We start from the raw sequence: 144,179 nt of genomic DNA, 5'->3' as shown, positions 1-144,179 counted from the left end.
GAAATTAAGAAAAGAGGCATACAAGAATTCATCTTTTCCATGGAGCTTGACACAAACAGCATGGCCTTTGTGCTGTGTGTCAAAAGTAATTTTCAATCTGTTCATAGTTAAATTGCACAGTTTTGTTTCCATGAATCTTATTATATTAAATGAAAACTGTTGTGCAGTTTGGCTGTTTGCAAAAGAATGTCAGAGTGAGATTTGGAAGATGACTGTGATATGGTTTACTCTCTGCTAGGGCCAGGATCAAGGCACTCCTGTCAGAGCACCAACGTGCCCCAATTCAGGCAGGGAGGGGCAGAGCAGTAGCACTGGCACAGTTAGTGGAGCTCTGCAGATTCAGCCCAGCTGAGAGCTGCCCCACGCGACTCCCGCTCCTCTGCCCGCTGCTATTTGGCCTCTGCAGGCCTCCCGCTAGAACGTTCAGACTGCCTCACCCACCACGTTTGCTGCATGAACACTGGCTCCAAGCAAGGCCCTCTTCTACCACACTAAATCACAGGAGAAGGTCATTAACTAAAATTTCTGAATCACCTTCTGCCCTGCTTAGCATCCATCGGTCATAGGTCAGTGCCTGAGTATGCTGCAGGATTAAAACAAAATGGGTTGCAAACGCTGTATGATTTGGGTGCTAACCTCTGCCATTTCTTCCAAAATATGTGAAAAAGCACTTACACTGTGACAGCTTTTTCACTCTCCAGGCTACAAGCAGGTCTTCTTGTTCTGTTATTTCCCTGCCATGATCTTCCCAGAAGTGGGGGAGCTTATTAACAAAGAATAACCCTCAAACTTCTCCACAGCCCTTTGCCATTTCTGAGTAATAATCGTGCCCCCTCAGTGTTTACAGCTGTGATTGAGATCCTTACCAGGAACATTATTAAGAATAAATTATAATATGTGGAAATATTACTGTGAAATGTACTGATACCATTATATCAGGATAAGAAAATAAACCACCAGTTCAGAGATGGCAAGAGCAGAAGCACAGGGATCATGTTAAGCAGATATTGGGTCTAGCAAACATACACGGGTACTGAAGCCTTAGCAGGGTGCAGAGCTGCAACAGGAAAGTGTGTTGTTCTAGGGTTTTTTGCTTAAAAGATGAGAGAGAGGGCCTAGGGGAGGGGAATGCATGAAAAAGAAAAGGATGAACTTTTTTTTTTTTTTTTTGGCTACTCCACATGGGGTTTTCCTCTGTTTAAATGCTGAAGGACAGAAAGATTTTAAATTAAAATCTTAATAAATATAGCCCTGAGGCTAGTAACATTATTACATCCAAGATGATTACAGCAACCAAGCCACAAAATACATATATATATTTATTTGAAGCATAATAAGCCTCAGTATTTAGTTAGAAGAAGGCTAGGCAGCTAACTGACTTCCAAATTAGTGAATTTTCCATTCCACTCTACCTAAAGTATAAACCAACATGGCACCTGGTTTGCAGAGTTTGTTTCATTTCTATACAAGATAACATTTTTACTACTTACATTTTAGATATATATTTTTCAGATCATATGCATGAGAGTTGGGAGGAAGAAACCCAAGTTTGTAATAGGAAATATGGATAATTATTCAGCTTTGTTGTGAAAGAGGGACCTAGGTCTCCCAGATTTCCTGGGTGAGGCGTGTTTTCCTTGAGACATTTGCCTTTTTCAGTCAATCCTAGTCTCAGTATTAAGATTCTGCACTCTACATGTTTGTGTAAAGCATTGGGGTTTTTTAATTATGGAAATTTTTTAATAAAGGATACAGGGAAAATATGGGATACAAAGGAAAGGATACAAGCTGATAAAGATGATTAAATCATAGAGCGACTGCGGAGTGGGTCATGAAGTGTTATAATCCCCAACTCCCCTCTGCTTTCTGCCTCAATGTGTTAATGCATCACACTTTAGTACAGTGACACTTTCAGCCCTAGGTGGAAATTCACACATGATGAAGAGGTGGAGGAGGATTTCCAGATGGTCAGACCTCAGGGAGTGCGAAAAGGTGGGGGGAGGAAGGGAGAAACTGCTGAAAGGAATCGGACTTTGGTCACATCAGTAATTTCCAGCTGAAAATGGAATATTAAAAAAACCACCCAAACCCCCAAAAACAATCACTAAGGATCCCATACCGGGGCCAGGTGCATTCAGGTTTGGACATTATGTGTGATAAATCCTCACCAATACTGGTTGTGAAAGATCCCTAGGAAATATTGGTTTATTTGTGTGCAACAGAAAGGTGTGAGCTTCATTTCTTTGGCCAAATTTTATCCTTGGTACTAAAGCACCGTGACACAGACCCAATTAGTTGTTTTATTCTCCACATTTCCTCTTTACTAGAGGTTATTGTAAACTGGTACTTGCTCTGAATTGTGCACAAATTTTCACTCTATCAGATGCTGCACTTTGGCTGCTGCACCCTTTGGGACCCTCTTCTGCAGGGCCACCTCTACAAGAACTGTGAAGGCCACTCAGAGACAATGCAAGGCCTGCATCCAGTTGGTCCCAACACACCCCAAAACAGGCCCCACTTTCCCTTTAGGGGAGCATAAGGCAGCAGCTGCTATCACACAGCTGGACTTCTCTAAGATGACCTCATTTACTGTGGTCTTTCAGGGAGAATGGGAAGGTAGTCATGGGCCAGAGTTCAAGGGGTCTGGTCCTTCAGGGTGAAAGGTGCTGGAGCTGCATAAAGAATTAGCAATAGATGGTATTTTGTACAGCCACAGCTTTTTCCAGATGTCAGGGTTAGAGAAAATTTTAAGAGTACCAGTTATTTAGGCATCACAGCACCCCTGTATTTTGTGTGCATGCATGTTAGAGATATTCATAACGACATAAAAGCTGAGCATTAGGTAAGATGGCTTGGACTGCATTTCTAAGGGCTCTTGTTTCCTTCAGCTTCAGGTGTTCCTCAGGTCATAGGCATTTCCCCACCACAAAATGTGCACTCAAGCTGCCAATGGTGTGCAGTCACACTGGAAAGGTGCTTTTGTTTAATATCATCAGTATGATTGCATGCTGTTTACCTGTATTTCCTGGACAGCAGCTAAGTAAATTTACCACAGCCTGGTGAACTACTGGAACAAATATCATGAGAAATGAGGCTGTTGCACAGATTTCACTTTGGGGAAATGTTTGGTGGATGTCCACTCCCTGTCACTCCCAGTACAAATCATGTTGTGCATTCAGGTCAGGACAAAGTTCAAGGAGACAGAAGACACTTATTCAACTTCTGCTAAAGCAACTTGAAATTTGTGAAACGTGTGGTTTTAGCCGCTGCTGAATTTCTATCCCCATTAATTGACTTTCTATGTTAAAATCACTTGTGTCATAGCAAAATGCGAAGAAACCTTGAGCATCTGATGTGGCAGTGACTTCCATGATGATATATTTACGATGCCCAGGTGCCTGTTGCTGGCTTTAGTGGCAAACCAGAGGCCTCCAAGCCTTGTAAAGCCTGCAGCATCCATCTCGGACTAAGTCCCTTGCAATGACTAGATGAACATCTCTGACTTTCTTCCCTAAGGACTCAGTGCAGCAGGTGTTTTCAGTCTGCCCACCTTCCAGATCAGGTGTCCAAAAATGCAGCAATAAATACAATTTTTTTTTCTTCTCTGTTTCTAAAAGAGCCCAAGGTGGGTGGAGGATATGGGCGTAGGCTATTTTTATTCATACCTTAATTTAGTCAGTAGTCCAACAGTTCATGAAGAAGAGCTGGGCTCAGTCTTCTTTTCTGCCTGACAGGAATCCCAGGGAGCATGAGAGGCAGCTCAGGTGTTCTCGGAAGGAGCAGGACGTGGGGTGGTGCTGGGACAGGAGCACTCCCCAAGCCTCCAGCTGAGTCAGTGCGTGACCAAAGGGAGCAGGAACCCACAACTCTGTAAACAGACAGTTCAGAGAGCCACAAGCCCAGGTCTCCCTTCTTCTCACTCTGCTAGCCAAAACATTTGGAACTAGCTAATTCACATGAGACCAGCTTTAAGAGGATGGAGGCAGTGCCCTCCCTGGCAGCAGGCATACCCCGGTAAGCGCACTCTGCTGGGAGAGGAGACATACACATTCCCCAGGGCAGCAGGGAATTGAGCCATGTGAAATTCCCCATGTTCAGCACTAGCCTTTTGAGTGCCGAGCACAGTGTATACAAAACACTGCTGTGCTGCCAACCACCCTGCCTTTCCCTTGCATGAACGGACCCACGCTGTGTTCCTGGAAAAAAGCCAGGAGAAAGCCTAAATTGTGAAGCCCAAGGGATCCTCAGCCCCCAAGCAAGGTAAATTTAAGAGGCTGTGTTGCCCATGGCATGCTCAGGCAGAGGAGCAGCCTCTTGGTTTTGGTGGCTGCCATTTTGAGGTAGAGCGTGGCTCAGGAAACATCACTTCAAAAGGCAAAGATTTGTGGCGGCTGCCAAGAACTGGCATTGCAACACTCCCCAGTGATGCCCAAGACCTTTTCTAAGCCTGCTTCCACCAAACTAAAACATCACTGTTGTTGCCATGCTAGCACTCCACAAAGCAAAAGCAGAGGCAGCTCCCCCAGAGTCCAAACCCCTGCACAATAAATTCTGTACAGACCCAGATCTGCCCACAAAAGAAGGACTACAGGAGAGCAGAGAGATTGTGAGGCACATGTGCCAAGTGACTCTCTTCCCTCTCAAAGTGACAAGGAACAAACTTGCAGGATTAAGCCTGTAGCAAAATTAGTCCTGCTGGAACTTATTTTCTGTCTAGGTAGCAAGGCTGAGCTTGTTTAACAGTAATGGTTAAAGGACAATAAAAGAATACAGGGGTAAGTCATTTAGACAAGGCAAACCATTAACTGCCTGTATTAAGACTTGAAAGTAACCAAGTGGTTGGTAGCTGTCAAGACAGTACTTAGAGCAGAAGTGGAAGAGCTGAATGAATAGAACAATAAATTGGTAGAGTATTTGCCCATAACATGGGACTGCTGCTGTGAACAATTACAGGCATGCACCAAGGCAGGAGTAAACAGCTCCCCAGCCCCACAACTGGGATGCTTTGTTATTTAGCAGAGACCACCGGGTGCACATCAGAGAAAACTTCATCTTCTTACTATGTACTTCCAGCTTTTAGAGGTTATACTCTGTTTTTGGGCTTTTGACACAAATACATGCAAAAGGCCTTCCCAGCAGGAAGTACCCAAATCCTTTAACTGGGAAGCCAAAATTAACAGTCTTGCTAAGACACCTTTCCTACCCTCACCCCTCGGTTACTTCCCAAAACAAGAGGAACCGCAAAGGAGCCTGTGATGACTGAAAGGAAGACTCTGCCAGCAGCAGAGTTTCCTCTGTGCATGCGTCACTTGCTGCAGCCTGTCTGGGGTGATGGTGCTGTCAGCAGGAAGGGGTTACCAGGAGAGGTGGGGCTGCAGAGCTCTTCACCTTTCACTTCCCTAGCTTGTCTGCAGCTAGGAACAGGCTACAAGTCCATTCCAATTTCTGCATTTAGGATATGCGTTCCTCAACTTTTTAAATTTGAAGTCCTGGGAAAGGCTTCTTAGCAAAAGAGAAAGAAAACAAAGTGAAGCACACATCCCTTTGTCATACACTTGCATTTCAAAAACTCCAAATCTATTTAATACTTCTGACTTTACCCAGTTTGTGTCTCATAGGGAAGACTGTTTCCCTGGAATCTATATCCCCATTTCTTTCCAAAAAAGAAGAACAAAAGATAAGTTTTAACTTGGTGTTGATGCAATATTCACCCCACCCAGAATCAACTTTGAAAGCTCATGTAAAAAACATGAAGAGTAATTTTTACTTAGCTCTTGTTATGAACAATTCAGAGATAAGAAACAAGGCAAGACACGTCTCAGCTGCAAGTGCGAACATGATCTCAACACTGCAACATTTTCCTTGCCTGGCTAGAGATGGCTTGGCAGCATGAGGTATATGAAGGTAGGTTACAGGTGACAAGAATGTAAAAGCCTGTTATTAAACTAGGTGTAAGCAGTCTTGGAACTTTATTAGGGCCAGGGAATTCAGCCCTGGACATTGCACCTGCTTGATTATTCACTATTAAACAAATGGCTGTAAACTTAGTTTCAAGTTGGAGAGGATTCAGACACAGCTCTTTCTGCCCTCTGACTGGGCAGTGGATGGAAAGCAGTTTGTGTCATGGATAAAATCCATGTGCTCACCTCTTTCAGGAGAAGAGCTAAGTCTTCATCACAAGTTTTCACCAGGTGCAGCATACAAGTCATTTGCTGTCCCCCAACTGCAACTATAGAAGGGGAGTGAACTGCAGTGTGTTAAAGGTACATTTGGGCACTGACCTATTTTTGTTCATCTGCCATGGGAGAGACATGTGGAAACATTGTGGTTTGATGGATTTGATTAAAAATATGCTAATGAATAAAGAAAATTAAGTGCATCCCTTGGGCTCCTGGCAAGCTGCCAAGACAGACACTGGGACCACCAACAGGGGATCCTTATGTTCCGGCTTTTGCAATCCTTCAGATTCCTACTGGAAAGGATGGTGACCCAGCAGAAATGGGGCTCAAAGTTGAGTGGTTTGCGTGTCCTGCCTCCAGTTCTCTCCAAATGCCACAATATTTTAAAATTTATGCCCCAGGTGCTGGAATCAGCAAGCATAAGAACATCTTTGTTTTCATTGAAAAAAGTACTTCTGCCATCATTGTTGAAGAAAGCAAGCTTGCAAACATGAAGCAAGGGTACTCAAAATGCTTGGAAACAAAAAGACTGTGAAAGAGAACTCCAAGTTCATTTTCTAAAGCATCTCATTATTTCTAAACCAAATGCAGTTTTGGAGGCCTGACTTATGGTTTTTCAAGCTCCTGAGGCAAAGCTGCAAATGTGGCCTTTATTCCCACGCAGGAGCAGCTCTGCCTGCCCTCCTCCCTCCGTACTGTTCAGGGAGGAAAAGGGGGAAAAAAGAAATCAAAACCATTCAAGCAGGCACAGTGTTACCCTCTGCTCCACGAGTGTTTCGTGCACCACTGTCATCATTCAAGCAGATTTACTCAAGGTACCACATTAGAAAGTTCTAACCTGACTGCAGACGTAGGTGAATCACATATTCTGCTGCTGTTCTTCAGGTAGGAAGCAGCTTTCATTAGCAGTCTGAAGCACCCAGCTCTCCTAGTGCTCATAATCCTTCTGTGAGTAGCTGTTCTTCCCATAGTGTGATTCATTCTGTTGTCCTGCAGTCTTCAGAGCCGGAATGAGGCAGCCAACCATAGCTGGGGATGCAAGTACCTGTCACAGAGGGGCACTGCTCAGCACCTAATTGGGGTGCAGTCACCAGAAGTGAAAGGAAAAGAAGGGTTCATATTTTATCAAGCTGCCTGAACCTAAGCAGACTGAGGAAACCCTCTGAACCCCCTCAAGCAGGCTACAGAGAAATGAAAGCAGAGACCCCTTCAGTGAAAGAGGCTCTTCCACACCAATGACCAGGGCACAAACTAGAAAATTAAAACCAAACACCTAGTCCATCCTGCAGGCATTTTTTCAGCAACTTAAAAGGTTTGGGGTTTCATAGCACCAACTTCCAAGCAAGAAACAGTTTAAATTTCTGATTCCTGAAGCCTGTCATTCTGGGAAAAGACACTTCTGTCAGGGAGGTCTGTGTCTGACCAGGACCATGTCTCTCTAGCTCTCAACAGCCTTTTTAAAACTGATGAGCCAAATTTCTAGGAGTAAAACTGCAGGGTATCTTGGGCAATGTTACCATGATGGTTTTCATTTAGAAGCAAGGAAGAATTTGGCTATTTTTTCAGATAATTATTCCTTCCCACAGTCCACAGTTGTTTTCCTTGTTTACAAGTATAGAATTGTAATGCCATCATTTTGTGGGGAGAGTAATCATGTTACAGAGCACTCTTACAGACCACAGGTTGAAACACTCATCCAAACAGCAGGTTCAGTTTGTTGTATGTGTTTTCCTTTCTAGAATAAAAACACAGCACTATTAAACAGTAGGGAGTAACTTTCCTTGTCTCTCAATGCTACATGTGTGCACAAGTTTGTCCTTGAATTCTGGTATTTGGCCTATGAAGCTAACATGCATAAAGCCTCCGATACCCAAATGCTAGGCTTTAAAAACAAACTCCATAAACTCTGATTATATCAAAAACATGATTCTGCCTCAAAGCCAAGTAACAAAGCTCATTGAAGGGAACTTACTGTAAACTCTGGTGATTAATCAACTCTATCAGGAAGGCAAGTACAGAGCATGTGATCCCAGTCTCACCTCAACTTTTTAGTTCCAACTCCCTTTGGAGTTACAATGCTTAAGGAGCCATTTGCTGCTATATCCCTCGTAGATCCTATTCCCATAACAGACACTGAGTAGTTTGGGGGAGGAAAGACCATGGGCCAGGAAAAAAAAAAATAGGATATTCTCTGCCCCGCCTCCAAATTAAGGCTTTATATTTCAAAGAAAGCCCAGCATCTTTAGTCACCCATAGAAACAAAACATTTAGTGAAGTCCTGCACAGTCTCAGGGAACAGTAAGTATTCTTTCAGGCATGCAAATCAGTGCTCAGCAAGCAGAACAAACTTACACTTGCAAGGCAAACTGGTTTAATGCCAGAAAAAACGTAAATCCACCATCCTCATGAGAAATTGGGTGTTCGGCTGCACGGAAGAATGTTTAGGCAAGATTTAACATTAGCATTTGCATGCAAAAGGAAAATTTAATTTTAGAACAAAGTCTCATACCGCATGAGAGAATAATACAGCCAAGCAACGAAACCAGAAGAATCTAGCTAGTGTGGATTTCTACATGTAATTCAGGTGGCAGATAAATAGCAGCAACTTGTCTGCTCGTCTGAGCATGCTGAACAGCCCCTCTCCACAGCAGAGCTTCTAACTCCTAAATCCACAAGATGGAGCCAGCAGTTCTCAGGAAGAGGTGCCTGTGCCATCCCAGGAATTGTCAGCACTTAGCTCACAGAACCACACTAAAATGCTCTGGTTGGGGCACAATACAGGCAAACACAAAGGCAGGAGCCAAGCTATGCACGAGTCATCATCCTCCTGTTTTATCCTGCTGCAACCAAAGGCAAGCCTGCCCCTCACAAGCATCTGCAGACTACCTGAAGGTGCCAATCTGGGCTTTGGGTATAGCAGTGTAACAAAGTGTGCTCAGAACCCTCTCCTGCCTCCTACACGACACTTTCCATGCTACCCTTTCTCTGCCACAGAGGATTTTAAAAGTTACTTCACTGGGAAGGAGAGCAACATAAACCACCGTGGCAATCAGAAACACAGGGCAAACACCAGGCAAGCACCATGTAAACAAGATTATGTAAATTGCTGTAGTCTTTGGCCAGAAGTCATCAGCTAGAGAATGTTCCACTTCCAACTTATACAGCAGTGGTGACAGAAACTGCCTGAAAGTTTACTTTGAATCCCATTGTTCTGCCACTCCAAATTAAGTGGCATTAGAGAGCAGTGAGTCTGTCCTGAGCCATCCTGCCTCAGAAGCATCTCAGCTTCTCTCCTGCAGTTCATTCACCCCAAACCTACACACAGAATGAGTCTGGCACACTCAAAGGACTAAGGACTACTTTTTCCACACAGTGCTGCTTACTCTGTTATTTAAAGGCTCAAGACTGCCTGAAGAAAAGACAAAGCAACTCTGTCGTTCATATAGCTGATCCAAGCTGTCTGATCCAATTAAGTTCTGGAAAATCAACTGTGAATGAACCAAACTACTATGTCAATTCAGTCCTGAAAAACATGCATACCATTTCCAGAAAGCCAATGATGAGTGTCTCAGTCACCTCTTCCTTCCCTCCCATAGCCTGCAATATAATCTTGTTACATATTTGATAGAAAGCTTAGTTACCAACACTGAAAACCAGTGGCTGGCTCATCCAAGAATTTGGGGATTAGGTATGCTTTTAGAATGCTGTAAAAATCAATAACAAACAAATATGAAGCTCATTTTTTCTTTTTATTATCAATAGTAATACAAATCAGTTGTATTAGCATGATAATGAAAAGTGACCAGTTTTACAGACATTAAAAATGTTTGTGCAAGTTAGAGACAAAGCTCTGAAGCTATGTAAGGAAAAAAATAAGAATTTACATTGTATAGTATAGCATACATAGTTTAGAGGCAGTTTCATTAAGTCTTGCAATCACAATCACTTCCTCTACACTAAACTTCTCACTTGGTGTTAGAGATAACACCTTCCCCTCCCAAGAGGAACACCTGCCATTTCCATGAAGTGTGGAGATTACAGTGAAAATCATAGCTTTTTTATTTGTTCCTCTTCCCTCCTTCTCCCAACTATAAAGTCAACAGGAGGTGAACACTGCAACATATGCTTATAGCAATTAAGGAAAGCTTCTGTCTACATAAGCTCTGAGCTGAACTGATAACAGTATCCTCTTTTTGAGCAAGAATTGATAGACCTGTCAGGCCTAAGAACTGGGTTAATGCTTTGAAAAGCTTTTAAAAAAGCTCTGGGTGAGCATTTAGTTAGATGCATATTCCCCCTACACACCTCTTACTGCATTCCAGATTGTAGTTTTGTACCTTTGACCTGAAGTATTCTGGAGCATTATACTTAAACCAGATAGGACTCAACTGGAACTTCAGATGGTGATCAACATCTTACTGAAGTTTAATGCCCAGTAAATATATGCATACATCTTTCTCCTCATCAAGCCAAGTGTTCCCCTGGAAATTGCAGTAGAGGTGTATCAGTCTGTGTAAGAACACATAGGGCACAAGTCATTGAAAACACACTTCATGCTGCATCTGTACTCCCACCTGGAGAGATGCTCCTCTTCAAGAGTCAAGTCTGCCTTTGCAGTCCAGGAGTCCTGTATTTTCTTCATAGAATGACTTAGCCCTTGTTGTAACAGGGGCCTGTTTGCTCTGCTCAAAGCAGAAGGAAAACTGGAGCACTTGAAGCTAAGGAAGATTGCACGTAGCAGTAAACAGTTCCCTGACTTCGTGTTAAGCCATTGCGCAAGAATAATACTTGAATGCTTAAGTGCAAGTGCATAGTCAAGTCTTGCATGGCCTCCAGCTGCAAATATCCAGTTACCTGCCTACAGCCATGCTCCAGAATGATTTAAGAGCAAATTTTACCAACAAAGAGAAGCCGTGGTTTTTAATTACCCAACGTGCAAAGGCTGATAGAGTACATCAGCTTCAATCCAGCCTTCAGTCTCCTCAGCTACACAGCAGGGCCAGCAGGCAGCCACGAACCCCCTGCTGCCCAAGTCATCCCTTATTTGATGTACCTGGCCCCCAGTTACTCAAAGCTCCACTCACACGCTCACAGGATGCTGTGCCATGTTATATTCACTCCACTCAACCCACCTGATGGTGATATCCATTGATGTCCTGTGAAGCACACCTGGAAGCCATTCAAGAACCCCCAAATTATACTGCCCCTATTCAGAAAGGGCATATTCAGGCACTTCCACCATGAGCTGGAGACAGAAGGATTTCAGTCCGGGGGACCAGCTTTACTGCCTTCCTGTACAAGTCAGAAAGCTTGCTGCCCACTGTTCCAAGGTAGCTGCTTTGTTTATTGTCTTTTCAGCTATAACTGGCAAGTTAAACTGAGTTTGTCGCAAGTACAGAAGAGGAAAACTGAAAAGCTGCTTTTTTAGTCTCCAGGCCTAGTCTTTCTGGAGCAGGTGACAAGAGCAGAACACTGAAGAGATGCAGCATGAAGCCATGAAACAGCAAGCACCTTCTTCCAAGGAAGTCCACCTCTGTGGCATAGCTTTATCAGTTGGAGAAAAAAAAATAACCTGAGTGAAAACAGCACATGGTCTGTAAGAACACCAGTGAGAGACTTGCAGTTCTGAGAAGAAATTCATCTGTCCTATCAATACTGTCAGGTACTTTAAGACTATAGAGATCAAAGGTCAAGGCATTCAAGTCTCTTGAGCCAACATAGCTGAGCTGCTCATTGTAAGCTTTGCTGAATTCATTATTCATACAGTAAGGTCAGTTTATTCAATTTTGTTATACACATTTTACAACCTGCCTCAGAGGGGCTTGACCTAGATAAGCTTGTAATGTGAACTCAACTGTTGTTCATCCTTTAGGTTAATTAAGGACTTAAAGGTTAAGTCTCAACTAAAACCAAACCTAACTGAGTTGCTTTCCTCCAGAAGAGGACATTCATTTGCTGCAAGGACAATAAACAGTCAGAAATGGACTTTTATCCATGGAAGTTCAATAGGAAACTTTGTTAGATGTGTTACAGCTCCCAGTGTCCTATTCAATGCTTAGGCTTTAGACACAGGTGACACAGCTCAAGTGACAAGTTCTGTAAGCCAGCAGGCTTCCAGCTTCTGCTTCAAAACACTACTGGGCATTACAAAACCAACTTCACAATTAATTATACTGTTCACAGAGAAGCATTTCCAGAGCTGGTTAACCTTTCTGTCTGCCCATACAAGATAAGAATAACGAAGAAGGAATTTAATTTGACAAGAATGAATATTACAGCACCTTTTATTTAGTACAGTTTCCCCAGTCCAATGAGTTGCCTGACAAGATGAACTAGTGATGGAAGACAATGAGTTTGTGATAAGTCCCTGTGAAACCTCAGGTCAACAGAGGTTCTGATATAGATCACATCTTACTTTTTTTCAATGTTCAGAGACAGAATGCACAAAAGCAATCTAGTACACGCGAAAAAATATTTTTCAACCTCAAATTACAACACTAAGTACTGAACAGTATTCCCTACTCCATCTCAGGAAGAAACACCATTAGTTAATTTAGTGCTGCAATGAGCTTCATTGAACAACCTTTCACCAAGCAACTGTGTTTTAAGCATCCAGTTACCAGCAAGATACTGGTTACTCTTCAAGTTTCTCTATTCCATGGAGGCAGAAGATAGCCACAATTCATTGAGAAACTCCACAACCAGAAGAGACTCCTTTTCCACAGTGACAGAAGAGATTTTTGGCAACTGCACTTCATTTAAACTGCATCAGAAAGTTCATTTCATTCAGCTGTCAACAGAACCTGCTAAGTACTGACTTTTCCACTTCTAGACTGTTTTTGTTCAACAGACATGACCACTACTGCATAACTGACAGCAAAACTCATCATGTGCTAGGTTGCTGTGCATCAGAAACAGTACATATAAAATTAACAGTGAATAACAGATGTGGCAACTGCTTAACTTCATTTGCTTTTTGACACCATACAGCTCACTAGCCAGCTAATCATTGAGAGGTAACATATATGCCTCACCTATTCCAGGCCATGACTGTGTGATGGGACCCACTCTTATTCAGCATTTTCATCTACAGCAAGACAGGAGACAGATGCAGATGTTTTCACTTTCCAACATTATCATCACAAGTGTTCCAATATAAACATAACTGATTATTAAATCAACACCTATTTCCACTATTCCAGTACAAGGTAAGGGAAGGATGACAGATGTGGAGTGTAATTGAGTCAAGACAATACATGGAAGAAACCCAGGACAGCATTTCAGGGAGATGGTGATAATACTATTCCTTTTGAAGAAAGGCTTACAGTCATTTTCTCACCCCATACCACTAATTTAAGGATGAGAAGACAGACCCCAGCAGGGAATGCATCTAGCCTGTATTTAAATATCAATTTTTGCATTTCCTAAATAAGTCTGAATTGAGTCTGTAGGCTTGATTCATGAATGCTGTATTGACTAAACAGAACACAGAATAAAGTTTGTTTTGAGTTGACTCTCAACTGTCAGTTGCTATTTCTTACATGGAGCGTGGGGAGGAAGTCAGCAGATGTCAGTGTAAGAAATATCAGTGACAACTAAGAGAAGATGGAGACTCAAACCCTTTACTAGGTGTCATCTAGCCTTTCTGCAGTTTGCACCATCAAGGAGGGCAGCAACAGCGGGAAAAAGTGTTTGAACCTGAACAGCTGTGCTGGTTAAGGCCAATAGAGGTTCAAGAGAAACACACAGAAACATTAGAAGGAAGTTAATACAAAAGTACATTGTGTAACCAAGCAGAAGGATTGTAGTTCTGAAACTATTTCTATTGAAAGTTGGAAGATGGAGCCCATTTCAGTTTAAGGAGGCAAAGGTTTTGTTGGATACTGGAAATGGTTGCAAAGTTGTTTTCACATTTTGAAGGTGTGATATGCAAAGCAAAAGATAAGGGAGTCAATACAGACTTCCTTTCATGAATCCAGCCCTATATCCTTAGTGGTATTTTATCCGTGCCACCTGTAGATAGATATTTACAGTTCCAAAGCATCACAGTAAGCAACATCTTTCTTTAAAGCTTTTCTTGTTCTTGCCACTTTTCTTGCCATTCTTGTCTTTGTTTTCTGACATTTTCTTTGCTCTTATTTCTCTCATTAAATCAAAGAATACCTAGGAGGGAAAAACAAAGAAAGATTAAACAACATCAGCCACCAGAAAGCAGATAAAAACTACTGTATTCAGCAGCAAATAAAGATGTAGAACCACACTGTACTCAACACAGCAGAAGTAAGTCTAGACTAAGATTCCTGTGACAAACTCAATATCAGAATCATGTAGTGTGTCAAGCAGTGACAAAAAACTGCACAATCTTACCTGGCTAGCAAAACATTCAACAGTCCTGTTTTAAGGGATTTTTATTAAATACGATTCTAGCACAAAAGCAGCATTCAGAGCTCATGAGAACATTTGTCTGTGCCCTAGCAAACTATTCCATTGCTGTTAACATTGGAAAGCAGTGAGTCCAGTCTTTCCCATGCAGTTACTATTCTGCTTGGTCTATAATTACAAAGGTGCAGCATTCAGGTGATAGGGCACAAAAAATTCTCAAAACTATGGTCTAGGAAAAATTCAGAGAAAGTCATGCTTCCTTTCATGTCTCTCTAATTTTTTTGTCCAAAACTTAGGCAATTTCACCCCTGTATTCCTGATGTCTGGGTACATAACACTTAAGATGCATGAGCTGTTTTGCTGTACAGTCATTGAGTATTTATTTTTAGGATTATTTAAAAATAATTATTTTTAAAATTATTTTTATGATTACAGAATAAGAGTTTAGCATCACTGTGTAGAACTAAAGTGTGTTTTTTTCCAAACAGGGAACTCTCAAGCCTTTGATACTTGGAAGCAAGACCATGCTACTGATCAAAAGTAGATTAGTTTGTAATTCAAAACCCTCTTAAGTTTTTTTTTTATTCTGCCACAGTACTAACACACAATCACAACAAAGAGAAATACCTTGTTGTACAATGCACCTAACAGTGCTTACACAGAGGACAACCAGTATGCCACATGAGCTAGCCAGTGAACACCTGTAACAGCAAATCTGGATCACCATGCTAGTACACTCCAGACACACAGCTCCACTGCTGTTAATGCCAGCTGATCAGAAAACTAGTCTAAATATAAAATAAGCTAGCCATTCATTAGTAATATGAGATGCTTATAGGAAAAAGCAAGTCTAAATATTCATGTTTCACTACATCACCCAGTTTATGCAAGTGACTGTGACTTCACCAAACTGAAATTATGCCCCATTCTTTAAATCAAGAGGTCTCAATTCAGGAGTTTCATATACTGCAGTTTTAATGAGGGGAGGAGTTCCCGCCAGTAACTTGTGCACCAACAACATTTCCACTAGTGAACTAATATAGAAGAGCAGGAAGCTGTCTAGAAGAATATAGCTAGCTGCAAGTGTTCTTTAACCAAAGAGAAAACTGCTTAAAATTCGTAATTTTTAAACGGTTGCATATTAGTAAGACACATTTGGAGCCCTTAGGGTGCAAACAGTAATTTCATAAAATGTTCTGTGAATTGGTGAAGTAAAAAGGCATCCTTTTCTTCAAGAACTCCTCACTACAAACAAAATAAAGGGGATGACTGAAATTGATTTGTCCTCTATACAGGACAAACACTCCACAGTCATAATTCCTTTCTTTTCTAGAATATCCCACCACCAATGTTTATGCAAGAAAACATCAGCAGAATAACATGAGAATAACTGTCCTATACCACCAAGGACAAGTCAAAACAGGACAGGGACACAGCAAAAAGTTCTTCTCACACTTCAAACTAGTCTTGGTAGAAAACAAGAATAAAATTTTTAAGATTAACCACATTACATGTAGCTTTATAGGGAAGGGGGAACAATTTCTACTTGTCCATAGCTTGTTATTTATTGGTGTTATAAGAATGACACACCCTACAAACAAAATAACATACTTAGAGAATCCTTAGAACCATTTACCCAAAGGACTACTGAAAAACTATTGGTTCAGGTACAAACAGTTAAGACAAGACAATAGCATTAACTTGTTCCAGATCTCAGGTTCCCTTAAGCTAGGTATGTGCCTAAGTGCACACATTCCAGTAAGTTCATTGGTTTTTGGTATTTTTTTAATAAACTAGGCTTTCAGAAACCAAACAGTGGACTTGCTTTTGTCCAGCAAGAGTCAGGTACCAAACAAGTAGCAATGATCTAATTGAGCAGATGTCACTTCTCTTACCTTATCTACATTGGCCCGAGTTTTGGCAGAGGTTTCTACGTACTGCACCCCCCACTCTTCTGCCTTACTTCGAGCCTCTTCTACAGGCACTTGTCTGCGCTCCTCCAGGTCAGATTTGTTCCCCACTACCAGCAAAGGGATTTTATCCTCTTCAGCCTTCACACGCAGGATCTGTTCCCTAAGGCATGAGGTATTCAAAATAAAAATATCTGTGTTAGCAGTAGCAACAAAACTCTCACACTTTTATGTGGAGTGGATCGAGTGGTCTGCAAAGTATTAGTGCTTGCAACTGGGTATTTCCCAACAGTTGGACACACACTTGAAAATTATTCCAGGATTAGCATAGTAATGCTATGGGCTTTACACTACTGAAAGCCTCACACTTCCAGGAAGGCAGTTTTATTATTTAGTTAGTGAGTAATCAGGCTTTAGGAAAGAAGAAGACTATGGCAGAAGAGCAACTGGCAGCAGGAGTTCACATTTGAATGAGGAAAAGAGTACAAGTGCCATGTTTGCCAAGTTCCACCTTGGCACTCAGTCACCATCTTTAATTCAGTCTGCATCATATCTCTATCTAGGTCTGGGCAACATCAAGTCTTTGCCAAGGCAGTAGGTTGCAAACAGCCCAGTAGCTGGCAGAGATCATTCCTAATGGCTCCCTAAACTTTACCCAAAGGAGAGAGTTACTACACAATTCTGAACTAAAATGCTAGCAACCTTCCTCCTTCACAGACTCCAGGAAGATATTTCACTGCCAGCATTAACCTGTCATGCTACCAGGATGTACCAGCATCCAGGAAAGGAGATGGAGTGAGGTTACATACCAGGCTCAGTCTGTTCTTTACTGGGGTAAAACACAAGCTGAAACCAGACTGACACAAGCTGCTGTCCATCTAGGATGCTGGAAGAACTTTACCACTCTAAACTATTTTTAAATAGTTATGAAGAAGAGCTAAACAAGGCATGAGCACAGTGCTACACCCTCTCATCTCACCGAGTCACCACACTACTTCAGATGCCTGCATTTTCCATCTACAAAATAACAATGTATGGAGAGTACATGAGACTCTAAAATAGCATTAACACTGAAGCAGACAATCTGCTGTTGCATTTAACTGCATCTTCACACATTTTCAGATTAAAGAGGCACTGAAAGCAAACACTGAATGCATAGCATCAGCAGGGGAGCTAGGGTTTAAAGACAACCCTATCGTTTATCCAGTATTCAACTTTTTCACAGCGTTAGGATTCTGGAGCCTTTTGATCTGCAGTAAATAATACCACTCTGCAGTCTGGCCTGGGATGCTGGTGACTCATACTACCCATTCCCCACTCCTTCCTGGACCAAGGAGCTGGTTCTTGCATGTGAGCCTAAATATTCCATTTAACTAATTTCACTATTTGTTTTACTTCTGAACCATTGAAAAGTAGGAGATTCTGCATCACAAAGCTCTTAGGCCCTTCTTGCCCATCTTCAGGGCTAGCATTGCTTTTTCATTGTTTTGCTGTGCTGGAATCTTGAACCAACACACTGTTAACCTAGTTAAAGAAGTCTGACAAAAAAACCAAACTGCCAAGATAAGTACTCCTACTCTCATTCAAAGCGTTAAACTTTGGGTTTAACATTCTATTTCACTTAGGCACATAAGCCAAACCCAATTGTTTCCACTTGTCTCATTTTCTTTGTGTTCTTTGAGTGTTACCTGATCTTTTCCTCCATCTTACATTAGGAAGAGTCCTAGTACTCAGTTTTGCAGTCCTGTAACAGTGGAACTGCTGGCTCCTGTCAGAGCTCCAGTTAGAGCAAACTGAGCTCTGCTTGTGTGTCCCATGACTGTCAGCCTTCTGAAGCAGAACAAAGTCACAGAACTACTATGTGAGGAAGATTTTGTGGTCACCCAGTACTGTTGAAAGGGTATGAGATGTTAAGTTCTGGGGTGCAAGGGGAGTTTGCCTTAGCTTTAAGAAAAACCTAGAAATAAGTGTCCTCAGCTACAGCACTTCCATTACCAGTTAGTATCTGTTAACCTTGTTAGGGAACATAAGGCAGACTGATAAAGAGCTTTTATTCTGACAAGCATAAAGAACTCCTAAACTTTCCCTAGGCTTTGGGAAGTTTCCCTTCAAGTTATATAACTATTCCAGGCAATCTATATAGCTATTCCATCGCATTCTGGTGAGGCAACAGGTATCATCAAAAAGAGTTAGAACATTTGCCCTGAAGAATGTGGCTACATGGATTCTAAAACCAGAGAAGTGGTTTAAATCCTTTTCTATTTACCCCCCACACTACACAAGCAGTTTCTGTGGTCAATCTGGTGCCAATTTTTACATCAGAAGTGCTAATCCCAATAAGAAAAATGGAAGTGCTTACTACTACCCTGTGTCTTTCTAGGAATACGTCTGCCTACAATAGCAATGCTTGGCTGCCAACCCTTGCTTGGCACCAATCCATACCTGAGAGTGGAGGCTAATCCTTCCCTTCCTTAGAGCACCTGCTTCTAGCAGTAAGCAATACTGTGTCTGAAACCTGGCCAAAAGACAGACTTAATTCCAGAAGTACTGCTCTAAGATAATTAAACTTCACATCCATGAAGACTGAAAATTGGCTGGAATATGCCTGTTTTAGGAGTCCAAGAATCTGTTACTTGCCTGAAGTTGCTGCTGGCATAGTGTACTTGTAAGTTGCAGGCACGAAGATGACTAAAGCCAGAGGCTGAATACTGTGGTTTAGGTTATCAGTTATTGAGAGCAAAATGGTCAGGTGTCACTTTTATTGATCAAATGGTAACAGACAAAGAATAAAGAGCTCTAGCTTTTAGGCAGGGTTGTCAGAGCAACAGAGGAACTGGGTAACTTCCCCTGCCTAAGAGAGAAGCTACTCACCGAAACTCTGCTGTTGCTGTGAAGGATTCGTGCTCTGTTATTGAGAAGACAAGAAGAAACCCTTCCCCACTGCGGAAATAGTTATCTCTGATAGCTGCATAATCCTCCTGTCCTGCTGTGTCCAGAATGTCTATCTGAACTTCTTCACCATCCAGAACTACTTTCTTTCTGTAGCTGTCAGCCTTGGTAGGTTCATAGTCTTCTACAAACTGACAAGAAAGGGATCAGTGTTTAGAATTACTGTCATACAGTCTCAGTATTTGTCTATCTTCCTTCTTTCACTTCTGTGACATTTAAATTCCCCAAAACCTTCTCATAATTCAGTCAGCCACTAAGTTCCACCACTTTTTTTTCAGTATTACTATTAAAAGCAAATTATTTAAGCCCTTAATACATCAAAGAGCCAATTTGCCTAGTCAAGTTTTGCTACACAGAACACCGTCAGCAATTTCAGTACAATTTAAGAACAGAGTTGCAGTATAAGTTAAGCAATGTGCTGGCATTATCTAGATCTCCCACTTTAAGAAAATGCATTTGAATATACTTCAGGAACAGGTATTTTAACAGGTGTAGATGAGAGCATCCAGCTGCTGAACATGAAAGCCTGTTCCATAATTACACGGACACATGCTTCAGTCCGTTCAGAATTGATCAGATCCACAAAGCCACTGCCAGTTCAACTTAGTTCAACGGCACACATCCAGCAGAGAAGCAGAGAGGTAAAGAGCCTCTCAGCCTCAGAACACAACAATTAAGCTGGCTGGCTTTCATTAATGACTACATCATGTTCAGATATTTACACTACTATAGCATGTGTGGACAACCTATAGATAAATACTAACTTTTGACCTACAGGATCATGTATTCCTTCACATACTAGTGCAGGCTGCCTAATCTAGCTTCCTGTAAACCAGTATGGAAGAATTCATGCTATGAACATGCCTACTTCATCACCTGGCTCAGAATGAGCTAGAACGTTTACTTCTGACTTCAGCCTTAACTGACCTAAATTACAAAATTAAAGTTCAAGTAGTAATAGCTTCTGTACACAAGCACCCATAGATTTTGCATAACTTCTGAAGACAGTTCTTTCACAAATAAGCATTAATTTTGTCACCTTTAGCCAGAGATGTTCCCAGAGAACACACCTCCCAGCTTTCTACATCCTGCACCTGCCAGTTGGGTCATCAGGTCTTTTGCTCATCCCATTTAGTTCCCCTGTCCCACAGAAAAAAGCTTAGCAAGCCCAATGAATCTGTGCTTTAGAGAAGCTGAACCAAAGTTACTTACCTCATCATACATAAACTGAAGTGTGAGGGCAGATTTACCCACACCTCCACTGCCAACCATAATTACTTTATGGAGGGCCAAGGAACTCTGGTTCTTGCTCTTGCTGGCAGCCATTGTCCTGCTTGCCACAGACGAAGTGCCAGGCAACCAATCAGATCTGCAGAGAGAAGCAGCACAGTCACCCTTCCATGACATTGGTGACATCAGGGTAGCATGCAGGTGAAGTGTCTCACAAGTGCTGAAAGACCAGATTAAAACCCTGCCCTGCAAGCCTAAGGAATGGGCCACTCCAATGCACTGGCATGCAAACCATGCCTAAAGTATGAGTAGGACAAGGTATTAAAACAAACGCCTTCTGTTTGTGACAACAGTATGATGAATAAAAGTGTCAAAGGTTTTTAACAAGCTACTCTTAACTTGTAAACCCAGCCTACAAGACTAGTGTCTAGAGCAGATTCTAAAGAAAAACCCAGTCTTTCTCAAAAGATATGAAATTAAGTGGTTTTTATTGTTCTTGTTATAAGGCAATACACCTTTCTAAAATATTTCTTTAATGTTGATACAGCTACCTTAGATCTGCTCATAGAAATCTGGCTTTTGATCTTCTCCCTACGTAGGCTAAGAAAACAGCAGAGATACACAGTAAATGAGCAGGAACAAGTTGCAGGAGCTTCTAGCAGAAAGTCTCATGACATGCCATTACCATTTATTTCACACTTTTCCTGTCTTTTGATGCTGCAAATCTAATTTGCTTAGGAAAAAAAAAAATCCTGCTTTACTGCAAAAAAATCTCAGTTCCAATTCTCCTCCTGATGTTGCTAAGCCATAAAGGAGTAAGCTTCAATAAACAAGCCCTAGCTAACAAGCCTCTGTTTGTGTGTTATGTGAGCCTAGTAATTAAATAACTGGAGGCTCCTTAAAAATAATACTGCCTCTTTTTTTTGGTTGGTTGGGTTTTTTAAGAGTAGTTGGACACAGAAGTTGTACCAGAAGCACAAGCAGCAGCTGCCACACTGATTAGCACAGAGCAGCATCTCTAAGGACAGCACAGTGAACACAAAAGCAAAAATAAGTGAAACAAAGATATGTCACCAGTCAGGATTTCCACACAGAATATTAATCCCAAATAGTAGTATTTTAGACACATGATGTGTATATGGTAGATGGCAGCATAGAGATTCTTGTGTCCTTGGAGCACCACAAAGGACCCCAGCTGTTCATATCCCAGCAGGAGCTGTAAGGAAACCAGCAGACCATGCAGAAAACATGGAAAACACTTCCTGTTACAGGAAGTGGCTGTACCAGCCCTGACACTTTATTCCAGAAGCAATGGACCTTCCAGGAGTCTCAAATTTACCTGGACACAATTACTCTAGAAAAACACTGCAACTGCCACATCAGCAAGTGCTACTGTATGGAAACACAAGGCCAACAGCAGAAGTTACTCAGTAGTATTTGGAAAAAGCTTCAGGACAATCAGCTGGCCTACAGAAAATTAACAAGAGACTAAGGGATCATCAGCCTACAAATGTGCTATAGGATTATTTAGCTTGGAAAGGGAACCTTTGGATACTGTCCAGTCCAAACCTCTCCCTGAAAGCAGTTTGCTCCAAGCAATCCAGTTTATGTGCCCTGTGTTCTGAGACTGACAATTCCATGACCAGTCTGCACAATTGCCCTTAGAGTACACTGACAGTGACTATTTTTTCCTCTTGTCATGACTTGATGTTCTGAAAAGCAACAAATCAAACTAAGTTCTCATTGACTCATGCATACAAGAACAAACATGCCAACAATCAAGAAGTGCCCTCAAGACAGCATTTTCAAACATCTGAGCAGCAGTACTTTTCCATGCAGAGTTTTTCACTCACACCTGTTTGCTACATACATTTAGTACAGCAATGCAAATTAATCATCTTTAAGTGCTCATTCTGGGATAAACACTGGTAAGTGAAGACAGATATTTTCCTCTGGTAATCTTCTCTATTATGTTACACATCAGCTCCCTCATCCAGGACACTCCTTAGTACAGAAATGGGGCATGGCAATTCCTATTTTTGCACAGGTTCTCCCTGTACAGCACAAGCATATATTTGTTGGGGACAGTGAATTCAGCCATTGCCACAGAGACTGATTTTTAACTCTTAGTCACCAGACAGGCAGGAGAGGAAGAGAACATTTCCCTGCCAAGGGAATGTGTAAAACCACAACAGGTAGCACCCAAACTCCAGAAGTAGTTGCTTTGCCTATTGTCCACATGGTCTACAGATAGTGAATCAGAATTCAGCTTGCTTGGACATAAACACCCAAGAAACAAGAGCTACAGATTGGCCACACAATGAGATAGTTCAGGGACTTTTAAGTGTTCTAGAAACAACACAGCCTGCTCTTAAATTGTAGAGAATGCTGTTTTGTCCTAGCTCAAGAGTAGTCTGGCTTTCACAGTAGTAGATAAGCTGCTTTCTGGAGTGTGACCCTTAGCTAATTTTCATATAGTTGTGACTGGTTTTAACCTGTGAGTATTCTTCTATCAGACATCCTAACATTGTTGTAACTGTTGTATTATCTAATAAAAAGTTTTCAAATTAGACATTTTTCTGGTATCACAAACAGGAATATGTAATAGGCAGCAGCACTAAGTTCACTGTGCTATGCAACAGCAATAAAGGCATAATTTACTAATAGCCAAGAGAAGACTTTTCTTTCTGTCAATACAAATACCAAATCTTTAGATGGTCATGGTAAATTAATAGTTGTATTTTAGGAAAAATAACAACAAGCTTGTGTTCATCATAAAGGTAAGTGGAGAGAATATTTCAATCCTTCCTTCTCTGCTCCACCCCAACAATGGCTTGTAGAAACTGCAAGGTCAGCCTCACACTATTAATATTATACTTTGATTATGAATCAGGTAAACAAAATCCACCCAATAGCATAAAAATTTAGTTTGACTGCATCTAAAGCTCTTCACGGCCAAGGCACTTGATCTTCCCTGCAGAGCTGTTCCAAGTGCCAGTCAAATATTTCAGAGGATCAGGACTACAGTGACCGTGTGAGTGCAGCAGTGTGCTCACAACACAGACCCTGTGCAGGGTGCACTCAGTGAGTCCCAGAAGCTGCACACAAAGCAGCTCCTCTCTGGTGGCATCAGAGGGAGCCATGCTCCAGAACAGGCAGTGAGGAGACAAGAACAGAGGACAAGGCAAGGCTCAAGCAGTGTGACACAGGATTAACACAGTCAGTATCAGTGCAGAAGCAGCAGTGCTCACACAACAGGCTGACAGCACATCACTGCTTCAGAAAGGGGCATGGTGAGACTATAATGGGAATATTCTAATGAAACAACAAGAGAAGGCATTGTAGCCAACTGTTTGTTTATTTTTATCTCCACTTCTCCAGCCCAAGAAACAGTTTACACAACATGGTTCAAAGCTCACATCTAACAGTTCCTTGAGGTTAAAAAAAGTAAAAAAACCTCAAAATCTATTAACACAAGTGGAAGCTCTCTCCTCTGTTATCTTAGAGCATGCAAGGATGAATTTTCTTCCTATTCTGTACATGAGGCATCCTTGAGGCAGTCAAGACACTGACATTAACTCATCTGTTCACAGAAAAACAAGACTTGGGAAATACGACCACTACTCAAAAAAAGGAGCAGTGTCTAGAAGAACCTGTGACAACTGCAGTTGCTTTAAAACATTACTCAAATCCCTTCAGTCTAAGGAGCACAGATTTAAGGCAAAGGGTCTTACTGCATATGCTGAAGGGCACACTCTGAGTAGGTGTCCAGACAAGGCACCTAATGCTGTGCTACGATGCCTCCTCTCCCCTACTGCTCTTTACGTGTTGTTTGGGCACAGTTTACTTTCCAGCAAGATTCACCCTTCTCTGAGAGGACAAGAAACAATCCATTGGGCAGTCAGTCAATCTATTAAACTTCCATCTGTCACTTTACCCTCGGGTTTAATGACACCATGTTGAACTTCATATGCTAAGTGTCATAAGCTGTTAAAAAAAACCCAAACAACAAAACAAAAAACAACCAACCAACCAAACAGAATACCTACCACACCCCAAACCTTCTGAAAGTTTATTTGGGGGAGTGAGGTAGGGGAGGTGGTTCCTTCTGGTTACCATTCACCCTGCTTTGAAATAAACTGCTAGACAGATGCCATGTTCAGCAAGGCATAAACTTTACAACCAAAGAATAAACTTCTTCTAGCAGCCTTTCTTCTTCGAGAAAATAGAAGTAATTACCTGTTTCATTTATTTTCAAAGATAAGGACTAACCCACTGACTTGATGATGCTGCATTTATTCTATAATAGGTAACACACAGCCCTATGCACAATAGGAGCTTTGTGAGGCTGGTGAAAGGTGCTCTTCAGATCAAGGAAGGAAGGTTACACCAGCCACAGGCTGCCCACATGAAGCACAGAATCTACAATTCAAACCATAGGAGCTACTAATCAGCTGTTTTGATTTAGACTTCTGAAGATCTCTACTTGGCCACAGGACTAATCAAACCATGCCACCTTCAATGGAAGATATCTAACTCTAAACTCACCAGCTACTTCAGCCTTCCCTTATCTGTTTAATTACAATTCCTGCAGGTTAACTAAAGCCTCCTGAACAATGTTGTGTCATTCTTGAAACTGAGCACTTCAAGGCAATTGTTTATAAACATCTGAGTAAACTGCTTTTTCTCCACCCTCTCAACCTAAACAGTAAAACTGCTCAGAACACAGTTTACAAACAGGACTGCTTTACCTAAAACCAAGATTCAAAGACTATGACTGAATAACTACATGTATTTCAAATCAGACCACACTTTCACATCCCTGTTTATTTCATGAGCATTAAGATGACCACAGCTGCAGAACACTTAAAGAAAAACACTCTTGTCACTTCACAAGAAACTTTGCTAGCGTTCATCCAAGTACATGAAAAAAAAAGAGAAGCTTCACTAAGTCTACCTGTTTTCCAATAAATATTCTGCTGCTGTAATAAAAGAATCTGAGACCCTCCAAAGGCTTTAATTGGAATTGCTGCTAGTTCTTCCATTCAGTTTGAGATTTAAAACTGAAATAAAGCTCTAAGCTCAAAATTGCTGAGATCAGCCCTTGTTCTCTTGCTGTGCAGCTGATATCTTTGGACATTTCTTTTCATTGCTATCCTGCCACTGAAAGCAGCCATTCTTTGGATTTTTAAACAGGATTCTAGAAACCCTTAGCCCAATAGCTTGACAGAGGAGCTTTGTTAAACCCTTCAGATACCTACTTTTAAAGGAAAATCTGGGTATTCAACCTATTATAAAGACTTAAATGTGATGTCATCAAAAGGCAGCACAGAAAGAGCAAGGTTTTGCAATGGTATTTTAGTGATCCTCATTTATCAGAATATGAATTAGAGGCTTTGAAGTGTTTGCTTCTGTGATATGCCCGTAAGAATGCAGTCACAGAAATTCCCTGGATCACAAAACTAATTAACAATCTCACTGAGCTATGAACTGTAAGAGCTCCTCAGCCATTCTGAGGTTACCCAGAAAATATTTAAGTACTGAAATTCCATTAGATTTCAATGGACTGTAAATGCTCCAACCGGTAATTCAACCAAAAAAACCCATTTGAGATTCAGTGACATATTTAATGCCACTGAAAATTTTAGGATATGCAGGTTGAAAAATTATAAATGCTACTCTGTCCTCTCTTGCTGTGCTAATTAATATCTTACCTTTTGGCATATATTCAGTTAATGGTTTCCAAGCTAAACTGAGATCATGATGTGTTTGGTAGAAATTTCTGCTTGGGATATCCTCATAACCTTCCCCATGTAATGCTGGATGTTTCTACCTTCTCAGTTGCGCTTATAGATTTTTCTGAGCCATGTTTAATTGGATCAAAGAATTCATTCAGCTTGAGATGACTCCCCGAGCACACTGGGGTAGTTGTGCAGTCCCCATTTGTATCACCCAGTGCTGCCATCACCATCCCCTGTCCCTCAGTCCCCTCTTTCTTGCCCTGGGCTGTTCCAGCCCATCTCCTGCTGCAGCAGAGCCATTCAGCACAGCCCACCGGGCCTGCCACTCACACCTGCCAGGCCACAATGCCTCAGTGCTGATGTGAAGGGAGTTTGCACAGCTAAGGCCAAAGAAGGTTTAGCAGCCAAGCTGCTTACATTGCTGCAGAAACAGGGCAGTGCCCTGGCCCTGATCACAACTCGCTCCCCAGACCAGGGGCAGCCACCACCCTGCTGCAGGGGCCAGGCTGAGCACTGGAGTGAAACCCAAACCTCAGATTTGCTTTTGCCAATCAGGCATTTTCTCTCCCCAAGATCTACCAGTAGACTTGCAGTTGCCACAATAAGGAAAGGAAAGGAAACTCAAAACAGATTTTGAAAACTTAATACTTTATAATATCAGGATGAAAAGAATTTAAAGCAAGGAGCTACTTTGCTCTGTACACATGAAGGGACCTAACCTCTTTATATAGGCTAGATTCTTGTTCAAAGTGGCAACAACTATATCCCTAAATCTTACAGAAAAACACTCAGAATAAATACATTTACTTGATACACTGAAAGCTACATTACACCAGTTTCAGACAATTATTGTTAGTTACTAATCCTGCCTAAATCCCCCAGAATTGTGTGTACACTTACAGATACTGGCTGTCACAAATATGCTCTGGCAGGAGCTACATATACACTGCTAACAGGCACATGAAGCAAGACCAGGACTAGCAAGTTCAGTTTGTTACAGCAGTTAAAGGTTAAACCAGACCCTGAAGCCAGGTCATTTTTGTTCTCTATTTCCTACAAGGCTGGGGAAATGACAGGCACAGATTGAAGAACCATTTCAATTCAGAATTGTTTTTCATCAAAAGAATCAGACTGGAGTGTTAGCATCCATAATAAGAAAGACTGCAGACTGTGAGATGAACTTGTACTGCAGGAGAGTCCCTAAGACTTGCTCATCTGGAAAATATCACAGGGAGAATAAAACCAGTATTTTTAATATAGTTGTGATCAGGAGCCCTCTCTGCATGCATGAAGAGGACACAGATCACACTAAAATATTCCAACAGTATCAATAGCATCAGGCACCCAGCCACTGGATACCAGCCAATTAGGATTAAGAATCCCTACTAGTGACCCTGGTCTCCATACTTTTCACTGTTCCACACATTTGCATGCAAAGCCATCTACAGCTCTTCACTTAGACTAAAAAAGTTTAATAAGATCAAGTGACTTTGAGAAGAGTGGACTTAGAATACAAAATATTTTTTGGCACCTACAGTTAATATGTACAACAGGAAGAACAAGAGATACCCAGGTGCACTGCTTCTTTAACTGATCATTGTCCTTGCAACCTACAAAGTCTATCATGCTGCTCTTTCCAGCAGGTTATAGCTAGACTTGGATAATTGCATCTTTCAAGGCTCTGTTTGGATCTGGACCACCACAACAGTGATCCATTTTAAGTACACAATACCTGTATATACTCACATTGCCCACAATCCCCTCCATCCTTGCTAAGCACAGCTTAACTCTTACAAGTTTTCAGAGATGCTGTTACTGCAACTGCACCTTGGAAAGCAAATCTAACAGCATTTAACTTACATTTACTTATTAGATGAAATTCTTAAATATATGCCCTCTCACATAATTCACTACAGGACTATTCTAGATTACTCATTACAAATAGAAAGATATTACCTTACACATCAGCAGTAATCTCAAGCCAATAATCTTGCTAAGAATAATCTTGATGTCTAAGAAAAACTGGAACTAAATCCTGTCCAAGTCTGTAGCAAGGGTGCAAATTTCAAAGATTTAGTCACGGGAAAGAATCAGTCTGATCCATTGCTCAGAAAAGCAGCACTTTAAAGCAACCCTTTAAAACTCAGATCTTATGCTGCAGTTAAATATAAGCAAACACATATCCCTGTTCCTAAGGAACTTAAATATCTGAATTTGTTTGTTCAGGGTTTTTTTGAGGGGATTTTTGTTGTTGTTGTTTGCTTGGTTTTGACTGTTTATTTTCAGAATTCCATCAGAGTGAAAGAAAAACAGCCAAGTAACTTGTTTGTGAGCAGTAGCTCAGAGAAGAGAAAGAACTTCCCTCCAAGAGTGCTTTTAAGGCACTGGAGCACACACTCCCCCACTCCCCTGAAAAAATCACATACATTTATATATAAGTAAATAAGGTTGCAGTGTCATGCTGTACAGCTAATGCTCTTAAGAGCCAGGTATCAACAGCATCAAGAGATTGTCATTGCATGCAGGCAGCACAGTTACAACAACTGCCTCACTGTTGCACAGATAGCATGCAAGCATCACAGTTACACAGAGCTTTATGGGGAAATAAGTAAGAAACCACTCTCCACATGATTTTCCATATTACTCAGTACAGAGCAGCTAGTAGGGCATGTGTAGCACCAGACAGAATATACTCTTTATTTCAGCAAGACAGTGTTACCTGGAGAGAAAGTCATAAGACAGTAGTGCCTTTACAGCTAAAACCACTTCTTCTGTAGCGAGATATCTAGCCAGACCTCCCCAAGTTCTTTCAGCAAGCCTCCAAGTCTAATATTAAACATCCAGAAGACACATTGCAGACAGACTACAGCAGAGAGGGATCTACCATGTTGCTCTTACCCTGCAAGATCTTGCTAGAAAACCTGTCAGAATTCTTCTACAAACAAAAAGACTGAGTTAATACCATTAATCAGTATTACTATGCTAAGAGTTTGTCACTGTGGTGATAACAGTCTAGTTGCCTAATTACTCAGGGTGAATTATGACAGCACTGTTCACACTAGTTAATTTGGCTCATACCAGAAAAGTGACACTCCAGACTTGCTCAAGAGTCTCACTCCCACTGACTTGCAAAGTGTATTTCAACTACACTTCCTTTGAAAGCTCACCCATGCAGAAACATGTCCATCTTTGATACACAGCATACACAAAGTCCACCAGACCACTAAGAGACAGTGGTGACATGCTTCAAATAAGTAATCTCATACCAATTTTTAAATGGATCCCCAAGAGCCTAACAAATACAACAGCAAAGTCAAACACGTCAGATCACACAATCAGGGTCTTAAGTGGCACTCTAGAGCTCAAAATAACCAAAATCTTACCTCAGTATGAGGTTACAACATGTTTCAGTTGCTTCAGTGCAAAAGCTGCAGCTATATATTCCACAAGAAAGCCATCACCACCACTGATTTCACAAACTCCAACAAATGCCCATTCACTGAGAAGTGTGCTGCAGAGCTGCAGGAGCTCTCAGTGCTGTTACCCAGTAACAGGGGGCTGCCAGACCCAGCACACTGGTCTCACAAACATGGCACCACACACTGCAGACACACCACAAGCTGCTACTGTTGCTCCCCCAAAGGATGTACCTCACTAGATCATGCTTCCTTAGTGAACTGGATGTCTGGGATAAGTCACAAGTCCAAACATTGTTCAGGTAATACCCACAGAAGCAACTGTCTCTGCCCTTTCAATTGCTTGCTCACAAACTGAACTTATATCTCATGCTCACATCTCCATTAGGGGAAATGCAAGCCACTGCTGAGACCACACTTGGTGCAGATAGGCAAGTAATAATCCCCCATCCTGAGCTCACTTAACCACAGAATCCCAGCTCCCTAGGAGCACTCAGGGATCACCCTCCTATAGCCTATGAAGGTACTTCCACTATTTTAAGCACTTCACTGACTTCACTGCAGAGTTCACAGATGAGTACAGTGAGTCACTAAGCTCCCTCAATCAGGCAACATCACACAAGTGTCAAGCACCGAACCTTTCCCTCCATCTTTCAATCAATGCTTTTACATCTCACAAAACAACAGTGACATTTAGCACCCATAATTCAGCTGCTGTGTTATGTCACCTTTAAATAGATTTCTTCATTCCAGTTTCCCCAGTGAGGTAGAGAATAGCATACCAAGGTATCCTGTACATGCAAGAAGCTGCCTTTCTACTGGAAATGTTTTCAATAACAGACAGTTTTTCAGACTACTGCATTCATATACTTTACATCAAAGCCAAAAGCAGTGTTTCTGTCTTCAAATGGGAACTGTACTAGGACACCAGTACAGGGGTCATATGCAATTTCAGCAGCCCTATAGTCAAGAAGACTAAAAAGCTGTGGAGAGCTTTACTTATGGGAGAAGTGCTATCCTTGGCCTCATAGTGCTGTGCCTACCACTATAAAAACATTTACAGCCAAATGTGTGCTCTTCAACACAGCCTCCAGAGTGCTGTAGAATTAGGAGTGGCACAATATAACATGCTTGGTAACTCTGGGTTTGGGTGGCAGACTATTAACTCAGAACCACTTGACTTCAACACAGAATTAGGACACATTGAGCTCAGGACACTTCCCTTTATGACCTAGCAAATGACAGGTCACATGAACATACAGAACTAGCGCAGAATATAAACTGTGCATTTAGTCTTGTGTGCTCCTGGAGACATTTCCTATCTCTGCAGAGCACTTAACCAGAATAAAAAACTAATATTCTGATACACAGCCAGCTCATCCCAGAGCTCGTGCCTTTCCTGGGAAATCAGCACAACAGGGTGTGCTGCCATACACTAATGCATGCAGTGCAGGGAATGAGCTGGACATGTTGGGGTCTGTGTGTAGCTGCAGGGCCAGAACCTCACTGGGACCACAGGGATGAGCTGGGATAGCTCTCACGGCTACAGCGCTGCTGTGTGGATGCCACAGGCTCTTCAGGACAGACCAAGCAGGAGAGTTGTGTCTCCCATCAGAACAGCAGGAGGGCACAAAGCTCTGCCTAGAGACGATCCTGCAGTCAGCAGGAGCACTGGACTGGGCAGTCTCCACAAGTGCCTTCAGCCTCAGCAGCTTTAAGTCAAGTCTGTGCCCAGCACTGCAGCTGCTACAATCTTATCTGTGGGAAGGCTCATTTCTCAACTTGCACAAGCCAATCCATCATGACTAACATTTCATTAGAAACTTTATCTAATACTATAAAGATGCACAGTATCACCACCAACTGGTCTGCCTAATAATTTTTTAATTAGTTTCCTTCCATTAAAACTTCAGAACAGATTCAACCAATAAAGCCTACTTTGAATTTAGTTTGCCCTATAACACAAACTTTAAATTTCCAATGCCTGCAGAATTGTTTAAAAAATTGATTCTTAAACTGTGATTTAAAACATGATAAAGTGCAAAGAAAGACTGGAATGCATGCTTGAAACTGGTGCTGTCTTTTGAAACACCATTTCTTTAAATTTCTTGGCTATTCTATTTTATGACATGGTAGATAAAAGCAGAAAGCTGCCATAAAAGTCAGTCAGTGAGACTTTTTGGTGAGTACACTAATGAGAATTCCTTACCTACCCAAAATGAGATCTCACAGTAAGCCAAGAGCACTACATAGCAGAAGAATACCATCATGGAGAGGAGTTTCTGACTGCAGCAGCAGTTTAGTGGAAAGGCTGCATCACAGATCACTACATACTTTATAATGAATTCATTTTAATCAGGGAGCAGCTTCCCCAGTTAGTAAAACCACCTCTTTTCTGGAAAGCTGAGGCAACTGGCATGCAACTTGATCTAAAACTACTTCACTTGTTAAATGTCTGCTTTAGACTGGCACCCAAAAGCATCCTCTTAAGCAAGGCAGCCCTAACCTTATAAAACACCTACTAAAAAAAAAAAAAGCCACTTTAATGCTTTAGTGTGTGTTCTGCAGAATGAAGTCCAGGGTTCAGGAAGATTATTCCTACAAATAATATTTTAAAGTGCTTTGTCATGTAAAGTATAAACCTGTAATATAGTACTCTATAACAATCTTGACTATAAAGTGGGATTCTTTCCTCTGTTAAACCTGTGATTCAAACCACCAGCTTGAAAAAGAAAAAAAAGTCATCAATATTAAATCCAAGCTGGAAACATTCTTTAATATATCCATCTACCATGCCCAAAATAGGGCTAAGTCTAAGTCTCCAGTACTCTTCTGAAAAATAATCTTTCACTCCAGGTAAAAATATATATAGAGCTAGAAACCAGAGAAATCACAGCATCTGCTTAACTCAGCATGTTCTCAGCTTTCCAGCTCTATGCTTTGCCTTCAGATTAGTTTTGACACATTCCAAATTTAAGAAGAACATATTAAAAACTCCAGTTTTGCTGCATTATTAGTGGCCTAAAACATTTCACACTAATCACTTCAACTGACAGCAGCACTAATTCACAAAGTAACGGCTGACAGGATTAAATCTTTAACAAATGCTTATAATCCCAGAACTGATTTTTTCGGTCTTGGACTTGTGATCCAGCAAAGTTTCCTAGTCAGGACTGCATTTCCATTAAGTCTCATATTCGTGTAATCAACCATTATTCCTTTGTCAACAGCTTCAGCAAGGAGGGCTTTGGGCTCAAGGTTCCACAAAAACAGCTGAAGTTCTAAACAAGCACTTTGTTACCATAAAGAATCGAGCAGCTACTTACACATCAGCCTAAATAACATTCTCACATTACAAGACTCCATGACTTTCATTTTGACAGGTCTTGAAAAACACATTTGCACATCTCAAGCACAAGAGACAAAACAGATCCTCTAATATTACTATTAAAGCAGTATTTGGGAGAACATGAAGAGATAAAGCATGAGTTATGCAGACTTATCTTGCTTAAATGACAAGACAACTTGATATTTCTGGGGCAGGCATGGAGGAAGTTGGTTACTTCTGTTTAATGAGCTAAAAGAACTACCAACAAAATGACTGCTCCACAGCAGCTATTAGCAAGGACTTTTAAAATACATGTTCTGAACCTCTTATCAAGAGTCAAGCATCAACTGTATCATACAACAAAAGCCACAAAATTGACTATTACCACTAGGAGAGTGAAACAACCAAGCCAGTTTGTTGACCTTGCTGCTCCAAGTAATAGCAGGTAACAAGCAATGGAATCTTATCACCACTGCTTGACAGTGATGCCAAACAGTTAGCAGAGACATGGGGCTCAAAGGTGGATGCAAAGAGAAAACCTAAAATCTGCAGGTTTTTATCAGTAGGAGAGTATTTCCAACTCAACACAGAATGAGTTTGAGAAAATATAGGTTGCTATATAATCTGATTGATAATGAGGATCAGCTCATCTCCCAAGTGAGCCATGCAAAGTTACTTTAAGTCAGGCACCCAGGGAGTGAAAAGCACCAAGCACCTGCATTTCTCCACTTCTGTGGCCTCCCCAGGCACTGCCTTTCACTCAAAGCCCCAGACACCACCACTGCCATCCCAAAGTGCTGGCTACAGCAAGAGGCACAAGGCACCTACTGACTGATACCAGTGTGCACTTGCACTCCCATGGGTGCTCAGTGCCTGCACAGCTGTCAGGAGAAACAGGCTCCCTCAGTGCCCCTGCTAAGACAGGCTATTAATTCACATGAATCCGTTGTGTAATAGAAAGCAATTCATTTAATCAGTCACATGGAGCTTGAATCTAGTTAGTAGGAAATGATTGAGTCACTGTGCAATTATCCACTTGCAAGGAAAGTGAGCAGGTTTACAGGACAAGAACAAACGATGAGCCAGATTCCCAAACCACGATGCTAGAGCTTGTTGCACTGTTTCATGTGGCCATTTCTGCTCCATTCACAGGACAGTTGGGGTCCAAGCTTCACATGGAGCAGAACAGTTCCTAGAGAACCAAGTAATTTTATCCAGCATTTGGTCAAACAACAGTAGGTGCAAAATCAATTAAGCAGCTGAAAAAACCTTGAGTCCAAATGAGGCACTAGATCACAGAAAATATAAACCATCCAGGATTTCAGTGTACACTTCCAAGTGGTCCAGGCAGTGTCCCATCATTACTGACTTGATTTGATCAAAATGCCTCAACTGCTCTTCTACTGAGATTTCCAGTACCATTGCACTGACAATTAGAGACAAGTTTGAGAGTTTTAAAGGATGGCCAAGAAAGGATATTGTCTGGTCAAATTAAGCTTTCAGTTAAGAGCTTTTGTAAAGCATTCCTCCTAAATCTTTAGACTAGAAATTCCTCTGCAGTATATACATAACACTAGCAAAAATAGGTCAGTTTCACTTTCTTTCAGGAATGCAAAACAGAATCAAGTTGGCTTACTCCAAAAGAAGTGAAAATAAACAATTTACTACTAAAAGTCAAACACAGGAAACTTGTTTACAGGACTAGTCTGAAGGTTATCTTATTTTTAAATGAGGTATTTAATAGAGGAAAGAAATGCAAAATATTTCACCATGGTAAGTTGGTATCATCTGATCATAAGCAAAAATCCAAGTAGTTAAAATTATTCTAGCAAGTCTGCTATGCATGAATAAGTGCAAAGATGCTACTGTCAAGGAAAATTGAGCTGTTACTATTAAATTCTCTACAATCAATAAAATTATTTTCAGCCTTCAAGCACATCACTTCCAAGAACCACAAGTCTGGTTCCGATTTGTTAGTTCCTACTCTCACTTTAACAACTGTAATTGGGGGGTGGGAGGTGGAGGGTCAGGGCATGGAGTGTTTAAGACATTAAGAAAAAAAAATAGCTTTTCTTGAAAATCATGTACCTGTGAGAATGAGGACAGGGACCTCCCTGTCCCGCAGAAGAGAAACAAGGATCTTGGAACCAGAGAAGTAATGTTAGAACAGTTAAAAAAAAGCAAAACCCAAAACTACTCAGACTGCAGACTTCAGCTTTGACAAGGGCAAGGCTGCTCCTTGTGCAGGTGCAGTCTCCTGGTTCCCTTCCACCATGAAAACACCCAGGCATAGTCAGGACTAAGTCTCCTGCTCTCAGAACAGAACCGATTCAACAGGGCTCCAGCAGAATGCCCGGGTTAGGGCTGCAGCAGCTGTTCAGGAAACACGACTGGGCTGCTGTGTCCCACCTGCCTCCCTGCCCTTCTGCAGGTAAGGTCACACTCGGGCACCACCCTTCCTTCCTTCCTACAACATCTACACCGGTAAGGCTGCGGGGAGGATAAAACGGGCAGAGAGAGAACATACCCAGATAAAACAACACTAGCCAGGAACTTATGGCTCAGCTGAGACCACCAGCATCCCAAGCCCTCTGTTTATCTCCCGCAGACGAAACCTTATCGCTTATCCGACGGCAGCAAGAGCAGGCAGGGCAGCCTGCACTAACGTCCAAGGCCAGCGCGTCCTCGGCCTCTCCCTCCCCCACGTCCCACTTGTGGGCAGGAGCCACGGCGGACCCCGGCTCCAGCTCAGCCCGGCGCCGCCGGGAGCCGCAGCAGCGGCCGAATCCACCAGCGGGGCCTCTCGCCTCCCACGGCGGCTCCCGCGCAGGCCCGACGGTCACCGGCTGCCCCCGCTCTGCCCTCGCCCAGCCCCGGTGCTCTCCCAGGGCCGAGGAACCCCCGGGCAGGAACCGTGGGGCTCTCCTCGCCCGACACACCCGGGAGAGAGGGGCTGCCCCGCACTGCCGGTGGCACCTTCCTTCCTTCCCTCTCCGCAGAGCGCGGACACGGGGGAGCTCAGCCACGTCCCCAGGCTGCGGCCAGGAGCCAGCGACTCCCGCCTGCCTTCACCGAGGGCGCGGGGCCGGGACGGCTGAGGCCCCCACCGGCCCGGGGTTGGGGGATCCCGAGGCCGCTGCCCGCTCTCACCTGGGGGCTAAGGCCCGGCTCCGCACGGCGGCTCCAGCCCGGTTCCCGTCTCGGCTGTGCCCCCCGGCCCCGCTGCTCCCGCTGCCGCCGCGCCCCGGCTCTCATTGAGGGGGCAGCGCCGCCGCCCGCGCGCCCCCGCCGCGCACTTCCGCCCTCGCCGGCGCCGCTCCCGCCGGGCCCGGCTCCCCGCGAGCGCGCGCCCGCCCGCTGGTCACGTGGCGCCCATGAACCAATCAGCTTTGGGGCGGGGCCGGCGGGGGCCGTGAGGGGCGGGCCCGCCGAGTGAGGGGCCGGTGCTGCCAACGGAACGGCGTGAGGGGCTGCTGACCCTTGGTCATCTCCGTCTGTGCCCCCCGAGCTCTGTGCCGAGCCCCGCAGGCTCGGTTTGACCCAAAAGAGTCACAGTCATTTAGGCTGGAAAGGACCTTTGAGATCATCGAGTCCAATCAATGACTAAACACCACTACGTCAATTAGACCATGTCACTGAGTACCACGTCCAGTCCTTCCTCAAACACCTCCAGAGATGGTGCGTTCAGCACCTCCCTGGGCAGCCCATTCCAATGTCCAATCACCTTTCTGTGAAGCATTTCCTCCTGATGTCCCACCCAAACCTCACCTGGCCCACTTGAGGCTGTGTTCTCCTCATGCTGTCCCTGGCTGCCTGGGAGAAGAGCCCGACCCCCACATGGCTACAGCCTCCTATCAGGAGCTGTAGAGAGCGAGAAAGTTCCCCTCGAGCCTCCTTTTCTCCAGGCTAAACCCCCCCAGCTCCCTCAGCCGCTCCTCACAGGACCTGTGCTCCAGACCCTCCGCCAGCTTCGCTGCCCTTCTCTGGATTCGCTCCAGCTCCTCAATGTCTTCCCTGAACGGCACACAGGGTTTGAGGTGTGGCCTCACCAGAGCCGAGTGCAGGGGTAAGAGAAGAAGTTAGGAAGGGCTCTGTCTTAAATACTTCATATATTTATTTCTACCAATAGATGCAGAAATTAAATATGAAGTCAGAATGCAAAGGAGTGGAAGTGTCCCTGATTTGGCTCATACGGGTCGGGAGTGCTGAATACTTTATTAAATCATTGAGCTGCAATTCTGTCACGTGTGTGCAGCACACAGCAGTTTTCACTGCTCACGAAAAGAAAAGTAACGGCTATTGCTGTATTTTCTGTGATTATTCCAAGTCTTTATCAGTTGTCAAATCCAAATTGTCTCTGGCCATCTCAATGTTACTAATCACACAAGTGTGTGGTTCTATCTTGCCAGCTACAAAAGAAAACTTATATTTTCTCATTGCTTTAATTTGCTTAATTTTTCTAGGCTTCAATGTTGACCTATTTGAATTCTACTCACTAAATTTAAGAGTTAATATGTTGGGTAAAATGATTCCTTCTGGAAAAATATGCTTTTCACGATAACACCCCCTTTGGGAAACAACTGAAATTATGATAACCACTGATCTCTGAGGGGCTCAGCTCCTCTGGGACAGAAGTAATGTGTTAAGTAACTGTGCTTACTCCTGCTTTCACACTGGGCTTCTGTGTGTTCTCCTGCAGCAGAGAAAGGGAAAGAATTAATTACATTCTAGCTCTATCCACTGATGGCTGGGTGAAATTGCATTTTCAAGTTGGAGAGCATAAAAAAGGCCTGTCACTTAAAATAAATGCAAAAAAAATTTCATCCTTAAAAAAGCGATAGGTGAAACAATGGCCTATTGCCAAAGCTAAAAACCATGGAGGAGGAATTTGAAAGAGATTTACTAAAATCTGTAATTTCAGAGTCAGGAAAAAATGCCAGGAATTGGAAAGAAGGAGTTGCAGAGGCAGAAAAAAAAGTAGTGTAGCTCTGAGAAACAGCTGAGTACTTCAGGACTGCATAAAAAGGAAGTATCTTCTGAGTTTTTCGTCTTTTCAATGAAACAACATTTTCTATGTTGTTTGTAAGTCAACAGGATTTACATCATTCTTACATTATCATCAGTTTATCTTCCTAACTCAAACTGCAAACCACCAGGTTTTAGTTAACTCCATGTGAGGAAAAGTGAAATTATGAAATTAAGGTATTATGAAAGGTCCTGATTACAGCAATTCTTTCCCTTTTAGATTGTATCAGAACCGCACCAATATTCATCCTGCACTAGAAGCTGGCAGACTGAGGGCTATTTGCTATTCGATACCATCCACACAATGAAAGAATAAACAAAGAAAAAATATTGTCAAATGTGAAGGAATCCTGTTTTACAGCTAACACTTACATTAGCCAATTCATGGTGTTTCTAGGATTAAACAGGAATGGTTTTTAATATAGATTCTGGACATTTGTATGTGGTCCTAAAAACAAATGAACAAACCCAAGAAGACCCAAGCAAAAATTAATTAGCACTGTTTACTATTTATCCTGTTACTGTGTCTCCATGGACATCTTTCATGCCATGTGGGCACTGTGCTGGATTCATTGCTCTGATGACAATTCACTGCAGACAAACATTTTCAGCAAATTGTACCTATGAATAAAGACTGCCCAGAACCTGGGAAGCTGAGTCTCTTCAAACTGAATGCAATTCAACTCCCCTGCACATACCACAGTGCTGACACTTCCACTTTCCCCTTGCAAAAAAGAGGGTTAAGAAATGAACCACATCTACCCTGCTTCTGAAAATTGTTTAGGGGAAACCTACTTCTTTGTAGTAATCCACTCATGACAAAGAACATTTGTGTGATGCCACATTTTGAATTATTATGCATGTTGCCTGGTATAATCTCCATGGTTACAGATATATTTTTTGCTTCAGCACTTTATGAAGAAAAATTCTATAGAACAATTTAGGGGAGAAAATTCCTTTTCATTGTCATTTATATTGCATTTATTTTATTCTATTTGCTTTCACTTTCTAAACAAGTAAAATTTCAGTAGAGATGGAAAAATTTGTCTCTGGCTGTTGCTTTATCCTGCCATAACATCTTTTAAACTGCAGATTCCTGGAGATGGGGACAGTATTTTTATGCATGTATTTAGTTTCTAATCCACTGAGAATGTAAGAGGGCAGTGTGTGTCACTGCCAGAGTCATAAACAAGAGTAAGTGTGGTGGGATGACTGAACAGTAAATATTTTTTCTTTGCAAAGATTAGGGCTCATGCTTCCCTTCTGAGCAATTCTAAATAGAAATTAGCTGAAGTTAGTTCCAGAAACTGGTGATGGGAAAAATGTAAATGCCAGATATTTCGCTCTTTTCCTACACCATTTGCACACCTGGTTGTTCTTTGATAGTATTCACAGGGGAACCAGAGGAATGCTTGGGGAACAGAAACACCACCCCCTCACTGCATTATCTAGAATGCTGTGATGTCCCATTTGTTCCCAAAACACACAGCTTTTTGCATGTGCAGACTTCAGCTGCCACAGTTAGTCTAGGCTCAGATCACTTGTAAGAAGAGGTACATGTACATGGTGTGCCCTCAAAGAGAGTTTGTTCTATATTAAAAATAAAGTAGTCAAAGATGATTTTCTATTTGGGCATGGATAGCCTAACAAGAAGTACATTTTACAGATTATTTGTATACTTAAGAGAATGCAGCTGACCTCACCATGAGTTATGAACTTCAGCATTCAAAAGCCATAAAGCAATAAACTAAAATATATCTGAAAGAAGCAATGAAATATGACTCTGCTTTTGGTCTTGTTTGAGATTATGGTGTTTTGACTGTACCATTCACTTTATTTTTGTTACAAACAGCCGGAAGTCACCACACTAAAATAAAGTTCACTGTCAAATAACCTTTCCATTTCAGATACAGCTGGGATTTGTCAGGATCATATCACAAGGTCATTTTTAAGGAGATTCTCACTGACATTTTGTGAGGTAAGGGATTTCACATTCCAGTTTTACAAGTGTTACACTTCTGATCGTCATGATTATCAACACCATGACAGATTTAGGGCCTGATCTTGGAACTTGTACAGAAGGAGCTAAGTTTATTGTAAATAACTTGATAGCCAAGAATCAAAAGAAAATAAAGGGTCTACAAAGAGTTAGAAGAGGTTGTTCCATGGCCCAAAGCCAAGATCAGTTACACATATATAATTTTTGGCATGCCATTTTTTAAAATGCAGCTAAGATTGTGGTATTTTCATAGTAGTTTGTTTAAAGTACTGGACTACTTTATCATAAGGAAAAAACCCAAGTACATTCACCTTACCTGTCGCTTTCTGCAGATTAAGCCTATTAATTAGTTCCATACTGGACATAGCCATGAGATTTTTTTTCCCCTTTTTTTGCACCTGTATGATAAATAGTCAAAAATCATTACTTTTTTCACTCTTTATAGTTCTTTTCCTCCTTCAAATAACACCTGATTTTGCAGCTGTTTTTTGTAGATCATGTTCCTAACTGCCAGTCACTCTCCTTCCCCTTTGGACTCCCTCCAGCTGGCTGATGTTTCCCAAAGTGTACTGCTGAAGCAGATACATTAAGAGAAGCTTCACCTGTTAAATGTAAAGTAGAAAGTGTGTCTTAGTGTCTCACAGATCACACTGAGGCCAGTTTGGTAAAAACATGAACTATTACAAAAATGGATAAGGCAGGAGATTTTTGTTTTAGAATAATAAGCAGCTAACAGAGTTGAGGATTTACCTCCCTGAGTTGGACAGTGCTACCTTGTTGAACAGCTTCTGCTGGAAAGTAGTGTGAGCAGACTAGAAAAAAATTCATGCTAACAGATCTTGTCCCCCTTATTTTTAAATCAAATTTCCCAGATTAAAATATTGACAAATATACTACATTAATAATGAAAATTACTGGCTTTTATAGCAGCCAGCATCCTAGCAGCATGGGAGCAATACTTCAGGAAGAAAAAGAATTTTCAATTAAAATGATATTATTTTTAAGTACTTACTTCTGTCTACAGTCTCTAATTAAGTTGATGTAACTTAGAATGAGGTTAAAATGTCTTTCTGAAAATTAAACCAGATAATTAAACCAAACTTTTTTAATGTAAAAATATTTTGACCATGAGAGCCCTTAATTTTTAGTCTATCTTCATTACTAGAAGTGCAGTTTTCCCTATTCCATGTTTAATCACATCTTTTGCAAATGTTTGGAAGCTTTGATGCCCCTTCACTGTTTAAGTGGCAATAGAATTTTTCTTTTCTAAGGCATCCCACAACTTAGCAGAGAGATCCTGGCAACTGAATTTTGTAACACAGTTTTTTATTATGACAGTATTTTACCTATTCAAGAATGGCACTCCTTCTAGAATAAACTCTGACACGACTTGGCTAAAAACTATCAGACTTTTCTTGCACCTACAAGATAACTTTGCACTATTGTGCTGGGAAATGTCTAATTAAAAAAGGTCTAAATGGGAACTTGAATGGAAAATCTCTTCTGGAATTTCTGTTTAAAGTGGTTTGGATGGTGAAACAAGTTTTGTCTACAAAAATTCCTCTTCAGCTGCACTTTGCTACAGATACTACTCTCTAAATTTACATCATATAACACTTCACTGTTTGTTAGTTCCTGTATTTAAACACAGAGATGAAAGCCTTAAAAAAGTGGGTAAAGTGGGTAGTAATCATGTAGGAACTTATTCCAGCAGTGAAGTTTTTGAGGAAGTTTGTGTGCCTATGAATACATTGATGTAAGTATTGCATTATTATAGCATTACATTGTCCTCAACTAGAGAGCTTGTTCAGCACATTCTACACTCATATGATAACACTGCTGCATTTGAGAAACCTTCACTGCTGAGCTGAGTGTTCCTGTGTTAGTTTATGTGGCATCCTTCTCTAGAAAAGACATGTTACTTGTGGTTGGTAAGTCCACAAAGTCTACTAATACAGTCTACAAAGAGCCCCTCCTCCTTTTCCATGGTAAATTGATAAGAGGACAATATGCTTTACATTAGAGGATTAAGGAAAGCAATTTCAAAATAAGCATGCATTGTATCCTGTCACGTTTGGGGTTTGGATTGTTTTTTATCTTTTCAGTGAACAGGAACACACACTTAGGATCTGTCAGGAGAGTCAGAGATTAACTTTTTAGAAAAGACTAACTGCTAGAAGCTAATGACATCATTAGTAGCAAATTGTGATGCAATATATTAATAGGTTTAATCAATATTCAATCTGCTAACTCACTAAAAATACAGTGTAAATTAAAAAAAAAAAAACACCACTACATTCTGTCTTCTGATGCAACTTACAGTAAATCTCCTATTTCTTTGGAAAAGCTTGGGAGGAGCTGTGCTGGTTTGTGGGATCCTCAGTCTACAAAAGTAATGTACCTTGGCCAAAAAAATAACATCAGTACACTCTCAGTTCACAACCACGGCATAAGCTTCTCTTCAATCCTCAAGTTTTCCTATTTCATTATGATTTATTTCTGGAATACTATAAAAAAATAAAACAGGAGCACTGCAGTAGAATGAAGGCTAAAAAGATTGCCAAGATCCAGGAAGTTCTGAGTTGAGACTTGTGATACTGTGGATAATGTGAACAAGCAAAGGGGAAATATAAGGAGGGAGGAACCTGTGAGGGGAGAGAGAGATGCATATGTATGGGGGTGCATGTACATTTCTAATTTAGAAGTTGAAGCTGCTGTGATTTTGCACAACTAAAATAGTGTTTAAGGGACAGAAATACTGTTTGTGCCCAAAATTCATTGAATGCATTGCTACACTGGATTTGTAGCACAAGAGAACTGCATTATGTAGTCACAAGCAAATCCACCCACTCTTCTACCTAGGCTAATCTCCTCAATAGAAATAACTGAAATCCCAAATTCATCTCATATTTGCAGCCTAAAAGGAGCTGTTTACTGGAAACAGTGAATATTTGCTTTAATTCAGTCTGGCTTTTCCCTTCCATTGCAGGACTGTGTTTTAAGACCTTGCAAGTTGTGTTACAGATTTGCCTAGTGCAGAATGACCAAAGAATGGCTTCTTCAGACATTTTTTGATAACCACAGTTTATTGAATAGTGTCATATCTTGGCTCTCTCGTTTTAATAGATGACATTTTAATAGATGAGAGCAGAATCTGTGTATATCATTTACTGCAAATCTGCACCTGTACTACTGCTGAATCAGTGTGTCTCTAATGCAAATGCTGAGCAAATTAATGCAAAAAGTTCCATCTATTCAGAATGAAACTCTAAAAATTACAGTGAAAAATAAACCTATGTCTGCATCTTCTAAAAGTCCTTGAGAACTATGATTGCCTTTAATCAAACAAAACACCTTTGTGTGACTTTGAGATCTTTAGTAAGAAGCTTTACACAACCTTTCAGGGAACAATAAATCAAACTCTGACTTTTCAAAATTGATTTGCTGCACTCAGGCATGAGTTTTATCTTAAAGCTGGATTTCTTGAAGGGGAACAACAGACCTTTAGTCTGTTTTTCCTGATCATATTTTCAGTAGCAGAAAATGAATTGGTTTGATCTGGCTCACATAACTACAGTCATTCCCTTTATAACTCTTGCCTTTTTTTAGGCTTTCCATTTTCTATGCAATAGTTCACTGACATTTTAAATGGAATGATAACCAGGTCATAAGATGTACAAGACCTGCTTTTCCCCTAATTTCTGTCTGTGAAAACACCTGCAAAATGCTAAATGCCAATTGATAGAGATTTAATCACTAGAGAAATGGTCACATAATGTGGAGAATTGGCCCATAATCTTATTTTTCCATTCTCTGGAAGCAGTGCACAATGCATTAAAATTAATGTGGAATCTTCCTTCAGTTCTTTAAAAAAAAAAAAAACCAAAAAACCAACAAAAAAAGCAGTCCTTCATGCTCTTTGGAAAGCAAAAGTGCCTTGGATTTGGCCATTGTGGCTGCAGATATCCATCATGTCAGATGCAAAATGCAACAGTCATGTCACGTCCATGCCAGATTCAGCTTGAAGTAGTTCTGCCTTTTCAGTTTCCTTTCACAGAGCCTAAGCAGTGTGACCACCTGCTGAATCCCTCTCTGTAGCATGTAAAGGATCCTTTGTCTGGATCAGCTGGGCTTCTTTGACTTCTTAGCTCAGAAACAGTTTCCTTGTGGCTTTTCTTCTACCTCTCCAAGGGTTTTCTTGGCATAACTTGGGAAACTTTCAATTCAGGACAAGATGGTAAAACTCAATTCCTTTTCCACTTAGCTGATTTGCACTTTCTTGCTTTGTTGTACATCAATGGAGATAGGTCTAAGCTACCATTTCTAAATACAGTCTGAATCATGGAAGAAACAGTTGCAGCACTATTCTACTTGCATTTAAAATTTCCTTAAACTTCAGGACTCATCTTTAATACTTTATTAAATTGAGCTCATCTTTACAATTCTTAAAATTTCTTGCCCAGAGAGAGCTGTGATTTTACAAAAGTTTTTAGTTTCAATAAGCCACAGCTAGCTTTCCTGCCATTAAGGTTCCATGTATCTTAGGGAAGTTTCATTTCTTAGTTCTTGTCATGCAAACACAGCAATTAAAAAGTAGAAGCAGGTAAAGATTTCAGCATGGAAAAAAAAAAATCAAAACTACTGATGGAGAACTATTTTGCAAATAGAAGTAAAAGATTCACTTAACTTTTACCTGTGTTAGAAGAATTGATTACTGGCATTAAAAGTTAGGAATCATTATAATATGATTCCAGAGAGCCTTAGGAGACCTCAGATCCAGGAGTCTATTCCAGTTAAAAGCAAATGAGATTTATTCAACAGCTTGATGACAGTGTGGGAAACACTCTGTCTCATCCCCAGAATTTTCCAGCTTGGTTTAAAGCTGTCCTCATGAGGTGACTCCACACACAAGATCCTTATGACATGAAGTTTAACTGTTGGCTTTTGACATTGCTGTTGCATGACACAGGTGAACTACCTGATAATTATCATGTCTACTTCTCAGGAATGGGTATAAATCAAAAATAATCTTTCCTGTCAGTTCCCAAAAGCCGTAAGTGTAAAAACAAGGTGTGATTGCCATTGTTTGTCCTTGGTTGCTGCATCTACAGCATCAATTTCATTTCTCTCTTCTAAAATAAAAGCCCTTTTAATACAAGGGCTGCCCTCCTACTATGTCAGTTGTACAAAAGCAGCTGTCATAAAGGAGGATACTGCCTGATTTTACAGATCTCAAGATCACAAATCAACAGTGAAAAAGGCTGTAAAATGTATTTCTCTAAAAAGATGGTTTCCATCTCCCTCAAGCTAAATATAAGTTTCTTTTAATTACAGAAGCAATAAGACTTTTTGTGTTTTTCCAGTCAGCTAAAGGAGGACCATGCTCACCTATCTCTTTAGAGACTTCTTTCAATATATAGCCATAATAAGAGGAACACCAGCCTTTAAAGCTGACCAATAAAAATCTGTCATCTTTTAAAGATGTACATTCCTTCTCCATCTAGCAAATTTCATAAATGTGTCACAGGTTTGGATTGTGGAGAGACTCTGAAGTTGCTGCTAGAAGAGGTGTGAAAGCATGCTACTCCAGATTAGAAAGTGCTGAGCAGCAGACAGAACTATGATACATTAGAAGGCACCACACTTGTGGCTACTCCTGATCTTATTTTAGATCCACACCACAGAGAGATTTCCTATTTGTATTTTGGTCCATGTGCATTTTTAGTTCTCTGAGAAGCATGCTTTGTGTTCCAGCACAGAGATTTTGAGTCTGTTTTTATTCTTATTGACTAATATTAATTCTAACTCCATTTCTGTGAATTCCAAACTTTTGACTGTTCATTTTCAGAAGAATGTCAATGGCTCATTGCTCCAGGACATAACTCATTTGTATTCTCAACTCACTAAAGTAGACTTTTCCAGCCTGCTGGAGACACAGCTCCAGTTATTTGGGTAGCCAGAGCTCTCATTCAAACCCAAAGTTTTGAGTGAACATTTCTCTCATATGCTCCTGATGTTTCCAAATCTACCAAAACAGTCTGCTGGCAGCCTTGTTTTAGTTATATAAAAAAATGTTTTAGTTCCAGCTCTTACTCTGTTCCATGTACAACCATTTCATTCTAATTCTGCCAAAACTTTTCCACTCTTGTTCTAGTTCCTGTTAATAAAATGCAGTGTTTCCTGGTCTGCATCCTGTTAGTGCTGACACAGTCTCCTCGTATCCAGTGTGGGTTCATCCCACCAAGGACAGGAAATGTTCTGCTTTGCTGATTCCAATCCAACCAGAAATAATGTGGACAAAGAAACTTTTAAGAGAAATAGTTTAGGTAAGAACACGACAGTTGAGAATGTAACAGTCAAACTCAAAGGCACAAAATATCAGAACTGGCTTGAAAGTCCTTGATAAATGGCAAGAGTCATAGTAATGAAACATAGTCTGAGATTTTAGGTATATTCACCTCATATCACCTTTCTTCTTTGTGTGTTTTTTCCTAAGGTTTTTGTTTTGTTTTTTTTTGGTGATAGTTTTCTTTTAAAATGTATTCTAGTCTGTATAACTTGTTACTTACAATGGTTTGAGCACATACCAATTTAAATTTATATTATTTAACAAATGTTTCACAAGTATTTTTGGAATTTTATGTTGCTAATAATAACTTCATGTGGAATCACCTTATGAGGTTTGCAGCTTTAAATCTTCCATTAAAGCTGCCATTTGTGACCAATTGTCTAAAAAGACAACCAAATCCACTTCTAAACAGTTAAAACAATAAACTGTGAGATTGACTGTGGTGGATTCTTGAAACATTAATATGACAAAAATGGCTGTGGAACTGGCAATTGCTAGACAAGAAGTGAAGGGCTGTTAGGGCCCAAGAGGCTGAACTCTAAGGACTCACCTTGGCTTAGGGGATATGGAAGTTCTGTGTATAAAGACAAACCATTGTTATTCAAACTCTGCTACTTAGTCACATTAAATATATATGAATTTCACAAATTATCAAATGGCCTGAAGGAGCTGTGCTGCTGAAAGAATGAAGGTTCTCTGCTGAGAATTTGAATGGGACATGGTATAAATATTTAAGCCAAGGCATAGCACAAAAAGGGGAAAACTGACCAAGTGTGCTTGTTAAAGCTTGATAAAGGGGGACAAAACAAAGGCAGGTAAGCCCTCAGGTTCTTCATTTCACAGCTCCCTTGAGCAAACTGGAAAGTCACAGTGTAGGAGAGTGAAGTTTAATGGGTACTTTGCACAGCCACATCCAAAATCATGGCTTCTTTTTCCTAACCAAATCTGAATATCCCTCTGCTTCAACAAGGATGGGTAAGGGATTGCTGTGTTAGTAGGGCCTCTTTAGCTGATTTAGCATGACTAGGCAGGATGCTGTCCTTCCTCTGAGATTGCTGACGAGTGTCAGGAAGTATTGCCTTCCTTCCTGGCTCCAAGCTTGCTACCCCTACAACATCCTATGCCTCTTCTGGCAGGGCTTCCTTGCCAGAGCACAGAGCACATATCCACATGCTGCTAAAAAATAGAGGGTACAGACATTTCTGGTGGATGCAATAATCTTATTTCTTTCTTCTTCTCTGTTGTATAAATAACCATCATATTTTATCTAGTAGTGAGTATTCGGGTTGTGAAGGACCAATCTTTATTATGATAAACTTTATTATGATAATTATTATAACAATGTAAAATTTTGGACATACAGATTAATTACAATTTTGGAAAGCAATAGTTTTGACACCTTTGGGTTTGAAATATGCTGTATCAACTGATTTGGGTATGTTCAATATACCTACAAAAATTTGAGTATGTTCAAAATACCTACACTTGTAGTTATTTTCTTTCAATTCTAGCTGTCACAATTACTTGTTTCTCCTCTGTAATAATGGATTTTTCCAGTGATGACTCGGAGGAAATAGTCTCTCCAAACAATTTTTCACAGAATAAATCACAGAAGTTTCCCAAAGTTTTTACTGAAAAAAATGCTACTGTTCTGCTAGAGAAGGAATTTAATGCAACCCCAAATAAATACTAGCCTAAATATGTGACCAAATGTAATTCCATGAAGTTGTGGCCTCACCAGAATAGTGCCTGGTTTGGGACCTTTTTACACGGCTACATAGCAGATGTGCACTTCTGAGCTGTATTAGCAGCCTGTAACACAAGGCAGCACAGACTCAGCTTGTCCTGCTGACTAAGCCTTATTAAATATCTGCATAGTCTGAGATACTGGGAATGAATCTATTAGCTGCAGTATTACTGGCCTCCTCTCCCCTTCAGTCTCTCTGTTTCAAGAGTTATGACCATATTCCATTCCAGTGACTTTAGCACCAAATCTGGATATACACTGAGATGGCAGAGTGGAATGTGACAGCTATTCAAGATGGGGCTAATTTGTATTGTAAAATTACTTCTTGTTTCCTTCTTGATCTTCACTATTAGCTCAGCTGGTCAGAGTATGGTGCTAATAACAACAAGATCATGGATTTGATCTCCATATGGGCCATTCACTTAAAAGTTGGACTCAGTGATCCTTATGGGTCCCTTCCAACTCAAAATATTCTGTGATTCTGTGATTACAGAAAGTTACAGACATAAATGAAGCCTTAAAAGGCATAAATGATACTTAAAGACAAATAAATGCCCTTTCCTTGTGGAGATTATAATCAACAATAAGTAATAAAAGTACAATATAAAGAACTACTGCCAGGAGGCAATAGATTCTTTCCAGAGACTGTGCTTTCCTATGGGACATGCATGCACTTAGTCATTCTTACTCTACAATCAGTCCAGATTAAGTCCTGTGTTTCTTTTAAAGATGTAAATAGCAACGCCTAGTGGATTAGCATAGAAACACCTTATGGAAGAAATGAATCTTAGGAAGGATTTGAATGAAGATAAATTTGAATGCAAGTTCTTCCAGAAATCTTATCAGAAAAGATTTTACATTCAGAGAAGAATAGTTGCTGCCTTTTCATCACAGTAACTTTCTGAAAAACAAGCATTGAAGAGAGATAAGGAAACTTTCTTGTAGACTATTCCTATTATCAAATAGCAACTTTGCTCCACCCTTCCCTTGGATCTGGCTTCTTACAGAGTGCCTGGAGCTGCTGTTTTGTTCCAAGATTACCTTCAGAAAAATCCCCTGCCATTATCAGACATTCTAACAAAAGAAAGAAGTGTATATCACTTCCAAAGAGAAAAACATAATTAATTGCCATTGATCAAAATCTGGAGAGGTACCCTGCTAGCTTGACTGAGACAACAATCAATAGCAGCTCAGGACTGTGATTTCATACCTCCTACCATTCACACTGTCATACTTGGGCAGTGAATCAGGCTTGAGGGGAAGGCTGGGTGGAGCAACAGGCTGCGGGGGAAAATTACTGTCCCTTGCTCCCTACTGTGTCCCATCCCTCCTCCCCACCCCACAACAAGCAGCAAATGAGAACTGCTGCTCTTACCTGCTCAGCAAAGAGATAAGGCAGCAGCTATCTAAAGCTTCATGTATGTCTAGTCATGTCAAGACTGCACAGCAAACAAGCACAGCTAATGCTTCCTACCATTTCCTTCTCTTGATCGAGGCAGCAGCTCATCCTGAGAATAGTCCTCACTCCTTTCCTTCTCTTTGGGAGGAGGCAGCAGCTCATCCTGAGAATAGTCCTCACTCCTTTCCTTCTCTTTGGGATGAGGCAGCAGCTCATCCTGAGAATAGTCCTCACTCCTTTCCTTCTCTTTGGGATGAGGCAGCAGCTCATCCTGAGAATAGTCCTCACTCCTTTCCTTCTCTTTGGGATGAGGCAGCAGCTCATCCTGAGAATAGCCCTCACTCCTTTCCTTCTCTGTGGGAGGAGGCAGCACCTTGCTAGCTGGAATTTCCATAGAAGAGGTGTTTCAGATGACAGAAGATCCTGCAGACCAGACTGGGCCAGAGGGCTGCATTTTGAACCATGCTGGTCAAGAATCTCCAAAATGCATCTGTGTCAGTCTGACTGCACCCACTGACTGTGCTCAGTGTTAAGAGCTTTTGGAGATCACTGTTTATATCTGGACATAAAGACTCTTATTCCATCCTCAGTCTTTGTGCAAACCTTCTCTTTAAAACAGGACACTGCTTACAGCAGGGCTACACAACCCTATCAGGATAGTCTCAGACACTGGGCAACATTACAAAGGAAATTGTCATCACCCAAGAAATTCACACAGTTTGTGGCTTTTGGAGTCATTAGTCCTTACTAGAAACAAACAGAGACCAGTACGAACAGGCTGAAGAATTATATTGAACTCATAATTCTGACAGCTGTAGCCAGTTTGATTTTTCCTTGGTTACCTCATTTGTTGTCACAACACTTCATTCTGGAACAGAAACCCAGAGGATAAAGCATGGGATCAGTAAATTAGTAATCTAACTGCACCCTTAGCACTAGTCCTTATGTACTGTAACAATGTGGAGATTTTTGCACAGTATTATGAAGGAAAGAATTGTGTCACAGTGCTGAGGTGGGAAAAGTACTGTTTATGATTCTGATTGATACTGGGTTGCTGCACCATAGTTTTAGTAAGAATAATGCTGCAACATAAATGTTTTCTTCAACTGGAATATACCTTGTTTGTTAGACTACAAGAGTAGAAGGAATTTCCAACATTCAAGCTCATAAGATGCCTCTTAAGTGAAAACAGAGACTTGGCTGACTGAGACTAAGACGAAGGACTGAAGAAGTTTGGCATTTACATCACAGTAGTAGCAAAACCAGATGACAAAGCAGAGCTTTAAAAAGCCTCTCAGATGGAAAGATTTAGGATGGAAAGGAAGTGAGAGGAATGCAGGGTGTCTCTTATTAAGGGGAGGAGATAGCAAACAATTATGCTGTTGTGGCAGCAGAGCTGATGAAGGTCAGAGACAATAAGCTCTGATTTGCATTCTTTCAAAACACTCATACAAAGTTGGTGATTTTTTAGTGTAAGATTAGGCACATTGTGGCCAGGGAGTTTGATGTGCTTGCATGATTGTAATCTACAGTGCTTTAGTTTTTCAAGCAAAAATCAGTGCCTTCAGCAATTTCATGCAAAGGATATCTGCTTTGCATTAGACTTGCCATAAGCCTTCTGAAGAATTAGCTATAAACCTTAAGATCTGCACTTTACAGGAAGCTCTGGGAAGGGTCAGCCCAAGCTCTGGTATCTGGAAAAGTCACTGGAGGACATGGAACAAGCAATGAGGCTGTCAGGTCTAACTCCATCCAAGAGATACTAAACAGAATATTTTCACTTTAAATACATGCTTTTCTGACCACCTATTGAAGAACTGTGCCAGACACAAGAGACAAATGTCTGAAGGGCATGGGATCATAGCTGGATCTTGTGAAATTAATAAGGGGTAGTCCTACAGGGGGATCCATGTTAAATTTCTTTTACAGAAATAGGTTATATATATATCTATCTCCTAGGAAACAGTATTTATCTACATTAACATTCTTTATCTAGTACTGGATATATAGAATATGCCTAGGTTCACTGCAGTTTAGATTTCCCTTCTTTAGCATTCCTACAGCTTGCCAGAATGTCTGCTTCTGCAGAAACAAAGGTTAATTAAACACATCCGCCCATTAGATCAAGGAGTGAACATTATTACAATCTGGCCCCGAGCTACCTTCTTCAGCTGTCAGCACTGAAAGACACTTGGAACTACAAATTAGTCCTCAAGCAAAACTAGTTTCAGCAGAAACCACCTGTTTTATTGAACAGAGAAGGTCTTCCCCAGATCTACAGTTTCGGCTTGTACTCATCTCGCTGTTCCTAGTTACAGCAAGAAACATTCTAGGGGTATTTTGCAAGTTGTGTGATGATCCACAGTTCTTGGAACTTTATTGTGCCATGTTAACATGTAATAAGGGGTGTTAGAAAAAAATCTTCCTTGTCTGCATTGCTAATGCCATATTTTATAATTAATAGAGTTTAAGGTAACTCATATTGGATTTTTTTTTTAACTTGAATGCTTAGTTTTGCCCCTTTCACTGTGCTTTGGCCAGTAGAAGAGCTTGGGAAATAAACTGGCCAACTCCCTCATTATGCATTTTTTTTCACTTTCTTTCCCTTTCCCTTTTCCCTTTCTGGCTCTCATGTATAAGCACCATATTACCACAAATGCCTTCTCAATTCTGTGAATCAAATCTAAAGAATAACTATTAACTATATGAACTCTTCAGAGCAGCACTGTGGCTGTACCTCTGTTTTCCTCTTGCCATCATGGGGAATGAAGTCTAGCAGCATATACCTTTCACAAACATGTACTGTTACCATGCCTATAATCCCCACTACTTCAAGAACTGACATTCTTAAAATGTTTTCTTTCTGTGCTGAATCAACAGAACAGGGCTGCAACAGACCTGCCAGGGAGCAGTGACCAATAATCTGATTATTCAAAGTAGGCAGGACACAGTGAGGTCTTCTCTGAAAGTAGGATCTTAAATAATGTTAATTATGTAAAAAAGCACAGTATCTACTTAATCATAGAAGCTGGCTTGTATCTATTCTCTTCAATAATAGATGAAGCAAGTATAACTCTTTGCATCCAAAATTCAAGGCCCATATTTTGTCAGAACTCCTCTCAAATGTGATAATGTATATTATGCATCCCCCATTCTCATCCAGGTTATCCACAAGTAATTTCTGCTTTTCTCACACTGACTCATTCTTCATCCTTATTAGCTGAATTGTTAATGAAAATGAATCTCTACCCATGAACTGAATGTTCATGTATTTAATTTCTACTGGTTTGGCTAGTTTTGGTCAGACACACAGACCAGATTCTTTCCCCTATTTCCAGTCAGGAAGAGAACACCTGGGCATTTTATTTTGAACTCTGTTTTTTTTTTAATATTGCCTAATGTTTGATTAAAGTTTTCAACTTCTCAAGCACTATTACCATTTCACTTAATGGGCTAATAATAGGAACTACAGATAAAAGGAGACATAAATGAAGAGCTTGCAAAAAAAAATCAGTTATTTGCATTGCTTTCTTGGGTTTGGTTTCAAAGTCTATAAAAGTCACAAAACTGTCTTCTTTGCCCAATTTGTACTGAACAACTCCTGCCTGCTTTTCAAAAACCCTTTGAAAGGCAGCATCTCTGTCCCTGATAGTGGTACACAGACACAGCGCTGTCCTGCAAACTGCTCATCACTTGGCTTCAGGATATTTGCTTCAGGATATCTCTGAGAAAAACCTCTTACTCTCTAGCAAAAACAGAAAGCAAACCTGGAGTGGTACTCTCTCTGATGGATCTTGGACAGCTGATCACTGATTACACAGCCCAAGTGGCAAAGTGCAAAATATGCTCATAGTTAACATTTTAAGAAGAAGATAAACCCCAAAGGAAAACTACATGTTAAACTACAAGTATTGACCCTAAAGAGGAAGCAGAATGTCCTTATTGGAACATCTCTCCTTAGCATCTTACCTGAAACATTCTGTCTAGCCTGTAATTCAGTAGGTAAGATGTGACTGTCTTCTTTACAAGTACAACATGTTAAATTACTTTAGAGTTGTTTCTATAAATATAGCATGCCAATGCCTACTGACTGATTCTGCCACCTAGGAGCTTTATTTGCATTCAGCAATGAAGCAGTTGAATATACCTTTTTAAGGTATAATTTTTAATTGAATTTTTAAGGTATTTTGTAATTCAATTTCAATTAAGTTATAAGGCTGCCTACATCACAATGTAAAATGTAAATTCGTTACATGTGGCAAAAGTCTTTACAAAAATGTTGGAGCTGACCACAGCCTTTGCTGCTTGTCTCACCCACACTAAAAATATTGTGTGACACAAAGTATAGTATAAGGCTGTGTAACAGACAGCTATGTCTGTACTCGGGTTTCATAGGGAGCAAGCCACAGAAATATTATTCCCTCATTCCTCTTTCCTGAGCCTCTTTAAGTCTTATGCCTATGTACATATTTTCTGGGCCATTTATTCTATCCTATGCAGAAGAACACTATTAAACAGGTAACATGGCAAGGACTGGAAAAAAATTTTATATGTCCTATCAGCATAAACAAATCTGTGGATTGTGCTCAGGAAAGCTCTAAAGCTGCAGGAGCATTTCATTAGCCTGACCATGGGTACTGTTCATTTAAACAGGTCTGCAAGGATGGCATCTCTTTCTCTACCAGTTTATTCAGAGATGACCCAGCATGTAGTTCAGTACTGCACTTCTAAGCACATATTTCTTAACATGCTGTTTGCTCTTTTGTGCTTCAGGATACATTTTCATTTAGTCATGACAGCATAACCAGCTGTCTATCTTTTGCTTTCTGTGGGCCAATAACCCCAGCGTGCTCCATTAATTAAAGCCATGGCTGTTATTGAGTGGAGCACCCTATACTCATGAGAGTATGAAAAAAGTTATATTCACTGAAGGAGATTGCTCTGAGTTTTAAGTGCATTTTTAACGTGCATTCCTTTTTTTTTTTTTTTTTTTTTGGTGGAGATTTGCTAGATTATATTTTTGAAGTTCAAGATCACTGTAAAGAAAACATATTCAGCTAATAACCTGAAGCAACATCTGAACAAGAAAGACAAAAAGGTCCTAAGCAAGGAAAACTCTTTTAAATATTTCAGTACTGCTTAGGTGATTAAAACATTAAGCAAAATTTAGAACAATTATTTTAATAGACTAAGGAGTTTATTCAACTCTAGAGTTGAGTCTACTTTGATGATTAAAATACAGGGAAAAGAACCAGAAGACAAAGTCTATTTTCAGCATTAGCACTGACTCACTGTGTGATATTAAGCAAGTCACTTAATTTACTGCCTCACTCTGTCTCACCTGTAAAATGAAGGAGCCTGCCTCACAAGTGCTGTGTGGGATTACTTAATTAAACATTTGCTATGCACCTAACATTTCTTGAATGCAAGGTGCTGGAAAATTTATTTTTGAAGATGTATAAAAACAGGATACAAGAGCAGAATCAGATAGTTTCTGTAAAGGAAAATACACATCTCTTTCATTTGATTCATTCTTTTCTTTGGGTTTCTAAAGCATGACAACAACGTAATTAACTACTGGACCTGTTAGTCAGCCACACAAGTGAGCTAATTGGTGAGATCAATATTGGCAGCACCCTGGGCTGCTGTGGTCACACACTGGTGGAGTTTGCAGTCCCCAGGGATATGAGTTAGGTGAAGAGTAAAGTCAGGCCCCTGAATTCTAGTAAAGCAAAGAAAAATTTCCAGCTCTTCAAGGAGCTGGAAAAGCAAAAGGAGCCCCCAATAAACCATCCTCAGAGGAAAAGGAGCAAAACAGAGCTGGCAGACCTAGACATTTTCCATAGAGTGCAAGAGCTCTCAATACCCAGGTGTAAGAAATCAGGAAAGGACATGTGGGACAGGGAGGAGATTTGAGTTATTCAGCATGGCTTCATCTAGGGCAAGCGGCCAACCTAGTGGCCTGACTACATCACATATTCTAGAACTCTAAAACTGTGAGTCAAGCCCTTGAAATAAGTTTATAAGTTGAAAAAAATCATTGTCACAAACTAGGCAGACCAAACCATAAGTAGGAATAAAAATATATCATTATTCTTTAGTAGATCACACAATCGAAATACTGAGTTTTTTCTATGATGTATAAGCAAGTTTATATCCAATGGAAGTGAATGGCAGTGATTTAAATCCAGAGAAAGGAAATAAATGTTTTTTCTAAAATAGAATTTTTACTCATCTCATTGCCACACAACTTTGTTGGAACCAAGATCTCAGTGAATTCAAGAAACAAACATTTCTATGGAAACATGAACATCCACTGTGATATTCTATTAAATGAAAGAGTTACAAATCTGTCATGTTGCAAGGTACAAGATGATTATTAACCAGTAGACATGTAAAAGTACTAATTGGAAGGCATGTACAAACACCACCTGTGAAGCCGATTTGCCAGCTGATCTCTGGACGGAGCTGGTCAGGTCACTGCGGGAGCAGAGCCTGGAGGTGTTCTAGTGGTCACCTCTGGCACAGCAATCTCCATGCTGATGAGGCTGAGCAGCACACAGCCCAGCTTTGGCCTCCTGCTACTCTTACCATAGCTGTGTTATAGAAAATGTCAGGTTTGATCTATCATATAGCCAACTACATCAGCAATTTTTTAACCATAGAGGAGTTATTACCTCACAGTGCAATTTAGCAGACAACAAAAAGCAATGCTTTTTACTAACACTCCCATGAGCTCCCATGAAGGAGCTCGACAAAACCACAGTGAGCAAAGTAAAAACACAAAGTAATGTCATCAATGACATATGCAGAGGTTATGTGTTTCCTCTATAATTGCTCACATCACCAAGGACTTTTTTTGAAGACAATTATGGTTATCTTAAGCATTCACAGAAATATCACTGCTGCTTTCTGTTGATTTCAGCTAATCCTAGATTGAGGCCTTTATGTAAAACATGGTCATAAGTTCTTTACAACCTTGGAATGAAGTTCGTGCTTGGTATTCTATGAAGACAACAGACAGGAAAATTGAGATGCTCTATCCTTTTAAAAGCATCTTTCTAGGTTAATAAAGGAGCTCTACAAGTTCATTTGGTAGATATAAATGCATGTCATTTATTTACTTTCATGATAACATTTTCTATGCTGTGAAACATGGATCATACTACCTTACTCATACAAATATTAAATATAATAAGAAATCATGATCATAAATTTATTATTTATATATTTACCTTGTTTCTACTAAATTATCATGCCAGAGACATCTAGACAAAACCTTAGGCTCTCCACCCATGGTAGCAGAGCCTTTAGCTCCACATTTCAGAGCTACAGATGAAGATGGAAAAATGCAGCAGTAACACCACCACAGGTTATAGTTATACTAAAAAGAGTCAGTGACTCACTGTGAATGTGTACTTGGCCTGCATGCTTTAGGGATGAGTGAAGATTACTGAAGACAACTCTTTCTTTTATTCTCCTTTTATTTTGCTTATTACTAGCTAGTACTACTACATTCCTTATATGAAACCAGATTAAGAATAAACAAGAGGTGCTTGTCATCCAGCATTAATACAGTACCATGTGCTTGGGCACAGCTACTTGCACATACATTTTAGCAGCTGTTTTTTTCCTTTCTGCCTGTCCATCCACAACAAATAGGTATTGCTGCCTGGCACAATACAGGTAGCTTTTCTACACCCAGCCCACACCTTTAATCCAAGCTCTGCACCCTGAGAGCCTCCTATGTCACTGCTGTTCCTTTTCTCACCCCTTCTGGGCCAGGGAACTCCCTTCTCCACTTCAGTGTCAAATACTGACAGCAAGTTTTGCTTTTACTTTTGTGTCCCAGTCCACGCAGAAATGTAAGCACACGGAGCAGTGATTGCTCTCTGATGCAACTTTATAAGCTGGATAAATTGCTTGCTTTCTCAGCTGATACTCACTGTGCTTAAAGGATCCTTTGTCCTAGAGCAGCAGTTTCTTAAGGAGTATGAATCAGGGAGGCAGGAGGTGGCAGAAGGAGCTCCACTGCAGTTTTACAGGCCAATCCTCATGATGACTGGAGCTGGACTCCTCCTAGTGCCTCAGAAAGTTACAAGAAAAGGGAAGGGCTCAGGATATGATATCATGCACTCATTCTAAAAACAAGGAAACTGTTGTAGATAATTTAAAAAGTAACAGGTTAAAAATCCTGAATGGCCAATACAGAAATTTACTTTTTAAATTTATCTCCTACTTTTTCCAGTGAAACATTTCAAGAAATAAAAATTACAAAGTTAGAAAACTATGTTTTCATCATTAGTAGGACAAGCCTAGGAGACCTATTACAGCTGAGCCACCTCAGAGCAATGCTTGCTGCTGCTTCTGTCAGAGCTCAAGCTTTGAGCTTGCTGCCAGCTCTGCTGAGGCAAATATACCCAGGCCCAACACAGCTGGGTCTGCAGCCACAGCTGGCTCTGTGTAAGCAGCAGGGACCCACGTGTATCCACTCCTTGCCAGTATCCTGACTTGTTCACTGCCTTTCTCAGCAAAAGTAAAATCTTCTAAAGCATCTCAGTGATTCAGGAATCCAATTAATATTTTCTAAAGCAATGTAAGCAAACAGGATTTTAATTCTTATGAAAAGTCAATGTGATTTTGTGCAGATTTGCCAGGTTAAGTTTTTCTCCTTAGATCCTTTTCTAATTGCAAGTCTGCTTCAGAAATTATTTGCAGGGATATATTACTATAAATGTATTTACCAGGTCATTGTCTACAGCTTTTAAAAAAGAAATTAATAAACATTTGAAGCAAAGCAGATGTCCTAACTCAGCACAATTGTTCTTTACCTGGATTTAGCTTTTTCTGTTTTTACTCAGATCCAAAGCAGCATTTGCATGCCTGGAAGCTTCTTTGTCTTTTCCAGCATTATCAATTTGTCTTCTAAGCCACTCATTTTTCTTTCAAGTTGTCAGGATAATTTTGTTTCTATTATAATCCCATAAAACACACTCATAGGAAAATTTAGCCCAGATTTCAAGCAAGCAACATTTTAATGCTGTGTTAGGAATCACTACATTCTCTGTTATGGAGGTCATTGTGCTTGCCTTTCAAGTTTCTTCTTTTTGTATTAAAATTTTCCTGTGATTCTTGTGCATGCAACTCATCCAAGACTCAGCATTAAGGCCACCCATGAGTGATATTATAGTTTATAAAAATTTTCATAAATGTATTGGCTTTTAGTTTAGTGGCTGGGATTTGGAGGATCCCAAATTATCACATTAAATCAGTTTAGGGATCAGGCATTCTGTGTTTCAGTATTTGTCAGTATTCTTGTACTGAGCTGCACAACAGGGTGTTACTCTTGCAGCTCTATTGTTAAAGAAGAAATATTTTGCTGCCAGATTTCTTGTTCTATTTGTACCTTTTGTTAGTGAACTTTCAATTTCAGGAACTTGTTCTATTTAAGAGGATGAGGGAAGAACAATACTTTATAATATATTATTTATTAAACAGATGCTGGTATTATCAATGCTCGTTTATCCGGTGGTGATGCATCTCCCAAATAAACCAGCAGCAGCAGTAAAATAAACCAGAGCACAGAACCATTTTCTTCATAAAGATTCTGGGGACTTTTTAACTACTTGTACTCTGGAATGAAGGATCTGGGGACAATGACTTCTCAAGTTGTTTATGAGTTGGAAGACTGTGATTTAAGATCACTAATACATTAATTTTTGTAGAATTTGGGAAGTCCGTCTAAAAAAACTGTGATAGAGTTTACAGATGTATTTTAGTTTCTCTGCTCTCACCTTGATTTTTACTAGTACCAGAAAACCTATAGAGGTGATCACCTGGATCTGAGATTTCCTAAAAGAGCAAAGACTTGCCACAGCTCTGGATTTGATTTGGACATTTCATGTATTCACACACTGGACTGCAAACCACACCTTTGAAGTGTTCATAAGACAAGAGAGCTGGAACTGCTGCTTGCCATGAAGGGGGCAGGGGCACCTCTGGTGTGCTCCTACTCCTCTGCAGCCCCAAGGGGGTTAATCTGCAGTGAACATCTGGCTGCAGCACCCAGGGCACTGCTCAGCCCGAGCTCTGAGGAGGTGGGTACTGCCTGCATCATGCTCCTACTCTGAATCTGCAGCAAATAAAACAGATGGTGCCTTGGAATATTTCAGAGGAGAATATTCTGAAGACAACACACTCAGTTCTAACCAGGCTTTGAGGTCAAACAGATGAAGTAAGCCTTGGTTAACCACAGACACGTTGGTGTTCATTCTCTTCTTGGTTCTCTGCAGATTTTAGCATCTCTCTGATTGCATCCTGAGTTCCTTCAGTGTGAGCATGAGAAGCAGGAAAACTGTGCACAGCTCTGTTTTGTTTTGTTGCATTTCTTTTGCTTCTTGCCAGAAAACCATCTTTTTCTTAGATTCTTGTGTGTTCTCCTTCTTCCTCTTTTTCTTCAAGATTTAATTAGAATTATGAAATAATTTTGATTAAAAGGAATCACTGGAGATAACCTCATCCTTTACCTGCTAAAAACAGAGCTTCAAAGTTAGGTCAGGTTGCTTAGCACTTTGCCTGGTCTAGGTGCAGACATTCCAGTCTCCCTGGGCATCCTGTTTAAGGGTTTCACCACCCTCACTGTGAACTCCATATGAAGTATAACTCATGTTCCTCTCTCATGTTCATATAAAAGGCTGGGAGGTTTCCTTATGCTAACATACAGCATCTGGTAGAAAACCTGGACAGGGAAGAAGTTTTCTTTTGGGAAAGAAGTGGAAGGGATTTGTAACATGGGGAAATGAGGAAAAGCCAAGATTTAACATTTATAGTAGGAGAGACACTGATGAGCAGCAGTAAAAGGAATCATGGCAGTGAGAGAGAAAAGCAAGGACTGCTTCACAGGTCAGGCAAGGTCATGTGTGGGAGGAGAACTTGGATGATGACAAGGCAGGACCATAACTGAAGTGGTCACCACCCCCAGATTTGGGTACCTCTTACAACCCTAAATAAACCTTCAAGAGTGTGTCATAGCTAAAAATATCTTGCCAGTTCTGGCATGAAGTTGACTGCAGGAGCTTCCAGAGCATTTTGCTCTCCTGGCACCCTGTGCAATTCCAGTTGGATAGTACTTCACATTTAAAACAGTGCTGATCTTTTGGTCTGCTGCTGTTCTGTTCCAGAGCAAGTTGCCTTTTTGAAGAAAGAAGCACAGGTTCTGCAGCATGCAAACATAGGCAACACATAACATTTATACAGGGGCCCTGTTTATAGGTAACTCCAGATTCAATTACACTTAATTCTCTTAAAGACTGCTGGACTAAAAAATGCTTTATAGATATATGCAGATATTCTTCTTCATAACAATACCAAGGAGTTGGAGCAGTGATGAGAAATTTTAGTAGTCAGCAATATGAGGTAGAAAGCATTTTCCAATACTGATAAAAAGGAGAACAGAAATTGAAGAAGAATCATTTTCTTTTGCTGATTATTTAATTGTTCAGGAAAATACAGTGTGATTGTTAAAACTGCTCTCAGGTGTATAAAAACAGTGCTAGCAGCAATTGCACTTTGCAATAGCAGAATGCAAAGAAGAATACAGATGTGTGAAAAGAGGGAGAAGATCCTTAAGAAGGATGAGTTTGTGTTCATAAGAACCGAAGCCTAGGTGATTTATAATAGGAAATCACTTTTAGTGATTTAAACGTGTTAACTGATGATTCCTCCCAAGACTGTTGTGAAGCAGGGAAGGATTATGCCTTGTTTTGACAGATGGAGAAAAGGCTAAGTTCTTACCAGGAACTTTGCCAGCTCCTTTCAAAGTAGTTTCCAAGGAAGATCTTTCCCTTCAGAAATCTTGAAGCTACAGACATCTCTCAAAGCTTCCCTGTTACCATGGGAGAGCAGAGATGGCCATAGGTGCTGAAGGTATTGGCCTGGCCTTCTTGGAACTCTGACTGGATTCAATCGGAACAAAGAACAAGCAGAAACAACCTTTCCAATGTGATGACTCACCCTGCCAGAGGAAGATTAGTCAATGGAAATTTGTGTGTGCCTGTATTAGTCAGTAAATATGTACCCATGCCTGCACAGGGCCAGGGGCAAAGCACCAGGGCAGTGGGAGTGCAAGGCTGAGTGGAGCAGTCACAGCTTTTTTGCTGTTGGCACTCCAGCATCAACAGAAGTAAGAACAGAGGAATGCCAGGCTGATTTCCAGTACTGTAACAGAGTTAACGTGTGAAGCATGTCAGGTACAGAGTCTCAGCTCCCCCGTTTACCCTTTCTGTTCAAAATCTACCCAAGGCATAGTCCAACCTTTCCCCAAAACAAGCTCTTTTTGCCTCATCTGGGGTCACTACAGGACTGTTAATTTTTCCTAGATTTTTTCACAAGGAAAATTATTCACTCTAAAACTCAGGTAACTAGGTTCATTTTACACTGCCCTATTAATCAGTAAAGTGGTAATGTGGTAACCAGAGTCTCACAGTGGTAAAGGTAAGTAGAGATTTAAGAAGTTTGCGTTTAATAAATATTCGTTAAAAAGCCAGTCTGCTTCTTTTCTGCTTCTTCATCCTGGTGATTGACCACACTTGCATCAGTTCATATATACAGTCAGGTGTACCTTGGCTTTGCTGTTCTTTCCCAGAAGTTTATGAAACAGAAAGAATTACTTGCCAGCTAAACCAACTCCAGCTCACATTTTCCTAATACTAGTTTGAATGTTGCCGGCAACATGGTATATTCATGTTCACATCCTAAATGTAGCCTTCACTAGAGATCCAAACAGAAACCTTTCAAAGCTCTCTTCATGGCAACTTCTCTCTACAATCAACTGTTGTTGAGACAAATCTGGAGATAAATGGGACTCAACAACATAAATTTGTGCCTCTTGGTTCGCCTAAAACTTCAGGAGTTTAAAACCTGCAGATTCAAACACATTAATAAAGGCTGCTTATACCCCACTGTAAAGAAATGTTTTGATTGTGCTGCCATATTCTCTCCACTACTCATTAATTGTAGGACATTAATAAAGTTCCTGTGCTTCCATCTTGATGAAACAATAACCAATAACAACCCCCAGCAACACCAGCCCGAACCACTGGACCCAGTTTCTTTGTTCCAAGCTCCTAATGTGAGCTGAGCAACTTTAAAATAACTGTTCCTATATCATTTTAATGGCACACACACAGACTGAGAAACCTCCCTGACCCCTAACAGAGGGTCTTCAGAAGGGCTCCACATGGAACTGGGCTGGGAGAGCCATTTGCTTACTTATTCAGGATTTCCTTAGCTTAACTACCAATGCCTACAAGCTTCTAGTTTAGTCTGTTCAGAGGGGAAAGGGAAGACAAAATCCTCTTGGTTAGCAAATTATTTTCTTAATCATCACTCCTTACTCTTTTAAAAAAGTTCCCAAGTTACACATCTTTGCAAAATAACAAGTCATTCGTCTTTTCTCAGTCTACTCTCACTCCCATGGCTTCCAGGTTTTATCAGCATTTCAGGTGAGCAGAATGCCTCCTGTTGCTCTCTGAAGATTATCTGTCTTAATATTTGGCAATGTTTTGCTCTCATTTGCAGAGAAGCTTCCCTCTTTATATGCGCGCTGCCTTCTTTAGTCATATGCCCCAGCCAAAATACTCCGGCTCTGTCTGCATCAATGGAATTTGGGGTTTTTTGTGGGGTTAGGATGGGAACAAGACACATTCAGAGATTACATCTTTGACTACCTGACATTGGTCTCTCAGTTTTAGTTATTGCAAGTTGAGAGGTCAAACACTGCCTGGTCTGAGCATCATAATAGACTTCATCCAGATTTTTAGTACAGACTAGAAAAAGACAGAATGGCAAACCTAGCACAAATGGGCTCACAATACAAAACCAGTGTATGATTCAATGCAGATATTTTTGCTTCTCTTAAGTGCACCTGATTTCTCGTAACAAAAGCTATTGGGATGACAAGCAGTTACTGGTTAGGATAAGCACAAAAGGGAGAGAGGAAAACATGACTCAGAGTGGATTGCTTATTAAAGAAACTCATTATTTAAATATTAAAATAGGAAACACACTGCAGAGAAAGAAAAAAGTTCCATTTAACTGCTCTACACATTTCTTTCTTGTCATTGAAAGCTATCAGGTATCATTAAGTCTAATTAATCACATCCTGAATTCCCATGCATAAAGTAAATCTGTTCATTTAGGGGATCAAAAAAATATATAAGACTGTGTTGTGTGATTTGCTTCTGTTTCTTATCCACATATGCTGTATCTCAGCTTCTCCTAGTGCAAGAGAATGTCCTCCTGAAATTAGGTACTGAACACATTTAACCTGTGTAAGTTTCAAAGCTAGCCCACATTTTCAAAGAAGATAAAAACACGCAAAAAAATAATAAAATAAAATTCATTACTGATTATTTGACTCTTAGCTAAAGGAATTACATATATTGAAACTACATTTCAACTACTGAGACAGTCTTTAGCTTAATTTTCACGGAACCGTCTTCTTTGCAGAGCAACGCACCTCTGGGGCAGAACATCTTCCTTTGCCATGTTCTGTCGAGCCACTAGATGTCCCTCGTTCCTACGTAAACCTCCAGGTGGGAGACAATCCATGAGGAAAAGCGGGACTCAGGTGGAACTCGGGCAGCGCAGAAGCACGTTTGTGTTCACATCATGCATAAGTTTCCTGTAACAGGTGCCGGTGGTTTGAATCACCCACTGAGTATGATTCTGTAAGTCACAGCAGTTCCAGATATTGGTGCTCCAAACAGACAACGCCAGTAACTGTGTTCACACAAATTACAAAATCAAGAATCATCAGGCTGGAAAAGGCCTCCAAGATCATCAAGTGCCTTCAAACAAGTATGGCCATGCCCACTAAACCACATCAAAAAATGTCATGCCTACCTGTTTTTTGAACACTTCCAGAGATGGTGACTCCATTGCTTCCCTGGACAAACTGCTCCAACTTAACTCATTCGGTGAAGAAATTCCTAATATTCAACCTGAGCCTCCCCTTTTGCACAAAAAAATGCCTGTATGGCAAAAACAAAAATCAGATGAGACTGAAGAAAGCAGATTAAGATAGCATTGAGGAAAATGGACCAGAAACCCAGGCATCACAGAAACCGCCATCATTCCATCCCAAACTACACATTGACAACAGCATTTTTCATATTCATGTTATTATTTTTTTGCCATTCATGAAGTAAAATGGCATAGTCTCTCATGGCAGTCAGGCTAGGTCTTATTTAATGAATCCATACATTTGTCTGTAGTTTAGTTGGGGTTTGGAAGGACCATATCACCATGTAGATTTAGATAACTCCAGTCTAGCCATGGAATGGTCACGTCAGCATCAGACTGTGAATGCTGGGCAATGTAAGCCAGACATGACATAAATAACAGCATTTGACTTACACTGGCAATGATGAAAGCAAAGTCAAACACTGCTCTGGAGGAAACAAAATGTTTCACCAAGTAAATAGTGTCAGGAAGCTGCTTGCAACTGCCCACTAGTTGTTCAACTCCCTTTTCCCTTCCTGCACCCTATCTGCCTTTCACAAGTTTCCTGATCTTCCTCAGTTAATTTATACCATCAGCACTTTGCAAGACCCTGCCACAGAAAGTGCTGCATCTCCAATTCTGTTTTGGAAACTCTTCCTCTGATTAGGACTCACTTCCTCAGTATTTTAAATTCACAAAGTGGAAGGGAAAAGTCACATCTAAGGAAAAAAAAAAAGAAACCCTTCCTCTGGATTACTTTTGCTTTTTAAGTAATGTGAGTGATGCCAAATTATATCCATATAAGAAACAGGCCTCCAATGGCCTGTTGGCTTTTTTTTGTCAACAAAATGTTCATGACAGAAGGTCACAACATGTCCTTTCCCAGTTGTTTTCAAAACAGGAGCGCTGTCATTCTTCAGTAAGGATACATATAGAAGGTTCTGCCAACTCAGTGTACTTGTAACCTAATTTTAATGCCACTGACTGAACGATACAGATTTTCATTGCTAATTAAATATCAGATCATGGTGCACAATCTCAATGTTATTCATGCTTTTAATGCCCGATTATTTCGGGGGACCATAAGTAGCTAAATGCCTTTATGAGTCTTGATCTTATTCTTAAGAGATGAAGGGAAAAAATATGCAGTTCTCAACAATGTATTTGTTTGTCCAAGGCATTGTCAAAGCACAGAGAGCTGGGAATGTAAGAACTTAAACCTACACAATATGCTTTTGGTCTTCTCTACAGGAGGCCTTTGAACTCTTCTTCTGATTCTCCTTCCCAGCTGCTCTCACATTGACTCCACGGGAGTGAGTGATGGTTGAACACATGGTTCTATACAACCATTGCTGGCCCTCCAATTGCTGCATCCAGTCTGGAGCTGTTCAGATCAGAGTTCACAACAGTTGCAACCAATATATTGTGTACTGGTGACCAGTTTCCAGCAGGCCATCTATCAGCAATACCAGAGAGGGTCAGATCCAGAGCCCAGTGACCATCAGTGTGAAGTGTTGTTTTGTTTTCAGTGGGATTTGTATCAGATTGTTATTTCCACTGATGAAAGATAAACTATTTGGGGGCTAATAAATCTTACAGCTCCACATAATCCCTGCAATTGCATAATTGCAATGCTTAATAACTCTGCTCTCACCAGTTATCTAACTAGTCTGAAGCTAAATGGATTTTTTTCACAGGCCAATACACACATTAGAATCTCCTTTCCCCTCATTCTGTTGGCCATCTCTTTAATAGGAAACTGAGAGCTAAGAAATGGAGAGAACAGAATGACCTATTGAACCAATTCTGCTGCACAGCAGAGCTGACAGGAAAACGGCTGCCTGAGCTCAGGGTTCCAGGAATGGAAAAACAGATGTTTCTTAACTGCATTTAACAGATGCTATTCCAGCTTGAAACAACATTTTAAAATGCAGATCTCAAGTGTTTATGTATTTCCAAAGTATTCAAAGAATGGGAAAGTAGAAATTTCTTGCAAAGTCTTCAAGTAGTGCCAAGCATGCCTTTTATTCTTTCTTTCCCCCCTCTTTATTTTCCCAAACTACTCCATTTTAGCATTCCTGTGGCTGATACATGCACCTAAATATGCATTGGTGCCTACATGCCTTAGATAATCAGATCAGGTAGATTAACAGTGCCACAAACCTTGCATGTGACCTTGGGCAAATCCCTTTATTTCCCTGGATCTCAGTTCTCCACTTATGCTACCTAGAGCTTGTAACTTTTCTTTAAGAACATCTCTCTCAACTACCAATACCTGCAATAGCTAATACATAGAAACCACAAACAAGAACACAGACCTGGAGAATTGCCACAAAATAGATTTTAAAAATTAAATTAGCTATCAGCTATTCAGTGAATGGCAAGGGTATATACACCAAAATGGGTGAGACACAGGTGAATTGGAATTGCAGACTATCCTGTCAACTGCGAATGCTCTAAGTCCCAGCATCAGGTGTAAAGACAGAAGGGCAGAAATGTGAGAAAACAATAGTTCCCAGCCCTTTCTCTAAGTATATTCAGGTTGCTGTGTTATTCAGCCATTACAGTCAATTCTTAATTTAGAATTAAAAACCAGGGAGGGAAGGAAAGACGTGCTGAAACATTCTTACCCTGTGCTGACAGGTTTGCCTCTGAGTACGTTTAGCCCATGGAAGGAACTCTTCTGTCAAGCATCACAGAATTTGTGAGTTATTATTCTCATACTACAAATCGAGAACTGAAGTGACAGCAAGGAATAACCAAAAATATACATTAAAGATCTCAAGTCCATGGAACTGTGCATTTCCCAAGAATAAGCTTTAGCCCATATTTACATCGTTTCCTTCTTCCAGTTATGCCAAGTAAATCACAAGATCTGGCTGTGATCAAACTCTGAGCACTTCCTTCCCTGGCTGAAACCAGAGATATGCTACTAGCCCAAAATAGAAAACACCTCAGCTTAAATTGGTTAGCAGCTCTTGTGATAGCTTTGGTGAAAGTGAAGGTAGGGAAGATGACTTTACTGAAGGAGTTCTTGAACTTGTCAGATATTCCTCATGTTCAGAGTACTGTGCAGTCTGGGGTTGGGGAACTGAAGCTCTTAATGGGAAAGAGGTGTCACCATCAGTACCAACATAAAAGGAGCAGAACCACAAATTTAAGGAAGGTATTTCCTTGATGTTCAAAAGTACTTGCAGTAATTTCCTGGTGTTCTCCCATACACCCCATTGATACACAACAAGCACAGAGAACATTAAACCAAATGGGTTATCTTTACTAAAGAGTTATCGGGAATAGGATTCTATTCCACTAGAGAGCTGAAAAAATCACCACTTTTTAACAACGCAGATTTAGTCCAAAATTGATTCCTTTTCAAAAACCTGAATACTTTCTGAAAAAAAATGTTGACTTACAGAATGATTATTCTATGTTAAAAAAGTGAGCCATTATTCAAATATTTCAAAATAAAAACATAATATTTGGGATTAGAAATTATTGAAACACTCTCCAAACATTTTAAATACATAGACTGGAAACTTTAAAACAAAGACTTCAAATGTTGACTTTCAGAATTAAGATAACTTCTTGTTTTAAGCCAGCCATAGTAGAAATTCTTTGTACCTTTAGATACTGTATAATACAGCAGTCTTAAGGGCAAAACCACTGGATTGTAACAAGGCATTAAAGGTTGGTGATTAGAATTTAATGTAGATTAACACAGAAGAATTGATGCTGGGTGCTCTTGGTCTTTCATGGCCCGAGCCTCTGCTCTTGCTCCTTGTATTTTTGTCTCATAAATTGTTCAAAAACTTTAATAATTGAATTGACAGTCAAAATATCACTTCTCAACATTTGGTTCATATTCTTGTCCCAGCTATGCTGGTGCAACTCTAAATTAAACTAAATGCCTTACATGGAGTACCTCTATGATGGTGTTTGGAAGAAGTGGAAGCCTTTGAAAAACGTCTGTGTTTGCAGCCAAATAAAATCACAGGTGGTTACAGCCTCTGTGGCACACGATTGCCATCCAGTGGTAATTCCCAAACCTGAATTTACTGAAGGCATTCCCAGAGAGTTGACCAGCAGCCAGTGCTGCTTATATCTACCAACCTGTTAGCTGCAAATTCAAATTCCTGAGTAGCTATTGCTAGGCTGAGAGGAACCTTTCTGTTAAAAATTGATAACTTACCTCTTTTTTTAAAAAAAAAAATCAGCTTTCCATATTGAAATAGTTTAGATGTATGTAGATTTTTGCTTCCTTAACAGCAGGAACATGCTGAAGGGGGAGGCCCCTGGCACAGCCATATTCACACCTACTACCACCACCCTCTCAGCTGCTTTTCAGCCCCCTCTGCTGGCATGGCATTAGTCAGATCTGAGAGGAACACACCAGTGCTCATTTAAGCATCCTTGTACAGAGCTTCACCACCTGCTCTGGAGTGCCCTGTGCAGGGGATGGAGCTGAGACTGTGAGTGATCAAGCTTTGAGGCTGGTTTCATGTGAGTACTTACCCAGACATCAATATGGCTACTGGTACCTCTGATCTGCAAAGAACAGGCCCTGAGCTCAGACCTTCCACTTCCTGGATAAATGCTCTACCTGCTCTAGTAGATCACAGAAATGTCTTTCAGAGGGAACAGGTACAGCTCCAGTTGTCAAGACTCAGTCTGATTGGCATCCTTTAGAGAGGTTTGAGGATTACCTCTTGAACTGAGCCTCTCTGGGGAACTGAATGAAGCAACACAAAGCTTTTAGTTCCTGATTGAGCCAAGATATGAAAGAGTGCCAAGCTGCCCAGCCCTGTTGAACTGGTGCAGATCTAGGCACACAGAGAGGTTCTGTACAGCAGAATATTGCTCCTGTATAAACAGGAAATGTGGTTTGGGAATCTAGGCGTGATGCAAGGTCAGACACAGCTCACTGGGGTTTTTCCACTATCTCTGTTTTAGACATAGGAGCTCAAATTCTGCTCTAACCACTTATTTTTTGGACTTGGCCTGTAGCAAATAAAATAAATTCTGGTTAAAACCCCATGTATTTCATGCCAGTTGTACTGATCTACCTTATTCTCTGTTTTACCCTCCCCCCATCTGTAATGTTTTCCCTTGTACTTAACTGTGTCTCTTGCAATGCAGATGTGTAGGAATGATTATGAATGATTCATGGATTTGTTTGGCCTGATTGCCCACAGATTAAATAACTTCATACAATGTTCCCATTGGCATTACAGGCATCTTACTTCTGAACAGGAATTGAGTTATCTGGGGTTGTGGAGGCACCATTGCTGTTAATACTTGCGATCCCAATGAGCAGCCCTCTCTGCCAGGTCTCTTCAGGAGATGCAGAAACAGGAAAAATAATCCTTTTCTTTCTAGGAAAAAATCCATTTTGATGCACCTTTTGCAGTAACATGTGAAATGAGATGCTGAACGTTCAGGCTGTTCCTAAGAGCAACACAGCAGTAGAGTTTCTCCCTCTAACTTCTGAAAGAGATCAGTGGGGTGCACATAAAACTGACAATTTCAGGTTTTTGTGATCATTTACTTCTACTTCATACTTCACTCTGTTCAAGAATGAAAAAGTACACACTAAATTAGTACAAATAAACTATTTTACCTACAATTAGTCTAGCCAAAGTGGTAATATTCAAAACTGTATGAAATATTAACAAGTGTGGAAAAAAAATATACACAAACATTTTGCATTGAAGAATAAAGACTCAAATGCTGAAAATGAGATTTATTCTCCAGGACCTAAATTAATGTGATTTGACTTATGAATTTTGTGTGGTACAATTGCTTTGAGACACAGAAGGGGAGAGACTGGTAAATCAGCTCTTTGTGTGCTTTGTAGCCATCATCACATTATGGATATGTGGTGGAATAAAACAATGAGTAATTTGCGTGTCTTAATTCCACAGCAGTTAAGTTAATAAGAACAAAAAAGTATCCTCAGACATTTTCAAAGCAGTTTGATTAATTTTCTGTTCACTAAACCCATGCTGCAATCCACAATTAATTAAAAAAATCAGAAAAAAATGTAAGAAGAGAAAAAAAATCAGAACCCAAATGCTTATTATCAGAAACACAGATATTACTTCTTACAGTTTCCTCACATTTGACCAGTAAAACAGAACAAATATTTTGCTAGTCTTTTCTTAGGTAAGCTGCTTTCTCCTAGATAAATTTTTACTGCTGGCTCCTGTACACAGGGAAAGGAAATTATCTTCTTGGAATGCAAGTGCTCTGTCAGTGCAAAAGGCTGCAGAGGGCAGTTGCAGCAACAGGATTAATGAGTTGCTGGCAAGAGAAGCTTTGAGCAAAGGTGGGATATGGACACAATCACAATTTACATTTTCTGACATCTTTGCTGGGGCTTTCTACTCAGGAAAAAAAAATTGATTTGGGGGTGTCTAAATTTAGTGAAACCTTCATACTGTTCATATTTGATCAGACTAGAAATGAAAAGACAACTGGCAAAATCTCACCCTTCCAGGGTGCAGACCTCAAAGGAAGAGCCAAAGACAAGTGCAGATCTGCCACCTCCTGTTTCTAGTGTGGACAATACAACGACGGAAATAATTAGCTAATCTTTCATTTAAATAAAGCCTTTTGGGGGAAAGGCTAAAAATAAACACTGATTCATTCCTTGTCAGGGAAGTTTCTTCTGTCAATTATCACATTGTTACTGCTGTTTTTAATCTAGTCAGATGGTGAGATTGGCAATCCTTTCTGCAGGGGCTTCTGGGTGTTATTTTGTGGAGAATCTTACTTGAAGGACTGATTACTGCTTTTATGGGAGCCAGTGGGAGTTTGGCCACAGTCCTTCATGCATGTTAATTTGAGGGACTTCCAAATGTTAGCTAATGATCTCAGAGTTCTTTTTATGAAATATGTGTGGGTTTGGTTTGGGGTTTGGGTTTTGTTGTTGGGTTGTTGGTGTTTTTTTTAATCCCTAGGAGAACACAATTAAGGCTGGAGAAAGTGCTGCACTGTAGCTCTGGACTGGCCTCTCAATAACACCTAAGTTCTAGAATAAAAAAGTTCAGAAGTGCACATCACTACTATAGTCAGATATGATATACATAATATATACAATATATTAAAATCAAATGTATTTGAATTATTTATATACTCCACCCCATATGCTTTGCATTGCTATGGACCCGGTCTATCTGTCGGCCTTCACTTGCAGCTACCTAAGTAACTCTTTTTTTAGGAACAATACTTAGGGGAAAGCTTTAGCCTCCGCCTCAAAGCAGGGAAATATGTCAGGATGGAAAATAGATGCACGTGTGGGTGGGGGAGTTTCATTTCTGTTTTCTGAAGCCTTATGTAGCTGTAAACGAGAAACAGGCAAAAAAGCGAGCCGGTGGCAGCCGATCGGAAAGCCAAGGACACAAGTCCAAGCAAGCGCTGGGGCTGCGGCTCACCGAGAAGCGTGCAAAGGGATCTTTGGCTAAACGCTGACTTGAAAGGGCTTGAAACGGAGCACACCAACAAACACCGCTCTCCGTCCTCCCCCTTCCCACAGCCGCTACCACAGAAAAAAACCCCAAAAGTTATAGAGATGTTTGTTTCTGGCTGCGTTCAGGCCAGAAACGAGATTCTGCACTTTCCCCATGACTAACAGGGCAGTTAAGGACTAGGAGCCGTTCCTTCCGCAAGGAACGCAGCCCGCAGCACCCCGCGCATCCTCGGCTCAGCCTCCGCGCGCTCCGGCCGCAGGGACAGGGACGGGACCCGGACCCGCCCGCTCGGCCCCGAGCGCGTCCCCACCCGCGGGGCGGGCGGCCCCGAGCAGCCCCGGCGGCGCCGCGCAGGCTCCGGGCAGCGGCCGCGCCTCCGCCAGCCCCGGGCTCGCCGGCGGCAGGGGAGGGGAGGGTAAGGCCGGGGGAGGGCGGGGGCGCCGGGCTGCTGCCCCCGGGAGGCGGGGGGCGCTGCCGCGGGCCCCCGGCCGTGCGGGACGGGCGCGCTGCTCCCTCCCCGGCATCAGCCCTGCCCGCCGGGCTCAGTGCCTTGGGCGGGCCCGAGGGGCGGCAGCGGGCGCGGCCGGGCTCGGTGCACCCCTGCCTCATGCCGGCTCAGAGACTGTTTTTCTTTTCTTTCCTTGCCCCCGTCTCGGTGGGGACAAGCCCAGCCGTGTGGGGATCAGAGGCCTGAGGGGGCACCGGCAGCAGCCAGAGCCGGCCCGGGGTCGAGGAGCAGCGCTCGGGCCGCAGGGGGAGAAGGGCGCTGAGGGAAGGCGCTGGGGGCACTGAGCAGCGCTCTGCACGCCCAGCAGCCCAGCGAACACCGGCACAGCCTGGCCGGGCACACCGCGGCACTGCTGGCCAGCGGGGCTCTGTGCAGCTGTGCAAAAAGTCTCTTTCACTGAAAGGTACGAAAAGAAACAAAGCGCATGAAAGGAAGGAAGGAAGCGCCCTCAGCGCTCAGCAGCCAGGAGACCGCTGGGGACAGGGACCTGCCGCTTCCGCGATGCTGCGCAGGAGGTCTGGGTAGGAATTGCCAGAACTCTTGCTGCCTGCTTCCAGTTTGGGAGATTCACCACCCTCTTTTTGCTCATTCCCTTTTCCACAGTCAAAGAGCATAAAGCACAAAATGCCTTGTATCGAGCAAAAGACAAACAAAGAAATGCAACCATCCAAAACCCAAGCCAAAGTGCATCTGGCTTGGGATGAATACTGGACCATGTCTGCTGGGAGTGAGAATTTTTCAGAAGGCTGGACTCCAGTCCAAAACGGACCCTGTCATTTGGAGTCTGAATATGAAAACAGCTTGCAAAACATTTTTTCAGGCTTCTGACAAAAGAGTTGGTCCTTCTTTTGCTCTGGTATCTAGGCTACATTGTGCAGGCTCATGCATATCACTGGTTTTATTCACATGAGTAATTCCATTTGAATTTGGAGCGACAACGTGTATGTGTAAAGTTACTCATATGCTTTCTGTCTCTTTTGTATATTGAAATGATGTGGGTTTCGTTTTTTTCCATTTGATGGTGCAGCCCAGTAACTGTTGGCATCAAGGTTATAGTGAACCATCACAGTTATTATTACTGTTTGTCAGCTGACACCTTTGTTTTCCTTGCCAGACTAAAATGCAGCTATTCCTCTCTATGCAGTTTATTTCATCTATGCAATTATATCATGTTTTTATGCAACCATCTTTCACCTGATGGTGTAAATTCATCTCTCCATAAAAGATCTTTTTGTACTCAGCTTTTTCTCCAGTCATGACTGACAGTCATTCCAGTTGTGCCATCTGAGTTTTTCTCACACAAGTCTCTCATGACTTCTCCCATACAGAATAATCTAAACTCATACTGATTCTAACAGGATATCTGGATGTTTTAGTATCTGCCAGCTGGAACTTTTTATTTTTCTGATTGCCAAATGCCCTTTCTTTCCTCCTTCATATTTCTTCAAGCTACAGCTTCTGCTATTCTCATAACCTTGTATGTCTTCTCTATCTCATTGCTGCATTTTTGTCTAAGGGCAGAATGTCACGGGGACAAGGAAAACACAATGTCTATCTTCCATGAAGTGTGGCATTAAGTTTTAAGTGTGACTCAGTGTTTTATTAGATGCTGCTTTTCCTCAGTCAGGGGATATAAAGAACAACCAAGTAAAATTCAATGCCGACTTTTTGGTTTTAGTGGAAGATAACAGTTTTTCACTGAAGACTCTCAGCTGTCAGGCACATGCTCTAGTACCTTAATTCATGCCTGAGGAGAGTAGTCAGGCTGAGCAGTCACTGACTCCTTTGTCAACCACAGTCTTTCTTCCTAACCTAGAAAATTTTGTGAATTAGTGTGAGTAGAGTCTCCCTTAGGAAATAAAGTATTTGAAGTTACTTCAGCAGCAGGTCACAAGCTGTCAAGAAGATGCATTCAGTCACACCTAAGGACAGATTTATTACATTCAGTCTCCAGGGGACCTGCCTACTGTACCTTGAAAGAATCCAGCTAGTTAGTTTTTGTGAAATCCCCAAATGATGCCTTCTAGGAACACTGAGAACTGCTGTTTCTGGGAGAAGGGTGATGACCTGTGCATTGAAATGACCTGCTCCAGTGGTGACAGGACAAATTACTTCCAAGGAAAGGCTAAAAGGCCAAATACATCTTAAGACTGCCCTGAGAACATGGTGGGAATTGCTCATTTCTTTTCTCATAAAGTCTGAGGACCAGGAACTGTATTTCCTCCCTCTGTCATACCTGGAAGATGCAAAATCACCTGTTTGTCTCGGGTAATTTCTGCAGAGCTTCCCTGCAGCAGCACTCCAGAGTCAGGGTGTCCATTCCATTCTGCATTGTGCTGAGACCACAACACACACTGAGTTCTGCCCAAGGGTGGCGTCACCAACAGGACCCGAAATAAGATTTAAAAAGCAGATTCGGTTCCTGAAGTGAATATCCCAGTAAAGACCATAAATAAATAAAACCCATACACACGCTGAATATGAGCATAAACTTTTGCTCACACATGGCTGCTGCCCTGGATTTCTATATCCATAACATGCTGCACTTGTGCCACCCATGGATGTGGATTTAGGGAAGCTCTTTGTCAGAAACTTCATTCAAAATTGAGATGCAGTTAAATAATTAATTGCAAATGTAAATTGTAATTAACAGATTCCCTGGGGAGGTCTACTAATCAAAACTATATATTCTAATTTTTAGTTTTTTAAAAATCCCATTCTTAAAAAAAACGAAACTATCAAACAACTAACAAACAAAAACCAAACAAAAAATCCCCAGCTAATGAAATTTTAATTTACTAAGGAAACTAAGGTGGGAAAAATTTATTCACTTTCATCTTACCATAAAACATATTTAAATACAGTGGAAAAGGCAATTTCCTGATTCATATGCTAGAAATGTATATAAAAATGTAACAACCCCAGAGATATTTAAGATACTGAATTTCTTTTTTTCAGATACTTCCTCCACCATATTTGGGAAATAGATGAAATATTTACTGTATTATTCTAAACCAAGTGTGTATTTTTGTGTGTGATAAATTTGTTTACTTAAAAATAAGAAATATACCTAGCATATAGAAAATACAACTGTATATATTTATATTTATTTAAGAAGTTAATTTATTACTAGTTAAGAATTCACTTTGCAACAGAGATGAAATAGTGTTACAAAACACAACTAAAGGATTTTCATTCTTGGGTGAAAGCTTCTAGAAAAAAAAAAGAATGTATTAATAATGTCAATTTGCAAATTTTAATTTTGCAATGATACACAAACATAAATTTATTATGAACTTTTAAATTAAAGCTTTAATATTAATGTGATCTGAATTAAAGAAAAGCAGTCTCTTGCCTGCAGAGCTGCAGAAGCAGGCAGTGAGCTTTTCTCTGGGAGAGATTGATGAGGTTCTCTCTGTTGTGCAGTGAAGGTGCCAAAGCCCTCGGTGCTGTGGCACTGCTCTCTCCAGAAGGAGCAGTTACATACAGAGCCTTACAGCCTAGAGAAACTGTAATTACATGCTTTATAGCATAGAACATATTATAGAAACTGCAATATATGCTGTTTCACAAGAGTTACCCCCTTTAATATACCTGTTCATGTCAAAAAGCATTTTGAAGCACTGAGATATAGCAGCGATCATGTTTACAAATACTGCCCTAAAACTGTTAAAATTCAACTAAGAGTTATTCAAATAAAAGCTGTCCAGTTTTTCTGTCAGCTTTTAGTATGTCTGCTCTAAGCTTTATTCAGACAACAGGGTTGTTATTGTTGTACTTGAAAGTACCTGTCTTTCTTCTGGACTCTGAAATCAGGATGGAGCTGTGTCTTCTGCTTCGATTTGTCATTTTACAAACCCTCCTTCTGTCCTTCAGCTTCTCCCTGTAAGAAGCAATACCTCTTTCTGTTCCCTTCCTTTTGTCTTGACTCCTGCACTGTAAGCTCAGGCATGTGTAACTGCATGTTTTACAGCACGTGGCAGAGCCAGGCCCTTATTTCAGTACAGAATGCCAATAATACAGAACTGTCACAGACACCCAACACTCCTGGAGCCATTCACGTTTTCAGGGTGAAACTCTGAAGCTGAGCATCTCTGAAAATTACTTCCTGTATTTTGAAAAAAAACCAAACCAAAAAAACCTCACCACAGAAACAGTTCAGGTTATCTTGAGTTTAGGAAAAAATAAAATAGCAAACCAGAGGATACTAGATTTACCACACATAGCGAAGCATTGCAAGTAAACATGATATACTGAAAAAAGCCTTTTTCTCTATTCTAAACAAGTTGGGTTTGTTTCTAAAACTTTGTAAGGGCCTTGCAAGTCTCCAGAGTTTCCTCATTCATGCAGGCAGTCCCGTTAGAACAAGACTTACAATAAAACCACCTCCAGAGCCAAGGTTTCTGGGATAAGTACAAATGCGAAGATCTGTTATTATTTTTGAAAAGCAGTAAAACATCAAGTTGCCTAGTGAGAAAATGCAGTGTTCTGCCTGGAAAGGCTCAAGGCTTGAGTTCAGAAAACTGGGTTATTAACAAAAAAGCCCCAAAACAGAACAAGGTTTCCTACTTGGGCCCCTCCCCATATGAGTGGTTTCATATCTCATTATATTCCAAAAAGCTTGATCATTTTAAAAATGAAACTTTTCTGAGTGTATTGAAAACAGATGGAAATGAATCAAGGGGCTGAGATAGAAAAACGCTTTACTGAAGATCCATTTAAGCAATACTTTAAATAAATAAATCATTTGTCTGAGAAACCACATCTATCAGAAATATAAATAATTATATAATGAACATATAAACTACATTTCCTGAAGTAATTCCTGTCTTGCTACATTTCCTGAATTATTTGTATTATGAAACAGTAGTGGGGCACCATTAATTGATACACACTCAGTGCTATAGTTACTGCACTAATTGCAGCTCTCCAGGCCCTCCACTCAGCTCCTCCAGCCCTTTAACAATTGGGATTGATTGCACAGAAGCTATTTTTAGAATGGAATGGCAGAAGACTTTGGAGAGCAGCAGACATTTTTGTGTGTGCTACAGCTGTTTTGGGGGAAAAAAAAAAGTTGAATAAAAATGTTCAGAGTTGTCTTTTTGGATGTTTTTTTCTGAAGTCAGAGCTTCCTATTGGATAACTGATATTGTGTCAAGTTGAAACTGAGGTCAGTGGTGCAGGACACAGAGGACAAGGCTCAGTGATATTGTTCTCAGAAGAGGAGCAGCTTTTCTTTGGAAATGGGACTGCTCAGGTTGACAGTAGATGAACTCTGGTGGGTTGAGTTTTGTAGACAGGCAATCAAGGACAGGACAAACTTGACAGGGAGTCAGGTTTGCAGTTTAAAATACCGATGATGAAAGGCCAGATTCATTATTAACTTGGTGGGGTTTTTTCACAGCTCTGAAGTGGAGCAGTTAACTGATTGTTAGGGACTGTAGGTCTGCTTCCAAGAATGCTTCAGCTGAGAGTAAATAGCCAAGATTCACAAGGGCCAGCCAATGCTGAAAAGGTGTGACTGGGAGCTGACACCCAGTGAGTTCATCCCCACTTGGCCTTTTGTTATCCCATCCTGCTCACCTGCCTTGCAAGAGTTCAGCTGGGCTAGACAAACAATTGGACAGGACTTTGTTGCTAATCTGTTCTATGAAATCAGGGCTGTCATCATCTCTGAATGCTTGTACAACAGGAGGCAAGGCTTGGAGGAAGAAAAACAAGGAGAAATATGTAGGAAGAAGAATAACCAGCTTTATAACTGAGAAAGAAACCACAAACAGCAAGGGGACAAGCCTGTTTACCTATGTAAAGTATTGGCAACCTATCACCTTTTCAGAGTTAATGGTATCAATAGCAGTAATACCTTGGCACTGTCACACTGCACTGCATCAGCAAATCTGAAGTGTTGTACTAAGGAAGTGACTGTCCCCATTTAGTTGTGGAAGTGAATGATTTGGCTGTGGTTGCTCAGAAGCTTGGCAGAGTTAGGGAGATAATCCCTGTTTCATGCCTTCAGCTGCTTTTCCCTTTTCAATGGGATGCCAGAAAGCATTAGGGACTTACCTATAATGTGTCATTACTTCATATCTGCTAATTCCCCTGGACATGAGAAATGCACCCTTAGTAACTGCCACCCATCTTTGTGTTCCTTCAGAGAAAACATCCAAAGAATATGCTTCAGTTTCTACAGTAAATAGCTTACAATACTGGTTTGCATTAAAAAAAATCCCAACAAAATTGAAGTAGTTAATCTTGCCTTATGCTGCAAGAGATTCTCTAGCATCTCTTTGTCACTGAATATATTCCAGTTCTAAAAAGGGTTAACTTTTAGAGATTAATTAGCTGATAAATTAGGTACAATGATTTCATATTAATATGAAATATAACTAGCTTTTGTATCTAGCTGGTTTTACTGAAATCTTTGTTCTTCAAGTTGAGTGCAGCTTGCCCTGGATTTACACATTACTCTTAGGTAAATGACTCTTCCCTGTTGATTTCCATCCTGGGTTCTCAATGCAGCTGGAATCTGGCTCCCACTGAAAAGTCTCAGAATTGGGAGACTGTCACTTCATTTGGTGATGTGCCACCTCAGACACATTATCAACACAAATTCCAAAATCTGGTCTTATGCTGGGGGCTTTTTGGGTGTGCTTTGCAAAATAATCTATGTTAAAATAAGCCAGTGTTTTGAAGAGGGTTAATAGAAGAATGTTTTCCTGGTAGTTGTGTCTTCACGGAACACAGTGACATCTTGTGGCATGGGAAGGGCTGGTGTCATTTTTTTCCAGATGCATCCTCATTTCAGCAGTTTTACAGGTAAAAGTCTAAACAAATTCTGGACAACTGTTAATGCATTACTTCCATCTGTAATATTCACTCTTTCCAAAGTTCTTTTTAGTACAGATTTGTCTAAAGTACTCTTTTAGTTGTGAAAAAAGACCAAGTCCTGGTATGGTAAATGTAGTATGTTGGAGCTTCACAGTTCACCGACATTCCTTGGAAAACTTTCAGCTCCAGGAACGTTCCTGTCCCAGCCTCACTGGTACAAGAATCTGAGTCAGAATTTCTGGTGCTTTACTCAAGTTAGTGTACGATCACAGATGGACAAATTGTCCACTGTTGCTTTCGAGGGGATTGAAAAAAAAACACAGTAGTGTTTTATCATAAGGTGGAGATTTTTCTTTTTTCCTTTTTTGTCTTTTTGCAGACCAAACAGGGTTTAGCCCTGTCCCTGATATTTTGGGACCCTCCTGTGGCATGGCAGCCCTTTGCAGGCTGATCCTTGGATAGGATCCCGGTATCAGCATGAAGGGAAGAGCTGCCGGCGGAGCGGCCGAGGCGCAGCAGCCGCGCCCCTGTGACCGCTACAAGCACGCCTGTGCTGAGTGCAGGGGCTTTGTTTATCTCTACGGAGGGCACGGCAGCACCACGCTGAGGGACTTCTGGAGATACCACACAGGTGAGCCGGCCCCTGCTCTTGAGTGCCAGGGTTAAAGCCATTCCACATCCGTCATCGTGGAACTGAGGCTGCTCTGTGCTTAACAGATTATCCTCGTTTAAGGTCTTTCTGTCACAGGGCTGGATAAACTGCTTTTTGTTCATCGGGCAGATGGGGGGTGTTTGCTCCTCTTGCAAGTGTCCACAAAGTTTTGATTTCAGTTCAGTTCCTTTTGTTTTTGGGGTTTTTTCCCTCGAGCAAAAATACTGAGTCATTTAAAGTATCCTGATTCTAGCAAGGGATATCAATGAGCTTTGCTGACTCTCTAACACAGCAATAGTTCGTGCATATAAAAGTGCACAAAGGGAACATGTGAATACAATACCTTGTAGGTTTGCAGTATCAATGCACTATCAAATACAAGCCTTTGTATTTTTTTACTTGATGTATAGTTTTACCTGTTCACTTGTTACTGGAATAAAACAAAATTGTGCTGGGGTTTGTGCTCATGGAATTGTCCAAATTTGATGTAGGTAACAATTAAAATAGAAGCAGTAACAATTATTGTATTTAAATGTAACTATTACTGTTATATACAAATTTGCTAAATAGAAAAATTCATATATTTCATTTTTAACAGAGGAAAGATGACAAAATGCTTCATTTTAAGCAGCACAGCCACATTCAAAGCCCACCTTTTCACCTTTTCCCTACTGTTAATGTGTTGAGTGCACCACTGTCTTAACTTCAGCTTTGGTTTATAGTGACAAATGAATGGGAAATGTTGGATTGCTCAAGAGACGGTCCAGAAGAACTGGAAGAACATTCAATGGTGGCTTATAAGGTACTAGACCAGGATTATATTGTCCATATCCTGACATTTTATTTCCTCCTATACAGTGCAATAAAATGCCATAGGTATTATGTACTGAAATGCTGTGCCCAGAAAGCATTTTGTGTGGATGCAGCTCTGGATGTAGCTGTACCTGTGTTTGGAAATCTTTCTGAACAGTGGCAGTAATTCAGCCCTGCAGCAGCCCCCTGGTTTCCTCAGTCAGTGCTCAATAAGCAGCAGTAATAGCAGATAAAGACCCTGGCAGCACTTTCTCTGACTTATCTGTGCAGTTGTAACAGTTGCTCTGAATTCATTTGCATGATCAGCCGCGGCACAAAAACATTCACTACAGAACTCGCGTAGAACAGGGACGGGGGAGTAAAGCACAGCAAGAATTACAGCCCTGCCTGTGAGGGGAAGACAGAATTTAGGATATCAAGAGCTACCACACAAGGAAACATTCCTCTAAATATGCATAATCCAGTATACCTGAGCAATGCCTGAAGAGAGCTCCAGATTCCCAGCCCCAGGCTGACAAGAAGCGAGCAGTTCTGAAATATTGTTCCCATTAAACAGCACAGTGTTCTTCAGGGCGTCCCACTGGGAGAAAATAAAGAGAGAAAAATTAAAAATCAGTGGCTTTTTGGGATTGTTAAAAGATCATCATATTGTTAACTACATTTTGCTGATAGCAACCTTTGCATTTAAGAATTGTTTTTAAAATTATTTGCATGCGATGTGCCTTCCTGTAAGCAACAAATATTTGTGCATTTTGCAGGGCAGCCTGTATATTTTTGGTGGAATGGTGGATTCTGCTTTCACACAAGCAAAAACTCCTCTCTGGATATATGACATTGGTATGATACACAATAGCCAGTATTTTCCATGGGATATTCCACAGGCAGTAATAAATAATGAGAACCAAACTGTTTTCTTCTGCTTGTAACAGAGCCTTCCTTAAGCTTTACAACAAGTAATGTGTGTAAAACTGTGTGCATATTTTCCCTTCAAAATCAGGCTGTTCAGCTATCAGAGATGCAGGTCTTACTTCAATTAGAGAGGATTTTATGGGAAAATTCTATGTATTTTAAGGTCTCAGAATTTCCATTCCTCCCTCTCTCCTTCTTACATTTACTATTTGATCATAAGACATGATAATTAATGTATTATTTAATTTTTATTTTTAATGCCACATATATTTTAAAACCAAGCTTTCTTGGCTTCTACTTTCTTATGAAAGAAAGTAGATCAGTAAAATATATCTCATTTATACTTTTACTGAAGAAAAACATAAGCTAGAGCAAGAGAAATCAAATATTAAATAAGATGGGAAATTAACATCAACATTTTATAACATGAATTTCTTTTTTTTCTCCTAAGAACAAACATTTGGGATCTCTTAAGTGTGTATTCTAATAAAAACAGTGCAGTATTTGAATTTAATAGCAAGGTCATACATCATGGATTCACCCATTGGAAATCCTGTGTACAGTAATAGCTATTATTATATTATTATTATAATAGTTATTTTGATGTCAGATTGGGAGGAGAGAGAGAGAGAGGGGCTTAGTTCCTTTTGAGCCACTAAGTCTTGTGTCCAGACCAAGATTTAAATTTCCTGGCTTCTTCTGCTACTTCACTATGTAACTTTAAATCAATGGGGGTTTTTCAACCCTTCCTTTGTGTTTTACACCCCTTCCTTTGTGTCTGAGATAACCTGCTGGAAGAAAGAAAAGCTTCAGAACATGTTTTAAAGAAGAAAGCATCTTCTACTCACAGTACTTACCAGTGGAAATTGGAAATGAGTTATTCACCATTGGTTGTGTGTCTAGCTGTTTCATAGTTATTATTTAAAATCTTTTGGCAAGAATAGCTTTAAGTAATGCGAGCCTGCACTGATTCCTCATTGTATCTCTGTGCTGTGTTATCAGATATTTCCTCTCCTTCACAGTGATCCCAGATCTGTGATTGCTGGCTGTTATTTGAGGGCTATTTAAGGGACCTATGAAAAAGAACAAGAAAGAATAAGTCTGCCATAATAAGGTGTGTGTGGCAAGCAGGAGGAGTCATACATCCATAGGGAAATCTGGGATTCCTATGAGTTCAGAAAATGATGATAATCCCAGGTTACTTCTGCATTATGAAATTCAGCTTTAGGAAACAGGAATACAGTGTGACACCTGTGTGATTCTGTATCAGATAAGGATAGAGGAAAACTGTTCAAACTGTGTCTCCTGAAGTCTCTCAGGCTGCTGCCCTAGCGGGATTTCTTCAGCCTTGTCAGTAGAAAACACCTTGAGAATGAGCTGTGTAATTTGAGCAGTTACTGTGGGAGGAGTGTCCTCTTGTGGTGCGGGCCCTAAACTGCGCTTTATTAACTCAATCCCCAGATTCCGCAAGATGGACAGAGAGCTGCAACGAACCAGCAGAGACGGAGGTAAGGAGCCAGGAAGTGGGGAATGTGTGAATCAAATGCCTGTTGCTTTGTTGATTAAACAGATTGCTTTGAAATATGTTCCCCCAAACAGTTCCAATCTCATCTCTTCAGAGACATGTGGCTGTATGTTATTTCTTTGCACTTTCAATAACTTAAGGCTTTTTCCTTCTTCAAAACAGTGTTTAAAAATACTGCTCTTAAATTTTAAGTCCTATATAAGAAGTTAAGTCCTCTCCTCTGCTGCTGCTTCTGTTTCTCTGAAATCCCTATCAAGAAAACTAATTTTAAATGGAATATTGCAACCATACGTGAAGCCTGTGCTTTTAAAAGTAGGGTTGTGAAAACAGATTGGCAGCCACGCTAATACATTTTGGAACGTGAAGTGCTGCAGCATTTTTCAATTCTTCAGTGTGAACACGTGGACTCACCAAGTTACTGCCACTTCTAATTGAAACCTGAGTGGAAGCATTTGTGGCTTGGTCTTTTGAGATTGATTCTGTATCACTACACATTAGGAATCACTCATTTTTTGCTACTGAAACTTCATCATCACAATGCTTCTATACCTTGAAATTACACCCAAAATTTTCTTTTAAGATGTGACACAGTTACCACTCTGGTTACCTTTGCTTGATGGAGGAGTAAGAGAAAGTTTAGGACTGCAGGGTCATTTGTGGGGGAAAAAAAAAATGTGAATTTCCCAAACAGACATTGCTGCTGGTATGACTTTATAGGTTTGTATTTTTGAATTGTTCTAGAGCTCTGCACCAGCTAACAGAAAAGGTCACAGTGCAGTCGTGTACCATTCCAGCATGTACATCTATGGGGGATACTTTGGCATCAAAGGCATTTGTCAGGAGTTTTGGGAATTCCATTTTGGTAAGTTAAAAAAGCAGGATAAGGTTTTGATCCAGTGTAAAACAACAACTGCAGCAGGAAAGCTTGCTCTGCTAAGAAAATTCTTGTCAGTAGAAATGCTCCAAGTTAGTTTTGGCTTCTCTTTGACAACATTTAGTGATAAATTGTGTCAAATTCAATTAATTGCTAGCTAAAATTTATTAGACTATTAAACTGGAATACATTTTGCAGTATTTGCCAGTTTCACAGCTGAAAATCAGACAGAATGTTTGTTTACTACCCAATAAAATTCTTCAACGATTACTTAAAACTTTCAGATCCAGCAAGGACCCTGATTTCAGCCTATTAATGCCATCTTTTGATCTCAAATCTCCAACTGACCACAGAGAGTCAAACCTGAAGGAGATATTTTATTAGCATATTCATGACCAGTCTGATTCTTGCAAATGAGATGATTCTCAGAGATTTCCTAAATGCATAACTTGTTATCTCATGGCCATTCTGACACTATTTTGAAACAAATGATGGGTTTATCTCATCCTTCCTTCCCTCACAGGGAGAATAAGCATAGACATTAACAAATTAATGTTTTTGTTGACTGATTTTTTTCCTTCTAACAGCCAGGAAAGTATCTTTCTGTATCAGAGTCAATGAACTGACAAAGCTGTAGGAAAAACTGCTCTGTAAATAAAATTTCCATGGCATCTGTCACACAGCATCTGACATTTTCATTAAAAGTTTATTTCAAAACTGATTTCTTAAAATGCACTTTTTCAGTGTCAGAATTTAATATGTTAACTCGTAATAAGCTTAGAGCAGAAACCCTTATTCTCCAACTGAATAGCTACCTCCTGCAGGAAGCAAATCCTTTCTCAAATAGGGTAAATTTGATCCATGTATATGAATCAGTGGTTTTGTTTCAGATACCAGGAAGTGGGTGTGTGTCTCCAGCCCCGGCCACAGCAGCGGCCCCGGGGCGCGGCACGGCCACTCGGCAGTGGTTTATCACACAGCCATGTACCTCTTTGGGGGGCTGGTGGGGCTCACTGAGCAGAGGGACTTGTGGAAGTGGGACTTTGCAAGCAGCAGCTGGTCCAGCATCAGAACAAGGTAACCTGTTCTATTTGTTACACTAAAAGAGCAGAGAAAGAGAATTGATCTTACTCTGATTCTGCGTGCGGGTGGAGAGGGAGCCGATGCCCTGTTGGTAATTGCAGGGATTGTTCAGATCAGGATGCAGTGCTGCTGCCATGCCTGGGGCTCCAGTTGGCTTTGCTCGGGAGAGCTGTTGGCAAGGCGTTGATGCAGCTGTCAGCAGTGTAATTTTGATGTCCCAATGCAGCTGTTCAGCAGTCATCCTTCTGAGTCAAAAGGAAAACAGAAGCTAAAATCAGTGCTAAGTTTCTTTTTGGTCTCCCCTTAACTGCTGGTTTCTCTTACCTTCAGCCAAGGACCTCCTCCAGTGGTAGGTCACGCTTCAGTAGTCTGCAAAGACTCTATGCTGATTTTTGGTGGAGGGATTTCCAATTCCAGCCCTAACGATGACCTCTGGAAGTATCATTTCCATACGCAGACATGGAAGAAGCTTAGCAGTACTACAAAGGGAAGCTTTTCTCCTAAAATGTATCACTGCATCTTAGGAATTGGTGTGGACTTCCAAACTACCTCAGATTTCACTGATACGTTCCCCAGCCACTGCAAGAGTGAGCAGAAGGCCCATCCCCAGCTGGTGCCCATCCTGAGGCACTCTGGCTTTTGCAGCTTCTTCTGCCCACAGCCCACGGAGCGGAGCAACGCCATCGAAATGAAAACCTTCAGCCTGCCCCTGCAGCCAGCAGAATTCCCTGCCTCCCACACCACTTCAGAGACAGGACTAGGCCCAAAGAGAGACAGGAGCTGTTTGTCCAAGGACAAGGCTCTCCCTCTGTTGGCCTGTTCAGGAGAGGCTTTTGCTGCTGCTCAGGCTGTGGGTGAAGAGGAGAGACCTGACTGGGGGTGTGTGGCCACGGGGGGTGGGATCAGCAGGACCAACACACTGCTGCTCATCGGGGGCAAACCCTTGTCCAGCTTCTCTGAGATCTCCTTCAGGCAAATGGAGTTTGATTGCTTGTGATTGCTTTGCTTGCAAAGTGAAGGAATAAATTTCCACCACCGTGGCAGTAGGTGGAAAACCAACTGCTTGCAACTGTCTTCAGCTTCCTATCAGCACGCTGGGGAAAAAAAATAATTAAACCTTCTCATACTTGCTGTGAACAGATTTTTTACAATGTTAACAAAACCTGACATATATTTAAGTCACAACTTGCATGTAAGTTGTGATTTCTGAGAGGAGCTTGTTGGAATGCTGCTCTTTTTGTTACTTTTCTCCTGGTCACTTCATACCATTTCAAATTGGCAATGGCTGAGGCTGCCTTGAAAATCAGAACTGCAGTAACCCATGCTGGCTCCACAAGATGCCATTTCAGGGACAAAGCTTGCTCCTTTTGCACTGGCATAAGAGAGAAATACAGTCACATTTGAGAGTTTCAATTAGTCTTAACATGAATGTTCTCTAAGATTTTATATTCTTGAGTGTCCTTTGCAGAATGTATTTGCAACATGAAAAGGCCTATGACAATGGAACCCAACAAACAAATCAGCAACTGAATTCCAGAAGTTATTCAAGGATTGTATATAACCTTGAGGAAGTGAAACAACGAGTGTCCCCTGGAAATCATCAGCAAGGACCAGAGGAAGGGCATTATACCTGTGAGAACAAAGGATGTGCCAAATGAGTGTTGGCTTTAATGGCTGAACACAGAATCGAAAGATTTCCCACAGTGTGGTGGGGAGAGAACAGAAAGAGGAGGGCTTGACAGAGTGGCACAAAGCATGGGCTGTTTGCACTGGTAACTCATGTTTTAGCCCTAAAGAGATTTCTGCTTTTCCAACTCTTTTATCACCCTACATAGTACTTGTTACACATTTCCTCCCTGTTGCAGTAAGTTCTGAGTTCATATATGGCTTTTTCATATATGACTTTTCTTTGCTGAAAAGAAAAAAGTGCTTGTTTTGCAAGGTAATATTGTCCAGTGTTCAAAGCACTTAATTCCAAAGAAGTTACTAAATACCCACCTTCTGACAGAACAGCAACTGTCTGTAAGAGCTGCTGGTGTCTGAAATTACTTGAAAGTTAATACTTCCAAGTATTTGAAAAGTTCAAATACTTCCAAAAGTTTCATAGGAATAATGACTTACAAGTAATTTACAGATTTCAAGAATATTTAGAGATACTTTCATCATCTCTTCACAAGTAACTGTCATGTGAATTCAGTAGGAGAATTACAGATGGATTTGCAAAAGGTACTTAAGAGTTATTTGCACCATCCATGACCCTTACCTGGAAACAGAGAGGACTGTACACTGCCACGTGAATAAAGCCTGCTCTGTTTCCTATCACTGTGTGCTCATGTTCACCTTTATGAGTCTAAAATATGTGTTTGTATTTTCTAACTGAACAAGTAACTTACCTTTCTGACCAAGGAACACGATTGTGCAAGCCCCAGTCATCTCCCTGCACTTCAGCCGGCTTCAGGGGCTGCCCAGGCTTTGAATTTCTCCCCCAAGAACAAGAATTTCCCAGTTTGAGGAGGTTTGTTTGGAGGGACATCAATACAGTGCCTGAGCTGAGCATGTACTCAGCACTGCAGTCTTAAATCAGCAGCTTGTTTTCCTGGTGCTGACTGACAAGTCTGTTTTGGCTTTATCCTGAGAGCTGCTGTAACATACAGCCTTTTATCTAGGATTGACAAGGGAAGGAAATTTAACTGGAAAGGGCAACAATAAGCCAGTGATTTTTCCAAGTCACGCGAAGGCCTCCTGGCAGGTAGCGGTATCCTGGGGATGTGCAAGAGCCCCAGGAAAATGGCATCCAGCCTCTGCCATTCCTTTCTTCCTGCCCCCTCAAACTCTCTTCCTTTGGCAGCCCCACGAAGGGTTTAACATTTACTCGGAGCCAACGCAGGCGGGACAGAAGCCAGCCCAAAGGCAATGGCTTGGCACGGGCAGGAAAAGCAGCTTGCAGTGAGCCCATCTCCCTGTTGGCTCCCCCGGGCTCTGCCCGTGTGCCAGGTCAGGTGGGGGCACAGCACTGGCAGCACCACACCCACTCCATCACTAAGGGTGCCAAACCTTGAGCCAGCCCTGAGGGCCCCGCTGTTCCCTGCCCCGGACAGGACACCAGGAGGGCAGGGGCTCGGGAAAGGCCTGGCTGCAGGGATGGGAGCTCAGGGCTGGGAGGCTGAGCTGGAGCTGGGCCCAGCCATGCTGTGCAAGGGAAGAGAGCCTTGATCCTCAGGTGGGGCTCTGTGCTACAGCACCTTTGCTGAAGCCACTGGAGGATCTTTTTCCCCCTGTGGCCCAATCCCAGGTCTTCAGAAAACAAGGGTGAGCTCAAGCTGGAAGAGAGGGGCGTTGGGAAATGAAGTGATTGCATCCCACAAATGCCCACAGGAGTGCCTGACACCTCAGTCCACTCTGGCCATGCACAAACCATATTTCAGGTACCCTCCAGTGTCCAGACCTAGGGACACAATCCTTGCTCGCACCACTGTGAGACTTCCTGATCATATCCCCTTCACACCTCAGCCAGTGCTATCAGCTCCACCAAAAGGGTTCTCAGAGCATCTCACTCCTCTTTTCCCACTGCAGGCACCTTTTCAGAGAGGCAGAAAAGAGCCTTTGTGGATGTGCTTATGGTATTTCTCCATAACTGTAGCAGTTAAGAATTCATCCCATGCCCAAGCGAGTGACTAAAAGCTGCTGCCATCTGAAAGCTCGGTGGTGGCCTGCATGAAACAACGAATGGAATTACTCCAGCTAGTGGCAAATATTTAGCAACAAAACACAACACCCCATTCTTGGCTGGGACTGAAGGGGCTGCCACTGAAGTTGGCTGTTTAGAATGTCTATGAAAAGCAGGGAACCTTGCACATATCTGATATGCTTACAGAAATGCAGTCCATAGAACAAATGCAAAAGGATGCAGAATTCTTGGCAACCTCATCTGACATAAGATGTGCTGTTGTATCATAAATTTTATATAAGGGAACAAATTGATCAGCACTAAACATATCAACAAACTCATTGTTTTAACTGACTTTCGGTTTCTGAACATTAAAATGTATGAATGGCAGAAATATTATCCTCTAAAATGCAGATATTCAAAGAAGGTTTTTACTAACAGAAACACCTAAATGTTTCATTGTTTTGAGTTGTAAGTGGATTTGAAGAACAGTTCAGTGATTTATCAGTGGGATCACAGTTTGACCTACACAACAAATTATGCCACCAGAGAAATTATCTCCTATGAGCTTAGTCATTAGGATGGAGTAATTTCTCTTCCTTTTGATACTTTCCAAACAGTTTTTGAGAAACAAAGATGATCAAAGGGTTTAGTTGCCCTTTGCTACCATCTTTAGCATTTAGCCAAAGTCAGGGCTTGGGAGTAAACAGTTCCCTTTAAACAATCAGTCATTAGTGCTGCTGCACTTGGGAGCCCAGCCCAGTCCCTGGCTGGAGACAGGAGTGAGGTGCTTGGTGAACCGGCCTGCGCTGGAACCACACCGGGCAGCTCGGGCTCCCCTTCTGGCACTGCACACCTGACAGTCCTGGGCACTCTCAGCTCTGCTGGGAAAAAGCCATTGAATTCTTTAGCATCCACCTGCAAGCTCTGGTGCTGTCCTAAGTTACACTTTAACTGACAACAGGCTAAGCTTAGAGCAGCAACTCGGTGTCCCAAGCCCCAGCTGACCCACCTCTGAGTGCTGTGCCATGGAACACAGGGGGCCCAAAGATGACTCTGCAAGACTTTTGCACTGACATGGTGTATTTAAGACAAAACTACAGTACAAACATTCCAAGACTGGGTTGAGTGGACTACAGATCTACTTGTTCCCATGTCCAGTTTCAATACAGATCTCAGTGCAGTGCCTAAGACAGTTCATATGTCACCAGTGTTGTGAAACAGAAGCAAGAGGGTGCACTTTGTTTTATAAAAAACCCAACAAATAAATTATACATTGAGAGCTATTGCCAAGCTTTACATATAAAAAGTAAAAATACAGTAGTTAGTGCGGCTTTAACAAAACAAATCTAGCTAAAAAAATATTCTTATATACTTTAAAAATAAGTTTGTCCAGTTATGTAGGTGGGGGTGGTGTGTGTGTTTATGGAGCAGAGTGCTCAAGCCAAGCAGTCTAAAGGAGGTGAATTCTGCAGGAGAACCCCGTGGCTCCCGGCCCTGTGGGCGAGGCAGTGCCTGCTCCTCAGGCCAGCAGCGCCCGGCCTGGCTGTAGGGCCGTGCTGAGCATCCCCGCCGGCACTGCCCGGAGCCAGCGCAGCGCTGCCTCTGCCCCGCGCTGTGGGGAGGGCCCTGCACTCCTGTCGGTGCTGCCAACACCTGCAGCAAACACACCCGGCTCACCCCGGTGTCACTGAAAGGCCATTAGTATATCCTGGTCTGTCTTTTGGTTGAAAAGTTGATTGTCCAGCTGCATTTGAAAGCTGTGACATTACAGTGTCTAACAGCTACATATATATATATATGTATGTATAGAGATACTACGGCTTCCTAAACTCAGAAACACTATGTGCCCAGACAGAGCTTTAAATGCTAGCTGGCTGCTAGCTGCTATCACTTCACCAGTAGATTTGGGTTGTACCAGAAAATGTTCACAATGTGAAAAATACATCCCGTGCTGTTTGTGAAGGACACACTCATCCCAAGAGAATGTCTTTGCTTCATGAAATGAGAAGGAAGGAACAGGGTGCACACAAAGGGAGAGCAGGCAAGGACTGCAAACAGCTTGTAGAGAGACCCACACATATCTGCATTGTTCACCTGAGGTGCTCTAACAGGGCTGCAAATTTTCTTGCCAAAGTTGTCTCCAAAAAAATGTCCAAAATTATCTTACATAGCTGTCTGTCTTTCACAAAGTATGAGAAAAATTTAAGCTTAAAATCAAATACATTCAAGCTAATTCATTAACCATGACTGATTAACAGGTAAGTAGGTAATTTATGTGCTATAAATTACCTAATATTAAACTCTATTACCACTGAACTAAAGAAGAGATTCCCTTAATTCTGGTATAAGAAAGCCTCAACTCCGACATTTTAATGCCCATTTCCTAAGCCTGTAAATACACACAGCACATGCAGACTCTGGTTGTCCTAAACGGATGAGACTGAAATGCATCTCTCTCAGGTTAATCAGTCTGAGATAAGGGCAGAGATGCTGTTATTATAAACACCAAGATTTCTATGAAACCTTTTACTCCAGTCACAGAATGTGACTGGAGTAAAATCACTTTTACTTTCAGATGCAATCACTTAGCATTCATTCATTCACTCCTGTCAACTCTTACAGCTTTTCAGTGGTTGGCAGACCTGCCAACATCCTGACACCAAATTCACACAAAAGCTTTATTTATAAATCTCTTTAAATAAATACCAAAAAATAGACTTTAAGAACAAGCTTGGACCCTATAGCCAATCAATCAATAGTATAGCAATGGCAGGAAAATCCTTTTTTCAGTAGCACACAGGCATTAACTGATACTTTATAACACTAACTGTAGGAACTATTATGCCTATTTGTGTTTGATAAAATGCAGGTGATGAGGAATGCTACAGTACCTGTTAGGCAGTCATGTTGTAAGACAGTAGTTCTAGCTGCAAACCAGAACAGTGATGCCAGACTGCAGGATGTTCAGATCACAAACCTGTGTCACCTTGGTCTTGCCAGGCTCCTACATAAGCAATGGTTTGGTTAGATAAGTAAGCTACATCAAGGTAAACTGAGTGAACAGTTGCTCCAAGTATCAGATTTTGCTGAGAGAGTTGGGTTTGTAGCCCCAAATCTATAAGATATTGCAAGTTCCCAATTTACCAGTTGAAGTGTTTGCATTTTTACATGAAGTTTCAAATATTAGTCCTCTGAAAATTGAGGAAAGCCTCACCCCTTTGAAGTTTCTGTGTGTGTGCATGTGTGTAATTACAACATTCCCCTCCAAACACGGCTATCCTGACCATGCTGAAATAACAGTTGGTTATTTGGAACCATTTAGATTTCAGGGGACACACTCACCACACGCTATTTACTTGTTATTTGCTGTGATGGCTTGGGAGGAATCTAAGGATGGTATTCAACACACAGTGCTGGAAAACTGTAAACTTCTGTTATTCCAGTTTTGGGAGGGATTCAAGCTGACAGTTCGCAGAGCTCCTGAACCCAACGGGAAGAGCCAAATATCAAACATGCCTAAGAAAATGCTACTGCATTCTGTCTATTTACAAACCCAACACATGTAGCTGGTGAATGCCAGCTCAGCTGCTGAGCAAACAGATGAATAGCAAGTGCCAAGTTTCCACACACAGTCCTGGCTTTGTGCAGAAAGCAGACTGTTGCAGCCATTGCTTCCCTTTTCCTGCAGGAACTTTGCTGGCAACTGCATTATTAATCCAGACTGAGACATTTGATATTCGAATCAGGAATCTTCTACATTTTAAAAAGCAGTAAGGCTGAGACTTAAAAGTGTAAAAAAAAGCTAATACTCAACTGGAAGTAGCAATGAGAAATCTGAAGGGCTGGGAGCAGGACCTGCCATGTGCTGCCCTGGTGCTGGCTGGAGAGGCACCTGCAGCACCTGCCACTAATCCTGAAGTCCTGGCTCCTGAGGCAATGGCTGCAAAGCACTGCCTGCAGAGTCACTCTGGTATGTCAGTCCTAGGGGCTTTCTCTGGTCCCTACATTCCTCTGTTAAGGCCTCAGGGGTTTTGAGACGTGGCAGTGGGTAACGTAAAATCCAGATAAAATCCACGTGGCTTCTCCCTTAACGCTCATTCAGCATCTTGCAAAGAAGAGCATGAGAGCAACAGCAGCACGAACACCTTGGTCTGAATGCAGCAGCCTCGCTGGGCCCAGCTCACTTGCACAACCCACAGTGGTTTGGTCCAAACCCTTATTTACACTGAGACACGTGCACACAGCCAGTGGGCAGAAATGAAATTGTGCATACAGGATCCAGAACAAATTTTCACATTTAAGTTTGTTTGTAAGAACCACATGCATGTAAGTATCTACAAACAGCGGCACTATTCAGAAAATGCCCTCCAACCTCAGTCACAGGTTCAAGCTTCTTCCTCAGAAAAAAAGATCACAGCTGTTTCATCTGTACTTCTCTGCTAGATGTGGGATTCATCATCTTTGTTTCTGCTCTCTGTGACTCTGCATTACTTTTTTCACAGACTACATCATCAGGGTCCATGTGATGATACTGCTGCCCAGAGCTCAAAGGATCTCTGAACTGTATGCACTGTACCCCAAACCTGGGCACCCAAATGCCTTCACACTGGGCAGTGTGTGCTCTTACCTTCCTTCTACAAAGAAGTTAATTGCTTACAGGAATTTTTAATCCTTTTTTCCTATTTTCACCCTAGTCCTTCTGTTATTTGTTCCACATACAACTACTAGATGACACTTGGAATAGGATTCAAAGTGGTGTTAAAAATTGATCTAGTTGCATCCTCAGGCTGCAAAAATACCTGCTAAGTATTCCTTAAGCCCAGTGTCTGGAAAAAACACCCAGAATCAGCATGAAGAGAAACAAGAAAACTGTTTTCCTTTCTAGTCTTAGAAGACAACAATACTAATCAATAAGCAATTCCTGAAGCAAGCTGCACTCACACCTTCACTGCTTTGGCTCTTAAAACATACAGACCTCTAGTCTAAAATGTATTTGACTCATGTAGAAAATGAAATCATCAGTACAAGTATTCTGCTGTATTCTGCTAATGCTACAAGCTGTTTGGCAGGTAATTTCCATTTTCCTGGTTGCAATGAACAGCAGCTCAAACCCAGTCAACACAGCTAGTCACTGATGGATTAGACTCTCATGCTTTCCAGGTACTGTAACAGGGTGTGCAAGGATTATTAAGGGGGTTAAGGCCAAAAAGGAGAGCATGTGTTGGTACAACGAGGGAAAACCAGAGAGAATAATCACACAGAAGAAAATGTCCTTGGCTGCACGGAGGGACAGTGACCACCACGGAGAGCCTGTGCAGGCACGGCCACGAGGGGGCCCTGCGAGTTCTCCTCATCCCTGCTCCGTTCATCATCCCGCAGCCATCAGGGCCCCAGCTCACACCCACAGCTCTGACACCTTCCAGCACCAGAGCCAGCTCAGGGTAAGGAACCATCAACCAGCACGAGCAGGACACAGCTGCTTTCTTTTCCTCAGTTCAGAACTAGCGCCAGTGTGACAGTTCGCTTCTCCTGAAGGAGAAGATCGAATGTGCATGTGGTTTTACATCCCAGTTCAGGCTGCAGTTCCAGTTATTGTGAAAAATGCAGAAGTCTCTTCCTGGATCCTGGCAAACCAGCTGGCTGTCTGACTCCCATTCAGAACGAGTTTGATCCCAAGCAAGTCTTTTGGAAGGATCCCATGGAGACATGTTAGAAGATTTGAGTTTTTACAAGGTGAGAGTTTCAGACACTCCTTCTTCTAGAGTTCAGTGGTGAGTAAACATTTTGTTCTTACTGCAGCATCCTCAGCAACTGGGCTAAAAGGGGTGAAAAAAATAAGGTTCTGTAAATACATTCCTCCAAAAAGGTCTGCCATGATGCATTACAAGAGAGGAGTATTGCTTCAAAGAGCATTCATGGCTGTTCCCCTTGTAACTTAATGAGACCAACAGACAAACTTTTCTAATGGACAACTGCAGCAGAACAAACAGAATAAATTTAAACAATGCAGCAGTAGCACCACTGCCATTCTTTAAAGATGGTCACTGCAAGGCCTGGTTGTCACTGCCATCATTCTGCCTCACCAGCATGGCAGAATGGAATAGCAAGGGAAAAGGCTTCTACCAGTTGGGTTTTCTGACACTCTTATAGCTTGGAAGTAACTGGGAGGGCATCTCCCCCCTCCCACCAATCCTCTGGCAGGTACTGAAACACTGTAAAGAGATTTCTCAGAAAATTCTTCAGTACCATAACTTCAGTCTATCATTAGAACATCTGAGCAGGTAAGGAAAGAAACTGAAGTGAAATTATAACATACACACATCAATTTATTTGTCATACTTGACATGCTATAAACTGAGACAGAGCTACAGTTTATTAGCACAGCAAAACAAGGCATTGTGTCTAAATGGCCACTGTAACTATGTCAGAGGAAGCAGTAGGAGTGCCCACACAGACCCGTGGAGTGAGCTCACCTCACTTCAGGTGCCTGCTGGGATGGGGTCAGCCCAGCTGAGGACGTCAGGGTCTCTGTGCTGCCTTTCACTGCCTTCAAAGATAAGGCAACGTTATTTCCCAAAGGCCCGTTGGAAACCAGTCCGGTCTGAATGGGGAAGAATGAGATAAGAAACTCAAAACACCAGCCAGGACCAGACAAGCTAACTTTTCAATATGATTTACATATAAATGGCAAAAATAAGATCCATTAAACTCCAGACTGGGCTTTACTAATACAAATTCTGTAAGAAATTTTATAGCATTTACCTGCAGTACAATACAGCAAAAATGAATTTAACTATTAACAGGATATGTTGTCTGAATCACTCCAGCTGAATTAGTTTGCTTTGTTTTTGAAGGTCTATAAATTCATGTACCAGATCAAACTATAAAAAATTATTGTATTTTATTATTTAACTTGAACTCCTTTTTCTTAATCATTGACAAAAGCTTTCACTTTTTTGTTTAAGAAATGGTTAAGTAACTCACTGGCACTATCCACCTCGGTGTTACAATGGGCTGAGAAGACACCTACAAAAAGCAAATAAAAACTCAATTAAAAGGTTGAAAGCAGTTAAGAAACGTTGTCAAAATAGCATACCTCCCAAAACAACACCTCCCCCAAACCAATCTCAGATATTTGCCCCTTGTTAGCCTTTGAATCACGAGCCTGATTAGCTGGAGACGTGGCACCCACTGAGCACACACAGAGCCAGACACTCACTGGGTGCAGTTTCAACTCAGTGCTCCCTTCCAAAGGAAAGAATCCATCATCTTTTAGTGCTTTGTGGACAATCTTAATCCAGAGAACACTACTGTGAAGAGTCTGAAAGTCCTCCTTCTTCCCCCTTTCTCTTGGTGCATACAATATAACTCATTTTTGCCAGCATAGATTACAAAAGATTTCTTTTTATCTATATAAAAGGCTTGATTAGTATTACAAGTCTACTAATCAAGTATTTGTGTGTATGTCTATATATACACAGACATATACACATGTACATACATCTTCAAAATATAATTTCTGAATTATGTATTTCTGAGCCCTTATGTATCCCTTATTAAGTGTGAGAAGCAGGCTGGCACTTGCAGCTCTACCAAAACAGTACTAGAGCTTCCTGTGGCACACACACAGGCTCACTCTGCAGGCTCCTTCATTTCCCCTGCAAAGCTGTCACTCTACACCCCTACTGCAGCCACCCTGCACGTGGGGGCCATGTGAGCAGTGATCCCTGTCCTTCACTTTTTACCCCTGCTGCAGATCCAAGCCTGGCAGACAGACACTAAAGCCAGAGAACTCTGAGTCCATGAGTAAAAATCACTGTTATGTGCAAAGGAAAAAGTCTGGGTTTGAAATACATTTACCCGAGGTGTGGCTTCTGTAAAGTCAATTAGATTCTCTGTCAGTGATGTTAAGGAAACGTCCTGGTCATCTGGAGTGCTCTATGGAATAAATCAGTTTTGAATTGAATTCCCAGTAGCAACCACACAGGTCTACTGAACACTCTAGTGGCTTCCTGAGTTATAGACCAGTATCTTTAATCAACACTACTTTTTATCAGGCTTATTTTTTCACGTCTTTCCATTTGATCTTTTAAAATAGCCTTTTGATTTCCGTTATTCTCATTAATGTACTGGAAACAACATGATTGCTACTGTAAGCAAGCAGTGAAACTGTCCCCTCCCCTCTGCGTGGGGTGGGGTATGCACCATTCGAAAGCTCAGCAAGGTCTGGAGTGGGGTGTTTGAATTCAGGGAAATTTATGATTATTCAGTGGGATCAACTATGTAATACTGGTTTAGAGACCAAACAGCTACAGGGCAGGATGTTTTGGTCATCCAGAACAACCTGTCAGTCTGCTCAAGTAAATAAAGGCAGCACAGGTCCAATGCTATTGGACACTGCTTTTGTTCTAGAGAGGGACAAAAGAAATTTTACTCCCCAAATTTGAGCTCTTCATGGAGTCCAGTTAAAAAATACCTTAAGGTAACTAGAATATAACAAATGAACATCTAAATTTAAACTTTTCCTTCTGTGGTTCTTTTGATGGGAACTGCCTATGTCAGAATTTCATCCCTACCACCTTCTCACTGGAGCATGAAATCCTTGGGATGCAAGGGGCTCCCTCCAGTGTGAGAAAAACAACCAGTTTAGAAAAATAAGAGCTATGCCATGAACTGGAAAGGACACGAAGAAATGGCCTTTGCAAAGATCTGTGCAGTGTCCCTGCCTGCTTTTCAGACAGCACTCTCTGGCATTCCCCAGCGGCTGGCATTCACAGAGCTATGAGAGGCATGCAGCAAGGTCTGCTGGGCTTGCCTGGAGGCATCAGAGCTCAGAATGTGACAGAAACCTTCCAGGCTGGCAGGTGGTGATACCTTTGAAACAGCAGCCTCCTCAGCTGGAGCCAGATTAGCTGGAATTAGCAGGTCCTCATGGTTAGAGTCAGCATTGTCCTCATTCAAGGTATTACTGAAAGGGGAAAACACCCTCATTAGCACTCTGCCTGGATAGCATGGAACAGGGCGACAGCTCAAAACCTTGACTCCAGTTCCAGGGAGGCAGACAAAAGACTGGTGGTGCATGTTAATGTAAATGCCTTCCAACTGCCTCCACAGGTTACTGCTCTCTCCCACAGCCCCAGCTACAGCTGTGCATAGACCCAACGGTATCCATGTCCTCTATCTCAAAGGAGTTTCTTCAGCCCCTGTGTCTAGTTTGCCTGAAGCCTTTCCTGTCATCCTCTCATCTTCCTCTTTAGAGCCAGGGGCAGCAGGATGTCAGGAATCTCAGTCCTTTCAGAAGATGAGAGAGATTCCCATACTGCCTGCAAGGATACTCACCCCGAGGCCTGGCCCACTGATTAACTGCTGCAACGGTAATTAAAAATGCATCCCTAAACCTGCTTAGATGTAGCCTAAATGCTCAGCAACTCTTCCTCATCTTTTCAGGCCTTTCATCATCCCCTGCACAGTCCCCTTACCCCAGAACCATGTTTCTCCTGAGACACTTACGGAACAAAGGTGTTTGAAGCAGGGATTGCTCTCAGCAGCTCCCTTGGATCTTGAAATACCGGACTGGTTGCTGGGGGGCTGCTCTGTGATTTGCCTGACAGGATAAGGTTCCTGGCACAAACCAACAAAAAACAAAAAGAGAAAACAGGTACAACCTTCCATGGAAGGCTCTTTATGAATCACTTGTTACATCAAAGTTTTGGGACTGCCAATGTAGATTTTATTTGTACATTTTATTTACAGTATCACCCTCTGCATCATCACAAATGGTCAAGAAGTTACATGTGGTAACCTTTTACATTTTTCAATGCCTGCAGTCCCACTGGACCTGCAATCATTTCATATTTAGTAATTCTCAGGAAATTGTCACTGCAGGAGTTTGTATACAAATTTTTTTCCTCCCCTGGAAAACACCTACTGTGAACAGACCCATCCCCTCTCCCCACACTGAAGCTGTTCACATTTCAGAAATAATTAGCAGTTGAAATTGCTGTTGTAACAATGGTCATCAGGTATGGGAGAATAAAGAGCATCTGTATTATCTTGTATATAATAACACTTAGCAGTTGTAATCCTGGTTTTCTTCTCAAAACCACTTCACACTCAGGAGGTTAAGGTACCCTATGCAAGGTAAAATGCAATGGTGACTGAGCCACTGGCAGACCACACTAAACTGCAAATTCTCAGTTCTGTAGTGAGGTAACTAAATCACATGTTTCTTACAAATCTATTCACTACCTGGCAGCAGCCTCCTGAATATTGGAATTCTTGACACCTGTCATGCTGTCATCTTTTCCAACCTGAGAAGAAGAAATGAACAGAGACAGACATTTCTGATACCTGTTTGCATCTTGTGTCAGTTCTGAGATTCACAGTAGAGTCGAGTGTCTCTATCCCAGCACAAAAAAGTGCTGTTCATCTACAGCTCAGGGACTTAGAACATCAACTCCATGACAACTTCAGTGCAGAAATAAAATAAACTCACCAACAAAACCAAATAAAATACTGTTATTTGCTAAGGAATTTACTAGAACATGCAAAAAGCCCAGTCTTAGTGACTTGATTAGAAGGCAACCTCTGGAGGTTACCTGTCTCAATGACCTCTCAAACCAGGGTTTGCACAGGGCCTTGTTCTGTTACCTGCTGAGTATCATCAAGGACAGGAATTCCTCCTTGGGCAACCATTCCAGCACAGAACCATTATCACTGTGAGGAGCCCTTGACTCTGCCTTGGACAAGGCTCCTGGAACACCCTTATCTGCAAGGCACCTTCTCCAACACCAGGCAATTGAAGAGAAATAAAACATTTGAGAGCGTCCCAGCTCTGCTCAGTCGAGCACTCACCTTGTGCCCTTCTGCCTGGGCCTTCAGGATATTGCTTTTGAGATCTGCTGGAAGCCACTTGGCTGCTACCATTGGGCTCTCGATTGCATTGTTAAGACATTTATCTGTCAACTTCACCACTTCATCCTAGACAGGAAAACATCTTTATCAGAAGCAGTTTCCACATGGACAAGTCTGGGCTGAAGTTTATCAACATCTCTAAATAACAACAAGGCTCTGAAGCCAAAGGGAAGTCAGCAGATTTATACTGAAATGGAAAAGCAATTTTTTCCTTTATTTTGGAACTCAGTTATGATGTCAAGCAACACAAAGGAAAAAAAGCACAATGCTTGAATATGGATATGCAAACTGCTGTGCTAAAAATCCAGTGTGCAAGAAATGAAGTGCATCCTAAAACTGCAGCCTAGTTTACTGAGAGGAGATTAATAAAACAGCCATTATATCAGGTCAGTGTAGCCTAAGTAAAAGTTGATAATTTACTCTCAAATGCAAGTTGGGAAGATTTTTAATTTAAAATCCACTTATAAGTTAGACCAAGAGTTTAATTAATGTGCTACTAACTACCTCTCCCACCACTGATTATATCAGAGCAAACTGGCAGCCAGATACATAATGAAGAGAAGTAAGAACGAGATACCTTTCACGACAATATACTTCATTATGAGAATTTCATTTCTTAATTATAAAATGTTAATTAAGCATTCAATCTACTAATTGCTATTTGATGAGAGGGCAGAAGATAATTACTAGAGATGAAAAACTAAACCTGTGTACCTCTTTTGAGGTAAATTGACTCACAGCGGAGACAGAGTCCTGCGTTCCTCACCATCTGCCCCGGTCTAGGGCAGGCTGCTCCCCTGTGCTGCAGGACTGCCCCGGGCAGGACAACCCTGCTGCACTCCCACCTGCAGCGGGCCCAGGAGGAATGGGGCCCATTGCAAAGAGAAGAGCAGAACAGAGGAGTCCAAAAGAGGTGAACACCTGCCTCCCCACAGCTCTCCATCCACTCTCAGATTTCTACATTCCCTGCAGACACTGCTGAGAACGTGTAGTTATTTGGTCTTTAGAGAGGGGAAAAACATTTCCTTTTTTTTGTCTCCCTCTAAATGGGCTTTTGGGATATCCAAACAAGATCTTAGAAGACTATCTAAAGGAGAATCCATTTTCAAATTTTGACCCAGTTGGCCATGAACTTCACAAAATATTCAATGGTCACTGTCAGCATAAAAAGCTATGAGGACCAACAGTACTTTTAAATACTTTTATCTCAGAGAAGTTGCTGGAATTACCAAAAGGAATTAATTACAACGATATTATTATTATTTGTACAGCTGCAGCACCCACTGTGATAATCTTTAAGTCTCTACTGGACCTCACTGAAGCAGATGCCATGTGTGACACTACCTGTACAGGATTTTGAATGCATTATTCCACTAATACAATGAATCAAATCATTTTAACTGAGCACATCAGTACACTGGTGCTTGAAGTACCATTTTATTGATTAAATTCCTCTCAGCTTCCTCCACCTGAAAAATCAATTTAATTAGGTCACTCTAGTCTGTTAACAATTAAGACTCCCTACTTTTCAAAAAGCTTAGCACAATTACAGAATATTTTAATTTAATAGAGCATAAATTTCATACCACCAAGGAAGCATTTCCCTCAATATTAATGATCCATTTTTTTTGACCCTATTTTGCACTTGAAAAAAGCCTAGGTGTCTTACAGGTTTTTTTAAGGAAAAAAGCATGTAGCTAGAGGGAAAAGCATCCAGCACCTGCTAATGCCTCCAGATGTCTAATTTACAAGATATTTCAGGTGTTCACACAAAACAGTGAAGCTGCTGGGGTTTGTCATTATTCCAGCTCATTAGGAACGCTTGCTGTTTCCATGGATCAGACAAACTACACTTGTACTGTGTTCTTCAATCAAAACATGGAGCTAGGCAGTGATGCAAAAAGGCAAGGAAAGATTAAAGGCAGTAACAAGGCATGTGATCCCAACCCTTTGTGCTTTTGAGTTCTGTTCCCTGTGCCACTAAAAATCACTTTGTGCAGGAAGATGGAGCCTAATACAGGTACATTTTGAACCAACTTCCACGTATTTACAGATCACAACAATTCAGAAAAAGTAAACCCTCATGTCCTTGTATTTCTGACTCAGGAGCAGACTTTGAAGACAGGCAAACAGGGTGAACCTCTATTGTTCATTTCCCTTCAGAAGCTGATGAAAGCAGAGCACTGGTGTATTTAAAGCTATTTGCTCTGTTTGCCAGATCTGGTCACTGCACTATTGAAAGCTGGGAAAGGACAAAGTCTCATTCTTCCATCCCAACAGATTTTGGCAGTGAGCAGCAGAGAAAAATGAAGCCATTCATTCCCTGGCTTCCTCTTTTTCTCTAGAAGAACAGGGGTAGCTAGATAAATATTTCCCTACCAAAGGAATCAATCAGGATTGACTGATTGCAAGCATAGAATTACATAAAGATGACTGTCAGACCATCTCTATCTCCTGATGGAAAACAGTTAAAGATTTTTAATTAACAAAGCTGAAGAGAGTTGGCATGTAAACAGTGTCATGAAGTTCAGGATGCAGCTCTGCCTTCAGGAGTAGAAAGAGAACACTTTCTCCCAATGCATTTTCCAAACCTCTTATGTACTGTAACAGTTTCTGCATGTGCTGAAATTTGTAATCACACACGTTCAGAGAGGATGCTGCAATTCTGCATTCCCTCTGAAATAATAGCAAGCTCCAGGATCCAAACTTATTGCAAGGTTTTAGTGGATATATTGCAGTCTTATGCAATTCTGCCAGAAGAGGATAGCACAAACACTTTTACTAACAGATTAAGAAGAAAAGTAAGTACAGGAGAAGAGCTCACAGGTACATTTTATAACAAACACCATAAATGAAAGCTTCTGTGTTTTCTAAAGCAGCCTTCAAAGGCAGGAAACAAAGCATTTTTAATAGCAACTTTTAGGTCACTCTTTTCAGGACTGGTTTCCAAACCATTAACCTTCCTCTCTGAAGGGTGTGCTCATTTGGTGCTACTGTAACCTACATGTCTTTGCAATCTGAAGCATTGGGAATTTCAACTATGCAGAGAGTCTCTAATCTTTGTCTATCTTTTTTAAACAAACACTCTCAAGTGACTTCTTGGCAAGCTACATCATAGGCAGACAAGTTTTATTCTGTCTCTTCTACCCTAAAAAACCCTCCAGTGATCTACTCTTACATTTTCCTAATATAATTTGCACTTCCTTCTTTAAAGCTGAACAGTGTTTTACCACCTACTGACATACTGTTGATCCATAATTCTCTGTTATGCAAATGTTCTTGCTCTCTAATCAGATTACTGTCCTCCCAGTATCTATAACCTCTGAAGTTCCTCAGCACCTTATGTGACAGCAGCTGGATGACTGTGACTGTTCTGTATTGGCAGCTGTTTGTTAGATTAGCTCATTACAGGAATCTTAGCTTGCTTATTATAAATCAGCCACAACTTAAAAACCTCTGAAACAGGTCCGGGCCATTCTCTTCAATGAACCAATTAAATGTTTTTCCCTCTCTGTCTGAACTAAAGTGGAGCTCAACAGGCTAAAATATTCTTAAATAAACTGAGTTCATTTGCTTTAGTTTATGTACAAGCAGTGTTTCAGCATAACAGGACCGACAGTCTACTGACTAATCTTCTTAGAGACCTGGTAATCTTTGTAATGCACTCACCAGGCAGAGAGGTGCAGCAGGCAGCCCTGCCAGCAGCCCTTAAAGGGGCCAGAGCCAGCAGCCACAGCAGCAGCCTCCTCTCACGTGGAGGTGGGAAACAAACGCTTAGGAGAGGGCTTAGCTCAAACACACTCTGCTGAACACCTCTCCTGGCACCTGGTTCCTGTTACTATTGAAGGAGCAAGAAAAATCATAGCTGCTTCACTCAGTGCTAGATAAATCCTTGGGCCTCCCTGCAAGGGAGGGTAGTCTAAAGAGAGATAACACTGCCAGGTGTTTCACTCTCTCTGTTTGCCCAAAACACAAAAATCTCCCAAAGCTTTTGCATCACAGAAAGCAGAGTAATGAAAAATAAATCTCATTTTTAAAGTTCATTAAAAAAAAACACAGAAAAATATCCTGTCTGGGGGTAGTTGTCTGGTAACCAGTGAATTTCTTAAAGTTCACTGCTGTTGTAAGGGAGGATCCTGGCTTCTCCATCCCTTCTAGCAACGGTACTTGTTTTCACTATGGCCCTGGCATTTCTTTGACCCCTTCCCTCAACCTATTTAACTCACTATTTACCAACTTAAAGAGCAAACTAAAAACCTAAAGAAACCCAGAGCCTCGACAAAAAGTCAAAACAAAGGCAGGAAAAAAACGTTTTGCCAGTTTGTAGATATATTTGTTCACTGAAACCTGCAATGATTCCTGGTGGTGAGAGAGGAGAGAGGGAAGCTGGGGAATAAAGAGTGAAGAGGAAGGAGGGAGAAGAGAGCCCTCACCCTGTTCAGGGCACTCTGGCTTGTACTTGGCTCAGCTGCCTGTGAAGTGCAGCCTGGCTTGCTCAGAGGGATTTGAGAGCAGTAAATCAAAGCACATCACTCCTCTTTGTGTAAACACCAGCACCAACACCTCCATCAGAGAGCAGGTACAAACTGGCCACTTAACAGGAGGGATGGATCATCAGCAAACTTGACTCAAAACAAAACGTCAGAACAACCTTCTTGGAATTGAAAAATGCCAGGAAAGCAGCTCAGCCCTTCCAGACAGAGGGTGAACTACCCAGCACCATGCAGGTAGTAACCTACAGATAAAGACAACTGACAAACATTTCAAGCATTTATGCCTTTTACTCCCACTGATTTTAGAAAATCTCACCAGGGTGCAAGTCTGCACACAAGCACCTCTGCCCCCACCTTTATCTCACTGCCTTGTCACACACAGGTTTATAGATCATAAAGCATTTGTATTTCCATTGCTATCCCCCAGTATCACTCACTCATTGCAAACAGAGCAAGGCAAGTGAAGGCTTCTCAGAAGGACCTGAACAAGCCCCAGGACCGCAGCAGAGGAAGGCAGGCCAGTTACCTGGATGTTTATGTTTACATTGGGACGCTCAGTCGGCACGGGGCTGCTGCGCTCTGTCTCCAGCTGTTTCAGTTTTAGGAATGTGTCTTCAAACGCTGAAAATGACAAAAAAGGTATAATCTTCCTAATGTTCCATGGAGTTGACTTTTAACTTGCATTATTCCTGAATACTATTTACATAATTTTGGAGTTGTGCAAAAAAGCACAGGGATGGGGGAATCTACTTGCTCAAGCTTCGGTGCAAATTCCAAACCTGCAGACTGTGTGCACCAAATGACAACACTGCACTCCTGGGAGCTCACTGACCCAGCCATCCTCACAGTGAGTGAGCAACACAGAGTCAATTGCTTAGATGGTTGCACTTTACTGTATTTGTGGACAAAGTCACATCCAATGTAGAACTGACTTTTTACTTGTATCTCTGTCCTTGTTATTCTAGTAAAAGGTAAAATTTCTGCATATAATCTAAGGGAGCTTCCTAAAACAATCCTGCATTTTTCATAAGGAAACAATCTCACATCAATCTATTATTTAATCTTGAGCTCCCACATCACAATATGGCAAAATCTGTCAGTTTGCTTACGATCCGAGTCTGCTTTGTCTGCAGCAGTTTCCTTTGTGCCAGGAGCAGGGCAAGTCACGGCCTCTTCTGAATCTCCTGCTGCCAAGCCAACAACTGGACGGCCCAGGGCATCATCCACACACGTTTCTGGCAAGTCTGTGCTGTCTAGCAAATCAACAAGAGGTATGCTGCAAGGGCAGAAAGATGGGCAGAGAGATGCACAATCATGTTACCACTCTTCCTGGAACAAGAAAAAGCTTTAACACATGCAATGCCTTTTTTCAAGCTGTCTTCTGCTGACCAGCCACAATCTAGAAAAACTGTTTCAGGTACCTAACAGGCATTGGTGTTCAGCAAGCTTAAGAAACATGAAAAAGAGAACATTTCATATCTGTGTAAGAGACTTCTTAACAGAACAGGTCCATGTTGCCTGCTGTGTCGTTACATAGCAGTGGAAAAAGTGAAGAGAGAAGAAGGGAAGTTTTTATCCATGAAATACACTCTTTGGAACAAACATTTGCAGGTTTTATAAAAAAACTTAATGTACCCTCTAGGATTTTACAAGAAAAAAAGAAGAGTTAGGGGAAGGGAAGTTGGTATCACAAAAAGCTGTTTGTGCAGCACTTCACCCAACACTGGTAAGCAGAACAGAGGGTAGAAGGGTGCACTGCACAGGACTGCTCTGACACTTATGGTCAGGCATACCTAGAACCAGTTTCAGTTTTGTTAACTTAGGCAGAGCAATGAATGAAACTTTAGCAGTCACAGTGTTTTAAGTCAACCACAGCATGTACTCTGTACCCTGTCAGGATCACTTGTTTCAGCTCTCTTGGTTTCTGATGCAAATGCCTCCTTTTAATTTTGCTCTATGAGCTCTATTTTCAGTGAACAAGGAAAAACAGTTACAAAACCAAAAATTATATTACCACATTTATGTTGAGCAAGCAGTCAGGAATCTCATACACTTCTCTAAAGCTTGGTAACAGCTAAAGCTATCCCTAAGAGCAAACACAGAAACCACTGCTGCACAATGCAATGGTTCATCAGACAGCCTGTGCACACAACTGCAGCTTTACTGCTGCCCAGCTCAATCAACAACCACTCTCCATCAACAATCACAGTTTGGCTGCAATATTGATTTAAGAAGAAAAATCTATCAATCCCTATTGCAAGTCCTGTCCCAAATATGAGAACAATGATATCAAGCCCATACCCACCACAACAGAATAGAACCTACCCTTAAGCACAGACAAGAGACATTTTCCACTTGACAGTTTAGACCAGCTTCTCCCTTACCACTACCAGGTTAGAGCCTCATGCCCCCCTCCAGTCCCTGGAACCTGGAAGCAATGCCCTGTTGTCACTACAGAGGCTGCAGGGAAAAACTCCTTCCCCTTCAGCTCAAGCACACAAAGAATTCTTTCAATGTTAAACATATACTCTGAATCAGATTACAGGCTATCGCTGATCCAGTGCTAATAATGTATGAATCATTTTAAGTCAATTAATTGCTGTGAGGCAAACTGAGGCCACTGGCTTGATTCTCTTAAAGCAGTGGAATAAGAAGCTACTAGCAAAGCAAATAATAGGGAAAATTTTTCAACTTCCTGTGCAGCCTCTCTCTGCACCACTAATGGGAAAAGGCAAACAGCACACAGTCTTGCAGAGAGGGAATGATGGATACAGAGATTTAATTGCTAGAACTAACAGACAGGAAGAGATGCTCTTCCAATTAAGGCAACAAGGAAAGTGGACTGAATCCCATACATTACTTGGCTGATACATGAGTCGAAATGCTTTATAATCTTCACATGGAGACAGCAATTTTCTTCCTATTTTCTCACAATTTTCTGTAAATAGTGTCCAATCTTTAATATGACCACCATTTTAAGATGTTCAGATTTTACCTACACCATGCTGTTGCTGACACCATGACAGTTTGAGGGAACTTTCACCCCACATCAGGACAGGGCCTCAGGGAAACGAAACGAATTTTAGATAAACTCAAGGAAGCCTCCTAAGTCAAGATTCAAGTAGGAATTGACCCCTCTTGCCTTCAGACCCACTGAAACACCTCCTGAGCCAGGCAGTCAGCAAGAGGAAAGTCATACTTGGGAGACCCTCGGCCACTGGAATTTGCAGGCAGGAGTTCTCCAAAGAGCAGCAAAACCTTTGAAGTTTCCCAGACCCTTCACCCTCTTCAGAGCACCAGCAGGAAGATTACCAGGCAGGCTTCATAAATGGCCCAACCATGAATGCAAAAAGCACAAAAAACTTGAATCACTGCACAGAATTCCTGACACCTTTTACAAAATACTGATGAACTGGCACACCAGCCATAAGGGAAATTGTCCAAGGCTTCCCAGGAAAAGTAAGGATTCTTTCTACCAGTCAGCTCCCAGTACTCAGCAATTGAACAGGCATTAGCCTTCCACAAACCTGCATTTACCCACACACACAAAGGGATATTTTGAACTTTGCATAGTAATAAGTGCTGGGCTTTATGTCTTCAATCCACCTCTACCATCATATTTTAAGAAATATTCTCTGGGAAATGCTGATAAAAGATACCAGGAGTTCAAGCCACATAAATAAATATGAATATAGGAATAATGAAGGGTTGTAATGCATGTAAAGGTTTGTCAACACATTAATAAGTCATTAGATGCTCAGGGAGCTCACACAGTTAAGGGAGTAGCTAATGCATTACCCCTTCTTTTTGCCTGGCCCCAATATTGCCATACACAGGTACCACACGGCATTCAGCGTACAACATGACTGAGAAAGCTCTCAAGTGGTGTGAGATACCTTGTCTTTTTCTCCCTCAACTACACAGACATTATATGATACTGAAAGGTAAACAACTTGTTTTCATTTGCATATTCTCATGCAACTTTATAAATAAGAAAGAAACAAATGGGTTTGCTTCACTGCAGAAGTTACAACATCCACCATTCCAAACCTAAAACTAAAATGAGCACAAGAGATTGTTCCAATTATCTTGGTAGGTGTCACAGATCTTCAGTTTACAGCCTGCTCAAGCTTTTTTTTCAGCAGTATTGTAAAATAGAGACTCATACTTCATTAGCAAACTCTTTCCCCCCATCAGATGTGGGGGTGAGGAGGCCAAAATATCTCAGGCAATATTAAGTTATGTCCTGGCTGACACTTATTTCTTGGTTCTTCAGGTCTGGATATCTAAAAATAATGCTTTTTTTTTTATTTCTGGGCTCTGTGGCAATTTGAAACATAGTGAAATAATTTGAAAATCATTCAAACAACTCCTTTATCCTAAAAGCTACATATAAATTAACTTCAAAAGCCCTCTGTTACCATATTCCGTTCTTTTTTAAAATAGGAAAAGAATATTGCAATTTAAAAGCAACAAAATTCAGAAAACACAAGAAAACAGTGTGTTCAAGGGTAAAGGTTTGTTCTTCATGTTGTTAAAGGCCCCCAAGAATACCACTGACCCATAAAGCTGGAGTCTTAACCTCTGACTTAACAATTAACCTTGTGAATCATATGGTAGGACTGGTGTTTGTCAGGAAATCTGTTTCTTTTCAACTGGACCAGAAAAGCAAAAAAATAAAGAAAAAGTTGTAAAAAGCAAAAGATAATTTTAAAAATTACTCTTTGCCTTTTTGACAGTTCTGTTAAATTTATTCTTTAAAAATTGAAAATAATTCTATTCCATTTCCAAACAACAGTTCTCAGAAGAGGTCTTATTGAGAAAAAAAAGGTTGGTTTTCAGATCAACCACATATCTTAGATATTTTTACATGATCATGGCTCAAAGAAGGGCCAGTTACATCCTCTGTTTCTCAGATTTTTGAAACCATATTATAACCCACTGGTCATATACGTAGTTTTAAAATGAATGTCACTTCCTGCATGGCTCTCAAACCCAGCTAAAAAAAATGGATCTTTTGGTCATTAAGAAAAACTTTAACACAATTTTAAAAATATATCTATCTATATGCACACATAGATAGATATATACTGTTTATAAAATAAAAGTGATGTGTGGCTTCCGGTCTCTATGTCGTTTCTCTTTACAGACTCACTACCAACAGCACAATCTGCAGAGCCTTTCTCATAAAAGCTTCTGCCCCTCCACAGCCAGCTCCGGGCGCGCAGTCCTTGTCGCAGAGGGAGCTCAGGAGGCGATTGCCCAGCCCGTGCCGGGCGCAGTCCCGAGCTGCGGCAGCCCCACGGTCACAGCGCGGTCACGGCGGCCTGCAGGGCGCCGCGCTCGGGGGCCCACGCGGGGCTCGGTCCGTCCGGGGCGCGGCTCCTCGGCGGGGCCCACGCGGCTCCACCACGCTGACAGCGGCCGGCGGCGTCGGGGGGCCTGGAGCGGTGGGAGCGGGAGGGGGAAAATTAGTCAGCGGGAAACGGGGGGAGAGGGGGGGAAAGTAAAGCAAAGGCGAGGGCGAGGAGATTGAGGAGAAAAGACAGGGAAAGGGGCATTCCTGGAAGGGGAATACTGGAGGGAAGAGGCATGCAAGTACAGGTGCACATGATGGCACTGCCAAATAAACCCCTTTCTGCACAGGATGGCACTGCCAAACAAACCCCTTTCTGCACAGCATCGTGCACGTTTCCGTTCAAGTCTGAATTGACTCTCATGTTTATGTTGCTTACACTTCCCAAATGTAAAGCACTTCATATTTCAAAACACTTCATGGAAGTAAGCAAGAATTGTGTGCATTTTACAGATGGGAGAAAATAACGTGAATGAGGAACAGACCTCAAATATACAGCATGTTTTATTTGCAGAAAACAAGTTTAAGTGGCAGCTCTAAATGTACACCTGAAGCAAACACCTAAAGCAATACCAGTTTTTTAAAGGGACTGGAAAGTGCAGATTCTAAAGCAAATTTAAAAAAAAAGTAGAAGAAAATAGAAGCTCAGAAGAAATGAACATTACTGTGCAGGAGCAAACAGTAGAGCAAACGAATCATCCACAATTTAGGTGACTGAGGGATTGATACTACTGAAGAAGTTGCCTGCAGCTATAACTTGCATTACCATAAAAATTTAGCTGGAAAAGAACCATTTTATAAAAGGTCACAACACAAACTAAGACCTCACTTTCTAATTCTGCATATGAAAGCATAATGGCTTGTAAGTTTTAAATTTAGAGTTCCTAAAATCAAACCCACAGAAATGCTGTGCTCAGTTATGGCCACTCTTTGCCACACTTGGTATGAAGTCCTCCAAAATCTAGAAAGAGGTGCAAGGGAGAACACTCATCACTTTATTCAGTCTTTTGAAAAATATTATTATGCAGGAGCCCCTAGCTAGGAAACTGTAAGGCTTTAGGCACAAACATCTCCAAAGTAGCAGGGATAAGCAATTAATGGAAAACAGCCAAATTTTAAAATACTTGGAAAATGGGCAATGATCTGTTAACTGTTGTCTGTGTAGCACTAGGGTCCTCCACCAGTATATTCTGGGAGAGGTTGATAAAAGGTACAGTCATATATCAAAAAAGTGCTTGGAAAAAAGCACTTCATAAACTATTCAAGTAAGGAAATTCCTAAAACAAAGCTATTCCTTCAGTTTAATGTAAAAGATTCGATTTAATGAGCCAAATCTAAACAAAGTGGAAGGATTGTTGCTGTTCACATAGAGGGGTCAGATGGCCTTCAGCTCAAATTCCACCTTCTCATGTTCCAGAACAGCCAAGCAGACAGCTGAGTTGGAAGATCACACGTGTTAAGGCAGGCAAGCAGAAAAGCATGCAGGATTCACAACAGTGGTAAATGATTAACATTTGGGGATAGTCCTCCTTTAGAAAAGAAACAGGATTTATACAGAGCTCACCCATGTGTAAATTCAGAATTTTGGTTTCTGTGAAATACACTGAGGAAGTGACCCGTGAATACTGAGGGCTCCAATTCCCAACAGTTCATTCCTTTATTTTACCATTTCTCTCATGGATGTGGTTAAGGAAAGCTACATCCACTAGCAAAAAAAACCCCAAAGAACTTCCCCACTTATCCCATAGTAAGGAAGTAAATATTAAATCTCTGTCTGCTGTCCTAACTTAGCAAAAAAATCCTTTCTATCTGGCAAAGTATTTTCTACAATCTGGCAAAATTGTTGTTGGCAGCTGCAGCATTAACATTTTAAATTAAAGGAAACATTGACATTAGGAAGGGATCTAAGCTGCAAGGTAGCCAATAGAGGCATCTGCCAAGCAGAGCACAGAAACCCAGGAGGTCAGGACCTTACTTCTAAACCCCTTCAATCTAACTATCTACAAAATCCACAGTCCAGAAAATTTTGGTGTTCTCAACAATCTTTGGCAAGCTCTCTCTAAAAGAAGACTATTTTTCTGACAGAAAGCAAAGATAATTCATGCAGAAACAGGCCAATTAAAGACAGTAGCAGCTGAAAGGAGATCTTGTTAGCAGCACCAGACACCCTTGCAGGCACAATAGCCAAGTCACAGCCCCCAGCAATAAATATGCATGTTCTGGCAAGTCCATTAACCTGAGCCCACTTCCCATCTAGGAAATCAGAATGTAGCTCAATTCCTGACTCAGCTCCAAACTGTTGTCTTTTTCCTGCAGCTGGATTTGCCCTTTATTGCAGGCAGTACTGTTTCCAGTGAACACAGTAAAACCAGAAAACAACTACTTTCACTAACAATGTCTCAAAGAAATGTAACACAGACACAGTAGAAGCACTGCACTCTCAATTAAAATGCATCAGTTGCCAAGAAGCTTGTTTTCTTTAGGACACACTGTTTTGGGTTACATGCAGGTATATTTTGCATTCACTCCCACTCTTCTATACAAACACTACATCCTGCAGGAGCTGGCATGTAAGCTGAGATTCCTGGACAATGTTAAGACAGACTCAAGCTCTCAATCCTAAAAACACACATAACAAACCAAAACTGAGTGGCTGTAGAGCCTTCTCTGCTTCAGACCCAAAGCAGCAGGATTTCAGTAAGCAACAGCAGCCTTGCAAACATGAGCAGGAACATTAGCACAAATCAGGTACCCAAGAAGAGCTGGTCTGGAGCCAAGTCAAACATTTCCACCAAAGGAAATACAGGTGACTAGCACTCATCTTGCAGTTAAGCCAAAAGAATCAAAATATAACCATATTGAGAATGCTGAAGAATAAAGATGCCACCACCTTTCACCCACCACCATGGAAGGAATCGAGCGATCAACAGGATCCCACCATAGACAAGCACAGATTTCAGATACTAGATAAATCAAGGGTAAAAGAAAGAAAAACAGCATTTATCATCATATGTTCTGATTGAAATGTCAATAAAATGCAACTCAAAGCAGAATTACCATACCCTTTATCATTCAAAATTGATAGTATTAGAAGTCTTTAAATTAATACAATTTACACAATTGAAGTACATTTGTCACAGCACTGTTAGAAACAGGCACCATCTATGTAACAGATACTGAAGCAAAGCAGATTCATATGGCTGACAATGGGAGAAAGACCCTTTCTCTTGAGGGCTGAAACTGCTTAGGATAAGAGCTTTGGTGTCACTCCATTCCACCATGACTGCTCCTGAGGAGTCTGGCAGAAGCCAGAATTTCCCTTCTTGGAGAAGCCATAGGCAAGAGAAACCCAAGAAGTTAAGTTGACCTGTGCCCAAGTACTGGGTTGATATACGCCAATTTTTGGATTGGAAATAGCTTTGCAATATAGAATTAGTTTAAGAAAAGATAAATGACATGTACATTTACCTATCTTCAAACAAATTCTCTTCATTTTGAGATGCATCTAATCCATAAAACAAATACCCTGATTACATGAAATCAAAGCTCTTATCTTCAGCTTGTGTCATTTTCCTCAAGCTCCCATTCTACACAAGCTCGTGAGAAAAGTCAGCTTGCCTATTTCAGAAAGTTCAAAAGACAATTCACAAGGATACCAGTTTACAAGGTTCTATTTTATCCTAAGGATCAAGGTTAAGTCCTTGGACCCCATGACACCAAGCAAAGGGTTACGAGCTTATGGCAAATGAGAAGGACCCAACTCTCTCCAAGACTTTAAAATGCTATTCCTCCTTAATTCCTTTAGCCCCGCCCCTGAAGAAATTTTCTTTTGGTTGGCAGTGACTAAGCCTGTTGTCCTCACCTCTCCACACACATTTCATAGGAAGAAATCAGCTGCATCATCCCTAACTTGATTGTCCACTTACATTAGAGATACAAGGATGGCAGCTTATTTAAGCACAGATAAAGGAAGAGCTACTTGAATCATGCATAAGTAATCAGAATTCATTTCCCAGCAAAGCTTAACATACCACTTCTTATCTTGCTGGCTGGCTCCTGGGCTCCTTGGGAGGTTTTCTATTTCCACTAAGACTGGTGCAGAAGGAACTGCTGTTAGGACAGGCAGGTTTGGCTTTGCATTCCAGCTCTTTAGAGACAGAATACAGACAAGTTATTACACACATTAATGAAGTGATGACACATTAAAGTGAACAAAACATATCAACACTTCTTCTTAAGCACAAAGCTAAAGCAAGGCCATTTTCTTCCCTTACTTCCCTAGCACTGGGTATCTGTGCCCAGTCTTTTCCAGCACTGTACACAGTTAGTAGTTAACTGTAACATTCAATTGGTCAATCACTGGATTTCAAGAACAAATAACAAAATCTTCAAATCTGTTGAGACACATGAAAATTGCCTTTAGAAAGAATGAGAGTCCTTACTTGTGATCCATTAGTTTGGCTGATAACAGCATTGTTTGCAGCACTGAAAGACAAGAAGAATTTAAAACTGAATCAGATCAACAAACTGCTTTTGCAGGCCGGTAGAACTGTCAGGGCTTTCAGAATGAAACAGTCTAAGATATTTCCAAAGTATTCATCTCTTTTCATAAAGGGTTTCAAGTTCTTTTTCTTTTGTTCAAGCTGTAGTTTATCTGCAACTCATCTGTTTTTAACTTTTACTTTCCTAAATCAGTTTGGTTTAAAAAGTCTTCCTGATTCAGCAGTAAGATGTGGCACTTCTAAAGCAAAAATCATATCATTTTATCAGTTAAAACACCCAGCAAAATGTGACATTGTGAAAAGCTCACCTACATGCTGTAGATACTATGTTTGTTCCATAACTAGAACCCTCATGATTTGATGTTTCACATCACAAGAGTTTATCAGAAAAATTAAAGTTTCTTCTGCATACAGCCTCTAATGGACTTAAAAGCAGCTATTCAAATTTACATGCACAGCAACTCAGCGTAGCATTAATAATAATTTTATGTTATTAAATATTTACTATATTTGATTAATTAAATAAGACCCATATCCCTATTCTTGATGATTTCTGAACCTGCAAGAGACATTGCACATTTCTGAGAGACTTAAAAGCAGCAATTATGCATTATAGATTTCATGCAAAGCAAATTTTTTCCCCAGACTTCTAGCCTTTTAAAGAAGGCTCCCATCTCTTATGACCTGTTAATTTTCTGATTTATAGTCTGGATAACAGCTATCCAACCTGGCAAGCTGACAATTCAAATAGATTTCTGTATTTACTTCAGTGACTCTTTAGAATTATTTTATTTAAAACACCATTATGTCAACACTGAACAAGCTGTTCCTTGCCTGTTTCCCCCTTCACCCTTTCTCCATTGAGCAAATGTGGAGGCTACCCCAGAATTTTCAGAAATATTAAGGAATGCCTTCTGACTAGCACATTCTCCTGTGCTGGGTTAACACAAAGAAGGGAACAACATACATCTTTCATGATGCATTTCAATTAGCAACACTGCAGTGTAGAGTTTCAGAAATGGCATAGCTTGCTGTGGAGACAACAGTGCCACACCTAAGCACAGATCAGGAGACCGCAGTCTTATCAGGAGGAGAAACTGCACATGGAGTTTCTCTTCCCACTCTCAGAATGACCTAAGCAACCTGAAACTCGGGGAAGGGCAGGACAACTCAGAGTGACAAGAGCACCAATCAAACAAGCACATTTTGCATGCAGAGGATTTTAATGACACCCAGTTTTGCAGAGTACTCTCCCATTGTATAGAAAGAAAAAACAATACAGAAGTCACACTGCAGCCTTGTCCCCCCACTTCCAGACTTCTGCTCTCATGCAAGAACCAGCCCTGCTGCTACAGACAGAATATGTTGGGCTGCATTAAGTCTGTTGTTCTGAAATGTTTTTTTGGCATTCTGTGGTGCTCACCATGGTGCTTAATATCTGTGAATACCTACTTTTTAAAAAGTAATTTGGTTGCAACTGCTCACTGAAGTGTTCACAAGTAATTAAGGCAAAGGACAGAAACCAGAACTGGGTGACCTAAGTTTGTTCACTACCAGGCAGCTCCTTTTAATCTGGTTTCCTCTCTTCCCTTAAGGAAGGGTATGAAACTTATATGATTCAGATACATCTGAGTAATTTACATTGGAACAGCAAGTATGAACCTACAGATCCAGGAACTGGAAAATAAAGAACCAAAAGGCTTCCCTTTCAATGTTGATCATGGATGAAAATAAATGCAAGTGTAACACAGAATATAAACCCATCAACTTATTTCAAAAATACTCATTTTACTGTCTTTTCCCTGTCCTTGACCTTCACTGAATGAGGTATTTCAGTCACACACCTGGAGCAGGCAGACTTCAGACAGACCTCCTCACAAACTTTTACCTGATCTCTTTACATGGCAGCACATAAACTACAGCTCATATCCAGCAAGAACAATAACTAGTAATAAACAAACTTCTTTTCTAGCTAGTAAGCAAGTTTGGCAAAACTGTCTGTATGCAGCAACACAGAAGCTTTGCTTTGAACACTAACTTTTATATAAAGCAAACAATACCCACAGCAAAACCACAGTTAAGAGTCCAACACTATATCCTCCTTCTGCACATGCTCAAGTACAGGTGCCAAACACCAAAGACAGAAATTCAAACACTGGAATGCATCTTACCTTGTTTCTTCCAGTTTAGCAGTGTATGCTGCAAAAATAAAAAGCATTAATTAAAATTTAATTTATAATTAGATTACCTGTTAAATATTAATTATATGATTAATAAAAATAGCCTACACAGTCTGAAAGTAGGCAACCAAACGAGCAAAAGTTGAACCAAAAGAGCAAAAGTTGCACAGATCTCATGTATAATGTGTGAAAAACAAAATCTAAATTGGGAAAGAAAATAAAAAATCTGAAGAGCAAACCAAAGCCAGATTTAAGCAAGGATCTGAAGGCAAACATGGCTGTCACATATGATCCGTGCAAGAGTGGGAGTCAGAAACAAGGTATCAGCTGCTGTCAGATCATGACAACAAAGGGCAGCTCCTAACAACAATGGAAAAAGTATCAATGACAAAAAATTTGAACTCAATTCATAAATTTAAAGTACCCTAATTAATTTATCACTATTTCCTGTGTCCAAATTTTCCATCTTCATACCAAGACCTACTGTGTAATTTTCATGAGCAAGCTGGTTTGGACATGCTTTGGACACAAGCTTTTTCTGGTAAATACATGAGATCTCCTAACTAAGTCAAAGAAAATTTATTGTGAAAATTCAAGAGAAGGGCAAACAGCTACAGGAGAATTCCTACCCAGAAATTTTAAAGGAGATTATTACCTCATTCTCACATTGAATTTTACTTCTCAGAATGGAAGTTCTTTTACCTTTCATTTGCAGGGTTCGTCTTGAGTATCTCTTGCTGGGCCTTCTTTCAAAGGATGCTGATCTCCTGGCTTTGTTGGTCTTTGTGGTTTGATATTCTGTTTTCCCACTAAAAATGCCATGTAAGAGCACAAAGCAGTGAAATAAATCACTTACTTTTAATGATGGAATAATGTTCATAAAAACATCACACTTTTACTTTAAATTCATAGCTTACTATCTCATGTCAGTTCTAAAAAAACATCCCAAATTTCACACCTCAAAAGACCTTTCACCAAAAGAGGGTAAGTTTTAGAAACATTCTCCTCTTCACCCAATCTCCCCAAGACAAATGGCAGAAGCAACGACTTTTTAAATACTAAATTGCTGACAAAAACATGTGAGCCCTTTGCGTATTTCTGTGATCTCACTGCACGAGTTTTGGGAGAAGGTGAAAATTCTAGGAGAGAATAAAGCTTAAGTAACATTGTGTCCTGGGTTGACTATATGATGCTTTTATCCCCAATCGTCTCATTCTGTTTATGTTGAATAATAATAAGTTTTGTACCTTTAAGAGTGTTACAGAGAGTGAAGGGGGAGAGAGAAGAAGCGCGCAGTTTGTTTTCAGACACTGCACTCACTCCTCCACATTCCTGCTCCTGACTGTGTTGTCTGCGGACAGACAGCGGGACAGAGAGCTCTTCTTTTGCTTTTTAGTTAGTGTTAGCTAGCTGAGGCAAAGAAGTTCCCTGGACTGTTTTTTTTTTCCCTTTTCTTTGGACCTCTTGAAACTGCTCTGGACTGAACACCCAGGAGAGCACCGGCAGCTGCACCTGTGGCTCACCGGGCCGGGCCTGGCCTGCGACAATTCCAGCACTGAGGGACTGATCAGAGACTGAGTGAGCTGCTGCTTGAACCCGGGGTTTTCTCAGTTTGTCATCTCTTTTAGAGTGGCAAGGGGTCTCATTGTTTTGATACTGTTTTGGTCTTATTGTTTAATAAACAGGGGTTTTTTTCCACCTTTCTCCAAGGAGGTATTTTTCTTTCCTCCCGGACCAGTTGGGGGGGAGGGGCCGATTGGATCTGCTTTTCCCACCGGAGCTCCTTTGGGGGGATTCTTCCCCAAATTTGCTCTAAACCTGGACACATTGCCAAAAGCCACAGAGAGAGCTGATGAAGGGACCAAACCCCAGCAGCCAGGAAAGCACGGAGTGCCAGCAGGTGTGTGCCGAGCGCCACAGGCACTGACCTGTAGCGGAAGCGAGAGCCCAGGCGGATGAAGCCAGAGCGACTGGAGCTCTTCTGGACGGGCCCCCGGAGGCGGAAGAAGGCGTGGTGCTCCACTGCACACTTCCACAAGTGTTTGCAGGCTTTGGGATGATCCAGTCTAAAGACAAAAGTGTGCTCCTGCTCCTTTCCCTTAAAGCACACAAAGCACACTGACAACTTACAAGGGGCTTGAATAAGTCCAAGCTAAAATTCCATGCAAGCCAAATAAAATTTGGTTTCTATGATTCCTAATAGATATATTTAAAAAATGTTTCAGGCAGAAGAATCAACCTTTGTAGAAGCTAATGATAATGAACAACTGCTATATAGTCTGAAGTTGGAAAATGCTGGAGTCCATACATTTAACAAGCCAAACCTCTGAATAACTACAAATTAAAGATACTATTACAACAGGAAGGTACTTGCTGATGAGGCTAACACGGTTTCACTTCCAAATCTAATCCTCTCAAATTACCAATGCTCACTTTTTAATTGTCTCAGGTGTATGCAACTTCTTCCCCATAGAAACAATTCTGAAACCTGCTGAAGTAATTCATTCTACTAAATGTGCTATGTGGAATTTTTTTTTAAACTGTGTTGTGCGATGCACTCTGTTTCCAAAGTACCAGCTCTAGTTTCACCAGGCATTCTCTTTTTAAAAAATGGATGACAGAAAAGTTTATCTTTTACTTAAGCCCCTTCATTTCCCTCCTCCCCCCACAAGTCACAATCAAAAATCTTTCAGGCACCGACATTAATTCTCAAAACTTAAATATAAGGAAAAATTAGGAACATGCACATTAGTAGTGTATAATAAAGACTGAGATTTAAGTAAAAAGATATTTATCTACCTGTTCATCATCTTCAACAACAACCAGAGTGAGTTTGTTCTTCTTGAAGTCAAGCCTTGTTATCTTTGGCCTGCCAGATGAACAGAAAGTTCAAAGCAGGTTATGTCTAACTTTCAGTAACTTAATGAGAACGTACCTCAAATTCATGGTGCTCCCACAACACAAACAATTTTTTTTTTGCTCTCATAAAAGAAACAAAAGAACCAAAATCGAGAACAGATTCTAGTGTACAATCAGAGAACTTACCAGAAAAACAAACCAATCTTTGTGTCTCCTTCAAAGACAAGAACTCCTGTAGGTGTTAGTCCCAGGCTGTAATCATTGCCATCTCTTGCCTAATTGACACAAAATAAAAATCAGATTCATTTTGGTGTTTGACCCTCTATCCAATTTACTAGAGTGTAATTTGTTTGTCCAAGCAAAGTGTTATAATTACACACATGTCTGCTATCCTATACAACAAAACTCCTATATCTTGATGATCTCATGCAATGTATTTTTCTTGTTTGCAACCCTTCAATAAGGCTGACTAAAGAGGAAAATTAAAGTTTCTTGATGTGTTTGTGTAATAAAGAAAACCTTATGCATTTGCTGCACTTGTATCTCCACAGGAGAGCTATGCTTATTTGTAGTTCTTTAGCTGGTAGCTGACTACACCCCAGCAAATAGGAGTTTTGTGAAAAATCACAGTAATTCAAAGTCTAAATACCAACTGTAGTACTACTTCTACATCAATCACACATTTAACATACAGCAGATATGCTTGGACTCAAGTTATACCTTCTAGAAACATATACCAAAGAGTGGAATGTTGACACAAAGCCAGATCACTTATTACATAGATTGCGGGAGAACAATATTCCTTTTCTTTCCCCCCTCAAAGCAGAACCAGTGTTGAACTGCAACACAAAACTAACACTATCCTTTCCAAAGGTCACCATGCTGTGGTTAAACATACCTTGACTATGTGCATGTCTACACCATACATTTCCAGCCACTTAGCTTTGTTTAAGTAGTTCGTTTCAGCCTGTGCTGGTGTTTGGCCCCTGAAATAAAATTTTTTTGCTGTTAGGTAGATGCCTGAAAAAGCACAGAAAGGAAAAACTGGTAAATGAGGAAAGTGGAAAGGAACTTCCTGAAAGTTTGTGAAAAACATAAACACTGGTGACACCTGTTCACTTTACTGAAGATCAAGGTCACTTTTTAAAGTTTTAATCTGAAAATGCTGCCGCAAAAATGACTGTGTTTCAAGATTTTGTACCTCACCATTTTACTCAGACCTCTGAAAAAGCTTCATTTATCACATTATATTCTTTTACAAAATAGGACAGAACCATATTAAAATTCTATTTCTGAACAAGACCATAGAAGAACCATCAGCAGTATCTTTTTAATAGATTCTCTTCACAGAAAAATCAATGCAAACAGCATTCACTGGAAGATCTAGTACCTGCATTCCTTCCACTTCTCAAAAACAGCTAATTCCATCTCTTCAGTCTGAGTGGGAACAAATCTGAACTCAGACACCAGCTCAGGGACATGTTCAGCAGGATCATAGTCTCCAAGTTCAGCTACAAAAGAACAACACTGTTAGGCACTGTTCTCAATAAACACAGTGGAAATTTCTGCAGACAGAAGAATTTCTGCACACTTTTTGAGTTAGTCTAAAATATTAAATTATTTTTGTGTTCTGTCTCCTCCATCCAGAGATGCTATGTAGAAAACATACAGGAACATACCAGTCAAGGGGTGTGCCACATCAAAAACACAACTCCATCTCCCACAGATGCTAACAAGTCCAGTTTTAAAGACAGATAAATATCTAAAATGCTGAAACTGACAATTAGAAACCTTTACAAAAATGTACTGATTTTCAGTCACTAAGCACTAACTCCTCCTACTAATTTCACGTTGCTTCGTAATGTGCAGCTCATAGCCAAAAAATTAGGAATAATTCTGTAACTTGGACTTTGGAAATCTGATGCAGGCCAATAGCTGCTCTGTCTGAAAAATGAAGCTATGGATGTTTATGTGGAGAAAAATAGAGAAATCACTGGGAAGACCTAGCGAAGTCAAATAAATGCCAGTATTCCACAGGTACAGAAATGCCACATGATATAAAACTCAATTTCTTGGATTCTGAATGCTGCAAGCATAATAACAGTCTTTTCACCCCCTTCTCTCTTTTTTTTTTTAAATGCTGACTGAGGAAGTCTGTAGTTCTGTAATAATTTACTCCCACTAAAATGCCTGCCTCTGTTCAAAGGAATGCTGTCAAAGCCAGCTTAGGTTCCAGCTGATTTAAATAAAAGTACACAGCTGTCAGACAGTAAGATTAAAGCCCTGCTACAGGCCTCATTGTGGAGAGAGGAAAGAAAAGACCACCACAAAAAGCAGGGGATATATGGCCTAATTAGATCACTTTGTTCTTCCAAAATCTTATTTACTGAACCTGTATCTTAAGGCTCTAACAATGCTAATATTTTTAACTGTGGAATATATTCTAACTGCTTTCCTTCCACACAAAAGAGCAGGTTAGAAAGACAAGAGTCTTCACAGTTTAATCCCAACTCTTATACCTACACATGATTTAGGGCATTAGCACTTCCTGCATGAAAAGAAAAAAGTGTTTTGAAAAATACTTGTAAGAGACCAAATTTCAGTGACTTAGTCCTACCTCATGCAGAGAAAGTACAGCAGATTCATGAGATAAATGTTGGGTGGAGAATTTGTGTGGCTCAAACACATGGCACATCAATTGGCTTGAACAAGGCCATGTATCCATGTACCTTTATGCTTCAATAAGGAACCAAAAGCCTACTCTAGCAGGCATTTCTAAAACTTCAAGCCTCCCCTCTTTCTTTGTGAGCTCCTCTGCTTGAAACCATAGGAAACTCCACATTTGTTAACATCACACCCTCATCCAAACAACACATTCTCATCTGGAATCAAAAGTTAAAGACAACTGATTAATAAAATCTTAGATGACTCAAACACAGTGCTGTACAGCTGAGGAAAAAAGAGTGTCACATCTTGTGGCTGAAGGAGGATGTGAAATCCTAACAAGGGCAGTTCAACCTGGAATGCTCAAGTATAAGCATGAGACACGGGGCATGAAGATGCTCCTACAAATCAGATGAAGTCAAAAGCTGGTATTTTATACACAGTGCAAAGAAAACCAAATTTTGTATCTGATTTATCTGACAGCAAAGACAACACTTGACAGAATCTATATGATGAAAAAGAAGTGAGCCATGTTTCTACACCAAAGTGATTCAGGAAGGCTGCAGGCCTCGTATCTTCTGTGAAAGTGGACAGATTTGCACAGGAGCACCTGAGAAAACAACTTTAGAGCAAAGCTGTTTATGTTCAGAACCTCCTTGTTCTGTTTCCTGAGAAATTGAGCAATTTTCTGTACATACTCTCAAGAAAAAGTACAATCTAAAAGATCTGCATTTCACACTGGATCACTAATGGCTGGACAGAGAATATTTTATGGACATAACAAGGACAGACTTTTAAAACAGTTAATAAGAATCTACACAAAATTATTTGTGCAACTTCACCCTTCCCTTGCTGCACTTACTCACCTTGCATGTTATAAGCTGCCAGCTGGACAGCAGTGTCAAAAGGACATTCCAATCTGCCAAAAGAGAAATGCATTGTTAAAACCTGAACTGACACCATTAGCAGACAACTTATGTAACTGACAGTAAGAAACTGCAAATGTGTGGGATAAGAAAATTTAAAAGTATTGGTAGGTTTTCAGAAAATTATCAGGAGATCAGCAATACATTATTTAAGCATTCCTCTCCTGACATTCATGCATAGAAAAATAGTATTTTAGAGAAAAAAAATAACATTACACTACTAAGCAAAACTTATTAATTATTCAAATATAAATGTAATAAACTCTATGCTAAACAGACTGTAATGGTTTAAAAGGCTGCTTACTTTCCACTAAGAATATCCAGTTTCAGCTGCAGAACAAATAAATATCTGTGGGATTAAATAAGAAATAAGTCATTGAGTAATAGTGCTAATGTGTCACTCAGTCAACAGGAGTTAGAGCTTGACAAATAAAAATGTTTTCTACTCTTAACATGAGTTTCCAAGACGAAAGAAACTGCACTGTGACCTCTCAAGGCTTTATCGGTTGGGTTTGTGTGTTTTGCAGGCATTTCAAATGAAGCAAACCCAAAAGCACAAGTTGTCAGAAGCTGAACTACAGTGTTGCATGGAAAAATAAACATGGTAAATATATTTTTTATTCTCTTCTGATTCTACTTGAGCAAAGAACAACTTGCATCTTCCACATTCCCTTCATTATTCATACACATACCAACCTCAAAAAAGAATGGTTATTTTTAAGTCTTGAAAAAAACAAATGTTTCTATTATGGATTGCTTAGTTAAAATCTAACCTGGAATGCTGACTGCAAAGTGACTAAAAATAAATAGCAGGCTGCAGCCTTTTCAACTTGTTTACCCTTCAGAGCCAGCTTTTCTTCACTGCCTTGCACATCCTCAATTCTTTTTGCTTAGAAATGGGGCAAATATTGAATATAAATCCCTTTGGTGTGCAATACCAATTATTCTGATCCAAAACCCCTGAAGAGCAGCCCCTTGCTCCATTATGGTACACAGCTTTCCTTTAACAAGAGAAGAGCTCTGATCAAGTACAAAACACTGGCATCCACCATGGTTTCCAGTCTGAATTCCAGTAGAGATTCCTTCTAGTAGAGATTCCTAGAGAAACCTCTAGTAGAGGTTTCTAGTAGAGAAACCTTAGACATAACTTCTGCTTCAACATGTGCCTGTGTCTCCTCACTCTTTCATACACAGACACAAAACTGGTGCAGGTGTTTTTCCTACAGGTTTCACGAACTCCACAAATACTTTGCCAAATAATTTATTAACCAAAACCTTTTGAACACTAAGGCCTCTGCATGGGGAATAAATTTGGTTAGTACTGACCTCAGATAGGAAAATGAACACAGGCCTCCAGTGTGTAGTGGGTGTGACCAGTCTGTGCTTATCAGCCACATTACACTTCCACACAATTCAAGCACTTCCTGTGCTGTGCTACATGACCACTGGCTGGGAACAGAGCAAGCTGCACCTGGGGAAGCTGAAAAGCTCCAGCTGGGTGTCCTGCTGTTTAAAGGTGGAACCCTGGGAAAGCCCAGTGACACAGCAAAGCTTTGCTTCCCACTGCTGCTGCTATTTCAAGGTGTCACACTGTCTCAAGACAGAAGGACAACTTGCTGCTCTCCTCTTCTGGGGGATCAGCTAAGCAGGCAGACAGTGTTTAAAAGCCCTCAGGTTTCAGGTCTGCCTGGCTAAAACCTGCACAGCAAGGTCTGACTGGCAGAACTCAAGTCAAAATGGATGAAAACCTTCCATAGTAGTAGATACAGATACAGGTCTGAATTTTGTCTGCAGTTGCTGGTTTTAAAGACAGTTAAATGATTATTCAGGAACATGTATGGGGAGGTAAAACATTCTTCCCAGATCAGCAGGAAAGCATTAAAAAGCAGCAGTTACCACATTATGTTACCACATGTAAATATGAAGCTGCACAGGGTACATATGGCTGGAAGGGGTAATGCTACTATAATCTTCCTGGGAGCACTCCAAGGGATTTGGCTAAAGTGCAGATTGAAGATCCACACAGACATAAACCTGAACAACCAACAAATGCACTTCACACCCTTACAAATGGCTGAGGTATGAAATGTCTACAGCTATCATGAAAACATAACTTTGTTTACTCTCCAAAAGGGATCAGCAGCAGTAACAAGGCAAGGACGTGCTGTGTTCTACAACAGATTTATACTCCTGACAGGTGGTAGGTTGTGCTCTTTTTCAAAGCTCCCCTCCTTGTCTCAGCCCATTCAGAAATGCAGTCCTATGAATGGATTTGTGAAATGCTTTTATCAAGAGGAACTGCTGCTCACCTGATACTACAAACCTACACCTATAGTAGTGTTAACTCAGCTCAACGTGGCAGTAAAATACTACTTTCCCTTTCCATAAGCTCTTTGAGGACCACATATGCAATGAAATGCTAACTGAAATTCCTTTTTTCAAAGAGAACCTCTAACTCGCAATTCAATGCTTTTCTGCCTGGAGACAGGATGATTGCATGAATTTGAAACTAACAGCTTAAGAAAAAAAAAAAGAGGAATGATGTCTGTTCTCTTCAGTGAAAACCTCTGTCCATTGTGTATAAGTTACTCAGATCAGTTGCCAAAATTGCCTAATGAAAAATGGTGCATTAAGTAATACATAAATATTTAGATCTCTCTGTGTCACAGCATATTTATTTCCACACACGAAATAGCCACTTTACAAAAAGAAAACTACATTTACAAAAAGCCAAGTAAACAAGCAGTTCTAAAGAGTTTTCCAAAATGTTTAAATAAATGCTATGGAAAACATTTCCCTGGCCTTATTTGGGTCCCCCTCTCACACACAAAATCCCTCTTACCTTGTTAGCTCTTCACGTAGATTGTTGGGCTCTGATGAGTAAAACTTTACACGAAAATGCAGACAATATGGGGGGCCAACTGCAAAGCACAATTCATGCAAGACAGCAGTAACAGTTACAGGATGAGACAGGTTATTTATTTATTACACAGCATCACATCACAAAACTTGACTGAAATTGGTTGGCTATGTTCTACACAAGGTCTTAAGGCAGGAATTCCTTTATGCCAGGGAAATCCATGAGGAACATCAGGGTGAAAGGACACTTAATAGGCACACAAAACAGTTTTATGTGTTACAAGACAAGCCAATGATCATATCACATGAGTGTGATTCTTCCTGCCAAGAGCACGTGAATCCAGGTTAATCCCTATATTTAAGGGCTCTATCCATCACCACAAAAGCTAAGCATCTTGGCTCTGCAGTTGACTAAACCTTCAGGCATGCTGTTGGTCCCTGCAACACCTTCCCAGGGCTCTGGGAAATACTCACTGCTGACAACTCATGCCCTTCTATTCCACAGTTTAGACATACTTTATGGGAATTTAAGAGACCCTTCTATGGAAGACACATCTCTTCTGCAAACCAAAGAGTTAACTCAGCAAAAGGGTGGATTAATTGCTCTTTAAAAATGTGCATCGCTTGGCTGATTCTTGCATTTGACAGGAGGAATTTTCTCCCTCTCACTGCTTCCAAAACCTCTCTTGCATTAAAACAACACCACAAATCCCTGAAGACTTCCCACAGAGCAGAGCAAGGAGGCTGCTAAACAACATCTTCCCCAAGCACACACCACTGCCACAACCAGGCCACACTGAAGCCTTGTGCAGCAGGTGAGGACTCGGAGGACTGGACACAGATTGAAGCAGGACTGCCCCATGCATGAGGTCCAAGACAAGTTTTCCTACAGCCAGGAAAATGCTCCATAATACTAGAACATCTTCAGCTGCCTTGACTCCACTTCAACTATAATTAATGAGCCCATAACATCTTTAATTAAGAGCATTAGAATAAAGTAGTATGAGCTACAGAGGGAAAATGCCATTAAACAATGCTGGGCTTTTGTCACTTGCCACCCTCACCCCCTCACAGGACACTGCCCCCACCACCCATTTCAACTGGCTGTGCTTTCTGTGTGTTAAATACAATGTACCAAGAGAAAATGGAAAGGACACTTACTTTTAACTTGCTTTTTAATGCTTTTGGTGTTGTCCAGCCAATGCTGAAAAATAAATTAATTTCACTGAATTATCAATACAGAAATCTTCCAGAAAGAACAAAAAAGAAGTGTCAGTGAAGACCGTCTTGGAATAACAAGTAGTTTGTTAAAACAATCTAATTCAAATCTTTCACAATTCATAGCTTTCTGTGCTTGCTGAAGATCATTTTGCTCAAAGTTTGTGATGCAAAATGTCAGTTTTGAACAACAGAAACATCCTGTAGTACCTTATTTAAACCAAATCTTCAAGACACCATTGTCTACTTAAAAGAAAAATAAACATACTAGCAAACCACTTCACTAGATTTTCATCCTGTCCAGACAAACACTTAATTCACACATTAGTAGGTCAGCCAGTGACAATCAGCCAGAGAAGCATAAATCATAGCTGAAGACTCTGGCACTCAGCTGTGTGTGATGTTTACTTGGGGCAGGAAGGGGAGAGACAAAATAAATATTGTTGGCTTTCAAGCATTTTCTTTTGATGACTCAAGTGCAGTAACAGCAGAGCTGTCTGTGTCCCAACATCGGAGTCAGCTCTACCTAATTCTCAAAAATCTATTCATGGGTGACATTTCAGGAACTGTCACATGGGAGGACAAGTTACTGCCTCACCTACTAATGCTAATTATAAGCTATATACTGGACAAGAAGCCAAAACAATGGCTTGACTTACAGTGTGTACAACAGCATGTGAAAAAGCTATACTTGGCAGATTGAAATACCTACACATGTACAGTATGCTCCCCAAAACAATCACACTGCTGAAGAGTTTACAGCAGAAGTTAAAGCTGGAAATCCAGCACACATCTAGCGGGACAGATCTCCTTTCTAGTGCTGGGCAGAGCCAACAGCTCCCTCCTCCAAAGGAGGTGACTCACCTAAACAGGAAACACGGCACCCTGACCAGCAAAACTGCACTGACTCAACAGCCAGAGCCAACTGCCTGACACACCATGGCCTGCATGGCTCACCATGCCCAGGGAGCAACACCTCATCAGATCAATCTCAAATGTCACCTTGCAACTAATACAGATGAATTATATACTTAGTAAGACTCCTTTTGTTAAACTGTGTGACATGAAGTTCACAGGGAGCTCCAGGGAGGACAGAAAAGCAAGAAGGGTATGAAAAAGAACCAGTATTTTCAGGTTGCAGAGCCAAGTGTAAACACATTCCTGCCTCCAGAGCAGCCCTGCCTTCTCAGAGAGCTGCAGTCAGCCTGTAACACAGCCGGGCTGGGACTGATTGCTGCATTAGCTGCAGATGACAGTGTTAAACCATCTGCTGCTGCTGTGCACACAGCTGAGAATGCTCTCATTGCCTATTCAAACTAAGCAGCTACAGAGAGCTATCTGAAATGTATCTAATACATTTTTAAAATAAAGCAGGAAGCTTAAGGAGGAATGAAGCAAATATTTACATAAATTTTGCTTACGCTACCAGTGAAATGGGAGTTAAGCAATTTTTTTTCTACAAGGAAATCATATAATCTTTTTTCCTATTCCATAAACTCACTTGCTGTAAGAGAGTTTACTCACTCTTTCCTCCACCAAAAAAAAATAGAAACTACACAGCTGGAGGCTTGCAGGTGATTTAGATACTGAAATGGCAAGGGGAGCCCTGTCTAGGCTCCAGGGCTGGATTTCTGTTTTCTCTCATCTCCTCCACATTCCATGGGAAGGCAACAGAGAGGCAGCCCCATGACAGCACCGATAGCATTTCACTCTGCTGGGCTCTGACTGCTGCTGCCCACAGGAGCTCTGCTCAGTGGTGGTGGTGTGCAAGGGAGAAGGGAAACAGAACTGCTTTTAAGTGGGGGTGGGAATGAAACAAAAAAAAAAAACCAGCCAAAACCAACACATGAATGGACACAGACGTCAAGAAACTTGAGATTTATTCCAAGTGATTATAATGGAATTCAAGTGGACCTGGAAAAGAAGTTTACTTTTGATGAGGGTTTGCACAGCACAGTGTATTGCTGAAAATCAGAGATAAAGTCTTCCAAACAGAAGGCATTACAAACAACAGACTGCACAGAGTACTGCAAGTCCTTACTAAAGGTTTGCTGCTGCAGAAATTAAAAACAAAACACATACAAAACCCCTCAAATCCTCACCCAGCAACATTTTAAGAAGTTTGGGCAAATGAGGTTTGTTAGACAAGATGTTGAGGCTAAAGTTGATCTCTTCCTGAACAGCAGACTAGAGTGAACACAGAAATCACATGAAAACAACAATTCTTTCATTTCACTAATGATTTCAAGAACATTTTTACAGAAGCTATTATTTGAATACTAAAATCCAAAATGCCAGGTAGCTTCCATTATCTGGGTTTCCCCCACTCCACAGGAAATCTTTAACACCCAACTAGTGATCACTTCAGCAGCAGAAAAGAATGAAAAAAGCAATTCTTCAGTTGTTCACAACAGATCTACTGAAAACTTATTTGTACTTAAACTAAGTGTGGGATTTCTAAAACTTTTGTGTAACTATGTGTTGCTAGTTTGTATCAGTAAAACTAACTAGCAAGTATGGCAATATTCTTAGATTTAAATTGGATAGCAGAAAGATGATATCCTTCAGAGCCAGTGGACAATTCTGCCTACAGTAAGGGACTGGATTCTTACACTGTTTATTTAACAGGTCTCCTGAATAATCTTGGACAAGTCACTTGATTAGTCTCTGTTCTTTGTTTCCAGCTGCAGATTGGGTTTCTGCTAAAACTTGCCAGCTCCTTCTGCAGGAATGGCTGCTATTGCAACAGTTCTTCATTTCTTAAAGCAGTAATTATCTCTGGCTGTTGCATTCAGCTCTTCTGGCAAAATTCAATCTTCTCTGCTTCATTATACACAGCTCATCATTAAGGTCCAGTTTAAACAGATTGTTATCTCTACTCTGCTGCTTTTCAGTCACACATAGTTAAAAAAAGGAAGCAAACCAAGTTTGAAATCTCCTGTACCTGGTAGACTGGGCAGTATCAAATATTCAATCATGTGCCCTCTGGACTGGCAGTAACAATTTGCTAGACAAAAGCAAGGCATGAGCCACTCCTGTGGCAGAAAAGAGTAATTCTTATTAATACATTTCAAGATGAAATAGGTTTCTTTGCTAGCAGATCAGGAAGAGAAAAAAATGATCATATAGAGAATTCTACCAGTTAAAATTAACCCACTGTGATCTCTTATGAGATCCTGGACAACAGGGAAATACATCAGAAGCCACATGGCAGAAACTGAATTAGGATACCTTAACCATACAGAGTACTGCTTTTCTGAAGCAGAAGGGTAAATGCAATAGATTCTTCACTATCAACACTCAGCATCTTGGACTGCACATGCTGAGCACAGCTAACATGATTTGGAGAAATATAAAATGGTATGCAATGGGCTGTTTCCTCATTTCTGTTGTGTGCATGGCTCTGAATGCCATCCATCTGTCAGTGTAATGGTCTTTTCTCTTCAGTGCTAAACGTTTCTGTTCTGCAAGGGGTTTAAGGCCACTTTCACTACTGGGAACTACAGACCACCAGCAGCTAATTCCAGTGGCCATCAAGTTTTCTTCAGATGCAGAACACCAAAAATTTTCTCTGAGGAGCACGATCTTTACAATTACATGCTAAGCATACAATTTGACAACAACAATTTTGGAAAGAAGCCATCAGGTTATAAGTGCTTTGGGGTGGAGCACTGCATTCAAAGCTATTAGCTTATTTCAAAGGTTCAAGTTTGTGGATTTTTTTTTGCCTTTATACAAAGTTGCAACAACTAAGAGATCACCTTCAAACTGTTATGGACACAAATCTTCACAGAAATAAAGGAATATAAATCACTGCCTCCATTTTTGTATGCTGACCTTGAACAATTCAGATATTTAGCTCAGCTGTCTGTGCTTTCCCTCTGCCATCCTAAGCATGAAATAATTCTGAAGTTGCCTTGAAACACAAAAACAATTAGGTTATACATCTAACAAATAAGATTGATATATGCAGCAGGAAAAGACCGATCTCATTCTACCTGGGGATGTTGGGCTAAGTGAATACAAGTTTAACTTGCAGTGATGCAGGACAAAGAAAAAAAACACTCCTTGCCTAAAGGCTCACTTAACTTGCAGCTACCCTAGGTGGCAGAATTAAATACTTGAGTATAAGAAGTATCTATAAAATAGTGCATAGCCCACAAGAGAAAGAACTGTGGTTACTACTGACAATGCTCTGCTTCTGACTTCAAAACCTGTCACGTTTTTAGAAACACACAATAAAACATCAACAAACTTGGGCCTGGAAGAACCCTCAACTCGAACTGATACATACAAACACACCTATAGCCTCCTAAAAACTTCCAATTGCAGGTCTGAGTCACAACTGATTTGAACAAATCAAAGGTATACCCCTCCTGCAAGCAGACATTAACAAGGTGACTTTTGCTGACAACATTTGCAAAGGAAAACCTTCTCCTCTCTGTATAGCACACAACAAAAGGGCCAAATACACACTCTGATTTTGCTCCATCCTCTCTGTATCATCAGCACCAAGAGTTTCTGCACCAACCACCAGGCTCTGGGGTCCAACTGGACCAGCCTGCCTAGTGACAACAGAGTGTGACAGGAACACATGGAAACAAGAAAGGAAGACACAACAGCATGGTCATACATTAGTGCTGGAGGCAGAATTAAACTTGGGGACACAGAAAATCTACAGAGCTTCTGCACAAAACTTAATTCACAAAAGGCAGCTTTCTTACAGCATTTTTGTCAGTATAAGGATTCAACTGTTACACTGTTGTTTAAAACAGAGCATAACTACTTACTGCCACTTGTGCTGAATCCATGAACCTCAATCCAAAGTAGTCGCTTTCGATAAGGTCCAGATGATACATGATCTGCTCAAACAGGAGCTGGCCTTTGGCTTTTTTCTGAAAAGATAACAGGACTTAGTACACAGCAGGTAGATTTATTGTAGCATCTACCTTTTTGTCGGAATATGTTATATAATTCCAAAAATTTAGTTTCTGAAAATATAATGCAGATATCTTTTTTCACCCCCTTGTATTTTCAGATGGTTTTTTTTCTGAAAGGCAAATGTACACCCCACAAGAAACACAGAATATCCATAAAGAACTTGCATAATCTCCTTTCTTGGAAAACGTCAACACTGACTTGCCAACGGAGTTAAAATGTCATTTTATCATTTTTCCTTTTAGGTTTTCCTTACTCACTGACATTCAAAAGAACTGGAAACACAGCCAGTACAATTGCCATAACCATTGTACTGGCAAACTTTAGGAGCCAAGCAAATTGCCGATGAATTTCCTACTGTTTGGTATCCAGGTGTTTCACCCGTTCACAAGCAGGTAGCAAAACCCATTGAATTAGCAGATAGCATTCCATTAGCAAGTGCTTTTAACAACTACTAGGAAACAGTCTGGGGCAAGCAACTTGAATAAACAGCACTTAGATATCACATTTACAAAACTAAGTTCATAAAACCAACTTCCAGGTGCAAAAAGCCAGCTCATATGCTCATACATAATTTATGGAAAAACCAGCTCTAGCCCCAAGGAAACATCATTTTTACAGTGATGATCTAAAAAATTAAACAGTTGTTTTTAAAGAGAAGGCACATAAATAGCAATGAGCAGTTTCTACACAACATATATTCTTCCTGCTGTGAGTTCCTTTATAACAATAAATGGAAATAATAGCTTAAGAGTTATTATACATAAGAAGTTAAAATGTAATAAAATACATTAATAAATTATTAGATCAGAGAAAAGGTCATAGTGTAAAAAAAACTTAAATACAAAGAAATACAGACATTATTTATGCTTACTCTGCCAGCAGCTGAAGGGTTTCTCCATTTCTGTAAAACCACGATCTTGCAACATTTTACCTCAATATTTATACATTCACAACATGAGAAATGGGATAACTTTCTAAGCACATATTTAGTAAGCTAGTAATTAGCAAATTTAGTACAGCTCTCAAAATTCTGGGCCAGACAAATTTTTGTTCTCAGAAATAATCTGGTTTAATCAGTGAGTTATACCTAAGTAAGTAAAGTTGCATGCTGTAATTCTTGTCACCTTCCTCTACCCTGATCTTCAAATATTTTATATTCAACTTTGCAATCACTATCATTAGTTTACTTCATGTATCAGTTAAATTCAACACAACAGATCACAGCTCAAAGCAAAATTCTAAAAAATGTTTGTAAACAGAGCCTGTCTAAGCAAATTGTCACACAGTTATTTCTTTCCAGGTACTGGGAAGAATAGCAGGAATGGAAGGCATTTGGGCCAGCAGGCAACTGCACAAACACGTAGCATCTACAAAACATTGTGTAATACAAATACTAAATGTCAACCTATAAAATTCATTCAGACAAAGTGTCCTCTGTTGGTCTCGGGAAAAAAATAATTTCTCAGGCAATAGCAGATTTATGAAACACCAGCTCAAACAGAAACCTTAAGGCAAACCATTTACACACAGAAACTCATACCTTTCTTTCATTAATAGCATGTATAGTCCCAGTCTTGAAAGACCAAGGCATGGAACTGTTGATATTTTTTCTCAACACAGGATATCTTCTACTTAATCATTAATATAATTATACAAGTGCAATCAATTCAGCACTTGCAACAGCAAAACTAGAAAAACACTCTATGCTGCATGAAGCTTTCAGTAGCTTGTCTAAAACTAGTGGAAAATCTCCCCTTATTGAGCGGAACATTTGAGATCCTTCTCAATTTCTCTGTAGGTCATCTCTAAAAAGTGGAATTTACCAGTTATCTCAGCAAATTCCCTGCTGGTGACAGAAGCACTTTGACTCCAGCCTGGAATACTACACATAGTACTTCAGACTACCCACGAGCAAAACTTCAGTTTGTGCAGTGTCAGATTAGTTTCAGAATGTGTTCGGCATTTCAGAAATCTCAGCAGAGGACTCGAAGATTAACTGGACCCTGAAGGACTAATGTGGGATAAAGCCCCTGAAGGAGCAGTGGAGCAGCTGTGGAAAGATCTGCAGGACTTCTGGTCGTTCTCTGACTTAAATCACCAGGGCTGTCAACATGGAAGTAATTATGTACTACTTTGCATACGACTTAAATCATCAGCAGCTGTATTTGGTGCAAGTCAGCAGAAGTGTCACACATGCTTTACTTTACTTAAGTCCTTCCTCCTTAAACAAATAGCAACCAAAAATATTAATGTTTTGTAACCAATCAACTTTCATGAATCAAAATTAATTTCTTTGTACTCAATAAAACTGAGATCTCAAGAGTTTTCAAAGAGCAAAGATACACTTTTATTACACTTTCCTGTAAGAAACTGACCGAACTAACTTTCTCATGGCAACACTGGTGCTAAAAACATCAAGGTTGGGGGTTCAATCCCCACATGGGCCATTAAGAGTTAGACTTGATGATGCTCGTGGGTTCCTTCCAATTCAGAATATTCTGTGATTCTGTGAAAGTGACATTTTTTTCTTCTTGCTGTCCTATGCATCCCCCCGCCCTTTCTTTCCCTTACAGCAGAGCTCAGGTTACACTCAAAGGACAAATATTTTCAAACTGTTTAATGGTTACTGATGAACTATTAACAGCTCCACTCACAAGCAGTCCAGCCAGTAGCTGGTCCTCCCTTCAGGGCACAAATTAAACTTCTCACGGGTTTGCAATTCAATAAAACCTGACTATTTGATTTACAGAGTTTGCTATTCTCTCTAGGAAGCAACAGCAAACATCTCACAGCAGGAGAACGAACAACAGGAAAATGTAAACAAAATACACTATGTATATAGGGCAGGACCTCTCCTGGTTTGCCACACTGGATAAAAGCATCTTCTGATCACTTGGGAATGAATCACACGGCCCCCGCCCCCTCCCCCCCCTTTCCCAATGAAAGGGATGCTCCCAGCTAATGACATCTCCTGCTGCTCTTAATAACTGCAATTGCTGCCTGAGTGGGTGTTCCACGGGCCGGGCTCGGCGCGGTAGCTCAGCAACAGGCGGGTGTTCCCTCGGCTGCTTCGTCCCTGCACGGCCGGGTAAGGCGATCCCGCCACATTCTCCTCGGCTCAGGCGCCTCAGCCACTGCCTAAAACCTGAACGGCAGCGTTTGTACCCTCTTGTCCCGGCCTCAGAGCAGCGGCCATTTCATGGACACGCATCCACGAGGAGAAGCCAGCCAGGTGCTCCAAACCTGCCTGATCAAAGGTCAAAGCCTCCTTCAGTAGCAGAGCAGCGCTGGAGGAGCAGCTTGTGCTGGTGAGCACCAGCTGAATGGCTCACTTCAAGTTTTTAACATCGCAGCAAAGTAGGTATTTTTTCCCCAGAACCTGAAAAAAAAACCCCAAGATCAAAATACCCACCTAATGAATCTGCTAATTAAAATACTTAGCAGAAAATAACCCCTCCTGTTTGTTTATTTCTTTGTGAAGAAATGGAGGGCCCTATACAGAATGAACTTTGAAGGTAATGCTTATTCATTTATTTTTTTCATGGAACTTACTATTCTTTGCATCTTTGCAGCTGTACTTTTTGTTTAGATTTCTTCAAATTATCACGTTAACATTTTATTAACAATAACCAACAGTAGCTATTGTCTTCAATAGCTACCAAGTGGCAAAAACTTTCCTTCCTGGTTTTTGTGAACTTATCAGGAGGGTTACCATTCATATGCATATGAGCTTCCTTAGAAATACACCATTTACACACACACAGAAGGTATGGGTCCCTATTCAGGATTTACAGCTACCCAGTTGCTAGGATGTCACCTATGCATGTTTGCAGACCACAGCAGCACAGAGGCAGCAGATAAGCCTGCCCATTTTTTAAATGAAGTAAATCCTCTTCTCTGAAACCACAGGTTTCAAATACCTAAGCTTCAACAGTGAGCTTTAAAGGAAGAAGATTTCATATCAATACGACACAAAAGGTGTCTGTCTATAGTTAACACCATTCAAGTTTGCTGCAGAATTGGAGGGTTAAAACCCCTCATCGTTACAAAGGCAGCGTTAGAAGTACACATTATTTGTATCACCCTGATCTTCTTATGGCTTTAAGTTGTGACCTACAAATGGAGCTGCTCCTCTCCTCAAACACCAAGCACCACTCCTACAAATAACTTTTCCAAACTCTCCAGTCAATTTTCTCGTTCATCTAAAGATGCCACTGGCAGCAAAACACTAATTCTTCTAGTGCTTCTTTCTCTGGTTTATCCTCAGTTTTTAACACTGCTATACACACTTGTGAATATAAAACCCTGCAGGCTGGAAGGCTGGAGAGAATTTCTACCTCCAGAGACAGCTTATCAATTCTTGAATTTACTCAGTGTCTCACAAGTAGAGGAAGATAAGCATTTGGGATTAAATATTTTGTTCTTTTATTTTCTGGAGAAAGAAGGCATTTCCCAAAAATCTTCGTGAAGAATTTTTTTCAATACCTATCCTAACTGTACATTCATTAGAGTGCTATGTAGGAAGATTTTAATGTACTGTGCTCAGGCTTATTGACCCTATTACGTAAGACAAAGCCTCAAAACATTCATGTCTGACAGTTTGTTTTGTGGAAGTCTCTGTTTCAACTTCCTGACAATTTTTATCTTCTAACTACCAATTTGATTTAATTCATTTTTTAATTCTTTCTAATACAGAATATATCCACATTGCTTGTTCAGTATTAAGGTTTACAGATTAAATGCTTTCTCCTATTATATTGTCAAACATTTCAGTTTTATTTGGTGTTCCACCTGCAGGTTTCTCATGAGCACTCTGATTAAGAGCACCAGAGAGTCCCAAGCCTTTGAGCTCTTTGCAGAGGCAGCTCAGCAGGAAAGCAGGACTCCAGATAAAATTCGCACTGAGTTAAGAATGTGAAACTTTCAGGCAACTAAACCAGCCTGCAGCACGAGCCCCAGAAACACTCTGGCAGCACACTGCAGGTCAAACAATTTTCTCTTCAAGCAGCACAGATTGCTGCCAGCTGCTCCCTTCCTCCCTCCTTTCCACCAGCGCCAGGGCACGGAGCATTGCACCGAGCCTGCAATGCCTGCCTGCCACGGCCCTGAAGCGGCTGCGCTGCGAGCAGGGCATGGTGCAGGCAGCCTGTGCTGCTCACAGGGCACAGGCACAGGGCACAGCCTGTGCTGCTCACAGGGCACAGGCACAGGGCACACAGCCTGTGCTGCTCACAGGGCACAGGCACAGGGCACAGGGCACACAGCCCGTGCTGCTCACAGGGCACAGGCACAGGGCACAGGCACAGGGCACAGCTTGTGCTGCTCACAGGGCACAGGCACAGGGCACAGAGCCTGCACTGCTCACAGGGCACAGGCTGTGCTGCTCACAGCTGCCTGCCACAGGGCACAGACACAGGGCACAGCCTGCTGCTCACAGGGCACAGGCACAGGGCACAGCCTGGGCTGCTCACAGGGCACAGCCTGCGCTGCTCACAGGGCACAGGCACAGGGCACAGCCTGCGCTGCTCACAGGGCACAGGCACAGGGCACAGGCACAGGGCACACAGCCTGTGCTGCTCACAGGGCACAGGCCCCATGGCCACGGGCACAGGGCACAAACCTGTGCTGCTCACAGGGCACGGCACAGGGCCAGGCACAGGGCACAGGCCGGGCAAGCTCACAGTGGCACAGGGCACAGGCACAGGGCACACAGCCTGTGCTGCTCACAGGGCACAGGCACAGGGCACACAGCCCGTGCTGCTCACAGGGCACAGGCACTCAGCATCCCTGGCTCAGTTCCATCTCAGCAAGGATCGCAGTCTGGCACCCCGGGAAGCACCGGCCCACCCTGCACTCCCACTGCACAGACACCAGCGCCTCTGCTGCGGCTCACAAATCATTTTGCCCACTTTAAGTCCCCTAAAGCTCTCTCAGAAGTTTAAGCAAACACTCAAAAGCATGTCAATACTTTCAGACAGAAGATCACTTGGGAAATAAAGTTTTAATCCAAAACTGTATAGCCTCAGCACACACAAAAAGGGGCACGTTCAAATGTTCATGTTATTATTACTTCTGTCAGCTGAGCTTTGTTTTGAAACTTTAGAGGTCAGCCTTGAACACTCAGAGTACTCATTTTATTTGATGACTGATTTTCCAGCATTTTTAGCAGTATTAGATTTTCTTGTTAATCAGCATCCATGCCAGGAAGAGCCTTTTGCATTTCATATCTACATCCACAAATATTCAGCAAGTGGCCATAAATATTCCTCAAGTTTTTAATAAACCAGAGTGGATTATTGAGTAAAATCAACTACCACAATGCATCTCTGATCTTGCAGTCAGATCAACACAAATCATCTCTCTCCAAACAAAAAGCTACTGGCACTCATTAATGATTTTTACATTCCAGATAGATTTCTTAATTTTCATTTATAATAGTCACCACAGATACAGTCCTTTTTTAATCTTGTTTTATACTCCAAAAGTCTAAACAGCTTACTTCAATTCCACTATTCCACACAACCACTGGGCTGGTTTATACAAGACCTTGTTCTAATGATACTTCATTATAATAAGGACAAAACCATCTCATTTTGCAACCTCCGTATCAAATTTCATGCATGTGTAAGTAAGGAATATTCCAAGATAAAAAGCTACTCAGAGAGAGCATCCATTCTCTTAATTTCTGTCTTTCATCTTATACCACCAGGAAGCATTTACCTAAAACTCTGCACGTACAGAAACTGGAATACAATTAACGCTCCATTATCCATGAGAAGATTATGTAAATTGTGGGTTAGGCAGGGTCAGGTTTTTTTACTGAAACACTGCTGGCTTCCACAAAGTGCAGTTCTGCTGCAAGAGAAGACAAAGACCCTACACTTACTGTCTGTCTTGTAAGGCTGACCTTGCTCCCCCATAAAAAGCAATCCAAAATTTTGTATTTCAGCTGCACGTATTTACATTATTTATATTAACATTTCTCCCTCATCTACGTTATCTTTTCCCTCTCCCAATTACTATTATGGATAGCACAGAATTAAGTAAACAAATACTCAATTGTAAAATATTTTGATTTTAAAATCCTCTGGAGCTCTCTATTACTTAAAACAGCACTTTATTTTAAACTCTTGTCAAACATTTTTGTTCCTAATTATTTCATACGTTGTCAGTGAGCCCAGATGAAAATTTTTTGTACTTCCAAGTTCCCCCTCACCAACTTGTCTTTCCCCACAAACACCAGAGAGCTGCTATTCCAGGTGTTAAGGGGTTCCCTTGACAGACCAGTGTGGTTGATGGAATCCTCAGTAATAAACCAGGGCTGTTCACGGCTTTTGAGCCCTGGGAATTCCAGAGGTGCAGTGGGGGAAGATGTAGTTTAGTTTTGCATGGGAACAGGATGAAAAGTGAGATAAGGGATGTCAGCAAAACGGAGTTCTTGTCCTCTCACCACTCATTCCACTCAGTAAACATTCCACCCACGGATCTTAAACAATGGGAAGAAAAAGCACAACCTGACGTTTCTCCAAGCTGAACTCAAGTTAACAGAAAAGCAGAAGGTATAAGGAACAGCATCCACAGCAGCATTTACAGGCAACATCTATTTAATAAAAACTTTAAGATTAACAAAGGAACAAGCTTCTTAGTGTTTCACTAGGCACATAAATCTGTAAAAATGGCTGAATGCAAAGCTTCAAAAGAGTGGTAAGAGGAAAACTACCAGGTCAAAAAGCAACTTTAAATCTGATATGAAGCTGTGAGAAAAAGTCTGACATGATTCAATCTGCCCCAAAAAAGCACTGATAACTCACATTAAGTTCATGCCTCCCATTTTGAACATACCAAGGTGTCAGTAAATAGCACACATGACACTGACATTCTTCAGTCATTGACATAGCTACAAAAGGAGTAGGTTCTTGCAAAGAATCCAGTCTATGTACTGTGTATGACTGCAGCTTTGGTGAAAAGTTCAAGTCAGGCATTTTTCTAATTAAAAACAACAGAAGACATAGAAAAGCAGAAAGATTAAGTGGCTTGACAGACACCAAAGATAAGATCAGTGGACAAAAAGCAGAGTTACTGCTCAAATCCTGGCTCTGTGTCTAATAAGTTAAATCTCAACTGCATCATTTACAACCTGCCCCTTCCATCTCATTGTCAATATTCATAAAATATCAGCCTTTGCTACTTCATGATTCTCAAATGTGTTTGGCTTACATGGCAACGTCCCTTGTGGTTGCTTCTTGCTGCTGTTTTTGCCTTTCCTTTTTTCTTTTTTTTAATTAAGGAGAAATCCAGCAATCTCAGGTTCAATTCTATCAATGACTGTAAATGCAGAATACTCTTCTCAGTAAAAAATAGGATAGAGCTCAACAGCTTTTTGAGCAAACTTGAGCCTGGTATCACCTCTAAATGCTTCTTCACCACATTTGGGGAGGCACATGGGGAACCAGATTGGAGAATCGCTCCAGCTGGAAACTCCATAACGAAATTATACTGATTATTTTCAGCCACAGCATTTTCTTGACTTAGCTTACTGCCTGGCTGCTAAAATGCTGTTTCTTCTGCCAAGGGGTATGAGAAAACAAGGACAAACGCAATAACGAAAGCAACATCTTTCCTTCCTGTGGCAGCAACAGCTTATGCCACTGCAAAGTATTTGTGTAGCCATGGATTTAAAAAGGTATGGCATTCATTCCTGCCTGGACAGCCCCTTCTCTGGCTGTGAACTAACCTGTTTGCTAAATGATTCATTCTTAAGAAAAGCTTTGTTATTTATTTTTTTAATAAAAGATTTTCACAGTGCTTAGGTAGACAATGCAACTGTGCACAAATGAACTGGCAGAGCAGGGGGCACCTCTTTGAGAGAAAGAGTTCATTTTAAAGCAAATTTACTGCCAACAAAGTAACAGTACCAGTCCTGGAAAAGATCTTAGCTAAAAGAGCACAAAGATTCTCAAAGAAATCTTTGTAAAAGAAAAAAAATATACACACGTATTTTTAATTTCAACTTTACATTTTAGAAAATGATGTTGTTTTGCCACGATTTTGTATCCTTCCCCACTTCATCCCCTGTCTTCCCTACCTTTTTTCTTTCCAAGAGTCAACCTCAAAATATGAATGATGCAAGTGGAGAAACAAGAATAAACACTCTAGGAAGTTTGAAATGAAACATTTAATTTACTTTTAATTTATTGTACTTTAATCACTGAAGAAACTGGTACATGTCAGGCACTGACAATGCACTCTAATTACCACATCTGGCTATGGCAATTTGGTTACTGTTACTCATAACTCAGATGTTCACAGTCAAGGATCTATGCTGGCTTTCAAAGAAAAAAATCTGGAGTGAAAAGAGTTTCTTGGAGAAGTAAATAGTTACTACTGCACCCTGGCCTGAGATTTATAGGCCAGGTGGCAGGTCCTGACTCCTCTTCAGGTTCAATTTATGCTCCTCAAAGCCTTAGAAATGTTGTTGGAGCCACCAGGAATTTGCCTACAGAGCCGACTCCAGCTCCAAAGATTACTGCTCTGCTCATGCAGAGACACCAATTTAAACTTGAGTACTTTTTAAGTGTTAACTCTTGCTATTAAGTGTTTGTGGGCATTCCTGGCCTGAAATCAAACATCCTAGGCACTAAGCAGCACTGGATATATTCATTACATTGCTTCAGAGATTTACAAATTGACTTTACCACCCTCTATAAACGCCTATCTGTACAGTCACTTTGCAAATAAAGAAGTCAAAGGGTTTCTCTAACTCTAGATTATTTGGGGTTCAGGATATCACAAGAATTATTTCTGCTATGTCAACAGCACTGCTCAATCAAGCTGACTTCCTTGCACTGCCTAAACACTGCACGATTAAAAAAGAAAGGGAAGAAAGAGCTGTGTGGAGCAGCCAGTCTTGAAATGGCTTTTCTTGCTAGTCAGCAGTTCCAACACCAGCACAACTGTGACTGCAGCCAAAATCCTCTGGAACTAGTCAGGTCTCGCAGATCCACACCTTCCCAACTTCCTAATGCTCAGCTCTGTGAGCTTAAAACAAGTCACAAACAACTGCAACACATGGTAATGGAAAAACAGAGCACATCACTTCTGGTGCTACTGCTCATCCTGTTGGCCAAAACCAGGTATGTAATTAGGCAAGCAGAACAGGCACGTGCATATTAAGGAAGCTTTAGAAATGTAAAACAGTGGCTAACACCTCACTCGGAATAAAGCACCATGCCATGAGACAATCCCTACTATATAATCTGCCCTGAGGAGGGGAAGGAAGCAGATTTTTCCTCTTCCCCTCCCCTCTCAAGTTAGCGCTAAAAACTGCATCCACCTCTGACACAAAACCAGACCAAACCCACCCCACACAGAAATTCCTGCCGGTACTTCTGCTCATCCCCCTCTTCAACAAGTTTCACCAAGAGATTCACCTTCTGTGTCAAAACAGATAGCTCACCAAAAAGAAAACCAAAAATTCACCAAACAGGCTACTCTCTCTAAGTTATGCCCTGGCACAACAATTGCATTAAAACATTAGAAGGCATTCAGTTTGTAAGGCATGACGACATCCAGCAAACACTCTCGAATTTCAGTGAATGCCAAAGTTAACTATTCTTTCAGAACCTTTTGACGAGCAGCAACTTAGTGGACATCAGGGCACGGGGCCGACTGCCAACAGCAAGCAGCAATCCACATCAGAACAACACAACCCAAGTGTATTTCAAAAACCCACTTGGATCGCTCATACCGGTAAGTCCACGCTGACATCGGTGCCGTCCAGCAGCGCCACTCGGCAGGTGATGATGGATTTGGCGTCCCCAGCTGCAGGGATGTGGGTTGCAGCCCGCTGGGCCTCTCTCAGCCTTTCCTTCTCCGCATGCTTTCGCATGGACCGGCGGCCCAGCGTGCGGCGGAAAAAGCTCAGCATCTTTGCTGCAAAATCCAACAGAGAAAATGAACAGGGTTAAGTTTTTTACAGAAGAAAAACCCCAAAACCAAAACAAACAAACCTCAAACCGAGTCAGAAAAAAAAAAAAAAAAAACCTACAATAAAGTTATTAGAGAATCCCAGACTTTGATAAAGAAACGTCAAGGATCAAACAGATTTTCACTTTTATTTAAACACCCACCGTGTTTTGCTGTGAAAGTCTTTGAAAAAGACTTTTGAAAAAGCCCCAATTCACAACTTTGAAGACAGCTGGGTGACTTCTTGGGAATGCACGAAACTACGCTTAAGGGAAAACACAGCGATCGTGCAGATTACCTTCTGTTCTCCGCAATCTTTCAATAACACAAACGCCACGGCGCGCTCCTCAGAGACGGGGATCGTGCACAGCTGGGAGGCAACTGAGCGCTACATACCACCGGCTCCGCTCCCGGCTCACAGCTCCACCTCTCCCATCGAAAACAAGCGATAAGCGACCCTTCCCGCCTCAGAGCCGCGCTCCCAGCTCTCCCAGCAGGAATGGCTCCGGCAGGACCGGCGAGCGCCCCTCGGGCACGGCGCTTCCCGGCACACACCCGGAGCTGTGTGGGGAGCCAGCCCCGAACCTGAGGGGCGACCCCACACGAGACCCGGCCCCGCCGGGCGCCTTCCCCGCGCGCTCCGACCCCCGCCCTTACATAACGCCCCGGCCCCGCGGCCCCGCTCCGGACTCGCTCCGGCCCCACCTGCCGGGCTCACCTGCGGGGCGGCGGGAGCGTCCCCGCGGCGGCTCCTCCAGGGCCCGGGGGCGGGCGGGGGGCGGTAAGGGAGCTCCGGGAGGGGCCGGGCCGCCGGACATGGCGGAGCGACGTGGGAGGCCCTTAAACGGGCAGCGACGCGCCGGCCATTTCCTCCCCCCGCCCTCACTCACCTGGCGGCTCCCCAGGCCGCGCTTTCCTGCTCGGTGGTGGAGCGGAGATGGAGGCGGAGGTGGCGGCGGGAAGGGAAGGCGGCAGCCGGACGGGAGAAGGAACGCTCTGCTTGCCGCCACGCCGGGAGCCCATCGCCCCTTTAACGGGGCGGGGCCCGGTGGAGAAGGGGCGCCCCCCCTCCCGTACCAGGTGGTTTCGCCCGGCGGAGGGGCCGCCGCGGGGGGTGGGGGGGCGCGGCGCCGACCACGTGCTGGCCGGGGGGGGGGGGGGGCAGCGCGGAGCCTGGAGCGGGCCGAGGGGCCGCGGAGCGGGGGCGGCGGGGCGGCCCCGGGGATGGGGCACCCCTGGGGATTGAGCCTTCGGGACGCGTTCAGGTTATTTCCCAAAAGTTCTGGAGTTTTTCCTAATGAGGCGTGGAGGTTT

The 144,179-nt window shown here is 41.3% G+C and overlaps 3 protein-coding genes across 7 annotated transcripts; 1 reads left to right on the top strand and 2 right to left on the bottom strand.

Moving 5' to 3' along the window:
* Positions 1 to 9,909: 9,909 nt before the first annotated feature.
* Positions 9,910 to 36,440, bottom strand: RALB (RAS like proto-oncogene B). The gene is made up of 5 exons (XM_064718278.1): positions 36,286 to 36,440; positions 20,633 to 20,789; positions 19,343 to 19,551; positions 16,457 to 16,634; positions 9,910 to 14,342 (listed from the first exon to the last, which is right to left on the bottom strand). Exons 2-5 carry the CDS (start codon positions 20,744 to 20,746, stop codon positions 14,223 to 14,225), a joined length of 621 nt encoding a protein of 206 aa, XP_064574348.1. The 5' UTR covers positions 20,747 to 20,789; positions 36,286 to 36,440; the 3' UTR covers positions 9,910 to 14,222.
* Positions 36,441 to 72,470: 36,030 nt separating this feature from the next.
* Positions 72,471 to 86,377, top strand: LOC135450545 (leucine-zipper-like transcriptional regulator 1). Its single transcript, XM_064718833.1, has 9 exons — positions 72,471 to 72,541; positions 73,038 to 73,155; positions 79,842 to 80,093; positions 80,837 to 80,916; positions 81,686 to 81,764; positions 83,298 to 83,344; positions 84,103 to 84,223; positions 85,126 to 85,312; positions 85,649 to 86,377. The coding sequence occupies exons 3-9, from the start codon at positions 79,940 to 79,942 to the stop codon at positions 86,313 to 86,315; spliced, it is 1,335 nt and encodes a 444-aa protein (XP_064574903.1). The 5' UTR covers positions 72,471 to 72,541; positions 73,038 to 73,155; positions 79,842 to 79,939; the 3' UTR covers positions 86,316 to 86,377.
* A 3,709-nt stretch (positions 86,378 to 90,086) lies between these two features.
* EPB41L5 (erythrocyte membrane protein band 4.1 like 5) lies at positions 90,087 to 143,888 on the bottom strand. Of its 5 annotated transcripts, none has more exons than XM_064717777.1 (26): positions 143,756 to 143,888; positions 142,648 to 142,832; positions 131,750 to 131,854; positions 126,903 to 126,945; positions 125,725 to 125,803; positions 123,187 to 123,231; positions 122,823 to 122,875; positions 120,683 to 120,803; positions 120,191 to 120,278; positions 119,479 to 119,567; positions 119,233 to 119,302; positions 118,362 to 118,531; positions 117,136 to 117,242; positions 116,425 to 116,452; positions 114,194 to 114,236; positions 113,783 to 113,898; positions 105,505 to 105,671; positions 104,922 to 105,016; positions 99,843 to 99,968; positions 99,237 to 99,298; positions 98,499 to 98,609; positions 97,863 to 97,956; positions 96,849 to 96,926; positions 95,973 to 96,014; positions 95,462 to 95,589; positions 90,087 to 94,804 (listed from the first exon to the last, which is right to left on the bottom strand). In XM_064717777.1, the coding sequence occupies exons 1-26, from the start codon at positions 143,886 to 143,888 to the stop codon at positions 94,747 to 94,749; spliced, it is 2,436 nt and encodes an 811-aa protein (XP_064573847.1). In that variant the 3' UTR covers positions 90,087 to 94,746. The 5 variants fall into 5 exon arrangements, with proteins under 5 accessions (XP_064573847.1, XP_064573848.1, XP_064573852.1 ...); XM_064717778.1 differs by lacking the exon at positions 143,756 to 143,888 and adding an exon at positions 143,584 to 143,688; XM_064717782.1 differs by lacking the exon at positions 143,756 to 143,888 and adding an exon at positions 143,571 to 143,615.
* Positions 143,889 to 144,179: the final 291 nt, after the last annotated feature.

Source organism: Zonotrichia leucophrys, chromosome 7 (genome assembly GCF_028769735.1).
Source record: "Zonotrichia leucophrys gambelii isolate GWCS_2022_RI chromosome 7, RI_Zleu_2.0, whole genome shotgun sequence".
Lineage (NCBI taxonomy): Eukaryota > Metazoa > Chordata > Aves > Passeriformes > Passerellidae > Zonotrichia > Zonotrichia leucophrys.
This window is presented reverse-complemented; position numbering and strand designations above follow the sequence as displayed.

Excerpts from the sequence above, each read along its gene's own strand:
- RALB (XM_064718278.1), bottom strand. The coding sequence starts at position 20,746 with ATGGCTGCCAGCAAGAGCAAGAACCAGAGTTCCTTGGCCCTCCATAAA. Across the intron at positions 19,552-20,632 it reads TTCAGTTTATGTATGATGAG|TTTGTAGAAGACTATGAACC; the intron begins GTAAGTAACTTT and ends CTTTCTTGTCAG. Across the intron at positions 14,343-16,456 it reads CTCGGGCCAATGTAGATAAG|GTATTCTTTGATTTAATGAG; the intron begins GTAAGAGAAGTG and ends TTTCCCTCCTAG.
- LOC135450545 (XM_064718833.1), top strand. The coding sequence starts at position 79,940 with ATGAAGGGAAGAGCTGCCGGCGGAGCGGCCGAGGCGCAGCAGCCGCGC. Across the intron at positions 83,345-84,102 it reads ACGAACCAGCAGAGACGGAG|AGCTCTGCACCAGCTAACAG; the intron begins GTAAGGAGCCAG and ends GAATTGTTCTAG. Across the intron at positions 84,224-85,125 it reads GTTTTGGGAATTCCATTTTG|ATACCAGGAAGTGGGTGTGT; the intron begins GTAAGTTAAAAA and ends GTTTTGTTTCAG.
- EPB41L5 (XM_064717777.1), bottom strand. The coding sequence starts at position 143,888 with ATGGGCTCCCGGCGTGGCGGCAAGCAGAGCGTTCCTTCTCCCGTCCGG. Across the intron at positions 126,946-131,749 it reads TGGATTCAGCACAAGTGGCA|CATTGGCTGGACAACACCAA; the intron begins GTAAGTAGTTAT and ends TTTATTTTTCAG. Across the intron at positions 119,303-119,478 it reads AAGATTGGTTTGTTTTTCTG|GCCAAAGATAACAAGGCTTG; the intron begins GTAAGTTCTCTG and ends TTCATCTGGCAG.